Source organism: Anas acuta, chromosome 1 (genome assembly GCF_963932015.1).
Source record: "Anas acuta chromosome 1, bAnaAcu1.1, whole genome shotgun sequence".
Taxonomy (NCBI): Eukaryota; Metazoa; Chordata; class Aves; order Anseriformes; family Anatidae; genus Anas; species Anas acuta.
In genome coordinates, this window is record NC_088979.1 from 60234734 (window position 1) to 60378912 (window position 144179).

Here is a 144179-nt window from a genome sequence, read left to right on the forward strand (position 1 = left end):
AGACATTGTGCCATGAGCAGGAGAGACAAAGCACTAAGAGACAAGAGGGTTTGTGTCCATGATAAGTTCATGGAGCTGGGTTTTGATGAGCAAGTTCAATTTTGCTCTCACCTGCTTTGCTCAGGGTGCAGAGGGCATCTGTAACTCAGAGAGTTTCCCTTTATCAGCATTTCTCAGCTCATATATATATATAAATTTCAAATATCCATGGTACTAGTTCACCAGCTAGCTGAACCTAATTAGGTTCAGTTATTTTGGGAAGGGACAGCAATACAAAAAGGGGACAAACAGAGGGACAAAAGCCCAACAGTAAAATTCCAAAATTGCTGGGCAGCTGTTCTTAAAGTAGAATTTGACAATTAAACAAGCAAAGCATTAGCAACTTTGTAAAGGGATTTTTAGCTAAATTGCAAACATCCACATGACCTTACAGCTGTTCACAGCCTCCAGCAGGTTTCGTCCATGGCAGACAGCAGACGTGGACACGCAGGCACCACATCCTGAGTAGTGTCTGCTGTTAGGAGCCATTTCTTCTCGCTGATATCCCAGATCAGCAGTACCCTGCTCATCACTGCTGTGGTAAGCACTGCACAAATCCTGTATCAGCACTCCTGGGGGAAAAGCCATGCTTCAGAATGAAATGCCAATGAAAATGGCATTTTCAATAACGTATGACATGGCAATAAAAATGGCATCTCTTACGCACATACAGTTGCCTTCTGCCCCATAAAACAACTGTGTCTGATGCAGCCCAGATCTGTCATATTACTTGCAGTTGTTTCAAGAGTGATGAGCAATTATCTGTTTCATTCCCAGTCTGCATACGCTGTTCCTACTTCACTTTCCTGAGGTACCAGGAACCACCAAATCACTTGGCCAGCTCATCTGCTTTCCATACTCCCTCCCAACCTGAACAGTTTTTGAACCTCCTGCGAATTTCAACCACGTTTGACAAAGGTTCTTGAATTCCAGTTAAGCCAATGCTGGTCAGACCTGAAGAGCTCCTTGACCAAGGATCCTCCTTAAGTCAAGCCAAATACAAATGCCACCTCACTATGACCTACCATGGACCTCTTCTGAATACTTCAGCAGTTGAAGCAACAGGCAGAACAGCCTCACACCAGCATGTTTTTGCCCAGAAAGCCAGTAAATAGCTCATAGAATAGTTTAATGTATCAAGATGTGCACAGTCACCACATGTAAAATGGGTGTATGTGCAGAGTAAACTTCTTCACTGCTTTCTAATCCTACCTGGAAAGCTTCCCCGTGGACAGCTTGAAGATGTCCTCATTTGAACGCTAGAAGAGTGTTTAGCCTCCGTGTCATTGCCTGATTTAGAAGACTATCCCACATACCTGACTGTGAGAAAGCAAGCTGTAAGGAAACGCACTAAAATTAAATGTTTCTTCATGGTGGGCACCCTGCTGGCTTTCTGTCAGCAAAACTGAGAACGCAAGTTTCTGGAAAGCCACCTGGAATCAACAGGGAAAAAGCAGAGGAGGGACCTAAGGCACACATGCAAGAGAGAAAACCAAAGCATTCAGCAGAGGCTTTTCCAGCTGCCCAGGACCTGCTTCCCCACCGTTTTGCCTCAGTGCTGGGTAAGGTCACGTAGTGTTTTGGATGGAGTCGTAGTCTCTGCCAGACATGGGAGGCATAACTCAGAGGAGAAACAGCAGAGAACAGCAGAACGAGGAGCTCAGCCTCAAACCTCTTCCAGTAGCCCAGGCTCTGAGCATCCCCAAGCTCCTCCTCGTCTGCCGCTCCCCAGGCAAGTTTTCACACTCATGCTTTTCACAGCGAACACAGCACACAGGACATGCTGCTGTGCCGAAGGATCATGCCAGTACTTTGCCTGTCAGGATAAAGAGGAAAGTGCATTATTACTGTATTGGTCTCACCACAGAGCTCAGTCCTGTGTCATAGCTCCCAGTTTCCTTCACCATATCTCCCCACAGTGCACTGAGCATCCTCAGCCTTGCAGAAGGCTTAACTGTTCACCGTAAGTATCCCATGGTGGATGCTGATAAAATGTGACAGTCTTAATGAGCAGGAAGCCGTTTGGGATAGCTGGAGAACGGCATGCTTTTCCTTTCGATCGAACGCTTCCCCAGCAGTCACTTCTTGCATTGAAGTGTTATTTCAATTTGCTTCCTAATGAAAGCCAGTTAATCTGAATTGCTTTAAAGGTGCTTCTGAAAGAATTCCAATAGACCACAAACTGACAGAAGCGAAAATAACCGGAATACAAATTTTTGTGCTGAGGCTCTCTGTTGTGTTCAGAATAACAGGCAGACAGCAAGAAGATAAACCATTTCAGGGGACCATTGCAGGCTGAATTTCCACTATATTTTCTACAATATTGTATGCTTCTGACGTCCTTACAGGACAGCTTTCCTGTTTCACAACCTGCAGCAAGTAAATTATGCAGTTTTGATTTGTGAGGCTATCCACAGCAGATACTCGAGTATGCTGTACTCATAAAATTGATCATTATAAATGTGTTTTACAGCCCCAAAACAAGGCCTGGCAATATTTCTATATAAAAATCAAAGTTCTCCATTCAACCAGAAATCAAATCTGTTAAATGAGAACAAGCTGAGATTCTTGCATCCATTTCTTTGTTGCTCTCCCCAAGTAACAACACGTAAATCTGCTTCTCGTATAGTCAGCTGTCTTTTTCTTCTTTTCCACAAGCAGGAAAAATTGCTTTCAGTACCTAGATGTGTCGTCTGCGCACATACAGCCAGCTACTTAAATCTGAAGAGTGTTCATCACTTGCAACATCTGTGGGCAAAGCTCACCTCCAACCCTCCCTACTGTTCAGCAGGCAAGGTGAGAGGTGTCCCAGCTGCCTCTGTGCAGCTGTGTCTCAGCAGCAAGACTTGCACAAAGTTTGACAGAGCAAAGGAGAGTAAGATGCGATGGCGCATGCCAGAGAACTCTGGTGCAGCTGGAAGCTCTGCTGTCAGCCTCCAGCTGCAAGGGGTGGTTGCACCACCGCTGTTTCATAACACACAGGGATACAATCCCTCACCCTGCTGGACATTTTCAGTGCAGAAGCTGCCAAGGCTTTTAATCTTCTGGCCTTACAGCCAAGTCAGAGAAACAGAGGGGATCGGACCTCAAAGATTAAGAAAAACAAAACAAAACAAAACATGTTCCCTGGCTATTCCAAGCACAAAAGGATATTTCAGCCCTAAGAATAGAGGTTCCTGAATAAATTACCAAATTGCCTAGTTCAAACAAACCCAGAACATCAGAAGAAAGGATCGGAAAAAAAAAAAAAAAAAAAAAAAAAAAAAAAAAAAAAAAAAGGCTAAATAGTGAGGATTAACAACAAATACTCAAATCTCACTTGCTTTCTGTAACCAGGAAAAATATGTTCAAGGGGTCACTTTTGGCACATCCATGCCCAGCCGAGGGACAGGGCTCTTTACAAATAGAGAACATAAAATTAATCCTTTAAGGAGCTTGATCTATCAGTAATGGCAGTAAATACCTGGTTTTGCTTCCAGCAAATAGTTTAAGATCACCGAGGCTAAGGGCTGTACCGAAGGGATGGAGATAACAGACCACCAGGCCGACCAACTGGTCCATTTAGGAGGGAAGTGCCTGGCTCAGAATCAGTTCTGCTGTCAATAACGTAATGGACAAGCAGCACGTGTACTCTCACAACAAAATCCATCCATCGTTGAAGTCAAGAAACTGCATGCAGCAGGACTGAGATAGCACAGGGCCCTGGAAATATTTATTCATTGCTCATAAAAGAGGGTGACATCTCTCCATTATCATATCTCCATTATCATAGAATAAATCATAGAATCATAGAACGGTTTGGGTTGGAAGGGACCTTAAAGATCACCCAATTCCAACCCCCTGCCGTGGGCAGGGACACCTCCCACCAGCCCAGGTTGCCCAAAGCCCCATCCAGCCTGGCCTTGAGCACCTCCAGGAATGGGGCAGCCACAGCTTCTCTGGGAAACCTGTGCCAATGCCTCACCACCCTCACAATAAGGAATTTCCTTCCCATACATGTATCTAATCTAAATCTACCCTTTTTCAGTTTAAAGCCATTACTCCTCATCCCACTGCACTCCCTGACCAAGAGTCCCTCCCCAGCTTTCCTGTACCCCCTTTAGGCACTGGCAGGATGCTGTAAGGTCTCTCTGGAGCTTTCTCTTCTTCAGGCTGAACAGCCCCAACTCTCTCAGCAGGAGAGGTGCTCCCTAGCACAGGCAATATAGTTCAGTGTCTCCAAGTCCCAGCAGAAATACCACTTGACAAAGTAGGTGGCAGTAGCAGACACAGTGGATGGAGCAGGCATTGCAACAGAGTTCTGTGGGAAGGGATGAGACCCATGCTAGACTTGTGCTGTAGCAATGGATGTTTCCCAGTTCCTCTGCCTGCCTTAGAATAAGGGCTGAGATTAAATGAGCCAGTGTTCACAGCCAAATCCCTTGCTTAGTTTTTCCACGTAGTGAAACCTTATCTCATGTCAATTCCACGCTGCATTGTGTTGAGAGGACCCTTGTGATACTGAATGTACAGATGCTGATAAATCACGTGTGCCACAGGGAAGTGATAAAAAACATACAAATCCCATAGTCACAGCCAGGCCAAATGCTACAGGAACACCTTCAGGCCCTGTGACTGATTATTTTCATCCAACAGGATAAAACGTTAATAGACTATATTTCCTGGGGCTTGGAAACAGCTCCAAAATATTAAAAGAGCTAACTCCTGACAGCTCCAAAAGCATACAGAAGGATGGTATTAACAAATTCAGGGAAACTGTGAGTAGATTCTGACAAAGCAAAAGCTAACACAGTCCCCTGCTGGGAAAACACTGCTAAAACACGCTATTTCTCTATTGCTCATCTCCTGTCTATAATGAAAACAGAGCTGTCATGGTCTGTTTGACAGGCAAGGGGTATATAACAAAAACTGAGCAACATATAGGCTTAAAAAAAAATATATAAAAAAAAATTAGAGAATCTCTGCAGGCCTATGTATAACATCATAACCTGGGTGCCACGGATGGCACATCCAGTTCCTGAGATTGGAGCGTAGCCAGTAGGTGAAGGATTTCTCACTGCACCGCTTTTAAAATGTCAGCCTAAATCCATCCTCGTGGTCAGACCCATTCCTTACACACATAGGGATGTGCACAGGGATGAACTGGAAAGCCAGCAGATCCACCCACCCGTGTACATAGCCAGGCAGATGGGGGACACGTCCAATTCACAGCCACGCGGGGCAGTTACTGGGGTAAAACACCCCTGTAAGCACTGCCATGCACAGAGACAGCCCGTGGGTGTTCAGGAGAGAAAGGGGAAGAAACCAGAACAAACATCAAGGAACTAATGCGACCATCTGGGCCATCTTTGGGCTGCCAAGATTTTCACTGTTTGAATAGGAACAAAATTTTAATTGTTCACAGTAACTCATGCAATGGCAGCTCTCTTTTTCTTCTAACACGATGATTAGATTTGGGCTCGCGGGCAGGCACTTGAATTAATGAAAAGCTCAGAAGGCCGACTTGGTTCCAAGGCGCAGCTCCCCTTCCAAGCTGATACTTGGTTCGTGCCAAGCAAAGAGAAAGCTTAAGCAGAGAGCACACGAGGTGAAATACAGAGAGCCTGCATCCCTTCTCCAGACTGTGAAGCACACTTTACAGAGCAAATTCATCTCAAACTTCATCTCAGCATTTCTCCAAAGTGCAGACTCTGCAATCCTCTGATCCCTCAGCATCAGCAGTGTGTACATCCAGATACACACACATTTCACCCACATCTCTCCTGATTTTAGCCCGCTTTCTCCCATAATTAACAGTGGTGTCATGATTCCTCCTTTCTGATCCCTTGCCCTGTCAGAGCAAGCAAAGAAGTCCAAAGCAAACAGGTAACACCAGGCTTTGCATCTAAATTTCTAAGCCTAGTAGGTGTAGCAGATCTGACAGAATATAAATTAAAGACTCCTTGGACAAACAGCAGCAGCCCAGGGATGCCTAACCTTAAGTGGTGACTGCAGTCATTTGTGGTGAAAAGCATCTCAAGATCTTCTTACTTTCCTCAAAAATCCATCAGTGTATGAGCAGAAACAGCTCTTTGTGCTGTGCTGGCAGCAGGATATCTTTAATCTGCCACATCTTTAATCTGCTGCTTCTACCAGCACAGCCTGCAGTACTGCAGTCTTCGGGTCCATGTTCAGCGCTGCCTGAAGGAAGAACAGCCAGCACGGCCAATGCATTTCCTACAAAATACACGAATCTCACCTGTCAGAACACAACTTCTGTTGTGATTTTGAGGGCAATCCTGTAGGTGATTGAAAAAAACAAGGGGCGGGTAAAGGGGCGAGCAAGGAACTGGAGGCCAATACACTGACAGGATGAGGTGAGGTAGAAAAGATTTTCTGTTCCCAGTAGACTTGCATCGTCTCACACATCTGCCATAGCAAGCAGCTACCTACCTGAGCTGCTGGTAGTCTCAGTGTATTACATACGGGGCCTGAAGAGCGCAGCAGTAATGGAAAGTGTGTGGAAACAGCCCTGCCAACACACAGATCAGAGGAGGAAGGGGAGGACCTGCTCTGGAGCACCAGACCACCCATCAGGCCATACAGACCCCCATGGTGAAGCAGGCGGCCCCCCTGCAGCCCGTGGAAGACCACATCGCAGCAGATCTCCACACAGCAGCCCATGGAGGACTTCACACTGAAGTACGTGGAGGAGCCTCCTGAAGGAGGCTGCAGCCCATGGAGGGCCTGGGCAGCAGCAGGCCCCTGAGAGGCCCTGCAGCCCCTGGGAGGACCCCCACCGAAGCAGGGAAAGCACGAGGAGGGAGGAGGGAGAGGAACTGCTAGGGGCTGACCACAGGCCCCACTCCCCACCCACCCTATGCCTTTTGGAGAGGGTAGGGGTAAGGCAGAGGAGTCAGGCACGGAGCGAAGTTGACCCTGGGAAGAAGGGTCAGGTTGGGGAAAGGTGTTTAGTTTTTGTCTTTGCTCCCTCACCACGCACCTCTAGTTTCAGTGAGCAATACGTTGTTTTGTGATATTAAGTAATATTAAGGAATATTAAGTGATATTCCCATCTTTACCTCAATCCACAAGCTTCTCCATCTTGCTCTTTCCCCCTCCTTCCATTAACAAAGAGTGGATGGGTGGGGTCTGACAACCAGCCAAGGTCAACCCCACCACAATAAGACATCCAAGAAGAAGAAAAAACACAATATAAAAAAATAAAGGAAGGTTTCAAATTGATGTGGTAAAAAGTCTTTACAATGAAGGACCAAGAGAAGAGTTGAAAAGTAAGAATTTCTTCTGACTAAAGCTATACAGTGCTACACATCAAGTCCTCTGTTCTTTTTTAAGTATACCTACTGAGCTGGAATAGAGGTTTCATTTCAATCTAAGCTCAGTTATCAACCCCCTCCAAATGTCTTGTCAAAGGACTGATACCATCTTTTCAAGCAAACGGCTCCCTACACCTTCCATTACCTATCCCATCATCCTGCACGAAGCACTGAAGGCGATGCTCCTGCCATCACACCAGCCCCACCTATTTCACATGGCACTAACCAAGTAGTGCCCCGGTGATGTACACTTACCAGTGATTTCTCATCCATTCTGATCGATCATACACATAGACAAGTATTTTATTTATGCAGTAATTTGATTTTCTACCATTTCTTATTTCTCTCCCTTTCACTAGTGTCTTTATCTCCCATGTCTTACATTGCCCTAGGTCAGGTTGCCAAAGAAAGTGAAAATTCCTAAGTGCAAGACAGTTAAAAGTCTATTTTGCACCCCTCTAAACAACCCTTGATTTGTTTCATAGGCATCGATTTGTTATTACAAAAGACCACAAAAAAAGGCCCTGTCAAGATACTATTCCAGCTATTAAATAGCAGAGGTTATTTATATGAAAAGAAAAAAAAAAAAGAAATCAACAAGTATTCCTTCTTCATCTCATAACCCACATATTAGATGAAAGGTAACACTTCATTAGGTAGGGGAAAAATCATGGTTTAATTACAATAATGTAGCATAAACACTTTAGTAGTCGATATCAGGATATTGTGATGTCTAAGCTAAACTTGACTTCTCCACAGATACTGTAAACAGACACCCTAAATTCCCTAAATGATCAGCATTAAGAAAAATTTATACAAAGGCAGTCAGTTGTTTAATATTTAAGATGACATGACATGGTGAGACAAACACGCACACATCAATAAGTACAGAGAAATGTTATGCTACATTTTGAACAGTTCAGAACTGAAAGTGCTTCACATCTACAGGATAAGAAATGGCTTCATCTCCTCATCCCTAAATGATGAGAGCAAAGAAATAACCCTTTAATAGGTTAAATAAACAGTGCCCCATTTATCCATGCTTATATAAAGTTTCCAACAATTCAGAAGGTCCATGGTGAAATTTACACTCTATGTACAGTATAACAAATTGTAAAAGAAAAAAGTTCAGATATTCCTTGGTTCCCAAAGGCCTGAATCTTGCTCTCTGCACTAGAGCTAAGGACATGAGCTACATATAATGTTTGATTTTTTTTCCTTTTTTTTTTTTTTTTTTGTAAAAAAAATCATCCAAATCCACCTCGAGTAAAATCAGTCCCTAAGTCCCGGTCGTATTTAACAACTGCTTGATCCCAGTGTTTAAGGCATGTTCATCAGATGTTGGTATAGGGGTACTGTCAGAAATGATTATAATCACAGGTGCTAAGTGTCAGCAGATTTACACAGCAATGCTACTCTTTACAATATAATGTAAAACAAAGCCATGTTATGATGGAAGTTGTTCCTGAGTTAAATTTTGCTAAATACTGCTAAGATTCATGTTTTTCTTTTATACTTCTTCCTCTGGAATGTCCTTTTACATATGCTCAATTGACAGTTAAAATGCACTCTAAGAATAGCCTTAGTGTCAGGTGAAGTAGAAGTGTTAGAGAAACTTTCATTATATTGGCATTCTCAATTCTAAATTTAGCCAATGTGCCATGAACTTGCACGGCTTAGTGTCACTTAGCTTTTAGCAAGAGCATTTTTCAAATATGAAGATTTACAGATGTCAGTCAACATTTTTGTGCAACCGCAAACAAAAGGAAAAGATGTTGGTATCAAGAATTGTCATAAACTTAAAAGTTCTGTGAGTGCATGTAGCTGGATACTGTAGACATTCTTGTTTTCTTACCCAGTCTGCTCCTTTAGAATTAAGGGAAGACATTTTTAAATCATAGGAATACAAATTAAAACACCTACAAATATATTCAGCTTGTAAAAATCAGACAATTCATTGTCTATTCAGATTAAGTACCTATTCTCACAGAATTGCTTCTCAAGTCTGTAACGTAATCATTTATGTTCTTTCCTATTAAAAAAGCTATCCACATTTCTCAGCAAAGAACAGCTTTAAAAATATTCTTCATTAGATTCAAATGTGCACAACTCTTACCACCCTAATCATTCTTGCACCAACTCATCGAAGTTTATAGAACCATTTGCTTAGTTCCAAACATTATCTTTAAAAAGAGTTAAAGGACACTAGAAAACCAAGAAGGGCAAAAGGCGTGACCTGGGTCTGTTGCTATACCTACACTTCTGACTGTCAAGTGAAGAAAAACCCCTCAGAAAATTGCACCACCTATAGTTTGATCCAAAGTTTGATGAAATCAAGGGACTCTTATAAATGAGCTTGAATGGGCTTAGTGTTTTAAGTGCTCCAACCGAAGCTCAGCATTTGCAGTAACGTCGCATCTCCTATTTTAAATACAGGAAAGGATTGCAGCAATTGAACCTTTCAGACTAGGGAATAAAAGTTTTCATTCACGTTCATGATAACATGCTTTCCAAATTTGCCAGCGATGCAAATTATGAATTACAGCATGACGAAAAAATTCTTATTTCCAGATTTGTTTCCATTTAAATCCTAGTAGCACAGAAACCAGCAGTATGCTGAGAAGACAGGATGGGAAAGGAATGACTCTGCTTCCACAGTCTGGGAATTCCAAACAAAGTCTTACATAGTGGTATAAAAACAAAGCTCTGAATGAATTTGGCCTAGCCCATGCATCTTATGCAAAAAAAAAAAAAAAGTTACCTAGAATTTAATTGTTGTGACCATAAAAAATAAATAGCAACAATTTATTCACAAAATTCTGGATTAGATTGATTTTTTTTTTGTTTTAACAAACTGCATGATCCATTAAATTATCAGCCAGCTGTATGTTTAAGCACAACAATAGAAAATGTAGTACATAAACACCTAAAAATCACAGTCATAAAAAGCAGGCAAGTACATCAGTCTTCTGGTGGCCAAAGCACAACAGATTAGTCTGCCAAATAAGTGTACATGAATGTAAGTCGTGGGCATTAGTACTGTTAAAAATTGTTTCTACTGTCCAACAATTTTCTGTAGTTTAATACTGTTTTTAAACAATTGTAAACTGTTTTAAGATGTATGTGCAGACATAAATAACAGTAAAGGATTTAAATACACTGGTCAAGAGGAAAAACAACTTTCAAAATTTGCATGTGTGATGAGCGGGTAATTTGGAGCAAATTCGTAATTATCCACAAAGAACTCTGACCCTTCCTAGGTAAGACAGTACTGCCATCATTACTAACACTTGTGAGCATTGTAAGAACAAGAGAAAAAAAATAACGTATCAGCCCTGATATACCAACCACATATGCATCCAAAATTACAGATATTTACAAGAAAAATATATATTTAATTAAAAAGCCACTGAAAAACATGGACTTTTAGTCAGGTGCTGCACCTTCTGCAAAATGAGGTAATTTAGATGCAAACAAATTAAGTTTAGTAGAGTTCAGGATCCAGAGTCTCCACACTTAAAGTACAGATTGCTTCAGTAAATGGCTTGGCTGTTTCTATATGTTCAGAGCAAGAAATCACTAGATCCAGTTAAATCCTGTTTTGTAGTGCTCTTGATGCAACACTGACTAATGTCAGAAGGCTTCCCAGCTCAGTTTTACAACTGGTCTTTCAATAGAAAGAAAAAAAAAGAAAAAAATGGTTATAAATTGGTTTCATCCCAAGACGGATCGTTCATGTTCTTTAGTACTTTTCTAACAAGCTTCTCCAAATCCTTGCGAGCTCTTTGTTCTTCTTCTAATGATTTCTTCATCTTTTTGTTATCCTGTTTAACAGAGACAAAACTATTAGTTTGGAGTTTTTGATCACGTTGTTTTAAAAAGAGATCTTTTCTGACCAGGCAAATACTTTCAATTACAAATTATGAAGGCTATTCTCAGTAAGCCAGTTATTAGCGGCTCAAAAGGATAGCCTTCTATTAAAATTTTACAAGTTACACAGTTAATTGACACAATAAAACAAAAACCACCAAATGGAGACTGAGCTATTTTGTATTTATACTTAGGGGTCCTTCTGAATGTTACTGCTAGTAACAGATGGCCAATAATCTTAAATTCTTCTGCTCAAAGCTGCTCAATGAACAGTAGAGTATCTGTTGTTAATGGAGAAGGGAAACGGAGCAGAAAGAGTAGAGGAAGTATCCCTTTAAGAGCCTCCTGGGATTGTAACTACTTTCACAATCTTAGAAAAGCATCTGAAAACTTCATGTAAATTAACTTGCTTCGTCAGGAAAGCAAACAGTTTGAAAGGAGCATCCCGAAAAAAAATTATGAAGTGTTTTGTAACTAAGCTTTACGCCAGAAAATCTAAGAGGAGTCTGAATTGCAAGAAGCACCAGCACTGTGTACTGAGTCAGATCTCAGTGTTTTACACCATCACATAATATTGAAATACCACAAACAACAGGACTGTAAGGATGCCACTGACCAAACCACAGAAATGCTTACATTCCTTAATCCAGTAGAGGCCAAGGTGATGCTGGCAACAGTGGAGAAGCAACCAGCAGATGAGACCAGGCTCGCAAGACAAAGAGTCTAGGGGTGCTTAACTCAAAACAGGTCTGCAATCAGGTCCCACTGGACTCCTGTCAGCTGCCAACTTACCGAAATGTCTAGAAACAGAATGGGACTCCTCAAGAGAAACTCAGAAATTTCCATCTTTTCTTGTAGGTACAGACAATTTCCTTTTCACTTATTTATTAATAGTACAGTCCTGAATTGGCAAAGTGCTGAACAACAGTGATGAATAACTGGTCGTAGCTGCTACACGAGAGATCTCACTTTGCGGCCAACTCTTACCAAAAGCCAGTCTGGGATTTACACCAGCTAGTGCACCGTGTGCTCCCAGACAGCTTTCATACATGTTTATGGTTATCTAGGACCCTCCCAGCTCAGAGACTATTTTTGCCACTTCTCCAGTCAGAAACAAAAAAGCAGCAGGCCAATAAATGCTTCTGAGATTCACGATATACAAGAAAATGAAGTCAGGCTGTAAAAGGTCTTGGCTTTGGAAGATGTCAGATTATGAAGAGTGTATTTGGAGAGGCTCAAGGGAAGTGAGCTGTTGTCTGAACTTCATGAGAAGGTGACATTTTGTTTAGAGACACAAAGAGATCTGCAGGGCCTCAGCGCTTCTACCCTTTGTACAGAAGCAGCCATGCCACAGAAGAATTAGTGGGTTATTTCTGCCTGTATTAAGTGAATTGTGTTTCTAAAGAGACTGCCAAAATCACATCAAACCTAGGATATATATGTTTCAACATATGCTGAAAACAGCAAAAAAAAAAATATCTATTTAATACATCAACTGTCCTATTTCAAGGGACAGGCATGACATTCTCAAAAATACTGCGCATGGTTATAGATGGGCAAAGAATTCAGATTCACATTTACAGCCCCAAAACTGAAGTAATTTGAATACAAATGCATTTATTTTAACACAGGTGATTTTATGAGTCAGGTGACTTTGAGCAATAGGTCCATTAAGATCAGTTGGCAAATTCTCACACTGCACAATGAGGATAATTCAACTATTTCACCTCCACATTTAACAGTGAGTATGTACTGTAGCACAAATATGGTTTAAACAGGCTCTGTCCTGTTAAGAAAAAAAATTAAAACAACTCGTTTGGATATTTAAAACACGCTTAAAACATCAGCTGGAACTATCATACCAGCAAGTCAGTGCGATCTAGTGCAATTTCTAATGAGAAAAACAAGCACCCTAAGTTAGAGTTGTCCTTCATTAAAAAGAACACACAGTAGGCAGTGAAGAGAACTCCATCTCCAGAAAGGAGACGCTTTATGAACTGGTTTGCAGGAGGTGTTCAGGTTACTGGAAGACTGTAAATAAAGGCCTAAGTAAATCCAGACATTTATACTACTACAGTCATCAAATCCAAGAATGCTATTTCACAGTCTCTATACACTTACTCTGCTGGTAATACACCAGAATTGAATTTATTTAATGCTTCAAATGTTTCACAACTTGTAACATCCCAAACCAAACAAAACAGAGCTTAGTAAGTCCCCTCAGAGACAGGACTCTTCATACTGCTCTCACAGGTTGATGCTCCAACCTTTTGATGACAACCACAAAAGAAGGCATTTTTGTCAAATTGCCATGTTTTACTTTTAAAAGTGAATCTCAGACTTTCTAATCTAGTCCAAAATGCAAGTTAATTCCTGTCAAACTCAATCAGTTTACAAGCTGTATTTGGTTTTGTTTTTTTATAACATGCCATCTTTCCATTTTCCACGTTGCTCTAAAGTAGCAAATTACCAACCTGTCTTAGCTCCTGAACTTCATCCTTTAATGCATATACTGTGTCAACAAGGCTTCTAAAATGAAAAAAAAAGATGATCTGTTACAACAGTTTTCAGGAAAACATCTAAATCTATTATTAAACAACTGTTCAATGAAAAGCATTAAAAAACAGTTAAGAGGTAATTTCAAATTTGCATTACAAATTATCTCTTATCTTGATTTACATTCATTAATCCTTCCTGGCAGCATGGAAGCAGCAAGGACGTGCTACCAGTTTCTGTGACAGGATACAGCTCTCAAACACCTTAGGTCTTAGGTCTTTAGGGACCTAAACTGGTTCCTATATTATGATTCTGTTACAGCAAGCAATTTTTCATTTCTGACATACACCTTAACAAAAGAAAATAGAATTACACTACACACAAACTAAAAAGACAACACCAATTTAATAGTGAAACCCTACAACAATTTAGCGCTATAGGGCTACTTCCAAGTGAAAACTATTTGCAGGTGAAGCATACCACTTCTTGGCACAGAAGAAAGAAACTGAGTACCATACACAGAAGCGAGGCAACAATCATTTAAATGAAGGCCAACTGCACTTAAAAAGGACTGGCAGCACACTCCAGACAACTCCGTCCCTTACTACTAATGTACCATACACACACTATTGCAAAGAGATGGAAGGAGGAATAAAAGTGCAAAGTTTACTGTCTTAATCCATCATTCATTAAATGTTCTCTTACTTCTCTTCTATAACAGTCTGACCATTACTTTTAGTTTCTTCTACAATAATTTTTTCTTCTTCTGGAAGCAGGACTTGAGGAGCTGATTCTTTGCGGGAACCTGTTGTAAAAATAAATTACAAAATGAGAAACTTGCAGACAGCGTCAGGGAAATTTTAAAGGTTATTTCATTCATTGCATGATACACCTGCATGATCAAAGTACATGTCTTTCAATTTCTCCCCTTCCCTCTACATACACCAATTACTGACTTTTTTTTTTTTTTTTACATTTGAATCCACAGCCTTATAACAAAAATAAGTATTGTCTGAGACTTCTATCCTGGTGATGATAACTTCTGTGTTATTGACGGGGATGCTACACAGTTCAATGAACAGTGCACAGGTCAACTATCAGTAAGATCTATACAAATCTACCATAGCTGAGTCAGAGAAACATAGATGCATTCAAGTAGTAGCAATTTAAGCCTCAAGGACAGATTCTGATCTCACACAATACAAATCCAAGACGTAATGCCACCCTAAACCAATTATTCAATCAGTAAGGAGCAGAATAGCGATATAAAACAATACAGCAATGGAAGAAAACAGTTAACAACCCTTTCCCCAGAACGCCATAAACAACACAACTGTGTTGTGCACACTTTAAGATAGTCTTCTAGTCCTATAATGAAATACGTAGGTCATGTTTAAAATGTTAATAAAGCACTTAATGGTATAACAACAAAGACTCAAAACATTCTAACATCTTCAGAACATTTTCTACAATTACAATCTTTAACATCAAGATAATTCACACAAATTCTAGTAGTGTAGCTCTAAAGAGAAAATCTGCTGTTCAGAGGTGTGCGTCCATTCATACATATGTAAAAAGCATGCATTCTAGAAACATTACTCAGGCTAAAGTAAATTACAAACATTTTTAAGAGGGCTGTAAATTGCTACCCAAGCATTTGTTCAGAATTCACACACAGCAGATAAGGCATTAAAATTCCTGTATATTTTAACCAAGATATGAGTATTAACAACCAAGGCATGTCTGCCTATTAATGTGTTATAATGAGTTTTCACTAGCAAGGAATGCCTTTATTCTAGCACAGTTTGAACAAGTTGATAGGTACTACAGGATTACATGTGTCAGGAGATAGTCCCTGCCGAACAGTTATTTGTGATAATAGTACTTCTCTTTTACTATTCATAACAAATATATAAAACATTTTATATATATACATTATATATATATAAATCTAAACACATAGAAAGTTAAGGAAATTCAGTTCATGGAAAAATCCTAACTTCCTTAACAGCTGCAATCTTGAGTTCTGAACAACAAGCTTGTAGGGAACAGTTTTGCAGTACTTGTTAAGCTCATTTAATTGGTTTTAGCAATGGCAAACATCCTTTAACAGATAAAAGTTTCCTTAAGGTAACAGCAAGGATCAAACATATCAGTACATGACAGTCATATTTTGTGGAATAAAGGTAACTGCGTATTAAGGTAACTGCGTATTTGAGAACAGAATCTCGTCCTTGAAAGCCTTGAATTCTTCATCTTGCCAAGTGAAAAAATCCTTCCCAAAAAAAAAACCCACACACCATTTTGCTGGGAAGAAGCAACCTACAAAACAAGCTCAGCAAATAGGGCTCATGGACGTTTCCTTGTTTGCACTATCAATCTTTAGTTGTAAAAAAAAAAGTTACCTTCTGTTTATTTCAATTAGTTGGTGACTGCTTGGTTTTATTTGCCCGAGATGTAACACAACATTGAGTTACACGGTATTTTAGGAAGTTAGTTGGTACCAGCTGCTACCAGATCACTAAATTTCAGGTCTCTGTACCAATTTTGACCACTTTAGCCTAGTGTGTGCTGAGGGAGACAGCAGTGCCACGTGTTTCTCACCCATGACGCCCTTCAACCGAAGATGGAGCAACATGTTACATTTATCTCTTTACAGAGATGCATCCAACTGTCTTTGCCTGGTCTGAGTAACATGGGTCCTTGCCAAATGCAGAAATAGCATGGAGAAGACAGCTTTAAAAAAAAGTTTGTCCTAACTGTACGGTTATATACACACACCCATGTGAAACAGATGTCTCCACTAGCATATCCTGATGCATGTGCAGCGTAGCACAGTAAACACTTAATACTACCGAGACACAGCATATACAGCTTCATAAAAACAACACATTCACCAACATTATACACACAAGGAGACCACCACACAGTACACGTACACACTTACATGGTGTAAACTGAAGCGAACATCGACCTTTCTGTGCCACAGCTATCAACCACTGTGGAATTCAGGACATTGCAGGTCCTACCCTCACCTTCACTGCTCTGGCACAAATGGGAAGTCTCTTTTTTAAACCTCACAAGCAGTTGCTAACTATTAAAAATTTACATATCCTGCAACAAAGGAGGATCCTGACATCAAATGAGTACATGCACAGTAATTTGATTACCTCTTTCTGTTTCATTTGTTTTGTTTAAAGATGCATTTTCTGGTAGATACACATCTAGAACAAACTTCAAGCAGTGTCACCTCATGACTAGCATTAAGCAATATTGCCTAAACTACACCCTTCACCTCCCCGAGTTTCTCTGTGACTATACTCTGTGTGACCATCTCTGAGGTTTACAAGCTACAGCTTCAGGACGTGAAGAGGGGGCTGCATCACAGCACCGTGGAGCCTGTGCGAAGAGCTAAACTAAAAGGACAGTTCAAGAAGTTGTTGCAGGTCACTTAGTCAAAGGCCCCTCCTCAAGACGTATTCCACATTTTCACAAAAATAATGCAGAAGACTCAAGAGTCGCTTCAGGTTGCCGTATCTGCCCTTTGTCAATCTCAAATTTGCAAGTTTTGTGCTGAATGGTATTAACTGTTTGACTTGTAGCGAAACTGGGCAGTGTCACTTCAAGTCAAAGAGGCAAAAAGAGAACATTCAAGCTGACCTCCAAGAACGTTGCCCCTGAAACACCTCAAGACAAAACAACCAAAAAGTACTAGTTTAAAAATAATGAGGAAGGGGAAAGAAGAAAAAAAAGAGCAACCATCCCAAGCGTTACAGCACAGGCTTGGTTTGGTTTTATTTCTTGAGGGAAGCTTTTGGGGAGGGAAATAAGAAAGGATGTGGAACATAAAAATTGAGGAAGTTGCTGTAACTTTCCAAGGGGGAAATTCATAAATCCGGTGTCCTGGAAGACTTACATGCCCCCATTAGGGGTCTGTTGCATAGCAAAGACAAAAAAACACCATGGACATGGTTCAAAGTTTCTGTCAATTAGATACCATCAATCAAGCAAAGGTATCTATTTAGTATTAATGTCACAGCCCTAGAGTGGAGAACAAATTGCCTCAATGCTTTTTACCAATCCTAAACTGGAGGCTAAGTTTGCTGAACCTATACAAAAAAGCAAGTAACAGTAGAGCCCACCTGGGCTAGAGACCTGAGCAACACCCACTGGGTAACGTGGCACAAGGGGCCTACAGAGCAGGCTTGTCAGGAGCAGGCTGCTGCTTTTAGTTTTCAGTGCCTGATCCCCTTCTGTCCAGGAACCAATTAAGCCAACAATAAAATGGAGGTGGGCATCCACTTCACCTACTGCAAGCTGCTAACTTCAGGGCCTCGTTTCAAACCTTGCTCTCCTCACAGTCAGACAAGAAATGGGCTCCTTCCTCCAGGTGGCCATTTTGAGGAAAAGGCTCAACCGAGGTACTTTCTGTGACATTCTCTGAAAGTCTAACTTCTTCCTGCAACTGTGAGGTTCCTAATTTAAGCTACTGAAATTAGACCCACAGTGATAGTGGTTAATTTTACAAAAAAGTGTATGGCATAAATTCAGGCCATCAGCAATGTTTCTTCTGCACAAGAAGAACTGGAGTTTTCTTCACTATAAAGGCACAATAAACATAAAAAAGGAGAAACACTATTTGTAACTATGCAGCCCCTCTTCTACCAACTTTAATAGCTTCTTCACAAGCTAGGAAACGCTTCCAAATTACTTCCTGGAGTTTCAAAGGCAGAAGTCTGACTTGCATCTGGAGGACAAGTATGTGCAACACAAATTGTTTGTTTTTTTTTTGTTTGTTTGTTTTTAGACAACTTAGCCACTGTTGTACACAAAAGACATGTCATTTTCCTGTGGAAGCAAGTGATAAAAAAAAAAAACAAACATTACTTGTAATTTAAAACACTCAGTTCTTCATTGTATTAGTTAGATTCAAGATGCTAAAGTGGATGAGCAGACCTTCCAAGTTAACCTTCTCTTTCTCAGTGACTCTTTGATGAAGTCCTAGTGTGAAGAATTGTAAACATGGTGCTCCCAAACTCTGGGTATGTTGAGATTGAAGTATTAAAAAAAAAAAAAAAAAAAAAAAAAAGAAATCCTTCATGCTATAGATCTGTCAAAAGTCAAACAGGAGCCCTTTAATATCTTGTGAAGATAAGAAAATAGAAACCAAACATCAGGCCAAACTTAAGCATACTGTATAAAATATACTTTTTTTTTTTTTTTTTTTTTGCAAACTCTTAGGAGTAGCAAAAAAAAAAAAAGTTTGGCACAAAGCTTATTTATTTCTTTTTCACTAGCAGCAGTACACAAATAGGGAAGAACCCCACACAACTCAGATGACAGATCTAGGCAGTTTACAGCAAAACATTTTGATGATTAAAATGAAAATAGACTGAAACAAACATACAATTCTATGTGCAAACCTGAGTCACTTAATAATGGGATGAAGAGTTTGAAAGACAGATACGTCATCTGAAGTGGCAGATCATCCCTCAAGATTTCCTACATTTCACTAAGCAATAAAAAAAGAAACCAGAGGGCTATAGGACAAAAATTAGAGTTGCTGAAGTCATAGCAAAAAGATACAATATTTAACAGAACTAGATTGTATTTTTGTTCCATTACAGATATTTTAGTATGTGCATTAGGTTATTATTTTATTTTAAATCACTCAAATATAAATATCTTATGAAGGAACACAAGAAGACTTGCTTTAAAGAGAAAAATGTTGCAATATTAAATCATGAAAGTGTGTAAAGGTTTTAGAAATAAATATAAAGTTTATAAACTCTGTGGTAACAGGACCTGCAGTAGTATGTTCTAAATTGTTCAAAAAATTCAAATTTTACTGAAAATACACCAATTCCAAAAAAAAGTCAATTGGGGGGAGGAGGCAACAAAAACAAACATTTTAACTCTTCAGAAATTTTGCCACTTCATTCATTTTTGCCATTTCTTTTAAAGATAAAGAGGATACATTATTTTAAAAATAAAGAGGATACTTTACAAGGAATTCCCTGCAATTGTCAATTACATTAAAATAAAGATTATACACTTATGTCAAAAAAAGCTTTTTCACTTCAGCATTTGATTCCTTTAAGGAGAGGGGAGGGAGAGAAAGGAGGCATGGGGAGAACAGGGAGCAATATGTTAAGTTACAAGTTATGCTGTCCTTTCCCCCTGTGTAATAATTAAATATTAAAGTCACAGTCTAGCAAATGCAAAATTTATTTCAACTGTACATAACAGATGTCCTTTTTTATATAAAACAAAACACTTGATATATGCAACCACAAACAATATGCATACTGTACAGTACAATGCAACATTCAGATATACATCCATTTTGTATTTCCAAAAGGCAGTCACCTACTGAAGATGGCTTCTCCCATTCACAAATGAAGTGCACCATATATCATGTTTTCCTATGTTGTACGTCACTATATACACATTACTGTGTTTTGGCAGGATTATGCAAAACACCCAATTCATGTTGGTTGGCTTCAATTTATGGCAAATACTAATTTATGGGAACACTGTGTAAGCCGTGTGAGGAGGGGCTGACAATGGCTTGAACCTACCTTCTAACTCAGATTCTCCATCCTTCCAGTATATCAGTAACTGTACACATATATTTTACAGAATTGCATAAACAGAAGGTACTATTTTTACCAGGACTCAAGTTCCACAAAAATAGAAACACTGAACCTTTGGACTGAATACCACCATTTCCACATTGCATTTTTTTAAGCATGGCATAGTAACACGCCTGATCGGTTCACAATAGCGAGTGGCCTGTAACACTGAGGACACTGAATGGTTTAAATGTGTAATAATGTTAATATGAAAGAGCGTAATTATGATCCAAGTTAATGACTCAAATGCTACAATAATTAATGGTGGTAAACTGTCAAAGCTTTGGTGCATAGAAAGTCAATAAAATCTTCGGATCTCGACAACAAAACATTCTGTGTGATAAGGAAATTCAAGTGCAGCAACTGTATTTCAAACTCATATTTACACTGTAACATGAAACAGACATAAAAAAAATTATCATTTATCCAATGCAGAAAACATTATTTAACTAGAACACCACAGCTCAACAGGAAAAAAAAATCCATACTTTCCATTTATGTAAAACAAAAACTCAAAGGAAAAGGGGAAGTGAAGTGGCTTACAGATGCACTGTGGAATGGTATGGAGCACACATACATTTCTCTAAGCAATATTCCTCCACTTCGGAAAAAGTTTGAAATATATACTAACTTAATGACCAGGAACTTGTATGATTTCCAGTAAGATATACCCCTGAAAATTCTCTTCAGTAAGCGTTGCTGCTTTTGTTAGTCAATTTTTTTTAATACAAACAACAACAATAAAGGATAAAGCGAGTGACCAAACAATGCAAGATGAAATGCAAATCAAGCTGTTTTGAAATAGCTTCTCCATGCTGATCACCTTCTGGACTCATTCATATCTAACAATTACTAACTTTCTGATCACGTAACCTGCAGGAAGATATTAATTACCTGGAAACTTTCAAACAGAGTGATCAAGTTCCCAGGCAGCAGTTAATTGCATTATGATTACTCTGAATTTATTCCTAGGCTAATACCTGAACACTGGATAACATTTGGAAAAGGATAAAAGAATTGTATCCAGGGATCCTGGTGAAAATGAGATTTCTGTCCTTTGATCATACGCCTTTCCCTAATGCTAATGAAGGTTTGGAAAACATTTTGTTTCAATCCCAACTGCATTATCCACAAGACAGAACACACACTTCACCCCAGTCATGCCCCAGATGCAGGTTCAAGACCACCAGCTGTGTATAAGGTGCCACAGTTCTCTGAAATGCCAACACAATTGTAAGTGAAGAGCTGTTGCTGAAAACAAACCTGCTCGTGAGAGAAGTTACAAGACGATAAAATCTGTAACAGACATGCTCCAAACAGTTAAAAAAAAAAAAAAAAAAAAAAAGGCAAGCAATCTATTTTTAAGAACTTCATACAAGCCAATTTGATTGCAGTTGTACCTAGAGTTTCAGATGTTGAACACTTGAGCTCTCATCTGGGGAACCATTTTCACCTCGTCTTTTCAAGAAGAATGGTCACTTGACAGCTGTGCATTTTAACAGGCAAGTAAACATCTAAACCCTGTTTGCTGCCACACTACTGCATACAGTAAAGTAACAATATGTCCATAGGTAATATGACATTATCAAAACACTGCATGTAATGAGCATGGACTGCCAGGCTTTCATGGGAAGTGCCAGACTGGGGGCGAGGGAGAGCAGTGCGATCCTTCGTATAGACGTCTAAGCAATGAGGAAAAGACAGCAGTATAAAAACAGAAAAAAAAATATGGATTAGCAAACGCTTCTCCAAACAAACGGGCCAGATAAGTGAATATCTGAATGATTTTTTTTTTACAGCTCTTGTACTGTTTATTTTTAAACCGTATTTTTCTTCCTCTACCAGCTTTGTGTTTTGTTAATATGTAGAAAATTCAACAACTACCACTGAAGTATTTCCATATTGCTGGCACTCAGCTCACAAACCAGTATGGTTTCAGTACAAAATACAAAAACGTGCTGTATCCAAAAGGGGAAAAAAAAAAAAAGAAAAAGAAGAAAGGACCTGTTGCTACACTGACCAAGTCAAAAGAAAAGACCATTCAGAGCTACAAATTAGTATCTGTCACTTAAAAAACCCTCAAGAAATATCATCCTTGATAGGACATACACTTTTTAGTATGACTTATTCGTTTGTGCATTGAATTGGCAATAGAGCCTTCCACCAGGTATAACTGAAGTTTCAGAAGCTCCCTCAGAAGTTGTTAAAATATCACATTAAAGAGACAAGGAACAGCAAGAAAACATCTAAGAAAAGCAGGCTGTGATACAACAAGCATTTGTTAAGAAAAAGCTCAGAAGTGCATTAGTTCTGGTGAGAGATATATGAGCAACAGCTCTTACGAGATGTAGACCCCATTCTGTAACTATGGGCTGTCCATATACTGTCATAGTCAGAGTCTTCTGAGAGGTCTGAAGGCTCCAAACGAGAAAGACTACTGCGACGACCCAAGGAGTCTAGACTTGATTGGTCATCATCAGCCAAGACGTGATTATGCATCAGGTCAGTGCCTTGCCATGCTAAGGATGTATAGGTGAAATGAAATGGTGGATGTGGATAGGCAGAGGTGGGATGAGGAGGAGAACGTAAGGAATAGCCACAACCAAACACATGAAATAAAAGCAAAAGGTGATGGGAAGAGAAGGAAAAGAGAAAATATTGTTAAAAAGGCACCAAAGCTTTTTTTTTTTTTTTTTAATTTGTTTTGGGGTTTAGGTATAAATTAAGCTCATCGTAATAGTTTTTGAACTGTTACAATACAATTTTTGGCAAGTTTTTTTTAAGCTTCTAAGCAGCCTCAGTTGAAAATTTTGAGAAACCAAAATCTCATTCGAGGGTAGAGTTTTTGGAAGGAGGAGTTTGCCTCCAGACCACGACTGTCCCCATACTTGAAAAGAACCAATCTGATTCGGAACAGAGCAATAAACCCAGTAAACCAGCAGGGTCCAGTGCTGACTAGCAAAACAATAGCCACTTCCCCATCACAAATACATACCTCCGTCCATTCCCTCCCTTGCAATGACACAGCCATTTGTAAAGCTGCTTGGTGAACCAGGTCAGGGAACAGATTCAGATGAAAACTAACCCTGCAAGTTTGTTTTTCAAGCAGTTAACTGATTTCCCCACCAGCTCACAGTACAGCCACAGAAGTGCTTGTGTCAACACTACAAAGAGGAAAATGCAGGGGAAAAAGCGAAGGTTCTCATGCAGAGCAGGGCTGCTGACTTTCTAAATCAGCAGCACCATCCTGTACCCCCTCAAAGAGACTGACAAGCTAAAGCCTTTCTGCACCTGTAACCAAGATACTTGTTTTACCATGTGGAAGCTGGACTGATAAAAAAATCAGGGCCAAGAGGCTAACAGCAACATAGACTGACCCATCCTGTCCCCTCACACACCTCTTCCTACAGGTCTCTATCTCAAATGGTCTTCCCAGTTAAATACTTTAAGATGTCTATGGTAGCAGACAAAGGTAATTAACAACACTTTGTCCCCTGCCTTTGCTTTTTTTGTGTGTTGTGTGTTTTTTTAAGCCTGGCAATGTCTAAGGACTAAAGCCATGCAAGTGGCCACATTATGAGCCACAAGCTGCATGACAGTGCAAAATATTTAAGCCCATATTTAGAGCAGAAATGCAAAGTAAGCAGCAGAATATAGCAAAATTGTTCTTTTATTTCCATGTCTGAGCAAATTAATTCCTACGTCTTCCCCACCCCAGCAACTGAAAAAAGTTGCCCTGCTACCTCTCATGCCATGGCCTTCCAGTTTGCAGTGGTGCCATAGCTACGCTGAATGGACATTGCCAAAAGTAGCACCCCAGGGGCTTTGGATTAAGGTGCAGCTAGAAGAAATGCCACATCAGTGCTGTGAGGGCTGGGCAGAATGTTAACAGAGAAGCAAAAGTGAAGTAAAAGTAAAGAAGTGGCATATTTCATTGACAACAGGCAATTCTTTCTTTCTGTTCTCCTACACTGACTGCTGCTTCCACAGAAGCAACACAGCATCATTTTTCCCCTCTTTACCAATTCTAATCTACAAAGGGATCTTCTGAAATCTGATGTCCTAGATGACAGCACTTTTCTTTCCAAACAAAGCAGCCATGTGCTTAATCAAAAAATCATTGTTTTTGCTGCAATTAGGAGCAAATAAAAGCTGCTGACTACTGATGTATGCAATGATACCTACTGCACTATGTATATTTCTTAAATATACATAGAAAAGAAAAAATAGGCAAAAAAGCAAAAAAAATCATATCCATTATGTGTCTGCACACACACAATACTGTGCAGGTGCAAATGTTTCCTCAACCATTTCTTGTCACATTATCCTTGGATATAACCAACAGATCACAGTCAATACATTTAACAGCAATCATCTCATTTAGTTTTGTTTGGAACAGCAGTATAGCTTCAGAATTTTGAACACATTCGTTTTCTTTTATCCAATTAAGCACACTACTGTAATGACTGTAGCACTAGAAAATAGGTCAATATTAATCAAAATGATGTAATAGCAGCTAATTTACAGAACTGGCAGTTTTATCACCTTGGAGACCTACAGTTTGTCAAGAACAAAAAGTTGAAATTGAGGTTGTTGCTGTTACTTAAAACGTTTTAAAAGTCTAATACGAGGTCGTATTCCAATTTTAAAGTACAGATGAATACACAATAGCTGTAATTTTTCAAGGTGATAACAGTAAGTGAACGTTATTAGGAAAATCCATAAACTCTATTTGCAAGTATATTTTGAGACTTCTCAATTTTCAGTATAAAGTGCTTTTGCTTGGAAGCAAAACAGGCACAGAGATGTGGTAGAAGTACCAGCGTTTACTACTGCAAATTTAATCAATTTAGTGGACGAGGAGTCTATGATGTCCACTCTTCTAATTCCTGACAACAACAAAACTGGCCAAGTTTTCCATTAAAGCCATGTTCCATTATACTGCGTTCCAAGGGTATCTGAATTAAATCCTTTATCAACAGTGCAAAAACTGTGCAATTTGGAACAATCCCAACAGCATTTCCTCCTTCCTTGTATAAGTGGGACACATGCTGGTGGCTCCCCTGCTTTGTGCAATGTTTTACTTACAACACAGAGGAACTCCACATGGCAACCTTGACTGGGATTAAATGAAGTAGGACCCCAGAGGCACGTTACAGGTTTTCAGTAAGCTAGGTATTGATCTGAGAAACTGCAAATGGCTTTAAGCATCACACAGATCTGAGAACAGTTTCTCCTGAAATTATGAGATGGGATTAAAATTTGCAATTAATACTAAAAATAAGTGGTGGCAATAAAATAAATCTTCACAGGTCTATGTTACTTTTTTGTACCATATGTCTTTGTTGAACAGAACAAGAGAAAACTATATTCCTCTAAAAATTATCACTTATTCTCCATTCCTCCTACTTACCAGCTTCCTGAAATTTATCAAAAAACATACTGAGCAACTGTCGACAGATGCCTCAAAACATCTCATTTATCGATGAAGGGTTTATGCAATTTTAAACCACAACAACTAGCCAATTTTTCTTTGTTTTAAATTAACACTTTTCAGAACTATGATCTCTAACCTTGGACCTTGGCTCCCAATACTTAAACACACTCAGCACTGATATTAAGCCATAACCAGATTATTACTTCTTCCAGGTCCAGCTTGTAATTTGCGAAGTTCTGAGACCATTGACACTACACTTCTCTTCTTTGCAAACTGTCTGATTTGTGGCTTAATTAGTCATTTCAGTATTTTCTAACTTACTTGAATTTAGTGTTTGACGTGTTTTGGCACTTGTGCAATATGCTTCAATGACTTTAAGAATTTGAGCATCTTCTTCTAAAGCAGCTGTACCTAGAATCAATGGGAAAAATAAAATTTTAAACACGGATATATGTTTGTTAATACAAACAGGCCTTTGTAAATCATATTTGTTTAAAGCTAAATACTATATATTTCAGTTGGGACCAAAGTTCGGCCTAATCAACCTTCCAAATTTCTCTTAATCATTTCAAAAATCGAGCTTCAATGACCAAAACTAACAAGAACTTTAAAAAAAATGAAAATACTATTACAATATATTTAAAACAACAAAAGACAAAATACAAGTCAGAGAAATCACTCATACATTGAAGAAATTTTCTGAGTAAGTGAATTTGCACAGGACATCTCTGATTTCAAACCAAACAGCTGTTAAACAGATAGTGTACTGCAGTTATTCTTTCATAATATTATCAAAGAAATTAAGGAACCAAATATAATTCAAAGAAGAGAAACCTTGACAGTTTTTGCAAACGAATCAGATTTACCCTGAAAGGTAAACAGCATTCTACTGAGAATTAAACAAAAAACACATTGGCACAATTTCAGCCCAGTGTGCAGTAACGTGTCACTACCATTCAGCCGTACCTAGGAAAAGTGGAGTACATTCAACTTCCCAGACAGTAAGAAGTTAAGAAACTATTATAAAAGAAAATAAATAAATCTAGCCAAACTTAACATTGCAAAATATATATATATATTTTCAATAAACAGCAAACATACTCCTGAACAAATGTCAAAGAAACACCAGTAGTAGACAGAACCAGGATTTTTATGGGCAAGTCAAGATGAATTTTTGTTTTAAAATCGTTTTTCCCGTCTTCCTCCTTCCCCTCCAAAAAAAAACCTCCTACTCTTGCAAGTTCTCTGCTGCATGAATCTGAACTGCCTTCAACATCAAGATAAAGCACTGTGAGCCAGTGCATCCAGATTTATTTTTTGTGATTTATTACCACCACCACAAAGCTAACTGTCAAAAGATTTGGCAGGATTGACTGACAAGCTAACTGTTGAAGAAATCATCTTGACTAGGCATAGCTACCCTACAATTTAAGAGACGCAGATATTCCCAAGTGCAGGTTATTTTTCTTTCAAGGCAGGAAAAATAATTTAATTTTGTTGTGGTTAGAATGCAGCCCTATATTATTACCATAGCAAAACAAGCATTTTCACTTCTGTAATCAGCACTGTAAGGGCACTCAGCTGAAACACCTTATTTAGTTTCATTTGCCTGTTATAAAGCTAATTTCACATAGCAGTTTTCAACACAGCCCACAAATCCTTGGAAATCTGGAGAAGCTCCACGAGATGGAAAAGGGCGAGGGAGAACTACAACAGAACTGAAGCTTCTCATCACCAACACAAGGTGGGGCCATGGGGGTGAGGAGATGAACAGTAAAAGCCAGAATCAATAAAGTATTTCTGCAAGGAACACCCTTTGCCTTAAAACCAAATATCCCTTTTATTGAAAGTTCTCATGCATACAAAATGGGTGTTAATCAGGAGTGGAAGAAAATGTTTTCAAATACACTGAAGTACAGCTATAAGCCCCATCCCAAAAGGGCTCACATCACCTCTCAGTGAATGTGCTGAATTGCTAAATCTACACACACCTACTTCGCATTACAGATACTCAATCTCCAGCTTCCAACATCTGAGATAACACTTTCTTACAATAGTTTTTCTTCTTAAAAAGATCCCTCCCAGTAAGGAGGGAAGGTGACACCACGCTGAGTGGTTCAGTTGATAAAACAGAAGGAAGGGAAGCCATCCAAAGGGACCTGGACAGGCTGAAGAAGTGGGCCCAAGTGAACCTAATGAGGTTCAATAAGTCCAAGTGCAAGGTGCTGCACCTGGGTTGGGGCAATCCCAGACAAGACCACAGACTGGGAGAGCTCATTAAGAGCAGCCCTGTGGAGAGAGACCTGGGGGTTGTCATGGATGAAAAGCTTGGCATGAGCCAGCAGCGTGTGCTTGCAGCCCAGCAGGCCAACTGCATCTTGGGCTGCATCAACAGAGGGGTGGGCAGCAGGTGGAGGGAGGGGATTGTGCCCCTCAGCTCTGCCCTTGTGAGGCCCCACCTGGAGTGCTGCGTCCAGCTCTGGGGCCCCAGCACAAGAAGGATGTGGGGCTGTTGGAGCAAGTCCAGAGGAGGGCCACAAAGATGATCAGAGGCTGGAGCACCTCTGCTATGGAGAAAGGCTGAGAGAGCTGGGACTGGTTCAGCCTGGAGAAGAGAAGGCTCTGGGGAGACTTCATTTCAAATACTTAAAAGGAGTTTTATAAAGAAGGATGAATAAGGACACTTTACTCATATAATGATAGGACAAGGGAGCCTTAAACTAAAAGAGAGTAGACATTAGGAAGAAATTCTTCACTCAGAGGGCAGTGAGGCACTGGCACAGGTTGCTCAGAGAAGCTGTGGCTGCCCCATCCCTGGAGGTGTTCAAGGCCAGGCTGGAGGTGACCCTGGGCAGCTTGGTCTGGTGGGTGGCATCCCTGCCCATGGCAGGCGGTTGGAGTTGGATGATCTTTGAGGTCCCTCCCAACCCAAGCCATTCTATGATTCAATATTGTCTTCCAAGAGTACAGCTAGTAGTATTAGGGAAGTGAAATGAACTCGTAGGGCTACATCATAAGGGTTTCTAGCGAGGCAAAACTAAACTGGAAAATTAAGACTATTACTTTCAAAGCTGACTTTTTTTGGTCCTTCTGTTTCTCACATTCAAATAATAAAACATTATTTACAATCTAACTACTAATACTGGGGTGTTTATTAACCATCTAGTGGTATTTCGGTTCTCTGCTCCTTAAAAATTAAAGAAAAAACCACCACCACCACAGAAGTATAAACTGCATATTTAGAAAAGTCAAGAAAGTCTGTTAAAAAAAAAAAGTCAAAACAATTTTGTTAGGTAAAAAGAAGTCACTGCTGTTTTTTCCTCAAAGTGAAAAGAGTATCATCTTAAAGATAAAACTTCTACTATGCATGAGACTGATGAAAACAGTCCTCCAGATGTTAACTCGAATGGACTAGAAAAATGTTTTCTTTCATATTAGAGAACCATAACTGCACTTCACTACAACAGTTTATAAGGGACTGCTTAGATTTAAATGAGGATGCTTCTTATGTGGTCAGTTCACAATAAATCTTTTGAAGACATGATAGAGAATCAAGTTTTTAAATCATGTCAGCCAGATGACAGTCACAAATATTTAAGAAGCCTCTTGTAGACCATAAAACTTTATCACCAAGAGAAACAAGATACCCTGAAACTCATCATGTAAATAAGGGCCATGGCTCCTTTATAAATACACCACCCAAAACAGTGTCCATGTCATGCTTGTTACTATTTCAGCTCTCACTGGTGTTTTTAAGTCTCAGTAACTTTTGTTTCTATATTCCAGATATACTTCTAAACTATTCTGAACAGAAGCTACTACACATACTTGATACTTAATGACCACACACGATACACACAGAATACAATGAGATACCTAAGAATACCATGCAGTGTGTATTAAGGACATGGCTAGAATGGAATCAGTAGAACACAGGTCAACAGACAACCTATTTTCTATTATTTTCAAGTTAAGTCTGACTTTCTTCCTCATGCCAGTAACAAAAGGAACAAAAAGTAAGGAAATCCTGAAAAGCCATCTCTATAGAAGGTTCTCTGCTACTATGCAGGTACTGTTCGTTCATCCTTTGTCAAGAGAGAACACTGTTCAGGCATCATAAAAAAAAAATAAAGCTTATCCTGAACTAAAGCCTCCATCTGTACATCCACAAAGAAAGGATCCTTCTGTCCACTACCTTAACTCTTTGCTGTTGGAAAGTCACAGCACACTCAGAAGCACTTCTACCTTAAGAGAACCAGCCCTGAGGACAAGCTTTTTCTTTCAAACCCTGCAGACACTGGTGAGAGACAATGTTTATAGTAACATATTTCATGTATTTATCACTCAGGGCACACAGCCTCTAACTGAAGAAGCTCATGAGCAGAAGACAGAGAAGCAGAAGTTGCAGTAAAGGAATCTGGTCTTCAGATGTGAACACAGAAAATCTATTTTAAGCACCTTATCTTTTACTGGCTCAACTAATTGAATTGTTCATTCACACAAATTTACAAGGCACTTCAACAGCCCACCTCACCTGACCTAGTTTGGTTTTTCACTTCAGGACATGAATTACATTGGAAAAGCAGCTCTCCACCAACTACAAAGCCTGAAATGACTAGCTCAAGTAGAAACATATCTGAACAGAGGATATGAGTGCCACCAGAAGTGAGGGTACCAAAAATAGTTAGCTGTTCGCAGAAGGAATAATATTATCAAAGCGTCAGAAGTTAAACAAGTTTCTAAACATACTGACATCAAAGTTGCAAGCTACAATTGCTAATTAGAAAAAGGAAGGTAGTGCAAGTGCTGCTGACAGACCAGAGATTAGAAATTTTGATCAGAATAAATCTCTATGAATCATCTTGCAAATTCCACCTTCCCCTCACACATACTTTTTTTTAAATCCATAGACACACACAGGAAAGCAGGAAGTCTCTCACTTAGCCTTGGACATTTTTCTTCATTCTGTAGTCAATACTAAGTAAGCAGTTAATCCCATTGTGATATAAATACCAAAAATGAGTAAAATAAACCTGACAGGGGAGAGGAAACCAGATGACTTGCTTAGACTGAACATTTAATTTCCACAAAATTTAAACAGATGTTAATTCCAGCCTTTGTACTATGCAGATATTTGTTCAAGTCTTTCTTACTTTTTCTCAGTGCAAACTCTTCATCTGATGGCTTCCGTTCTGGCTTGCGTTTGGGAAGCAGCTTTTTCATGGTTTTAGGGCTTTTACTGAGATCCTGTGAGGGGAGAGCAAAAACATAGAAAAAAGTAGAGCTTCTTTACAGTATTTCAAATATTAGCTTCTAAGATGCATACAGGAGTTCGTAACTAAAAATTTGCTAAGAGCACCAACATGTAGTTTACTAATATTTTTTGGCACTTCAGATTTGCCTGAACTGGCTGATTTCTCCTCTACCCATCCTCCAACTATACACAAAGTTGGATATTTTTGATCTATTCTGTCAACAGAAATACACAGAGAAGCTGCTGCAAAACCATGCAGGCTGTTTGGGGGCTAGAGTGAAGGAAACAGGCAGGCATGTACCAATACTTTTTTCTCCCCCTTAACGTTTGAAGAGGCAACCCATTCGACTTCTCTACTTAAAAGCAGGTTTAAAAAAAGGACCTAAAAAGGAAGCTAGGAAGGCAGTATACCTATATTCTTTAAAGCCAGAATTTTTAAATATTTAGAGCTTTTTCAGAACGGATCTACAGCAAAAAAATACAGCAACAAATACAGCATTTCTGCTCATAATGCAGTCATGCTAATTTACAGGAGCAATGCTAATTTTACAGGAACAAAAGGAATATACTGGTCTACCCCTTACCTTAAGGGTACAAGACATCCTCTATAAAAGTACAGAACAAGAAAGTAAAAAAGTGAATGAGCAGGACAGACCAGAGATGATGAAGATAGACTGAATGCTATTGATATTCTAAACACTGTAAACATGAGTGAAACTTTACCATGTCTGAGAATTTAGTGCCACACACAAAAGGCATGAAAGGAATTTAACTTACAAAGAAATGAGCATATAGTACAGCTAAACAAGAGAACACCTTATAATAATTAAGCCGAAATATTAACCTTCCAACTGAAGGCTACCTATCATTTTTTCCCCTGTTGCTTAAGGGATTTAGAAAGAAAAAGCAAGTTGCACGCCCACCACACCACACTGAGGCACAGCGTTTAGACTACAGTTTCTAAAACTGCAATTCACATGCCCACCAAATAACATTACTCTGTTAACATCACATGCTTACAAGAAAATTCATAAGCATAACTTTGGGCAAACAGATCTAGAGGGTGTCCTTGTTCGTGGCAGGGGGGTTAGAACTAGATGATCTTTAAAGGTCCCTTCCAACCCAAGCCATTCCACGATTCTCTGTTACCCTTTTTGGGTCCTGCTGCTTTTCATTAAATTAGTGCAATGAGAATCCATGACAAAAAGATGCCAAAACAGAAGATATTACCGTGCCACACAGCATCCTCCTTATACAAACACGGACTTTCAAAATCTATCTACTATTTTCTTAGTATTTATAAAGCCATGCAGAATGTAGTGAGACAAGACCAAATCGACCTACCACCACCAACTGTACTTCTCTCACAACAGATTTCTGTTTCACACCACATGTTAATTAAACATTACAACAGCATCTCAAAATCTACATTTCTTTTGTTTGGTGGTAGGTTTGTTATTTGGAGTGTGTTTGTTGTTGCTTGGTTGTCTTTTTTTGCTCAATGGTGACGTTAACTGTAAGGTTCATTTAAGTAGAAAAAGATTGTGTATATTTTGACAGTTTCTTTTTAATGTTTTCTTTTTAATATGTATTTTGACTTCTTTTCTAAACACATTAGTTACCTAGTACTGGTGGTAAATACTGCAGAATCAAGAGTCAATTATACCACCAGAGCTGTTTAAAACACAGCATTTTAAGATACAGCATTTTGAAGCACCACAGAATCCCTTATCCTAGATGCTTCTCAGCATGGTTAGCAAACAACTTACTATGCAGTAAGCCTGGATGATCAATATAACAAAAGAAGTGCCCTTTTTTAAAAAAAGAATTTTTTAAGAATTGTTAATTGTGGGGGGTTATGGTTGTGAGTTTTTTTGTTTTTAAATCTTTAGTAACTAGATAAAGGATGAAAGTAAGTGGAAACACAGCACGGGGGAAAGACATCATCTCCTAACAAGCCTTTGTATTTTCTGAGCTGCAAGACTAAAAGCCTGTTTGAAACAAACAGCTTTCACTAGTCCATTACCACTGATTCAGCACTAGCTGTTAGCTACATCTTTATATAAAAATATGCACAAAATTTTAAAGTGCTGGCATATTAAAAAAAAAAGTTAAGCTTCTCATCACAGGCCTTTTACAGAGTTAATGCTTCTTGGCTGCTGCATCTCACCTCTTTATAGCAAAGTGCTGCTGAAGGCCTTAATGGAGGTGCAGGCCGTAAGCAGCTCAGGCTCCAAGGCTTGGGAGTTTTCGGAGGTTCCAGAGGTCCCCAGTTTATTGTGGTATGTGGAGTCCCATGATGCGACGGATGAGGGAGAGTGTGGTATGCAGGAGTCAGTGGTATCGGCTTGCTATCCGAATGCTTGCTGGAAGGCGTTACAGGATGGGAAGGAAGCTGACAAAGACAGGAACGGTTATGGGAAGGGAGAGGAAGAATATTATCATCATAAAGGCAAAGTACCATGAAGGACCAGTGAAATAATCTCACCTGTCTAGTGCTTCTGTTTATTACAGCTGTGCTTTCAAATTTTTAGCACTGAATTATTGCTTAGAAAAGCAGTGCTTAAAGAAGTTTTTATTGTCTACTGTAGATAGAGCATGCACTAAAGAAAGAACAGCTACAAGCAGCTCTGCTCCCACTTCTTTCACCACTAAGATAAATTTAGATCCATTCATATAAGACAACTCAAATTCAGAATCTGAAAAAAAGTACTTCAGGAAATTATTTTTTCCACAGACCCACGCACATTGTCCTAAGGACACTTAAAAGATGACGTGATTACTTGGTCATTATAAGAAGTAACTATAACAAATCTTCTTTTATCCTATTAAACTATTACACCAAGAGCTAAGCATTTATTCTGTTCATGCAATTAAAAACATAAGATCTTGACCCCTCAAACTACAGTTATAACCCTTAGTGACTAGAACCAACCATTAGTAACAAGAACCGAATGTTAAAGAAAATGCTTTACAAGGTCGTATATTTGCCAGATATCCTAATTCTATCTACACTGCTTATTTACTTCACAAGTCATTTCTTACTGTGTGAGATGGCACAGAATGAGGTTTAATGGTGGGATTCCCAACAGTTGTGACTTTGGTTTGCTTCTGCAGATGATCCACCCACTCATGCAAGTCTTGTTGGTTGTTACATGACACTAGTATCCTTTCAATCATATTTCCTAGGTGACAGAAAAAAAAAAAGACATGGGAAACCAAAGAAGAACACTTAGTCCATCTGACCTGATAATAAATATACACACTTCTTAAAACATTATAACCCCAGAGTACCAAGAAAAAAATTAACCCAAGGTTTTCAGAACCACAACATCTCATTTTTCCATGTCTTAGCATTTCCTCTGTGCATTTGTTCCTCCACAAAGCGAAGGAATTCTACCTTTCTTCCCCACTTAGGATAACACAAACACAACATTTATGATAAGAAATAGAGGTAGGTGACAGGTTCATCCTGAGATCCAGAGGTACAATCTAGTAGCCTTATGCTTCTCCATGTTCCCCAGGAAAGCCAACATGGAGCCTACAATGTCATTCTTTAGTCTGCAAGCTATAGTATTGGACAAGTGATAAAATACCGTTCAGAAAAGGTACAAAGTCAGCCTGAATCTAGTATTAAAACTGAGGTAAGTCACTTGGGAAAGCAGCAGGGTGATTAACCCAGGATTACTTTAATTTCTACAGTTAGGTCCATTTTAACCCATCAAATTCCTTATCTGAGATCAGCTTTGGAGCTATTATCTCAGAAGAACAAGCAACATCAACAGCTTTTTCCCCCTCTACCTGCCACCTGAGAGCCTCAAAATTACTTTATTGAAATGCAACCTGCTTGGGGGCAGAATGGATCCAAGAAAAAAATGAAGGTATAAACCTCCATCATGTAGATCCTTCTCCCAGTGTGTCTTCCTAGGATTCTGACATCAGGAACTGTTCTTCAAAATTAAGTTACATGCTGAAACAAACTACTTTCCAGAGAGAATATACCTAAAGAAAGCACAGCTGCAAGCATGATTAGCAGAGCTGCTAACAGTCTCTCAGTAAAGAGACTGACCATTTATTTCTAAAGGAAAGCTCTTGATTAAAGCTCTTCTGGACTGTCTGAAATTCCCTTTCTTCCAGAGAGTAGCACAGTCTGAATTGCTTCACCAATAAAGGACCTTTTCCAAGGCTAGTGCCTTAATTAAAAGGCAGAAATCTAGGGATGAACCCCATACAAAGGCAGTTTGTTAACTGCTTAACGCTAGCAGTAAAAAGCAATTTTTCACATGAGGCTCTGTGTAGATGCCTTACCAAATCTGTAAAATCACAAGATGGCTGAGGAGACTGGAAGGGACCTCTAGAGGTCACCTTGTCCAACACCCCTGCTCAAGCAGGCCACCCACAGCTGGTTGCCCAAGACCATGTCAAGACAGCTCTTAAGTCTCTTAAGTATCTCCAAGCATAGAAGCTCCACAACCTCTGGGAAACCTGTGATAAATGCTCAGTCACCCTCAGAATGAAAAATATTTAGACAAAACATCTGATATTGAAACATTAAATAGCAAATAGAAGTATTTCCAGACAATACCTGATATTTCAAATGCATTTTTATGGTTTTCACTGTCTTCTAGCTTTGTGATAGTCATTCCGGTCATTGGCAGTTTTCCCTGAGAAAAAAAAACAACACACAAATTAAATCCAAAACACACAAAACCATTACCAAGTAAAGAATATGTAATTTCGAACTCTGAATGAACTCATGCACATAAAATATATTGCTAAAGATGCATACACAACACACTGATGGGTTTAAAATATTTTAAAATCCAAGCAGACACCTTGCAATGCAAGTTTTAATGCCCAACTTCTACAAATGAGATCTGTGATTTTAATGAGACTATTTGATATCTGGGCAGCCTACAAATCCATATGAACATAGGAGTGGTTATTCATCATAGCCTCAAATTCTGGGAACTGAGATGTTCAGGGTCATCCACATTCCATGATTAGAGGTAATGGTGACTGATCTTAAACCATATCTGTTTGCAAACTGATTGATTAGCTCTCAAAACAAGGTTTGTGGTACATTTAGAAAGGAAGATTTCATTAAACAAATCCTTCAATTATACTGAAGACTTACATCTGACATCCCTACCACTACAAAATTCACTCTCAAGTATTTGGGGAAAAAGAACAAAAGCAGTAAAAACACCTTCAAAGTTTCTGAAGTTTCAGAAAAACATTAGTTTTGCAGAAGAAAACCTAATCTCATTTTAAGCCCAAGCAGTCTGGAAAAAAAAGTCAGTTTAGGATAACTTTTTGTCCATTTCGAACCACAGAAGAACAGATAAGATGTAATATTGCCAGGATGAAAGGCTTTACCAAAAATGCAACTTTAATAAAAGTTCTTTTAAGACAGATCCTGTATTCTTCTGCACAGAAACACTATTCAGCACATGCTGGCAGAAGTGCAAATCCTATGTACTCAGGAATTTTGGCTCCAATGGAGGGGATTTTATTTTATTTTATTTAAATGACTACCGGATGGACAAAGGCTTCTTGTAAGCTGAACTAAAACTACTTAGTATTCTGTATGCACAGAGTATGCTGAAGTCCAAGATGCCAAAAATAAAGTTTCCTTGCAACAGTTTCTCTGATGAGAGAAACAATGCAGCCTAAAATCCTGTTTTTCTAAATCATAAATAACAGAGCATACAGCCACGCTGTACGTGAGGTGCAGGAAATGCTGACATAGGTGCAAAGGGAACATGGGGACACACCAGGCAAAAGGTTGGTGATGGAGAACAAAGATCACCTGAGTCACATGGAGACAAAAAGTACAAAGTCAGCAAAACACAGAAAATTGAAATAAACTCAGGAACCACTTGCATTCCCCTTCTTTCAAGAAACAATTGTGAAAATTGTGAAGCTCCCATGTAAAATATAGTTTGTACCCTTCACAACTACAACTCTGGCTAAATGTACTCCCCCCCTAAACCATTACAGTATGCGGTAAATAGCAGCACTATGAACTAGAATGCCTGAAGCCTGCTGATAACTTGAATATTCAGACATACATGAGGATGTACTGCAACATGAAGCAACTGCAGCTTATACCTAAACTGCAAGGATCAGGAAATGCTCCTTTCTCCCTGTTTGTAGACATGCACCAGGCAGGAAAAGAGGCATGTAAAGATGCTGCTTTCAAGGACATCTTTTCTCTTGGAATGACCGAGGGAGCTGCATCACCATCTGCCCACATCCCACTTCTGAGGCAAGAACCTCAAAACAAAGATCCAGACAGCACGTGCTATGTATTCCCCACACAGCTCGAAGCCACAGTCTCAGACATAAAAAGTAATGAAATAATTCTGCCTTGCTGTGAAAATGCAGACATTAGGATTTGAGAAGTTCATAGCGTCAGGAAAATCACATTAGAACTTACAAAGAAATCAATAATTTTGTATTGAACAGGGGGTTGGGCAGTAAACACTAAGAAAGCGCTGTGAACATCCTGAGCAGAACCTGAAGACAAGTGCACAGAAAATTGCTTATTCATTGAACAATGACATCCACCTGAGGGACAAGATGGGCAGGAGAAGGAAGAAAGTATATGCAGTTTAAAAGTAGGAAAGCAGAATTAAGCCTGACAGATTCATTGTTTAATTTTGTGTTGTTTGTTAACGCACTAAACTTCCACTCAGTTGCCTTTGTACTAGAAGCACCTTCCGTCATCAGGAATTATGGCTGTGACACTTGGGATCTGGCACTCACCTGCCTTTCCTAGTATCTTTTTCCATCCACATCAGGATAAAGCACCAGCTAAAAGTTATTAAGAGCAGCACAAAGATAAAAGAAGCTTGATTATGTATTTGACCTACACGTCTTAGATAAATCCTATCATGAATCCGAACATGAATTTGAGTCACACAGTTTGTGACTGGATGTAGCCAACTGCGTAAGAACCCTGAATTATAAACCTTTAGCATTCCTTTGTGGCAGATGAATCACTACTTGAGAGAAAAGAACAGAATGCTTGAAAGAATGATTTACAAAAGTACTTAAAGCAGGTGGGATCTCGGGCCACCTTTTAGAATTTTTGTTTTGTTTTCCCTTGCTTTTGGTTGTTTTACTGTGATGTCGGAATCACACAGCCAGATTTGAACGTTTACAAAAATTTCAGAAACTCGTGGAGTAATCACTGGCTCTAACTTCACCTTCTAGGAGGTCTTTGGAGCTACAGTCAGATTGCAAGAGCAAGTACTCAGCTAGAAAACACGCTACAGTGCTTAAAGGCCTGGAACAAGTAATGGATTTGTGAAGTGAAATATCCGGTGGTGCTGAAGGCCCGAAGGTCACAGCATATGTGTTTCAGGTGTTAGTACATTGGGCTAGCTCTAGGTTGGTGCCATGGACTAAGTGGCAATGAGTACTTGAAGCAGATCAAGTGTACTTTTGGAGCATGCCTTCCAGTTCAGCTTCATCCAGAGGAAATTCAGTTGGTAAGCCCTGAGATCACTCCAACACTGTGACTCAAGAGTCAGTAAAGAGGAAAAACTAGAAGACTCATGTCAGAAGTGCTCTGCTGATTCGCAGATGCACCTAAAGAACTAGATGGTAACTCAGCCTAACTCGCACCACTGAGAGCTTAGAGTCCTGTGTAATTTTGGTAAGACTGAAGCAGCAGTCAGAATGAGCCTGCACAACAGAATCCTTTTCATATGTAGCTCTAAAAAGCTATTAATTCTTCCTCTCATTAGCTAATACCGAGAAGGACAGAGGTGCAAAAATGTCTTGCTGACGGTCACAGAAGTTGTCAGCTGCAAAAAAGTCAAATGCAAGCTTCTAGGCTTCATAAAACAGGAAAACAGTTCTCACTGCAGAAATTACCTTTTCCCTTTGTAAACACAAAATTTTAATAATCCTTCCAAGTTTTCTATGAAACATTTGGGAAAAAACACTCCCAGCATTTATACACATATGTACATATATTACTTTACCTGATAGATAAACCCACTCATTCTCGGGCTGGCAGACAACATAAGCAAGATGTTAGGGAAGAGAAGAAGATACCTTTCATTCTTTTCCTTTAAAAAAAAAAAAAAAAAAGAAAATGAAAAAGTAAATACAACATCACAAGCTCCCTCCCCACTTCTTATATTGGATATTATTAAAAACTATCAACAATGTTACAACTCTATAGTTATTCCACAAGCATTCCTCTCTAGCAAAATTAAGCCTTCATAAATGTAAAAGGAGTTTGGATTATTTAGTTTTCTATTTCAAAATTTCCAGTAATACATGCCTATAACTCTTTCCTGGAGAGTAGAGCTTTATTTCTTAAAAGGAAATTTTAAGGCCAGTATTTCACCCAGATGGTGTTTAATTTGATGACAGTTTCAGTGACTTTAGCAAAGCCAAAATCACATACTAGATATATCTGTTAATATAGCATGGATGGATGCTGTTACTGTAATGTCAAGACTTAGTGTCTCTTAAATTGGAGACATCACTTTTTTCTATTATGTCAGATTATGTTCTGAATTAGCAAAAGATTATGAAAGAAAAGTAATAACGCTCATATTCAATGAAAATATTTTGTTCTGTTTTTAGTATTCTGGTTTCACTTGTGAGGTTGTCTTTAGTTTTCTGTTTTGAGAAGTACTTCTATGGTAAGAGGAGAAAATTTACTCAATCAACTGGTATAGATGAACACTTAAAAGAAAGCATTAACATATAAAGCTTTTATTTTAATGACAAATATATCCGTTCTCAAAGTCACTGTCTCAATTCCAAACATCTTTGCAATACAATACAGGTCCTTACCAAGTTCGAATGTTTTTGTTTTTCAGTAGGTCTTTACAAATGTCAACATCATTTAAAAAAGCTAAAACAATTGCTTTTGCAAAATTAAACTATTAGATATCTAGTCAAAAAGCAATGTCGTAATATATGTGGAAACTAGAAGTCTATTATACTGACATTTTAATCAGAATGAAAGATTGTGGTAGCTTTATTTTTAAGACAAAAGGCAGCTGCAGAAGATGCACTATGAATTCTACTGAATCTAACTTAGTCAAATAAGTTTATTTAAACACCTTACAAAATTTAAAAATTTTTAAAAATCAACAGGTGATGAATTTTAAACTACTCAGTTGCAGAAACATTTTTGTCTTTCCTGATATGCATTGAAATCTTTGTTCTACAGAAGGAAATTGAATGAGGTTGCAATTCAAAAACCCCCAACAACTTCGAAGTTGATTATACAGGAGAACAGCCTACAGTAAAAACACGCCAGTAACCTGTATACATTTCTCTTTTGTTAACACTTGCTTTAAAAATCTTTTAGAATGTTATCTCTAGTAGGATTTTTTTTCTTTAAAAATCACTCATACTTTGCAACATCACCATTGTCTTTTTTCACGTCTCCTCTTAGTCCATTTCTCCAAAACCATTGATTTTTTCAAACCTGTATTTCAAAAATGTACTACCTCTGCAAAGTTCCCAAAACAGTTAGGGCAAAATAAACCTCAGGCACCTTACAGTACAACTCTTGTTATTTAAGTGTTATAATCATTTGTGAAATGATCCTGTAATATAACTACATATGGAAAAACTTGTTTAATTATGCACTTCAAAAACAGACCTAAAAACATTGTAAGATCATTTTTCAAGTCTTATATTGGCCATGTTTCAGTAAGTTTTACAGATTAGACCATCCATCTTCATTTGCTTTTTCCCTATTTTTTAATAAAAGCCTTAAAAAAGTGGGAAAAAGATTCTATTCTAGATTAGTATCTCAAAATGTTATTTCTGCTACAAAATTTATATTATGTTGTGCTACATGATTTTATGTGTGTGTATATATATATATATATATATACATATATGTATATACATATATATATATGTATAATTATGATTACAATAGGGAAAGACAGACTGACAGTAAAGATAAGAACTGCCTTACCTCACTTCCAGCACACTGAATCATGACCTGGGACATGTAAATTACATTGCCAAGTGTTTTAATATCTTCTCCCTCCCAACAGCGGATTGCTTCTGTTAATATTTGTAGTTCAAGTTCTTTCCGTTTCCGTACTTCTTGACATTGTGCCTAGCAAACATAGGCAAAAATATCATCTCTATCAACTCCATCAATATGGTTAAGGGTAGAAATAGCACTACAGTTGTATTTACTGTTTTCAATGTAGCAAACAGAAGACAGTAGCCAATTTGAGGCATTTTCATTTAGATGACCATTACCAGTATTTCTTATAAAACTAGTTTTGCTATCTTCCCTATTACTTTTCTTTTCAATACACTGACTTCAATTACAAATTTATAGTTTGAGAAAACTATAGTTGAGAAATCCCATTCCTCAAATTTCCTTTTTCTTTACATTTCACGTTTTTGTTCTTTTAAGACAAACAGCTTGGCTAGAGCAGAAAACAGTAACACAGCCGTCTTAAGTACAAACCACTACGTGCAAAGCATATTCTTATTCAGTAAAAACTGCCATGTCATTTGTGCAAACACTGTCTAACCACGTGCTCCTATTTTTATTACATTTCTTGCCAACCTGCCCTACTAGCTGTAATCATCTCACTTCAGTTTTTCAGGATTATTGTCTCTCATTTGTGAAGTACTCAACTGAATGGGGAAACCCCAAACATCTTCTGAACACAGGTAACAATAAATTCCTGCTTTAAAATATAAAAAAAATTACAGGTTACCAGCAGCATGCACTTCCAGCAGGAAACACAAAACATTAATTTAATTCTCACTTAAAATACATTAAACATATGCCTGCTGCAGTTGCACTTTTTTTTTAGTTAAGAAAAAAAGACAGACCATTCGTTCAAATCAGGCTTATCCCCTTGATTATTACTGAAAGTTCCTATCTTTAGAGTTTATCTTGTGCTTCCCTTTTCATCCTTTCTCCCTCAACTCTACCACTATTCCACTAAAACAAATGCACTTCAGAATTTATTTTTTTTTTTTAATATAGTCAAGCATTGTGGCCCTTCTTTAGGTCACTAGTCATGTGTGTGCTCACAGAAAGGAAAATAAAGCACAAGTGAGAGGGCAGACTGAGAATTGCAGAATGCTTGCAAGGCTTTTCTGTCAATAGTCTATTTGCTGTAACTCCCCCGCAGCTTGCAATCCTTAGTTCTGCCCATAAACTGCAGGGCTCAAAAGAAGTTTCACAAAAATTTCTTATACCAAAGTGTACAAAAAAGCTTCACGTTTTAAAAGCAATGGATAGAGATGAAATTAGAGAACACTATACTGAAAAAATACACATTATCTTTTATCACTCTTACAGAAAGATTTTTGAAGGCAGTCATGGATTTTTGAATATCTGGACGATCCGGATGATAATCCTAAAAGCAAGGGGAAAAGCACAGAATAAAAGATTTAGTTCTAGTAAAAATAGCAACAAAGTATTTAGAGGCTTAACTAAATACAAATAATCCTATAAAATAAAAGCTTTTAGATCTCTCTTTTCACAGCCGTCTTACTCTTACATCAAGAATTGGTTGTCTGTCTTGTAAAAAGTAAAATGCCATTTACAACTTTGCTATTTATGCCTAAAATAGAGCCAAGGAAATTTTACAGGAACTATTGGATAAGAAATTGCTTTCCAACTTGAAATCCTAATAGGAAAGCATTCATTTTAGAGGGTTTTATTTGGCATGTTACCTTTCCTTGTCACAAAAACCACATTCCTTCCAGATTAGTATGTCTTGTCACTGACTGACAAACCATGTGACACAACGAAGACCCATATGCCTTCTATTTCTCTCCCTCCTTCACACCCCACAAATCTAACCTATAAAACACAAATGCAGAAACAGTAGCTCCTCAAACACCTTCCCCCATGGGAAAGATCATTCTGGGACAGTGTGCAGTAGAAGTCAAGGTGAAGTGTCCAACAGGTTGAGGTCCTAAGATGGGAAGCAGCACTCCTACAAGATAAAGTAGCCTCAAGTTGTGTGCAGGAGATGAACTCAACATCGAGTCAACCAAAGTCCGTGCAAGGCTGTTCTAGGAGTGAAGGTTAGCTTCTCTGGCTAGCTTTACCGTGAACATTTAGCTTTTGCAGGAAGTTTACTGCACCGTCTTAAACTATTGCAGCCTGTATTTCAGGAGGCTGAAGGAAGAGGAAACAAAGGTAATTTTGGGTCCCGTCATGTTTGACATGTACCTTTAAAATAATTGTTGTCAAATCATCATTAAGCTGGAACATAAATGCTGATAAGATATACCTCCATGTGCCTTTCAAGTTCTTTGAGTAACGTGGGGTATTTATCCAGACGCATAAAAGGTTTGCTGAGGCCTGTGGTCAGTACAAGGATCCCAGGGCTGTTGGCACCTTTCATCTCCATGAATTCTCCTAGCTCCTCACTGTGCACATAAGATATTTAAGCAAATTAACATCAAATTATCGAGACAATTAGAATTGTGTTAGATTCTTCACTTCAGGCTTCCACCTGCAATGACTTCTGCCAGTAAAACAAAAAGGCCAAATAAATTTATCACATAAGTCAAATCAAAATTAAGCACAACATAAGTGCTGACATCAGTTTGCTCCTGTATTTTGTTTAATCTAGAAAGACATTTGTTGGGATAATGGGTCCACTATTAATCCAGAGAACAGAAATGGAATTGCACCCACCACTCTAGGTAAATGATGATCAGAGACAGCTCCTAAATGCTACCCCATTCAAGCAAGAGTTACAGAATCAAGCCTTTGCACAATATTTTATTACTTACCTCTTTATTCTAGTAAAAAGACATCTGACCTCAGAGGTGGCTTAAAAAGGTAATTCCCAGGAGTAAACTAGAGAACAGCTCTGCATTCAGTCAGGTGGGCACTGCTGTTTTTAAGGTGGCAAGCACTAATGCGAAGGCACAGAGTGTTTCAAAACCTTCTTCCTCCCACACTTAGGCACTTAACGACCTCGTATCACGCATCCCAGGAGTTACTGACTGACTAACCAGCAGCCACACAAATGGCAGACCACAGCAGAAGTAATTGGTGTGCAGTCTATCCTCACAGGAGCCAGGGTTTCACAGAGGGTATAATTATACAACACGCTTGTTTTGACAACAAGGTTGGTGTAAGAAACCCACACGCTCCAAGTATCATGAACTGCTACATCCCTTACCCACAGCTTCTCATACTTGGATCACGTCCAGGAACACTGCACAGCCCTTCAGCTTGCCCCATGAACTCCATTAAAAGGCAGCAGAACACCATAGGAATTTGTGCTGACTTTGCTATCAAGGAAACTTACAATATCTACATTCTCAGCTTCCTTAAAAACCAAAGATTTCAGAAAAGTAAGGTCCAGGATGAGATTTAAGAGTTTAAATGGCCAGGAATAAAATCAGCCTCGTCTTTAGGGAAAGGAAGCCCAGCAGCACCTGGGCTTATTTCCAGGCTTTAAAATGCACGTGTTGCAGAAGTACATGTGATCCTGAAGACAAAGTCTAAATAAAGAAAACTCAGAAAGCCACTTAGTAAAATCTTTTTTGCATTCAACCTATGCCATCCTAGACATCTGCAGATGAGGTTGTTCATGGTTTGAGCAATTGTTATATTCTCATGTGACACACAAATTCCATGTTAAGTTATGCCAGAAATCTTTACTTTCAGCTGATTAACAGCAGTATGCCCCCAAAAGCCATGACTTACAATATTTTTCACTTCCCTGGTTGTTGACAGTCTCATTTTTCAAAGGCAGCTTCTGCCAGACACTAGATTTGGTATTTTCAGGAACAGTAAAACATCAAAAACCAAGAAAGGAGGAATACTTACTTGTATATTATGGCCCCATTAACAAAAATCTAAACCTAGGTAACATTTTGGAAAGAGCAAGTACCTCCAAACTTTGGAAATAGTGTCATATTTTACATGCAGAAGTGAAAGCAAATTTGATCTGTAAAAAGAACACTGCTATTAACTTCAACAAATGTGTTCTGGTGTGTATCAGTGAGGTGTGCTATATAAAATCACAAATTAAGGCAAAAGAGACCCTGCCTGTCCACCCACTCTATCCCTTCTGATTTCAGGGTAACTTACACTTTACTACTGCCATTTGCCCAGACAGATGAAGAAAGCAAGCCAAGGACACGAACTGAATCTTTCCCACCTCACGCAAGCACTTCACCCATTGGCCCACCCAGACGTTTCTCCTCCTGGTTTCCCCACGTTCACAGAACAGAAGACACTTCTCCATGCAGATAACTCCAATTTTTTACTTATCTTCACATTAGCTAGGTGGTTTAATTAGATCCAATACTGCTTCTGTATTGCCAGGGAGGGCATAACCTTAACACCACCTCTTCCAGAGCATTTCACACTAGGCCCAGGCCCTTCTCAGAGCACACGTGTGCTTCTGCTGTTCTGGAGCAGCACAGTGAAGGAAGCAGATGGGAAGGAGTTTCCCAACACCTGCTTTGCATCATGAAGACGCAGAGGGAAGGGTTTGACACACTTGTGAACATCACAGCTCCAGGAGGCAGACCTCCCTTCCCCACCCCTCTAAGGCAGCCTCTATCAGCAACTCCAGGCCTCCCAAAACCAGTCCGTGACACGGTCAGCTTTTAGCCAGAATTGAAACTCATTGAAAAACCTCCTACAGTAAATTGTGTGGAAAATCATTATAAAGCAACACAGATAAGCCTGAGTACTTTCCTGGCTTTGGGTTTGATTTAATAAGAAAAGCTGCCTGCTGAATATCTGGATCCACAAGACTTATTTGCCTTAAGCTTTCTTATGAACAGTCTGCATAAAAATCGCATCAATTTCACAAAATGATGACTGATTCTGGTGGCACCTTCACGAACTAAGGCTTTCTGCTCACACTTAGGTTGGTTTGCAGTGTTACCAGCTAGTTGTTCATCCAGGATTTCGACTAATTTGGGCCCCTCACTACAATAAGGGCATCGAGGCCCTGGAGCGTGTCCAGAGCAGGGCTATGAAGCTTGTGAGGGGCCTGGAGCACAAGGCCTGTGAGGGGCAGCTGAGGGAACTGGGGGTGTTTGGTCTGGAGAGGAGAAGGCTGAGGGAAGACCTCATTGCTCTCTGTAGCTACCTGAAAGGAAGGTGTGGGGAGCTGGGGTTGGCCTCTTCTCACAGGTAACCAGTGACAGGACCGGAGGGAATGGCCTCAGGTTGTGCCAGGGGAGGGGCGCAGCTAAGGGGATCTGCTCAGGGGATGTGACTGTTTCCAGCAGGGTTTAGCAAAGCTCAGAGGTGAAGGCCCTTTTTTCAGTGCCAGACACTACAGGTAGTGCTACAAGAACTAATAGGAAGGAAACATTCATTCTTTGCATTGTTTACTTCAGCCAGACACGCAGCCCCTACAGCCGAACTGTAGGAACTATTTCCTTCCTCGTTATCTCTCACCCTTTCCCATTTCAGGCAGCACAACCCATGCACGTCCACACAACTTTTCTTCTCCGAAACGCCAGTATGCTTCACGCTACATGCCAACCATGAATACCGCAGGCCATTTCAATTCAACATTGTTCTCAGCAATGCTGATTTTCAGCTTTCGGTTGCAAAGACACAAAAACCCCCGTCCCTAATTACTTTGGCCATCCCCATGCTGCTGTGTGCACACAACTGCGTTACAGAAGTGGCATTTGCTGAGCTATCCCCTAACACAATGCATTTGTTTTCTCCTTTTAATTATTTTATTATCTAATCCCTCCACAACAGGAGGAACATTGTGGTTACCAAATCCACTTCACCCACATTCACGTTGCTGATTTTTCATCACCTCCGTTCCTTTTCTTCCCGAGCCTGGCATTGTGAAACAGATGTGTCAGAAAACAGGGGAAAGCTCGCTGCAGAGAATCCACTACTTTGCAACCTGACAAAATAAAGAAACTATTTTTTCCTTTTTTTTTTTTTTTTTTAAACTGAAAATGCTCCATCCTTACGCAAGGTCGCAGCAGTTGCCAGCCAGGGCTGCTCTCCACCATAGGACACTTTGTTGATTATCTCCTGGGTTTCACTTAATCACAGTGTGAGAACCCACAGAGCAAGTTTAAACCACGGCTCTCTTGAAGTGTACACAACGTCCTGAGAAACACGTTTAACAATGGCATCATCAGGAAGCCCTTTACACAGCGCGGCGTTAATCGGTGCAATTAAAACTGAATTACGTAGTTTTCCTCCCAACGTTCCCAGGAGGACAATGTTTTCTTTCATACGCTCCTATATGTCGCCCTGACAAGTTTTGACACGCTGGCTTGTTCAAACTCCAGGACGAACACAGGCACACACACTCTGAACACAATAGGAGCAAAAATATTGTTCAAGCAGCGTTGTGGTGCGGCCCCTGCTACCAGACTGCCCAAGGTAAACCAACCTGCCAACTCCACAGCCTTGAAAACAGAAGTATTTGGCAAAAAGGACATTACTTTGAGCTAAAGTAAATGTCCTTCATTTATTCATGAAGGACAAATACAAACGTAATGGAAAGGTTTAATTCAATACAACACGGGTGGGTTAGAACACTGTTTGAATATGACAACAGTTCACAACTGTTTCTTAATTAATAGCAGCTTAAAAAAAATCCCTGTTGTTAGCTTAAGAGCACAGCTGCTTTGACAAAGACAATGGCTCTTTCATGTCACAATTTCAACCAGGCAAGTCAGAATATATGCTAAAATAAAGCTCTGACCCAAAGCTAAACTGTAAGTTTGTTTTTTTTAATAGAAAAATATATATTGATTTGCTTAAACAGAAAAAAATTTTGAACAGTTAAAACATCAACTCAGTCACAACTGGCTACATAAATATCTTTTTAGAAAGAAGCAGATGAGATTTCAATTCACTACTTGTGTCATTTTACAGAATAAAAAGCAGAGAAGCATACAAAAGCACTGTGCTTCATTTACCCACAAAATCCCTAGCTGAAGAGTTCTCCCTCTTCTTCAAACTAACGTTAGTTCACAGCAAAAGTTATTTTAGAAGTCACTACAAAAAATGTCTTTAAGCCATATTAACATATTCAAATCTTTCTTAGAGCAGCTGCCTCTAAAAGCTGCAAGTCAGGCTGGGGAGAGGGAAGAAAACAAGTTCAGATGTGCCTACAGTAACAGAAAGCAAAAAAAAAAAAAAGAAGTCATTTAAACTCGAGGAAAACATTTTCAAGAACTAAAATGTATATTTGAAAGCACAACTTACACTTCTGAAGTAGGTCTCTGTTTGTAATAGATGGAGCAGGAGCTATCGCTGCTGAGGGGTCTGAGGACTGCACACAGGCACCGCATTTTGAGAGCGTTGTGGCACAGCTTGGCTCAGCAACCCCTCGACTGCAGCTTTGAGTTTCCTAGTGCTAACCTTCCCAGGCGAGCTGCTCACTCGGGGACTGCTGCTCTGCGTATGACATCAGCCTGCACACTTGCAGGCTCAGGGATGCACAGAAGTGGGGGAGGCACAAAGGGTTTTCTGACTCAAGCTGATCTGTATTCCACGCTCCAGTTACTCAGAGTAATTGTAATGTTTCAGCTCCAGAAACTTTATCCAGACTGCTAGGTCAGTGATGCAAATGCAGAACATGCTGGGGATACGTTATCTAAGAAAGCTGAAGGATCTAGCAAGAGTAATATTTGAATAAGTGAAGTTTTGCAAATAGCTTCCAGCTATTCTTCCAGCTGAAAACTGGCTCAACACTTGTTTTGCAAAACAAAAGCAACCAACATTACTGATTTTTGGCTTCTTTTTGAAGAAATTAGTTTCTTTTAGAAACATTTTTCTTACATGTTGTTCAAACAACGCTACGTTTATTTTAAATAAAAGTCAAAAAGCTGAAAGGTCTCCCACCCCCCAGTAATTACATATTTAATACTGATTACAATTGGGTCTATACCCTGTGTTTTTTAAGAGCTCAACACCCCACTGACTTTTAGACCACCTCCCCCCTCATTGGTATCCACCTTTCAGGTAGTTCTATACTTAAATTATCTTTTCCCTTGTCATTTTGGATATAACCTACATACATTCCCAGTCCTAGCTGCTACCTCTTCTTTTTCTTTGCTGGACTTTCCTCTTGCACTGAACTTTACAGCTTCTGATGTCTGTTCTGATGCCAGGGGTAATACCATCTCAAGTTCCTGAGACTCCTTACTCTTCTGCAATTATCCATTTCTGTCCTTTGTATCCAACTGTTTGGTTTTTGTTTCTTAAATTGGTTTGAGGAAAATTCTTTCTTTCATGCCTGAGGTTGTTCATCCTGTTTCTTCTCTTACTGGAAGGCAAGCATACTTCTATGATCAGAATCTCAAATGGCAAACAACGCTGCTTCAACTAAATGCTATGCCCTTGAGACAGTACTGCACAATTCTCTCCAAAAATAATACAAGATTATTGCATTGGATCATCTACCCTTGGACTTGAACTGGGATCTTCAAGCAGAACTATGGGACTGAAAGCTCATACAACACTGCCAAAGAGGTGTGACGGTTAGAGAATGAAGTAAAGAAAATAGGGATCACATACAGTGGCACTACAGCCACAATTGGAGAAGGGACCGTGGAGAATGAGCCAAGAGACAGTGATGGAAATAAACAAAACGCTGATCTCTGCAAGAGTCACCACCCAGCTGCACCTGGTGAGCTCCATCTCTTAAGCTCTAGCAAGTGGCTTAAGACATGATTATAAAACAAGGTGACAGACCTAAGTACATTAAATAATCATCATTTTTCCTTGAGTGTCTCTCAAACTGGAAGAATTTTAGGTCTGGAAAAAATAAAAATAAAAAACATGCAACAGCTCCGACCCAGTTCCTCAAACAAAAAGAGCCTACAAAATTTCAAATCGTACAAAACTGGAGAAATGATGCTGAGTAGCAGCTCTAGAGTGACATGACTGGAATTGGGTAAGACCACCTGCTCACAATGCTCCAAACATAAAAGAAATAACACAGCAGAAGATTTTTGCTGTTGTTCTTATTGTGAGACCCAAATACAACCTCAAAAAACACTTAGCTCTGGAACCTGAACTCCTGTATGGGCTGTACAAGGTTTTATTCCCATTTCTGCATACTCATGGAAGTCTCTTAATAGTTGAACTACTAAAGTGAATATCTATAAACAGTTAACTTAAGGAAATTAAAGATGTTTGTGACTTTGAACATTTAAAAATTAAAAAGCTCATTCATGCAGTAATACTAAAATCAACACCTTCCACCCTGTGTATTTTTATTTATGCACACATGAATATATACGTACATGCCATACACATATACATATGCACATGCTGTATTTTGTACTAACTGAGTAAAACTACCCATGTTGCTTTTACACATGACAGAACAGAAACAGGAAACATCAGGCTGGCATTCACACTGAGTGAGTGGCATGGGGGAAAAGTCACATTCCCACTGAATGCCCCTCCTAAATCTTCAGCCAATCTCAAGTACCACTAATGAAAAATCAATTTTACAGAACTCCTAATCAAAAAAGGCTTTTCAATACAAGTTCAAAATAATTCTGAATAATTTAGGATCATCAGTTTTTTAAGTATATGTACAGACTCTTTACCGGGTAGCAAGGACCTCTTAAAACAGGTACTCAAAGAGCATGCCTGATTTTTCAGAAAATGAAAAATATTGTGTCTGTAATATTCCATCAAGCCAGATGATGGCTTACAGTAATTTTGATGTTACAGTGATCCAACTGGCTAAAGAAATAGCACAGTTAATGCTTCAAAACAATAGCCAATTACCTTTGAAAAGCAAGCAAACTTAATAAACTGCAGAGACTACTAATTTTATGATATAAGAACCTGACTTAAAAATTACCTGCTAGTTCTTTTTGACAAACACATTTCAGAAGCACAGCTAAGGCACGTTGTCAGTTTACAAAGTGCACAGAATTCATGGCAAGAAATAATCTGATGTAGACAGTAAGAATTTATGCTCTAATCCAAACCACTCAAGACTGTTCCATTTTCCTCACTCTAAGAGGCTACTGAGAAGTGCAGCTGTTAGAAACTTGATGCTCAAATCTATACCCGTTGGTATTAAAGCACATAACTATACCACAAACAGCCAACACATCATCACAATTTCTTGGGCGTCTAAACCAATCTTTGAGAACTATGAAGAAATCTCATTTCAAGACTGATCTAGTGTTAACTGCAACGTGGTCGTTTTCTTACTACTGCAGTCACGACAATCCTCAAAGCTCACAGTAATTTTCACATTAAAGTTTATGAGAGATGCTTTTACATAATAAAACCATTTCAACTAATGAAACAAGGAGACAGTTCTGAGTGTTTTCCTTTTCCCCATGTCCTTAATCAGTGCATACAAGCAAAAGTGACTTTTTCTCTACATTTAAAATACCATAATTAAAAGGTTTCTTGTATTCTGAGACAAAAAGGCTTGGAATTGCTCAAAGCCACTTTGCCATTTCTTCAAGGCAGCTGCCTGAAGCAGAATTCTCAGTTGAGCCACTTGCTACCTACAGCAACGGCATTCAGCAAAACCGAAGGGCTTAGAATAATAAAATAGGGGTAATTTAAAAAAACAGGATTCACTTCTGTTGACTCATGCCTTACAAGACAATAGCATTAAACAGAAAGCTGTTTATCAGAACTTATCTCCCCTTGAGCTATCTCTTATGAACAATGCAATTGCTTTGAACCTACTCCCACATCTGAATTACTTAATTGCTCTATGATGCTTATATTGACTCCAGCAGGGCTTGACAGCAGGCTGACTTTACAGACCAGAAGCTGAATTTTGCTAAGGACAAACAATGCCCAAAGCAACACAGAAGAGATGAAATATTTCTCTTCCCTATTTGCAAAACAATTCACTTTCCTCTCTCATACTCTTAATCGCCGTTTCCCAGACATACCTGTTCCCTCTGCTTTCCAAGAGTTCTGAAAATCCACATAATTCTTTACAAATATCTCAAAATCTTAAACGTAGGTGTTCACTTTGCTATCATTTACCATCTCCCATCTACAAATTAAATCCCAGACCTCTGTACAGAAAGACTACAAAGGCACAAACAACAACTAAATCTAAACCTAAGAGCATTACAAACCCGTAGGCTTAAATCACCTAAGTACTTTAGCATTTACAGATAATGTTACTGAAGGCAGGCAATTTGAAAGAAAACACAGAGGAATTTGATTTTATTTTTCTTCTGCTCTTGTTTAACTTTAATTTGTTATTGTGTCTGACTAAAAATACCTTCTTCCAGCCTAAATTGCAATGTGAATTTGTGGCTCTATTTTCCAAAGGGAACAAGAGATTTATTAACATAAGCGATAGTTCATAGAATGGCTCAGGTTGGAAGGGACCTTAAAGACCATCTAGTTCCAATCCCTGAACTGTAGTTCATAGTCTTTAGTAGTTGGAAGCTTTTTGATTTATCCCATTATGAGTAAGAGTCCTAAATGCACCATAAACTGTTGCTGTTAAAATAAAATGCAAGTTGGAAGAACTTAACATTACAGAAAACAAGTCAATTATGCTTAACTCTCCCAAAACAAAGAGAAGCGTATTCAAAGAACCTTGTCTTTGGTCCATAACATCAAGAACATCAAGAAAAACATCAAGAAAAAGTCTGGAAAAGCAGAAAACAGATATCCTGCTAGAATTTGTCCTCTGTCTAACCTTAAAGAGAAGGTCGTGGTTCCATCCTGCACCATAGGCAGACAAACAGCACCAAGCTAACAGCTGCTGCAGCATGTGCTCATCAGGAGAATTTATAGGGAAATTTTATGCTAGCAGACTTAAAAATCAAATTCCGGCCTTGACGCTCTTTCCTCAGTGCGATCTTCTATGTAAATTCGAGGTCAGTCCCAAAGCTGTGCAACCCCTGCAAGGTTAACTCAGAATCCCACATCTTATATGCAGGAAATAGCAATTTGTGAACTTGAAAAGCTCACACTCCTCTCTATCACTCAAAATTGACCTAGGGGTATACCATTACAAAATGCAGTACATACTAACAAATGCACAGGCTTTTACAGGGCCAAGTTATAATCAGCCAACTGTATAAAAAGCTTTCTAGTAATCACGTCTATTATCCCATACTTTAGTAGACTTTATCCTGACATTCTTAAAATGAAAATGACAATAACTACAGTTTGTTTTGCATATCCAAAGTCCAGCATGTGCTCCATAAATGATAAAATTATCTCAGTTGATAAGAAGCCGTCAAAAGTGACGGGCTGGTCATGACTACATGAACAGCTTTGTGCAGAGGTTTTTGTTTCAAATAAATAAAAACGAAGAAAAAAACTACAGACGACAAGGTAAACATACCTGTGTTCTGTGAGAACATTTACTGCTGATGGATGATTGGCACAGTATGCAAGGTATAAGCTTTTCATTTGTGGCATCAGATTTAGAAAACATCCTCCAACCCTCTGCTGAGCTTCAGGCAACCTAAGAATAGATGAAGAATAGATAAAGATGAAGTTACAGCAATACAAACCAAAGAAATAAATTAGATCCTGGCAAGGCAGTGGATATTCTTAATGAGTATCTTTTTTAAAAAATACGAACATGTAATATAAAAATAATATACATAACATGAATCATATAAACAAACAGCTGGATTCCTATGGTCACTGACCAGCAAACAGCATTCTCTTCCTTTACAGCTTCAGCCCTATATCTGTCAGGCCTGCTTATATGATCACAGCATAGGAATATATACAATGTCATGCCTAAGACGTTCATTTGGTCAGTCTTTTTCAAGAACTAACACACAGTTCAGGAGACTGATTTTTAGTGAATGTACCTATTGGTTCCTACCCACGTACTTACCTTATGCCAAGTCTCAAAATCAGCATTCAACACTTTGGCAAAACAGGACAGAGTAAGCAATAGGATTCTCTCCCTCTCTCCTCCACCAATACAGACAACATGCTTAAAATATTAATGGAAGTACCATATTAAGTCCTGATAGCACAGCCAGTTATAGTGCAGTTACAGGTAGCTTTTACACAATCATTCATCTTGCCTTTCAAGGACCATAAAGCACATTTATATTCATTTGCAACCAGGGCAAAAATGCTGCTTCACTACCACCGATACAGAAATATTCTCTATAACTTGCATTTTATCATCTTCCATGCCAGAATGAACCACATCTGCTAAACAGTGAAGGAAATTTTCACTTTAGCCCTACGAAAAACAATTCTGTGCATAAGAGGTTTTTTTTGTCAAATAAGTAATAGTGGCCTCAGTTACTCTGGCCAAAAACAAAAAACAAAACAAAAAGATGACTCAGCAAGTGAATCAGTATTTAGAAGAAAAGGTTACTTTTACACAGTCTTAGGAACACAATCAGTTTTGACCAGGTTTATCCAAAGGCTACATATGCATTTTATCCACATTAAGTGATGGGAGCAGAAAGAAAAATAATGAGTACACAGCGTGATTTTGAAAAGATTTTAGTAGAATTGTGTAGTTGCAGTAAGAAAATTTCAGGATTATAAATATCTGACAATGTCTGTGTGACACCAGCTGAGAACCTGTACAAGCAGCAGAAAGCCTGAACTCTGATTTTGCATCTGTATAAACAGCAAAAATAAATGGACTAACAAGATCACCTAAAGGGTGCTGGAACAGGTGAAATCCTGTTTTCTACCAAGCAACCCCCACTTTAAATACTAAGCCCCTTCAAGAGCAGGTTATACAGCCAATAATAGCTGATCACATAACCCACACTGAACTTACCCAGAAGATAGGGCAAAGTTTTCAGCAGTCCTAGACTGTTTGTCCATGATACCTTACCTAAAGCCCGTGTACAACATAAGCAAGGAGGCAAAATGTTTTCCTTCCTTCAGATATTTCCGTTTCTTGTACAAATACTGTTTCCTTACATAAATATGGCAAGTCTTTGTCTCATCTTGCAAACAGGCTAAAGCAAACAGCAGTTTTTGCTGCTGTTACTTGTTACTGCTCTTGACTCCAGTATTTCACGCTGCTCTGACGCTAGGTGAGTCCTCGGTACATACCCAACAGACACACTGCTGGCACAGGCAGGTGCTGTCATGCTGACATTGGTTCCAACAATTCTCTCAGATAAAATATTGGTTTTATGTTAAAAAAAATAATTTCTTATCATCCTGAACACGTTCATAACATTTCTAAGTATCAATGTGCAGTACATTCCCTTTTAAGATGCTCCTGTGAACTCTAGCACAAAAGAACTGCTCGGGCTCTCAGGACAGCTGCTCCTCTACTGATCCTGCTGAAATACATTTGTTTCATCCCACTCCTCCACTTCATTCAGTAGTTAAAATTCACAAGTTCACCCCCGTGAAACAGGCCCCAAACTGCAAACCATTAAGTCCTATAGGCTGTTCACTCCCTCTGCATGGTGTGGGGAGACCTAAACTCTGGGAAATTGAAACTGACTGCAGAGATGTTCAAGCTGAGAGGCAAGGGAAAGATGTTTCCGTATCTGAGAACACCACCACTGCAGGTATCCCAAAACCAACAGCCGAACACGCAGCTGGCACGCCATGCCCCATGCACTGACCATGCTGTCAGGGCTCTTTACGTTAAAAGCTAGGGCCTGTACTTTATCCTCTGTAATTACATCCCTTGAAAAAAAGATTCAATTCTGACACAATGCCACTTCTGGAGGCATTTCAGGAGCAACAGGGCATTCCCCAGCACAGAGGGAAGGCCATTCACAGGGCCACCCTAGCAGGATTTCCCATCTAGCAGCTAGCCTCCTTTAAGAAATGTCAGCATGAGCTAACACCACATTCTTCAAGCAACAGAGACAGCACAAGCCTCAGACTGAAGATGTACTGGGGGCATCCAGCTCAGTCCTAAATAGTCAGAGGCCCCAAGAAACAATCGCTGCAAACGCTTAAGTTGTCTCTTCATAGCGGGGCGCCTGGGGAAAAGGAGTGAGTTATGGCTGCTCGCATCAAGGAGACATCTGTCTCCCCTCAGCCTGCCCTTCTTTCAGGAGAATGAAAGATGGACATTATGCTCTCTCAGATGTTACGCACGCATTGTAACTTTATGCCCCAGATCCTTTGCTGAATTAAGATAATTAACAGACTTTATGAAGGGGGGCGACTCATCCCCTTTGACTTTTAACTACGCACATTAGTTGAGAGTATTCTACTAATTTCACAGGGGTAATTAATAACTCGTGTGCATCTCCTTTAACTGCCTGAAAAACAGCTTAATGCCTGTCACCACATCATATAAACCTTCTGGTAATTAATGCCTTCAAATTCCATGAAGAGCACAGTTTGATGATGGATTCTGAAGTTGGCATCCCCGTAATATCCTCATATTTGATAGCTTAATTAAAAAGGAATCACAAGTATATATACAGACACGTATTATGTATATTTTTATAGAGATATATGTAAAGAGTGCTGATAACTTCAGCTGTAAAAAGGCTGAAGACACGTTTTAATTTCATTTACAGAACTAAAGAATGGTAACAAAGCCTCTGCTGTTGTACACACGGTACAGGCACCATTGTCATACAACGGCACCTACGTTCTCAAACAGATCAGCAGTTTGGTGGACTTAGAGCTGGTAGCTATCAGATACATTTCCTCAGACTTAGAGTGGGTTCCCATCACAAAATCATCTGAGAACAGTAGGAAAGAAATGACCTAGTGGCTCAGTCACGTTTACTTTAAGAACCTGCTCAACGCCAGTGAGCGTAACGGGACTAAAAGCTACAGCGGCAGCCAGCAAAGCAATAGTGACGTTACAGAATAACTAATTACATCCTGTGCACTCTGAAGAAGTTTACCTGAGTCTTCATGTTACTGACCTTTACAACGTTCTGGTAAAGGGTGTGGAAACTCTGATGAAGCTGGCAAGTTCTGACACAGGCTAACAAAGTCAGCAAACGTAGATAATGGTGTAATCAGTACTGCATGCTGTACGTGTGCTTCCTTTTTGCCAGGTTGAATTCAGCTGTGTCTAAATCTCACTTGGCTGCAGTTACCAGAAAAGCATTGTACAGTGACATCTACGTCCCTAGTCCCTATACGTTCACCTGCAGAGTCGATCAAAAACTGGAAAAAATTAATTATCTGGGCAGCATTTTCTGTTCTTCTCCATTTCCACAAAAAAAAAAAAAAAAAAAATTGCAGAATTATACAAGGAATGTCTTGAACTTAAAGCTGGTAGCTGAGAACTTCAAGAACAACTGAAGGTCTGCAAAAATGGTTACAGGACCTCTGTGGCTGATGACTTTGAAGGATGCAGTTTGCGAAAGCAGCACTAGGTTATATCATCTCCCAAGGCTTCACAGTTAACAGAGCTGCTGAAATAAGGAAGAAGCTTCACAGCTTTCTGAGCTATTATTTTCACAAGCTGGGGCACTATTCAATTTATTCGCAGTCCACCAGACAGCCTGTCTTCCCTTGTTGAGAATTACAGCCGCAGACTGACAGCTTCTACTCCCAGGTGAACAGAAGAATTTTTTTTAGAGTGGAAGACATCTGTTCAATCTCCTGCTACAAATATATCCATAGAGGAATACTTCAGAACTAGAGATAAACGGAGAGAGATGGCTGGGTTTGTCTGTTTGGACCTTCCTGTGCTATGTGAGCCACAGCAGAACTGGGAGCTCGCACTGGATCACAGATCTGGAAGGAGCTCTAGAGCACCAGACCACTCGGTCTTCAAGAGACTGGAGCGCTCTTGCTCTGTTTTATGATCAGAAACCCTCCTTTTTGTAACTGAAGACTCCAGCAGCATCTCTCTGCCTTGCCTCTTACTGCTCTTTTCCATCCACCAACACTAAGTGCACTCGAAGCTGATCAGTGAAGAAATGCTCTTTTGAAGCAGATCATTGAGAAGATTGTTACTCAGTGCTACTTAGACTTGTTTCACCTTTTTTGTTTGCTGAATGACAAAAAGAAATGACAAAAGCAGATGTAACCCCAAAGCATCTGTCTGGCAGTCCCCAGCATGCAGACAAGAAATGTTCCCAGGACTATGACAGATGGAGCAGTCAGCAGGAGCACTGTGGTTGTACTGCAGTGGAGGCCAACCTGGACGAGCTCAAAGAGGACAAACCTGCAGCAGGGCACCAGAGGAGCTCTCGGGTTTGGGAAAGCGGCCAGGGCAGGAGGATAGAAGTGTGGCACATAAAAGTCAAACAGCATCCTAACAACTCCCTCCCTCAGAAAATAAAATCACTACGGCATTCTGTGCTTTGAAAGCAACCAGTGTTTAACAAAACGAGGGTTAAATAAGGTAACACAGTGCAGGTAAGAAGAGAAAAACCATCAGAAAGCTTCACATTCAAGGATTAAGAGGTAACTGAAATGACAAACTGACTAGAGTGGGGTGTGGAACTGAACCACTACTCAACTCCCAGGCACAGGAGCAGGAGTTTGTCAAGCCGTGGAGGCTGGCAGCACTACAGCTGGCAGGACATCTGCGCCTGGTCATCGTGACATGCCACCTTAAAAAAAACAACACATCACACCGGATGCTGCAACTTGAAGTGCCTGAACGATGGGATGGCAAGCTCTCTGCCAAAAATAAAATAAAATGATAAATCTATTTTCAGCCTGGGAGCTGCTCTGAGTTTATAGAGCAGGCTCACCAGCCAAAAAAACATGGCAAAATGACAAAACAACAAGAGAGCAGGGCAGGCGTTCTTCCGCATGATGGGAATTATCGTGGATTAGATTCAAAACAGGAGGAAGCTGGATGCTCAAGTCGATATGCTACAATGAAAATTAAACTGCAAACATAACTTGGCATGGCCAGCGCATTCACAGAAAGGAAATAACACAAAACATTTGTAGTAACCCTTCAGTAATCCTGAGGTGTCACTTCCTTTGCCCACCTACTATGAGCCATTATGTTTCCTAATTTGTTAGGCAGTAATATCTCACTTCCCACCAAGAAAAAACAAAGGCCATTAGGAAAGGTGTTGTGCAAATGTAGTTTAAATCACAGAAAGAAACGGATAAAAGAATGCAACAATAGAAAGTGAAGTGACAAGAGGAAAGATGACAACGTTTAGGTACGAGGACACGCTGTCACTCTCGGGGATTCAGACACCGCTTAGCTAGCCAAGTCTTGAGTTTAAGAAAGGAAGAAAGGCTACTTCTAGATTGTCTCTATTCCACTGATAAGAGAAAGTTATCAATGCTACACCATCCTTTCCATCCTCTCCAGTCTATGCTGTCTGGAGACTGAAGAGAGGGAGAGAAGCCAGATGGCAGGGGGACATGAGATCCAAAGTCAGCAACAAACCCAGACATAAATTAGTGTCTGGAGGAGACACGGCTTACACTTTGTCATCACAAAAGCTTCCTCTTAACATGGAGCAGCTCAGAGGAACAGAGGAGGGAGAAGTCAAAACAAAACACACAGAGCTCATCTCGAAGATCACTGCTGCCAAAATAGGTGTTTTCTCCTCCATCCAACACATTCTCTCTCGCTCACAGCCAAGTACTGCCAGTAGTTAGTTCCCCTGCACAGGCTGAAGCTTGCCTCAGCCCTCAGTAGCAATTCAAATGATTAATTTGCCAGTAAACAAGCAAATTTGGATTAGCAGCCACATTAGGTCACCACATGGTCAGAACACAAGCAAGGAAAAAGAACTGACATCATCTACCTGGACTCAGGCAAAGCCTTTGACACTGTCCCCTATGATATCCTTGTCTTTAAACTGGAGAAAAACGGATTTGATGGACGGACAATTTGGTGGGTAAGGAATTGGCTGGATGCTTGCAAGAGTTGCAGTCAACAGCTCAATGTCTGAGTGGGGATCAGTAGCGAGTGGTGTTCCTCAGGGGTTGGTATAGGGACTGGCGCTGTTGAACATCTTTGTCAGTGACACAGACACTGAAACTGAGCGCACCCCCAGCAAGTTCACCATTGACACCAAGCTGTGTGGTGCGGTCAGCACGCAGGAGGGAAGGGATGCCATCCAGAGGGACCTGGGCAACCTTCAGGGCCTGTACGAACCTCGTGAAGTTCAACAAGGCCTAGTGTCAGGTCCTGAACCAGGGCCGGGGCAATCCCAAGCACACATACAGGCTGGATGGAGAATGGGTTGAGAGCAGCCCTGAGGAGAAGGGCCTGGGGGTGTTGGTTGATGAGAAGCTCAACATGAGCTGGCAAATGTGTGCCTGCAGCCCAGACAGCCAACCGCATCCTGGGCAGCATCTGCTTTGGATGCTGCCCTGGGAGATGCATTCTTATTTGGATGCATGGCCAGCAGGGAGAGGGAGGTGATTCTCCCCCTCTGCTCTGCTCTCGTGAAACTCCACCTGGAGCCCTGCGTTCAGCTGTGGGCCCTGCAGCACAAGAAGGACATGGGTGTATTAGAACAACTCCAGAGGAGGGCCATGAGGATGATCAGAGGGCTGGAGCACCTCTCCTATGAAGAGGGGCTGAGGGAGTTGGGGTTGTTCAGCCTAGAGAAGAGAAGGCTCCAGTGGGACCTCACAGCGGCCTTCCAGTGCCTAAGGGGAGCTACAGGAACGCTGGGGAGGGACTCCATGTCAGGGAGTGGAATGATAGGACAAGGGGGAATGGCTTTAAAATGAAAGAGGGTAGGCTGAGATTAGATCTCTGGAAGACATTCTTTTACTAGGAGGGTGGTGAGGCCCTGGCACAGGCTGCCCAGAGAAGTTGTGGATGCCCCATCCTTGGAGGTGTTCAAGGCCAGGCTGGATGGGGCTTTGGGCAACTTGCTCTGGTGGGAGGTGTCCCTGCCCATGGCAGGAGGAGTGGAACAGTAGAACAGGATGATTAAGGTCCCTTCTAACCCAAATCATTCTGTGTTTCTATGCAAAGGATACAACCAAGGTTAGGAACAGGAACTAAACTTTCAGTGGAGTTTCAACAGTAGGAAACTGTTAGGACAATCAAATGTGATGCTGACCTTCTTTCTTGCAGCCCCAGAGTGCAGAAGAACAAGCTAAAAAATATCCAACTACCACTCACCTAACCTATAGAAAGAAAACAGGTTCTCTCAATCTTCTTTCCCTTCTCACTCTCTCTCTGCTTCATGCTTCTTATATGGTCACTTCCCCCCAGCCTCCACTGCTCCATCACAGTGTAAGTTCCCTTCCTTCTCTTAATCTCTTATTCATCTAGAAATTCCAGCCTCCAAAGTAAAAACCACTGCTTCTTTTTTTTTAATGCACCTTCCCACTGGTAAGAAATTCATGGCTATTTATAAATTGTTTCCAAGCTATTCCAAAAATTGCTACCTCTGCAATTGCATCCTAGGGCCAATAGCTATCTGTGCAAGCAAGCAGTGATTACCCAAACACCTATCCCTTTTTTTGCTGTAGCAGCTATAGTTACAATTAGAGCAACAAAGTTTCATCTCAAACATTAACATACACAACAGAAGTAATATAATATTTGCTTGTTAGGATTTTTCAGCATCTGGTACACATTGTACTTACTTGGTGCATTCTTCTAAGGACTGTACAAGCATTTGTTGGAAAGAACTTATTTCTTCCAGGTTTCCCATTAAGTATGAAGTGTTTGCTGAGTTTAACCTGGAGCCAAGGTAAATAAAAGGTGTTTAGCTTTGCAGTTATTGACTAATTGTGCTTTAATAAAACCTACTTTTTTTAAAAAAAAAAAAAAAAAAAGCTTCTTTGATCAAGATCAGCCTGTCCTGATCAGCAATCAAGCAGAATAAAAGAAACTTGAAGCAGCAATCCCTGCCTCAAGGATCTCAGGGTCCACACAAGAAAACATGCATTATTCAGTAAAACTGAAGCTTCAACCACATAAACCCTCCCCAGTCCCCAAGTGATCTCCAGCCTTACTTTAGAAGCCAAAACAAACTCACATACTTTTCACTAGCTTGCAGTGGTCGCAGGTAGTTTGAAAGCATTGTCTGTAGCTCCTTAGCGTATTCGTTTTCTGTTTCTAATATATTTTGTAGCACCTGCAATAAATGACAATTGCTAATTGGTATTTTTTAAGAGATCCTTTAAAAATTACTTAGTAATTTTAAAATTTCAAAATTTAAAAGAAGGGTCCTGTATTAAAAATGTTAATATCAAGAGAAAAGCATTAAAGACTATGCATTTATGAAACTCTCAGGAAAAATTACACACATACACACACAAGCCATCCTTCAGTCATATAACAAAAAAGTGGTAACAGAATTTGCTAAAGCAAATTTTAATCATAAAAGTAGAGAGCTATACAGAGTGTTCTTCCAGAGCAAGGAGTAGTTATTCCTCCTGTGTACTGCAAAACACTCAAAGAGCAGAGAATGGTAAAACACATTAGAAGTTGTAAAAGAAACAATGAGCGTTGTTTTCTCAGTCTCAATTACAACTCAGAACAACTTATCTTGCTTGCTAAGTGTTCACTGACTCAGAGAGTGGAAAGGTCAGCTTATAAACACCAAATAACCATCAGCTTTACTTAGCAAAATCCTTAGCCTTGTTGCATTCTTTTTAAACAGGGATGCCTAGGCTTCAACTGTGAGTGCAGTAACGTACACTACCACAAGGAAATTAAAAGTGTATAAGACACAGCACACACTTGCTTTTTGGCTGAATATAAATCCAACAACTGGAATACTCCCAACTACGTACAAGGAAGCATTTTACTGGGCCATCTCCAAGCAGTCTGCTTTAAGATATCCTCCGATGTATTCACATCAAATTCTACCGTGCTTCTAGCAATAAATTAGTTTTTGTCTTCAAGAAGATAATGATCTAGCAGGGGAATCGTCAGAATTAAATGCAGCTCACAGGACAGAGTAAGCTTTGAAAACTTTCTGTAATTTATTGCTCATAAGCCACACCAGAAACCTTTCATTTTGGTGCATGCCGTATTTGTCAAGCCTACAGTAATATCTCATTTCAGCATTTATAGTAACGACTGTAATTGAGTGCATTATTCACTGTTCTAGTCAATACTCTTTCTTAGGAAATAAAAAAAAGCCATTCATTCCTAAATGCAAACCTGATGAAATAACTTTAAATAGTTCAGTATGTCAATGAAGAATTCACTGTTCCTTTCATTGGTGTCATTGATTCTGCTTATTCCTTCAATGCTTCTATTCATTTGGAGAAAGAGAGAGACCACTTTTGAGTTCATTCTTTTGTTGGAAATCTGAACCGAAGATTAAAATGTCTCCATTCTCTGCTAAACACGATGGCAGAAGAATGTCACAGAGAAAGCTATAGCTGTTAAATAGAAAACTGCAGCATGAAGTACAATATGGGTGCACAATTTATTAAAAAAAGCTAAAAACCTTTACCATTTAGACCAGAGGGAACCAAAAAAAACTAAATCCATATTTGCACCAATCATAAATTAAAATCCCACTTTCTAACACAAATATAATACAAAAAAGTTGGTTGTTAAAATGGAAACCTGTAAGTACTTAGGATCCATACAATTCAAAACTAAATGCAAGATGAATCTTTTCCAGCATTGCTTTTCCTACAAAAATCTGCCAGCCAGAAGTCATTATATAGCCATTGGTTAGGAAAAGGAGACAAAACCAAGGATGAAAATGAAATATATTGACAAAGCACTGAACACTATCAGAAAACATCCAAAGACAGGGGGGGAAAAAATTGCTAGCAATCTTGAAGGGCAGATCCATTTTTGCAGAGAGTATTTTCCATCCTTTGCTATAAACAGCTGTCTGAGGAGGCTGAAATGAAAGTTGTTTCATGTTTTAAAACTCAATTATTTTCCTATCTTATTTGGATTTTTATTTGAAGGCTTTATTTGGAATATGTAAAAGGTAGGAGGAAAAAGACTTAAAGGATGGGGAAAAAAAGAATGAGAAAGCTTCAAAAGCAAAAGCAGCAACCTGGTAAGTTACTGGAATAAAGAAAATAAATGTAACTACATAAAACTATGCTACAAAGCCTATGCAAAGCACTAGATACTGCTTTACATTATTCTAGGAGTTCACAGCACTGCACAATACTTTAGACATGCACATAGCTTTAAATGCCTCTTAAAAGAAGTTAAGCCTATTTCCCTTTTTTACAAGCACAGTTTCTACTCCATACAACATTCTTTGAAAATGTTTATAAGAATAATCTTGCTTACACAGTTCTAAAACATCAGTTTGTGACCTCTCGCATCCTTCCAGCTTGACTTACCTACCTCAGGACGAAGCTATGAGGATAAAACGCTTTGAAGCGATAAGTGCTCAGTGTTGCAAGTCAGTATTTTGGCACCAGAGCACCCTTACATTCCTCATATCCACATCTCGCCCGCGAGCTCTGATAATCACCTTTCTTCCCTTTCCTGCCTTCTGCGTGTTCTGGCTGCTGCAGGACCCCATGAGACCTCCGAGACCTTGTTTCCACAACTCCACCACAACATTTGCCCAGACAAGGCTGGGTACCAAAAGAGCAGCATTGAAGCGGCAGCTTTTACAATCCCTAACACTGATGAATGGCAGGCACAGAAAACTGAGCTCGGAGAGCACAAGCTCTCTCAATCACAGGGCATGGAAAATTCAAGCATGATTAACAGCTCCGTCACACAAAACCCCAGTCATCTCCCTAGGGCAAAAGCTACTACCCAAAAATGGGTGTAAGTGATCTAACACAAAGCTGATCACCTTCCACAGAGGGAGAAGAGGCATATTTCACAGCTACGCTTGGACACGATCCCGTAGTCCATGCCCATTTTATGGGAGCAGAAAGGCACTCAGCTGAAACATCATGTTCAGCACTACAGTGATCAACACAATTTTCCTGGGTCACAAAAATCAGACTGTCCTTCTTAAAAACAGGCCCTTAAGAAGGGCAATGTAAATCAGCACAAAAGCATTCCATACCTCAAGGCTCCTCAAAAATTTTCATGAACTTTGATAAATAAAAACGCTTGATCCAACTTGGAAAGCATGACAGGCATGCTCTGTTTTCCAATCACTTATCAAATACTTCAATGAAAAATGAAGTCATCCAAATGCTCCCACAAGGGAGAAAGTTGCCCGTTTTGTTACCTGCTTTTAGAACAGCTGCTTAACCTCCGGGCAGTTGCCTTGTAAGCAGAGGCAACAATTTTATTTGGGACACCAAGTTTTAAACTCTCAAGGGATTAACGAGTCAATGTACCCTGTACTCTCTGCAACACCTAGTGCAAGGAGCAGCTAATAAAGCACACTGAAATAAACATCTAGGTGGTCTGTATTCCCAACTTCAGATGGAGCCACGTGAATCCACAAATACAGAACATGCTTACAAGAGGGTAAAGAACAAAATAAAATGGTGAAAGCAGTCTCATCTTCATTAAATGCACCGTGCCATTAGCCTATGCATTCATCTTCCAAGAAGGGGAAATTAGCAGAGCCTCCCCTACCCCTTCCTGAGCTACGTCTGAACCTCTTTTGATTCTTTTTCCTCAGGCTGACCAACGCACCCACAGCTGCTGCCTGCACCACAAATCTCTGCCTAGGAAAGACAGCAAAAAATAATCATGAGGTTTACACATGGAGGAATAATACAGTCACAACTTACAGGTAGCAAGGAGTCCCAGGATACTGGTCTCAAAACATGCAAGTCAAGAGACTTTAACACAGCTTTTAACTTAACTCAAGCTACAAACTTTCAGCTACAGTTGCTACAGGTTTATTAGGAACTGCCCTGGTCCTGCCTTAAGTCTGGGCCCAATTTTGGTATCAGTGCAGACTGACAGAACATCAAGCACAGGGAAGTCCCATGCCTGTGAGAAGGATCAACTACAAGAAGCTAAAGTTACAGCTGACATAGCAAAACAGAACAAAACCTCAGTTCACAGTTTAAACATTAATCTACATATAAATATCACTACGTATTTAATAATTACTTTCAATAATTATCTTGTAGTTATATTGCAAATACAAGCACTTTTTTTTTTTTTTTAAAAAAAAAGAAAATATAGATGCCAGCTATCCTAATTTATGGTTTAGGAACAGCAATAGGGTCTTACCTCTCTGAAACCAAGTGCATGCTATAGCAAAGCCTCTCATTCTTTAAACAAAAATAACAACATGATGAGCTTAAAAATTGGGGGCATTTGCTACACTGTGGGGAAAAAAAGGTGCAAACAAGATAATTACCCAGTTCACTGCAAACAGACTTAAGAACACTACTCTAGGGCCATCTATGCTACGATGAATGGGTCATTCTTCTACCTCATGACATAATTTATCCTCTACAGTTCATAAATAGCTAGCACTCAGACTGTGGGAATCTTACTACATCAGTTGAACACACCAAGGTAGTTGTACCTGAGCAAGGTGAAAAATAACCTGATTTTAAGAGTATGATGGTCACCAATATCATTTTTATTTTTTTAATCTTTTAAAACAAAAAAAATACAGACAATTTTAAAAGGCAGCTATGGCTAGCTGTTTCCAGAACTGGAGAGTAACTCAAGCCTCCACAATAATAAAAATAAGGTTATTCAGTGAACACAAATATAAAAAGCAAACAAAGATATTACTTCAAAATTGCATGGTCTTTTGTAACTTCACCTCCTTAGCTATGGTTTTAGGCAAATTCAAACATTTATTTCCATTTATTTTCACTGAAGTACACTGGTACTCCAAAAATTGTTCTAAATTACTAAATAAAAATTGCAACCACCAGTTTACCAGTGTCCAAAATGAATTGCATCTTGAGTTATAACTAAGCCTCTGTTACTTTACCATCACATTATGTATATTTATTATTACTTTATGTAATAGTAGGACCTATCAAGAGAAATCACAAATTATTTTATAGAAAAATATTTATCACTGACTTTTTTTTTAAACCTAAAGAGCTGCCAATTTCCTTTGATTAAAATTTCCACATAGTTTTATAGTAAATGGAAGTAAAAGCATCATTCTACCTATAGAAGCAACTAAATCCTTCTTTCACTGCATTCATTTCAGTTTACTCATAGGGAATATGTAGGCTTCAACATCTTTGCTACTACACACTACAGCAACTTTGAAAAAAGCTGACTATGAAAAAAGACTATAAAGAGACAGTGCAAAAAATAAAAACGAAAAGCTATCGGATATTTGGTTGCTTGATATAACACAGTAAGAGCATTACTTCCTGCAATTTGAAGGAATGGGTCTGCACAGGTATTATTCATTGTGACTAGCAGGTGGGGAATACAATAGCCAAAGAATCACAGCCCTCCATTGATTCATTAATTCATGGATGATGAATTAGAGCTGTTGGCAGAGGCACCATGTGAGTGGGGAGGAGCAGGAGGTTGCTTCAGTGTTTTCAGTTAGTGCCCAACATGCAAAACTGCTCTGTTCTTCCAGGTGGTTCATGTTATTTACGCCACAACCACAAGAGATGAAAGCATAAAATGATGCTTTATGAGCCTGCTAAAAGCTGACAAATAAAACAAACTTTAAAAAAAAAAAAGAAAACCTGGCAGTGGAACCAAAGAAAAGGAAAGAAAAGCTTGTGCTTTCTTTTTACACCAGCAGGGAGCAGTGGTTAACAAAAAGCATCTTACTGTTTTTCCTTCGAAAAGTATTCTGTTAGTAAACAAAGGTTTCTCAAAATGGTTACAACAGGAATAAAGATAATTTGGGTGTGTTTCTTACATGCATCTACTAAAGATGTATGGGTACTAGACTAAAGAATCCTTACGTATTTTTAGAGGCTGATTCTGATTCTGTACAGCTTTTGCCATGAAATCAATTGATTAGCGTAAGGACAAGGTTCCCAAAGCTAATTATTGAGTTGATTCATAAGCATAAATACAAAAAGGCAAATTCATTGCAAACGTTCAATGTCATCTTCAACAGAAAGTACAAAATATTCTTAATTCTTTAAATTCAGCAAAATTTCGTTAATTCTTGGTGATCAGGGAAGAGTGCCTGCATATTTGGGTGGGGGTGAGAGGAGAAAAGGGAAGTTAGCAGCTAGCCAAGCAAGCAAAATGAGCACAATATATTACAGTAACGCATATCACTCACTTCAGACTACAATTTTGCATCACACTTAAAAAATCCATGTGTGTGATATTCCATTTAACAGCGATCCTATTTCTAGAGAAGTCACAAAAACCCCTATCTAGTTTTGGCACTGAGGGTCTGTAAGACTGCCCATTTCTCTGTAGCAATACATTTAGTGAAATGAGGTTCTACTGTATATAAAAGCACACAAGGAAGAAAAAGGCTCACTCACCACATTGTAATAGCTTTTGTTGATTGCAGACGTATCGAAGCCTTTAGGTGGACTCTTCAGCGTACCTGATTTGGGGGAGACTGGCTTTTCTGAAATAAAAGGTATTTTTTGTGTGAACTCGGTGCAGTTTCATAGCTCAACACTAGAGGTCAAACAAACTGCTTTCAAATATTTATAGTAAGATACAATGAAAATAATGCTTTTTACCTTACAGCGTCTCTTTTTGATCTCTGACACTTGACCTAATGCACAACCAAGTGAAGATGCTTGTGAGACTGTATTTATCAGGACACTACGGTGTTTTGGGTTGTTTTAAATAAGCAGGATTGTCTAATATGCAAACACTGGATAAGCCTTTTAGTTGTATGTAATCCAAAAAAAGCATCAAAACACACCTACTGAAAGCTTTACCTTTATTTTAAAAGCAAGCTGGTTTTTCAAATGCATCGTAATAAACATCCATGAATAATTTAACTTGAGTTTACCTGATACCTCAGGTCTTTAAGAATAAATTATGCAAGTCTCAGAGATCTGCCTTTACAGCAGAAGCCCAGCCAGCCACGTTAAGGGACAGCTGTGGGAAATCCCCATTTCAGTAGAGCTGACCAAGGAAACAGCATCACAAGCAGAACAGCCCACGGGGTACCAGCCCTTGCTGGACTGTGTGCTGGGTACAGTAATTCGGTGCTTCTTCGGGCTGCCCAGCTGCAGTCCCAGACATGCACCCTTGCATGTCCGCAGGCAGGAGGGCTGGATGGGCTGGCAGGACCAGAGGGTTTAGCCAGCAGTCCTCAAGGGGAATGCTCAGTCCCCAGGAGCACTCGTGGGGCATCTTTAAGGGGATTTTCTCTGTATTGCACTGCCACTCTCCTCAAAGAAGCTATTCTGAAAATGTAGTATGGTCATAAAGCTACTAAACACGCACAGAAACACTTCTTACCACGTTCAGAGACAACATCCTATTAGTTAAGATCCCAATACCCAGAGTCAGCCAAAAGCTGACACACAGCTACTCATTTATGTATGATATATAATGCTACACATTTATGGGGCAGTCACAGCTTGTTTCCTTGTACTGAACGATGGAAATGATGCTGTTTGTATAAACTTGGTGATTTACTTTCATTCTCTCTGGGAGCACTCAGCTGATCCTATGATTTATAGCGACTTTCAGGTCCACCACAAACCTCGAGTGCCATTAATCACATGCCCAAAAACATGAAAGGAGAGACCAAACAGCCTGATATGCTTGGGGAAGAAGGTAAACACCTGCCACTGAACTCCATCAGAATACAGATGTCCGACCCTTGTTAATCTGGCAGGAGCTGGCTGCTCATAGAATAGGGGCTCTTCTTCCAGCTACTTCGTCATCTTAAAGGGTGTAAGAACACATCTATTTCCCTACCATTGTGCTTCTGTCCTAAGCTGCTGAAGACGGGAGATTTCTGCTGAAATACAGTTATTTCTGTTACCAGCTGTTCAGCTGAAATCAGTTATCCAGAAGAAACACAAGAACAAATTCAGGTTTAAAAAGAGGAAAGAAAAAAGCATCACACATTAGAGCCATTTTGCCTGAACAGCCATCATCAACGCTCAGCTTTTAAAACGCAAAGGCCATTTCTGTTGTAGAAACACAGAATCAGACACAGCAAATCAGTCCATCTGTCTGTCACGTCTGGTATCCTGCCTCCGAGCCCTGCCTGGCTTCACAAGGAGCAGTAAGACAGCCTTGTTGCAATTACACAGCGCATCGCAGAGGAGAAAACCCTGATCTTGCATATAAGGAATCACTTCCTCAGCAAAAAAACAAGATAAGTGTTACTTATCACCCTTCACGAGAGAACAGAGTACTTGCACAAGCATACAGCATAATTCAGCCAACGTTTGGAGCAGGTGTCACCCCAGCCAAAATGCTGGGAACACGTAAAGGTCTCCAATCAGGGAATCCACAGGTTTCAGAGGCATTAGCAAAGCCCTGGCACCTTGCCTGTTCCAACACAGGCGCTGGTCCTCAAAGCACTGCGAGCTGCAGCTTCCCAAGCATGACCTAAGCCAGACACCCGGCTTTCCCATACAGCAGGCTCTTCCTTCTGCCTGCTTTTCTCCTCGTCCCAGTGTAAACCTGTCCCATTAGTGCTGAAAAAGCGGCAAGAATACATACAGCACACGAGCAGATCCAAACCGAACAAGCACCTGCTCAAGTACTGGTCTCATTTATTTTTGCCTGTAGAACAGCACTTGACAAGAGAACAAAATATCCCTCCAAGCGTGTATGGGTGGGGAGAAGAAAAGCAGCACTTCCCTTTCTTTTTTTTCTTAATTATTTTTAAAGCTGAAAGTGTGTTTGTCCTTCCCTTGAGCACCACAGGATGGGACCAGCAGATACACTTCACTCTTCCACTATACCCTGCCTTTTCCTGTGACCTGATTTATTGATTTATTTTAAAGCCATCCAACCAGAACTATTAACACTGATGTGTGCTGGGCCTGCTACCAGCAGAACTGCCAGGAAAGCCTGACAGAAGAGAAGCTAGACAGTAATCAAACATGAATTTCATTGAAGAGTTAGAAAACGTTTGCAAAACCAAATGTCTTTTTTTTCAAAACTGTATCATCATCTGCATAATCATGCCATTTAAAGGGGTTACAATGTTAATACCCAGAAAGTCACCGTGTAATGTTTTGTTATTGTTTTTTAAACTGATTAGCTAATAGCAGTCACTATATAAGTGTCTCCCAGCTTGGCCAAATGCTAGTCTTTTCCTAAGGTAACTCTCAAAGTCTCCAAACCTCTCTACTGTACAAACCAGAAGCAGCATTACCAGATAAGACCCCACCTAAACCTGAAGATTCCCCCCACTCTATGTAAGAAATAAAGAACTCATTAAGGCCACACTGTCAAATACCTGAATCTTCCACCCTGTCACGTGCAACATAACAGCAGCATGAAGATTTGGGAAAAAAGTATTTCAAAATACTCCTTGACTAACAATCAAAAAACACTTAGAAAAGCAAGGTGTTACAGGGCTTGAGAAGGGCACTGTAAGCATGCTCACGGAAGATGCAGAGAGAAATGGACTGTCTTTCTTTGATCCTTACAGTGTAGGTACATACCTGAAAAGAAACTAGGACTACAGTTTCGCTCTTTTATTTGGAAATTTGATCATAAGCACAGAATTCCAAACAAATCCTCTTTTATCCATTCCAGAGAAGAGAAAGAGTCGACAGCAAAATAAGTTTGAGATGGGAAAGGATTTTTATTTCCCCTGAATTTATAGTAATTTTTCAGCCTAAGAAAACTAAACGCCATACTTTGCTCAAAAAGCTCATTATCTTTTCTACAACCACTCGGAACAAGCATCATACACGTGGCACCATTCTTTCTGTGCTGGCACTACTTGAACCAAGTGCACGTTCCCTTCCCCAGGAGGAAGTGAGCACACGGGAGTGCTCCAGGAAGGCGAGCAGTCTCACAGAAGCCAGAGGGAGCAAGCCCTTGTAGCACTGGGAACGTGCCTACAGAGCACAGGGAGAGGAAGAGCTTAGCAGCAAACTCTTCTGATGGTGAGAAGTCGAAGTTAAACCTGGGAGCAGCTCCTCTCAGCCCCAGGGAATCAGGCATCAGGCAGGGTTGCAAGGACTGGCAAGAATCCAAGTGCACTCGGTACTAACCTTGGCCTCACAGCTTTCCTGCTTAGGAAAGTTACTTTACCCAGTGAAGTATACTTGAAAGACTAAAATAACCTCAGCTTCAGTTGCTGGCAGCTTTTGGTTCTCATAGATTCAGTGCTAAAAGCTGCTTCCATTCTGGAGCCTTGCTGCTGACCCAGGTTCAGGAGTCAGGCGACATCAGAACTGATGAAATCCAAACAAAATCTGCCCAACAATGTTTTAGATGAGTAACGATGGTAAGAGATATTCAGCCTGTCAAAAAGACTGCTGCAAAACTGCAGACAAGAAAAAGCATGCTTTGGGAATTGTTTTTCAGGATAAGCCCCATCTGAGAGACCTCTGAAGAACATTAAAGCTAAGGCTTTATATCCTGACTACGCCTAAGAGGATCTAGTTGACAATGACAGAGACACACAGATCTAAGAGTCCAGCACTCTGCAAACAGGGACTGTAGGCAGCATAACAAGGAGGAAGTAAGATAATGCAAGTGGAGAAGAACGAGTTTAAAAATTGAGTTTTAACCTCACAGCTTGAGTTTGCAACCAAGCATCTGTCTGGCTGCCTAAAAAAAAGTTACGCCAATGTTTTTAGTGTGGCCATAAAGAGGTGTTTTGATTGGAGCTATGACAAGGTACACAGTGGTAAAGCTTCTCAGAGCTCATGGGTAGTTACAAGAGCAAAAGGGTTGTCCCCAGTCTCTGAAAGCAGAGACAGGGAAGAAACAAACAGCAGATCGCATCACCCACATCAACGTCCTGGTCAATGAAAAAGCATGGTTAGTTCTGATACATGGTTGTGAAGATGACATTTACAGGCGGCACCTTCACTATGTGATTTTCAGGGTAATCTTTGGTGTAAGAGTGCAGCCTGAACAAAACAAGGGGAAGGTATGTGAACAATAAAGGGAAAAGTTATCACAAATACTTTACCTTACGAAGCTGTCTCTAATCTAACAGTAGATTTTGCTATAATTCAGGATATTTCCTGCAGGAGTCATTTGCTTCCATTTGCTTCAAAGTACTAGAACTGTCTAGGTTTGGGGTTTTCTGTGGGGGAGGTGGCTGGGGTGACAGGAAATCCCACACTATTTAAGCCCAAAGTACCAACTCAAAGCACATCAGTGTCAGAGCCAACGTCTCGCATTCTAGAAATTCAGACTGAAGAAGTCACAGCAGCCCAACTGCAACCGACAGACGGTAAAAGGACGTGGGAGTTCTCTGCAAGCTTAGTGTTTCCTCAAAACCCCTACAGCACTCTTTATAGTGAACCGGGGGAGGAGTACAAGTTCCTAAGCCCTAATGATTTCCGTGAATGAAGGTCAGTAAATGCAGTCAAGCTTAAATAAGAAACATTAGTTCTTAATCAGTCCCAACTACCCACCTCCATGCAAAACAGAGTTGTATAAATACACCCTCCTTCAGAACTCACCATTGGATTTTATTTCTCGTACGTAATTACTTGGAAACCACCCTGTTTTGCCGTTCAGAGTTCCTTCCCACCAGCCTCCTTCTTCCACTCTTGTAACGTGAATAATATCGCCTTTTGAAATAGAAAGTTCATCTTCATTCGTCTGTTGAAAATTAAATTTCGCTCTCACCACCAACTGATGGTTGCTGTTATCTGTCATGTCCTAGAAAGGATAAAAATGGGTAACTTTAGATATTTAAACAATTATTTCATGAACAAACAAACATGCATAGAATTAAAATAGTGTGTGTGTGCACATGCCAGCCCTCTCCCCCCACATGTTTTTATTCTAAGGATTTGCAAGGATGATTTGCTATTTCTAGTGCCTCTGACATTTATATCCATGGATTTCTACCAGTCCCAGGTGCGTATCATCTTATTACAGCTCCTTAAAATCAGAAGCAGGTAAACAGAGCTAAAAAACGAGACTAAATCATACTCTCAACAAACAAACAAAAACCCACAATTTCTATTTTCTGTATAAACTGAAACTGCCCTTGGCAACTAAGAAGGCATAACAGCTTTACATCAGAGAGTTTTCTAACCCATTCTGGACTGGGAATAGTGGTACTGAGTTAAACCTAACTCAAGACCTCTAATTCTGGACAGCGGAGAGCTTGCAGCTTTTTCCCTGCCAATAATGGGTTGTGTTGGAAGGTTCCACACTGGGACATGCACATCAGTGCTCTGCCCATGGATGAAAACAGTGCTCTTCCACAAAACCTAAGAATCAGTTCAATAATTGAGTTTAAGAGTACTTTGTGCCACACTCACAAATCATTTGCCACAAGGTTAGCACAGGTGCAAGTCTGAAGCACGTCAGACTTGCAGCTGCCCATACACATGCTCATTCCCTGTCAAAAATGTGAAGGCAGTTTATGGCTCTGTAATAACTAAATGCTAACAGCTACTCTAACAAGTCTTTCAAAGGAATGGTGTTCAAACTTGGCATTTTGTTCTTGGATTTCTGTATTCCTCTATTTCATTTAATGAGAATTAGGACTAACTGCTATGTTAAAATAGCTAAAAAAAAGCTAAATACATGAACAGCTTTAAATAATCCAAACACAAACCACTGCACTGTAACCAAGAGAACAAGATTACTAATCATGCCAGTCTTTACTACAATTAAGGCCTACTTATAACCAAAATAAAAGTAATTTAAGTGAGAAAACAACTGTAAGCGATCCTAGTCAGCCATCCAGGTAAGAGATTTTCACTTACACGCTGGCTGTGTACTTGAGGTGATTAAAATATCTGCTGTGTAATGTCATTAGAATCATACTACATGTCAGCTCAGTTGATATTCACAGCAATTACGTTATTTCATCACATCTCAATTTAACAATCAGACTGTTAGTGGCTGAGAAACTGTAGGAAAATGAGGGCAAATGAAACATTGAAAATACACAGAAAGCCCCAGGATACCGCAAGTCACAAAACATCTGACAATGGCATAGATCCAGTTAAGTGTCTCTGCCTTAGTCTGTGCTTGCACATCACGCGTTCCCATTTATTACAATTGCTCAACAAGAAAACTCATTTTGCCTTCGTAAACAGTAAAAAGCCACAAAATAGACAACAACATTGCATAGTGACATCAGCTACAGCCCATGCCCTTTCTCAGGCTCTCCAGCAGAACCAACTGAGTAACAACTGGTGAGAACTGTTCCCAACTGATCATCTACAGCAACAAAACCAAACCAAGTATTTTCTTGGTGTTGGTCACTAGCTCTCTTCTCCTTGCTCTAGCATTTTTCCACCCCTTTGTAACCATCTACAAAGCTGCTCAAATCACTAGATTGATACAAACACTTAAAATTCATTAGTTCAGTGATCCAATTAACAGCTGGTCTCAAATGGTTTCACCAGCAAAACGGAGTGGGTGGCAAACAGCAGAGTGGGAGCTGGAATTAGTGGCCTAGGGCAAGAACTTGCATGGGCCCTGCTACCAGAGAAAACACGTCAAACCACACCTAAGAAAGTTTAAGCAGAGCACTGCGGTAAGGTTCCACATAGCAATCATCACATAGTTCAAAAATGCCTCCCCTAAACATGAAAAAAGCAGTTTACAGTGGGGAGTCTGAACCCTTCCTATAAACCTTCCTATAAACCTTTTAGTTGCTAAAAGCACCTTTCATCAGTTATTTTCAGTGCAGTAGTCCACCCTGATTTCAGCTGCACTGTGAAACAACTGCCCGTGCCACCCAGTTACCTGAAAGCTATTTGGAGGATTCACCTTGAAAAGCAAAGAATAACTACCAGTACTACCAACACAAGAAGTACTACTCTTGCTGAGGTTTCATCCCTAAACTCACTAAGTCAGTATAGCTGAAGATGAACATGAGATTTTGCCTTTGTAAGAGCAAGTCCTTACACTTCAGAAGTAACTTCTGGAAAGACACTACATATGCAGACAACAAGGAATGGTAAGTGAGGGAGGTAAAAAAACAACAACAAAATACCTAACAGTTCTCAGAAAAGTTGCATGTATTTTGGAACATAAACAAGCTGTAAACATAGAACTTCAGTCTTGAACTACAGAGGTGAAAGAAAGCAAACAGTCAACAGTTGTTTGCTACACTATTGTTTACTTATCAATTTAGTCAAAAAAAAACACCTCAGCATGTTTCAGTTCTAGAACTTACCAGACTCCGATACTGTCCCTGAAAGAGCTTCGAAGTTCTACTGTGTAAAGACTGCGACCCCAGAGAATCAAAGGACTTTATCCGATGAGATGAGGGACGTGCACATACAGAGTCGCTGCCCAGCCCGATGTCTGGAGAAGGGAATAAAAAGCAAATGTCAGAATTTGACAGATTTGCATACAGCTTTCTGCCCACTCCTGAAACGCTCACGTACTTAAAACAGATTTGAAGTATCCGTGGTTGCTCAATAATTCAAGATTTTAAGAAAATGAAGTATGAACTGAAACCCAGAGCCACTGTCTGTTTCTTCCACGTACAGACAGGAAAACAGCCTGAGCTATTTAGGAAGAGGAGGGTTAGGATTGTGTTTCTTCATTCCTACCCGCTACCAGTCTATTTAAAGGTAATTAGACAAAATCGTTTTAGCCAGTGGCCAAGACATTTGAATGCAGAAAGCTTGCTTGAAGTAAAGCCAGCCACATCTGTTTCTTAATTCTTCCCCCCAACCACGGCCATCTCCCTCTCAATTAAGACATTCTTTCCACCGCCTTCCTACGGCCCTCTCTCCCGGCCTTTTTGCCAGCTCAGCTACTTCTTCTCTGAGGGCAAGGGGGAAGAAAGGGGCAGAAAGGAAGCAAGTTGCTCACTTGGAACAAGGAATACCTCACCCCCTGCAACTTCTCCCCGTTTCCACTTGCCCCTCTCACAAAAAGCACATCTGCTTGAGGAGTTCACCCAAAGGGCTGACAGCGAGGGGGCAGCAGGGCCCAGGCCACCACCCCAGCTAGGAGCGGGGCAGTGCAGGCCCAGCAAGGCCTGTGTGTGACAAGCTGATCCTTTTCCTCATGTTTTCCACATCCAAGGATGTTATTTAGTGGGCTTCTGAGCTCCAAAGAGCCCTGAAAGCAATGTAGCAGTGTCACTATCTAGTGACATCCAGGTTTGGGACTAGCCAAGTCTCCCACCTGCTCTCCTGGCTTTTATGCCCCTTAACCTTTCCTAGCAGCTCGCTGTGCCTCCCATCACTTGACCTGGATCAGAGGTACAGAGACAAACACATTCTCCTACTGTCGCTTTCAGATTAAGGCAAACAATGGTTAAGCAATCCTAGTTATTTTGGGTGAAAGACGCGACACACGCAGGTTCAGCTCCATAAAGAGACTGGTGAACAAAGTACAGCTGCTGCTCCGTGGCACATCCGAAGGGACAACTCGATTAACCCACAAGAAGCCTTCCAGCTTCAGCACAGCATCCAACAGCAGCTGAGGTGCAGGGGAAGGGCGAGAGTGACACGGGCAATGAGGACAGAAGGAAAATGTTGGCAAAGGATGCTCAGCCACTGCAGGGTTGCAGCAAACACCTTCCTCACGTGCATCCTTAAGTGAGTCATTATTATGCTCCAAAAATCATTATCCTTCAGGAAATACGTGATGAACTCCCAAGTCAAATGGTGCGATATTAGAACTATTCATCCTAACTTGCATATTTCGTATGGGTAGTATCATTACACACTGAAGTCTTAAAAAACCTCACACTTTGAACTGGCTTTCTTAAAAGCATTTGAAGGGCACTGCATTAATATAAACACTGCTGATTTGATTACAGTCCATACAAAAAAAAAAAGGCATCTTTTTTCCAAAAGCCCTTTTTCATTTATTTTTTTTTTTTTTTTTTTTATAAAATGCTTAGAGAGAAATGAGACTAGATCATGGCCTTCATTTGTAAATCATACCATTATGGTTAATTCCAGTGCTCCCCAAAGCTTTCAAGTTGTAGTAGTAAGAGAAAGAACTGACAGAACTTCAGGATTAAAAGTAACCTGAAACATCTCCATGCCCATTTTGTTATGGTTCCTGTCTGCAGTCAAGTAGGAGAATAGACACACCACCAAATCCAACATTAAACCTAGGGGCAGTTCACCCAGGAAAAGAGCATGAGGTTTATTCACTGTGGCATGTTCCAGCTTCTGGGCAACCATAAAATGCTCTATGTAAAAACTGCTTAAGCATGGCCTGATTTCCAGTGTTTTCTGTTTTACAACAGCACAACTAATAAGCCACCACAAGAGCACCTTTTGAGGCTTGAATTATAAACTGCCTCTGTACAACCTGAAAAGAAAAAAACATTACAAACAAACCACACAAATTGCAAGTATTTTTACCAATAAGTAGTAATAATAATTTACAAGTATTATTTAGACACTTTGATAGACTTTAAGGGCTTCCAGACTCCATGTATCCACTAAAGTTTCCATTCAAATACCAAATAAACACGTTAAATGATTTTCTTAATGGCATTATTGTCAGGGGAAAAAAAAAAAAAAGTCATCTCTGCTGCCAAAAACCAAAGAATCTTGACTGGCAACAGGATTTGCATGTTAGGGAAATACAAAATTTTGTAGTTTTCACAGATCTTTCACACTTCCATCCGATGATTTCCAGTGTTTGTAACACCTTTTCTTCCTCTCCACAGTCTTCAATTTCCCTACACCAATTCTTTTCCCCTTACCTGTCTAGAAAAAGCAACTGGTACCTTGATCCTATCCTCTCCAAAGTCAAAGAACCTGAGGGAGGGAACATATTTAACATCTTTTCATCACGCTTCAGGCTCATTACTCACACTCCTCCCTTCACAAAAAGATTCATCTCAGAAGAATCTGCATACACCTGACATTTCTGCAGACTCAGATCTGAAAAGTCATCTTCCAATACTAGACTAGGGAGGTAGGGTCTAAAATGCCTTTGACACAGTCCCCAATTAAAATCGTTTGGAAGTACAGTTGGTCAGGAAGATTTATGCAGCTCTGCTTGCTTCTAGGAATGAGGCAACAACACAGTTAGCTTGCATGTGGTTTTGATTCTTGGTTTCCATACCAACACCTCCCTCCCCCCATGAAAGGGATCAGTCAGGGTCCCCCCTAAGGCCAGCTGCAATTGTGACTTTGGGATGTGGATATTAGTCTACTGATGTCTGGACCAAACAGCCGCACTCGTCCCTCTCTCCTAAAGACTGCAATGATTCAGCATGCTGTAGCAGCTTTAAAGATGTAGAGAAACGATTTGCATTTCCACTTGAAGTTGAGATGAGAGGCAGTATCTTCAATTGGCCTAAGCAGCTTCAAAGAAGTCCATGGTACTGCTCCATGCCCATTCACTACAACTAAGAATTCAACTGGGGAAGTCACTCCTAAGGGGTATTTTCTGATGCAGGAAAAAATAAATAAATCCCTTTTCTAATGGACCAAAGGAGGACTATAAAAGAAACAACACATTAGGTTCTTTTTCCAAGAACTACTGCTAGCTAAAATGTTCAGTCTTCGGCCCACAGCAAAACTTTCTTCTGAAGAAGAAACTGGAGAACCCAGACAGGCTGCAGCTAAAGTCTTAGAGTGCAATAGAGAAACTCTTCTAAAATGCTGCAGAGCTTTTTATCTGAAGTATAGGGACAGGCAGAAATGTACACTGATGCAAGTTGAACACCAGTTGGAGAGCAAAGTAAAGAGTGAACCGTACTTACCTGCAGTTACCTTGTTTAATGCAACTAGAGAGCTGAGAACTTTGCTGAAGTTCTGTCCCTGATACAGATCATTTGCATCAAAAGTCTGAAAAGAAAAGAGCATACATTAAGTCCTAAAAACAAGCCTTTAAACTGAGCACATCTATCATCATCATGATGATTAAGGTGATCATTCGTCCAGTGGCTGTCATGGATCAGTTAAAATGCAGAGGGTTTCCCCCCTTTTTTCAGTTTTAAAACTTGTTTTTTAAATAGAAAGAAAAACACAGAAACAACCACATTTGATAAAAAAAATAAAAAGAAAGTGTCATTTAAACTACAGGAAAGCTGAATAAAATGCTATCATTACAAGAGAGCACCTTTCCTCAGACATTTTGGCCAACCGAGTTACCTGGTAGCATTCAAAGCACTGCATTACTCTCAGCACGTTCTTCTTTTTCTGTAAGTAGCTCACAGCCATCCTACCTGATTGTTCATACAATGCTTTTATAAATATCACAACATACTTGCCATCTCTTTATTCTACAAGGCAGAAGAATACTGCATTTCTTAAGAGTTAATGAATCTTACGTTGCTGGATAGGTTAGATGAAGAATGATGTTTGGGAAGGGGAGGAGTAAAAGGTGAGGTTATTTCACTTGATTTAATTGTTAACTATAGGAAGCAAATCCAAACCTCAAACTATCTCTTAGAAAACACACCAGTAGCTTTCAAGCACTGGGTGATGACATTGAACATCTGGATTTTTGGGGGGAAGGAAAAAAAAAAGAGAAGAGACCCATAATATTTGCCTGAGGTAATGGAAACATCCACCATCTCAAGAAAATTGCTCTCGCAGCAGATTCTGCACAGGTTGAAAGGAGTCGCAGTATTCCCTTGTGCAAGATTAAAAGAGGACAGCAAAAGGCTGCTATTACAGTTGTTCCAGCTGATTTAAGAAACAGAAAGATTCAGTTTCCTGCAGCGTCACAGCTTTTATCTAAAAAAAAAAGAGTCAACAAGAAGTGGGTTATTTTCCTGGCAAGACCCAGCCCGCAGGCACCACCACGGGATGCCTGTAGTGCGGAAGGCAGCCGGCAGGGGCAGGACAGGAAAAGCCCCTCTCTCTGGGGATGGAGCCACAGGAAGGCTGCAACGAGAAGGGGAGCTTAGTTAAAACAAAGCAGGGAAAATTTTCATGGAATTTATCTAAAGTAGCCACCTAAAGGGACTGACAGGCCAGTTGCGACCAGTTGTGTTATCTGCTAACAACAGCAGAGCAGATTTAAGGAACATTTAAGTGGCAGAATTATTCAGTAAGGGGAGGAGGAAAAGTTTCCCAGAGCATTCAAACTACTCGTGCACCAAGCTGCTATTGCTTGCATAAAATAAGTCCTAATTATTTCATCAAGTTTCACTAGGCTATAGATAATTTCAGGAGTATTCATATTTATTTGAAGCTGTAAGGAGTAAGTCAAGGGACGAGGGAATTGCCTTGATGTGGGCTCTGTAACAGACTCTCACAATCACAGAAGGGTTGGAAGAAACCTTAAAGATCACCCAGTTCCACCCCCTACCATGGGCAGGGACACCTCCCACCAGCCCAGGTTGCCCAAAGCCCCATCCAGCCTGGCCTTGAGCACCTCCAGGGATGGGGCAGCCACAGCTTCTCTGGGCAGCCTGTGCCAGGGCCTCACCACCCATAGGTGTCAATTCTTTTCCAGAAACACAGGCAATTATTTTAAAACGCACACAAGCACGATAAGTAAATAGCCTAAGTGACAGCAGAACTTAGACACCTAACTTAAATGGGAAATCAGACTGCTGAGAAGTGGTTAAACTGATCTAATTGGAACAAAGAAAGCTCCTATGGAAGAAGAAAGCAACAGAAGTTTATAGTTTTCATTACTAGTTATATGCTTACTGTGGCAGTTCTTAAACTAGCAAACTGAAAGAATGAACAGAATCACAAAATAGCAGCTCTGATCCTAAAAAAAGGACATATGGGAGCCGAGCGCTTGTGCAGACTCCAGAATTGGTCAGAAAGGCACCAAAAAGCAGGGAGAGAACTACCAAAAAGGACTATTTAAGATAATATTATAAACTCTAGCTTAAATCTTACCGCTACCAACACTGATAATAGTTATCCTAGATAGATTTAAGCTCACCTTCATTCTGAACTCGGACTCAGCGGAGCGCTCTCCCAGGCAGGCTAACCAAAGCACAACAGGACGCGGGCGCGCCTGGCTTCCTGCTGAGCTGGGCTAGGAGGGACCCGAGAAGGACGTGAGCGGGCTCTCCGACACGCTGGGGGCCATAAAAAGACCTGGATTCAGGGCATGCGCCCAGCCCGCTGCCTCCTCGCAGGAAACAGCAGCACAATGAGAGGATGCGAGAACCGTCTGCTTCCCCGCGGGGCCGGGCAGGGCCAGCGTGACAGGAAGCCACCCGCAGCACCGTCCCGGCCAGGATGCCATTAATAGCTTTTAATAAAAGGAAGGGGGCCAGGACACCCTCCAGAGGGGCTTTGTAGTGCTGTAACAAATGCTCAAGGATAAACTGATGGAGAGATAAAGGAGGATGGAAAAACTGCAGGTGCTCTGAACTTGTGAGGCTGCTGCGCATCAAAACAGAGTCCAAATCCTTGATTATAAATATCTTGTGTCCAAAAAAAGACAAAACGCCCACAACAACAAACATCCTCCTTCTATTTTAGGGCAGATTTGCTGGTTTCACAAGGCATCCAAAACCTCTCCAACTGAGTAAAATCATCTCAAGATATTTTCAGAAGAGCTTAAGTGGAATTGATAGAGAAAATAGATTTCATTCTGGGTTTTCAGCAGAAGTCAGACTGGTATGTGGTTTGTTGCCTTCATTCTGGCACCTACAAGAGGTCTGCTGGGAGAGCTGACCCTTTAAAACATCCCAGCTGGACCTGAGAGTGTCATTTGGGAACTCCTCTGCTCAGCATTGCTGGATGACACCAGCAGGCCAATATCCCAGGCACGGACTGCACTCCACAAGCAGACCAGACCACAACCCTCAGAAGCTGCCTTCCCCCTCCATACCCCACTTCTCATTGTACAAGCCTGGCTCCCCGTAACTACACCTGTGTTTTCTGCCCCAAGGACTTCAGCAGGAGGCAAACTGTGTTGGCAAGAATGTCCTGACCTCTTCTGGGTGATGCATGAAACGTTAAACGTGGTCACATATCAGTGGCAGCAAATACCTACAGGAAGATGCACATTTGAAGGCAATTCCTCACTTGTAATTGCGTTAAAAGCTATTAATTAGACAGTTTTAAGATTCATTACATATGAGCTATATTGATTTTTCCATTTTTGATGTTTCTTCACCACCACACTAAAACACCTCGGAGATGCATTTCATCCCCGTCATGATCTGCAGCTACCAGACCCATCCTCTCATTTCAGAGCACAGCTGACTCCTGCCTGTGCCCGTTTAAACTCCAGCACATTAACAATCCACGGCAATACACTCAGGTCAGCCTACGGCACTTGAACTGCTCACCCTCTGGGGGTGGAAATCTGCTCAGAAGGTGGTTACGAGCTAATAATGATGAATTAAAACCAATAAATACCCGTCCTTCACATCCCTGCAACAAGCAGCGCCTTCTGAAGTGATCAAAACATTAACAGAGGAACATGTGAAAGAACAGGTAAAGAAAATAAGGTCAAGAATGTATCTGATGAGAGCAAACTCAGGCATGCCAAAAGCCTGCAGCAAGCACTCATTTTTCTTCAAACTCGCCACTTCCAAGTCCTCAGGCATCCTTTATCATACCGTGCTTCTTCCCTTTTAGCCCACAAAGTCAGAAGCTGGTCACGGTGGAAATATTTTCAAAATACCATGTCTCCAATGAGAAGCTGGGGACAGGAAAAACTGGGGGGTGGTTGAGACAAGCTGCCGGGCAGGCACTTTTTCATCACCTAGGTACACCAGCAGATTGAAGATGGGTGGAACCCTTAAACCATCACAGCACCAGCAAGGCTGTATCTAGCAGTCATGGTAAGGAAAGTTCACATACTGGTTAATAGAAAAATGGGAAGATTTTTTTAAATAAACATTTTATTCCTAGAGTGGTGCCTCAAATAACCACACGTACCGTATTCCAAGCAGGTATTAGCATCTTGAGCACCTGACAGAAATAGATGGCAGCTTCCTTTAAAGCCCTGCACTGGGAATCACAGCAGCTGAGGAGCTGCCCCGTGAAGAGCCCAGGTATCTGCGCGGCACAGATTAGGCTGCCCTGCTCGCCTCGCCAGCCAGCCCCACAACAAGCTGCAGCCCCGGGGCTGAGCGCACAAAAACAGCCAGAGGCTTTCCAGCTCAGCCTGGTGGCCTAGGGCCCCTTGTGGGAAAGATGACAAGCACGTTGGCTCGCTCAGCCAGCGGAAACGAGAGGAAATGAGCAGGGTCTCGCGGCGTCACCTGCCGAGTCTGGCAGCGGCCAGCATGACCACAGGGAATGCGTCATCCCACCTGGTCCTGGCGGGCAGGCTGCGGAGCTTTTGGCCATGGGAGAGACAAGAAACGAGGGGCAGGAAAAAAACAACAGCTCTGTTACAAAATGGTGACCTTCCTCGCAAATATTAGGAACCTCCTGGTCCTCCACCCCACTCGCCCTGTGTATTTCTGCCCCTACAGCAGCTGGCAAGGGGCAGCCAAGAGTGCCGTTCCCCTTGCACCTTCCTGTGATCACGCCTAACACGGCCAGGCTGGGGAAGAGATGCCATCAGTAAGCCCACAGGCAAAGCACGGACTGATGTCTTTGTTCCTTCCAGCATCGGGTCAGCTGTGAGTGTGCTGGGTCTCATTCAGCTCTTCTGCAGCAGCTGGCTCCGAGTAGGGAATTATCATCTGAAAGCTGCGGCAGCAAGAGGAAAGATAAGAAAAGCGGGGAGCTATGACAACAGGGAGGAAGGAAAGGGGATGGGGGAGGAGAGGAGATGATTACAAGTGTTCTGGAAATTGGTACGAAGCACGCTGTTTCCCAAATCATAATGCACAGCACAAGGGAAAGCTCAAAAAATAATACATTGCTTTTAATTTTTAGAACAAGACAAATAACTGGGAAAACAGATCTGCAGTGCAGGATGTGTGTGACCTGGGAACAGTTTGGAAGGGAAATTAAAACTCTTTGGTGTATACATACAAAGAATATATAAAGACTCAGATCTGGAATTAAGTTCATTGCTCATAAAAAACTCTTCCTCAAAAACAGAAACCTAATTATATTAAGAACACCTAAAAAGCTCCGATTTCAATAATGAATAGTACTTTAAAGACCTAACACATTATGTACTAAAGCAGGCACAACCCAAATTCAAAGCATATATGGAAGTTTGCAGTGTGTGCATGTGTGCACATACCTGAATCCCAATACACATCTACAACACAAATTTGAAGAGGACAAAGGTTAAAAAAACATCAGTAGAGTGCCCAAAGATGTACTAAAGCCTTTCATCTCCAAGATTTTTCCCCCTCAAAGCCAGCTGCATCAAAGCACTAATGCAGAGAGAGCATTCACTTCAAACAACATTTTTGCCATTGCTTCAAAGTCACCACCTAAGCTTTCCTAAAGTTAAACACACGACTTACTTGTCATGAACCCCAGAAAAATAACGTGGAAAAACATCCACATAGAGATACCAGGCTCCTTTCTGGAAAGGGGTTGTACAATTGGAGGGGCTTTCTAAAGTTGTTTTTAGAATGTGACACAGCAAGTTAGCATCCTCAGATGAATTCTGGAAGGGCTTTCTTTAGCAAGAAAGTTTCAGAGTTTTGTATTTTGAGCTACAGGCTTTTAATAGCAGCAAAACAATATGCAATTACAGAGAGAGAAAAGTGTTTGCAACACCTGCATTTGTATTTTTATTCAAGAAAAAAAAAGTTTGTTCCAAATTTCTACTTGTACAACAAGAACTACACCTATCACATTTTCATCCTAACTTGCTTTAAAATTGCTTTGTAGGTTTTCAGTCTGACAGATAATACCAGACATGATAAACTCACTTGCCACTAGAAGAAAAAAAAAAAAAAAGACATTTAGTGACATATTAGTAAGTGATTGAGCACTAAGGGCTTAAAATTCACGTTCTTCGAACTCCGGGCAAAAATAAAAGCTGATGAAATGAAGTTACCAAACATGAAATTTGATCAGGACACCGAAGCTGAGATTTCTCGGTGATTTCCAACACAGCAGCTTACACTGACTTGTTCAGCTGGAACAAAGCAATTGCATAAGCACCTCCTAGTGTTCATGCAGAGAGGAATCTCAACCAGGGAAGAAGAAACATTTCCTGAGGAAGATCCAGCCCCATAAGGCTCACCTTTCTTTCTGACACATATATAAGCAAGAACCGTGTAAACTACTTTCCTAAATCAGGAAACCCAGCTGGGGATATCTAGGCCAAAACGCATGGGGAACTCTGTTATCCAGCTTCATCCCTGCTTGCACAAGAGGAAGACTGCCTAATGACTAAGTCATCGTTCAGTCCTTCTTCCTGCAGCATGCTGGTGAGCACTCCGTGATAAAAAATGACTGTCTGGCTAGGAAGTGAACAGGTCATCGCAGGCCACCAACACATCTGACGTGGTTAAAGAGTCATACAACCTGGGGAGAACCACACAAGAAAGGTAAAGGCTGTGCTACTGAACTGTAAGAAGCCTTTCTTTCCAAAAATAAGAACCAAATATTCTACCTTATCCTTGTCCCAGTGGTCCAATTTCTAAAAACAGAAAAACTAAAGATATTTGAAGGAACGTGGAACAAAAACTAGAATTGAAGCCAAGTGAAGAACTTGAGCCTGGTGACGACCCGCTTAGATGAAAGCTGCCTGTACAGAACAACAACGATACTTTCTGATGGCCAAGAGCAGGTTCTCAGTCAGCCCACATTTACATTAATTTCCTCACTTCACTGATGGCTTCTACCCTTCTACCTGAGCTCTACAATGCTCCAGAGGCCAAAGCCACTGCACTCCCAGAACCGCTCCTCAAGGCACCAGTGAGAAGTTTCTCAGGAGCGTCAAAGTATTTTTCTTCTTGAAAACCAATGTCATCTGGCCCTATAATGGAAAAACAAACATTTCTGAAGTCTCTATCAGCAGATATTACAGCAAGTTGTAACATATCAGCTACCTTTTACTAAAGAAAAAAGCTCCTGCTCTCATAAGGCTTCTTATAGACAGCACAGATGAGAAATGCACGCAGCCCTGAAGGCTGTGAGCGGACTAGAAGCCAAAACTTCTAGTCTACAAATGGGATTGGATACAGAGCCACAACTCACAAAAAGGCCAGCCCAAATTTTACAAACCAAAGCAAACAAACCACAGAGAACTACCAGGAGACTTTCAATATAAATAGGCTGCAGAAGAGGAAGGCAGTTTCGAGTCCCTGCTTTTTCTGAGAACAATGCCAACATCTACCCGAGGGTTGCTCTTTCGATTCTGAGAGTGAATAGCTTATAAAGGTCAATGCAGCAGGACAAAACTGGCCAAGACAGTTGAGTTTTTAGGCCTTTGTATGAGACACACAGTTTGATCTGGTTTGTAGATAACTTGCAATTGCACACAAGAAATGAAGCAGCACATTTTGGACTTCTAAATTCATGGGGTGCCTACACCAATACCGACTGGTCACGTCTGTGACCCTGTGATCCTTGTTAGATGTCAATGGATGCAAGTTGCTGGAGTGGCTGGTTGCCAGAGCGGCTGCACTTCTTTGATGTCACATTACGTAGATCGCGGTTTGGGGAAGCTCATCCTTCCTCCCAAGGCTTCTGCTGTTTCAGATCCTTGTTGGGCACCTACCTTTCCACCAGCCCAATCCAACACCCCCAAGAAGGAGCAGCAGAACACACAAGCATTCCTGAGTCAGGGTTTAGAGGAAGCCCATCATGACCTGCAGCAGACAGAGGCAGCTCTGCACCTTCCTGTCCATGACTTACAGAGAAATGCCGTACTCGCAAGAAAAGTCACCCTAATGGAAGCTGCAAACTCTGTCCCAACTTGAAATATAGGAAAGTAGATGAATCCAATGCTAGTGAGTAACCCCCACATCACGGCTGCATGCATTTTCATGCATCTACAATTTATTGGAATTTTTTTTTAATAAGTTAGAACAAAACAAGTTAGGAAAAAGCTTTAAAGAATAATGCAAGAAATGGCTCTTCACACACACGCTGGACAAACACCTCACGCTAACTGAAAGTATCAAAGTAATGAAGACGAAGGCTGACCCCAAACTAATCCCTGCCAAAACCAAAATGACTTGACAGCAACAAGTGAAAGTTGCTTAAGACTACAGAAACAGACTGTCCATTTGGCCTGAAGAACAGAGAAAACTCACACCTTTAAGTAGGTTCTGAAATAGAACATAAACATAAACATTCAAGTCAATCTCTGGGCTAGGTTTTACAAACTGCTGTGTGCCAATGCCTGAATTCAGCAGTGTTTTTTTAAGGCTCAAAAATCAACCAAGTACTGAAGGAGTTGGTACATTCAGGAAAATTGTAATTAGACTTGAGAGGCTAGGAAGTGAGATGGCCTATCTTGGAATATTTGGATTTTAGATTTACCTTCTAAAACAAGGAAGCAAGGAAAGGGCTATGTGGTAAAGCAAAAACCTGAAATTACACCATGAAGAATTTGAAAAGGGGTGACAAAAAGGAAAAGCATTTTCTCTGGGTCCCAAACAGGCAGCGTTACCTGTTTCACATGTAATCCAGCTCTCCATTTGCAGAACAGGGCTAACAGTAGCTAGATACCAGTTTAAGGCACTGCCACCAAACCCCAGCACCACGGGTGCACAGTGAGATTGCTGAGACTCCAAACATCAGCACCCACAGACACACCCAGAGCGTGGCAGGGAGCAGGAGCTGGGGGTGGTTCCAAGGGACTCATCTCGCTGCAAGAGCTCTTGTACACCATGAGGTTATCGCCCAGCCTCTTAAAATAGCCCGCTGGCTGCTTCACTGCAGCACCACGTGCTCTGCCCACAGCTCCAAGGCCATCACATGCTCACGTGTCATCTGGAGCAAATGCATTCAGTGTCAGATGATGCGCAGCTTCAGGATCAATGGAGGAGAGGCTAGAGATGAGGCACAAGACAAGAAGAGCCCCACTGACCTTAAACAAGCACCGCGTGTGGCCTACTGCTTAGCAGCATGCAGAAGTGGCTCGCCTCGTGGTGCACACACCACCTCTATTAAAAGGAAAAGTATAACTTAAGAAACAGGAAAATGCTCGTACAGTTGTGTGCTAGCAGCTGGAGGTAGCAGGCTGAAGGGGAATTGGTTTTTTGAGGTTTCTGGCACGGGGCAGGATTTGACTCACCGTGATCAGAGCACGCACACAAAGAAGTGGGAAGGGAAAGGCAAGGTGACTTAGAAATTCAAGAAGAACAACAAACAACAAGGGAACGCTATCCCCTTCTGCTCAGAGAGGATTTATCAGAAATCTCGATTGCTTCCTGAATATACTGTGGGAAGTGCCAAAATAAAGAACAAAGGCTTGCTGAATTTCTATGCAGCCCGTTGAAGCTTTCATTTATGATCGCCAAAAGGAAAACAGCAACCCCAAAGCATCGAGCAGAAGCAGAGCAGCCCCCAAAAATGAGAATTCAAGGCTCCTGACTTTGGCTCTGAGCGAAGCCCTTTGTAACACTGCCATGGTAAAATCCGCTGAGAGCTGTGTGTGCGCTCTGAGCTGCAGCTCCTCTGAAGATGTTTTTTCCTTTTCCATTCTCTGCTTACACCTCTGATTTCAGCAAGCACAAATGCTGCTAGCAAGAAGTCCAGGGATTGCCCCCTCTCTTCCAGACACCCACAATAATGTCAACCAGCACTTACAGAACAGGCTTTGGGAGAGCAGGCACAGGGTGTTGTTCAGGGACAAGCCTCACCTCCTTCTGAGGAAGTCGCCACTGCAGGGCTGGTCTGGCTGCCTCAGCAGCAGCGGGAGAGCTCAGCATCCTTGGGCAAGGAGCAGGGAAAAAAGCAGAAGCCGATTTGCTGCAGCAAAATGCAGCTTGGGGCCATCCAGCAGCAGCTGGGTCATCCCTGGGAGGGGTGGAGCAGACACCCCGGGGCCAGGTGAACCATTCCTGTGCAGGCGTGCAAGCCCTCTCATCAGGGCAAGGCTTAAGGCAGGGAATTGCTCTTCTTCCCGTCTCCCAAACCAGTGTTTCCACATTGCCTCATGCTCATTTAGCACAGGATTGATTCATTAAACTCTCCCAGCAGCCCTACTCAAACAGCTGACCTGGAAGAACGCTCACTGGGGAAGTGGGAAGATTGCTCTAAGTTTCAGGAGCTAAAGCAGCCCAACGCAGGGCCAGATTAGCACCCAAGCTAATGTGTGGGAGGGAAACATTTCGTCTGGCAGGGGAAGACGATTCACTTGAGGCAGTGGGAAATGTCACAGTTCAGCTATTTTCCAACAGGGAAGACTTGGCTACAACCTCCCCCAACCCAATCTTCCAACATCGTGCTGATGTTCAGTAATGTTCCTCTAAAAAAACTTCTGAACTCTATAGACTGTGTGAAGTTTTTACGAATTTTTCCAACATTAATAAATGATCGCCTCTAGCAGATCACAAACAACAAAAAACAAATCCACAGCGATTCCGCTTATTCACAGTAATGCCTGGGGGCACGAGCTGAAGGGAATCGAGAAAACCTTCCCAAAAAATTAGCTGCTGCAAGGATTGTATGGCTCTGACTCACTGGCTGAGGGGCTGGGGACCCCAGCTGGCAAGGAGAGCTAAAGGCATTACAGTGAGCAGACAGCCTCAGCACTATCTCAGTTACTCCTTTCCACCTGAATTTTCTTATCTCCACAGCCCAGCAATCTTCTAGTCTCATGCCATCTTACCTATTACAGATGCTCTAACTTCAACATCCTTTCCAAAACACCACCTCTCCCACTCAGACCCTCACAAAACAGCCCTAAACCCAGCCTGCTGCCTGTGCCACGTCCTACCCACCTCACCAACACCACCTGGACCCCAACCTGAAGGAGTTGCTGGCTTTCCTCAGCAGGCACCGAACAAAGCAGTCATCTGGTCAACAGTACCCACGTGGGGGCATCTCGCTGCCACCACCTCCTGCAGCCAGGTGGCTGGATGGAAACTATCGGGCCAGGAAACCATTTGTCTGCAGGCTCTGAACCTTGGGACATCCCAATGAAGACTCGGACACAGCACCGTGGGCTTCTACCAGCTGCAATTCAGTGACTGGTGTGGTTGTTTCAGCATGAGTCCTGTTTCTCTCACAGCAACACGCAGGGGTTGAAGCTGCTTCTCCTGATGGAAAGGATTTCTACCACAGAAGAGCAAATATTACGTACTAATACTTGACCAAGATGTTCTCCCAGCAGTTCGTCTCAGGGACTATCGGCATTTAAAAGCTTTAAATGGATTTTGCAGACTTCTCTAGCCACTTCTGTAATCCGTGCATCTTCAGCTTCTATAAAAACCCACAGAAATTATCAGCGCGGTTTGGTTAGAGCGTGAAGAATCACTTCCTTCCATTTGCTGCAACCTTGCCAATTGCTTGTTTCCCCCCCCCCCCCCCAAGTAACCCTTTTCTCCTGCGCAAGAAGTAGAAATTCCTTACTTTTTCTTGTAACACTTGGTGTTAAATCTTCAAATGGCAGACTCCTTGCTTTCCTTTACATACAACATTTCTCCTGGGAACTGCTATAATGTAACTCACCACACGTGCCAGAACAGGTTTTTGTTGTTGAAGATACCCAATCATTGAAGTGAATCAATAGCTGAATTCGTAGCAAGTATTGTTAGCAATCCGGTCCTAACAACAGCAAGAACACCACTTCAAGGGGGTACCCAAATTTCGCTGATATAAATAGATGAGCCCCAAATTAGCTGTCCCACCAACAGATGAGAGTCAGTGAACAACTGCAGGTGCAGGATCAGCCAAATCAGGAAGCCCAAAGGAAACAATGCTGGAAATAGTTAAAAAAGCCTGAGGCTGGAAATGAATTGCTTTTGTTATTTGCATACTGCCTCCACATCTCAAATACTGCTCTGGTCCATCACAATATGATGGAACAAGAAAGGGTACAGAGATGCAGCACGGTACACATACTGCAGTGTCACACAAAGTCGTGTATATTGTGGAGATCATCCATAAAGTAAGAACAGACCCACTCCCAACAGCTGCAGCAGCTGAACAAACAAAAGAAAGGTTGGGTTTTTGATTTTCTTTGTTGTTTTTAAATAAAATGTGTGGTTAAACCATTGAATTCATTGCCATTGGATGCTGTGGAGGTCAAAAAAGCTCAGAATAGCTTCAGAAAGACACACAAAAGCCACAGGAGGTCCATGGAGCTGTCAAAAATACAGGGATACAAGTAACATCCATGACTCCTCGAGAAGCTCCTCAGCTACAGACTGTAAGTAGCTGGATAGATTTAACAGAGTCATGCTGTATTTTTGCCATTTCTCATACCTTTTCTCCCAAGCACCTCCTACAGACCACTGTCTCTCGGTTACAAGCTAAACAGACCTTTTATCTGAATTTGTACACTCAACCTTGGAGTACTGCATCAACGTTTGGTGCCTCCAGCACAAGAAGGACATGGGTGTATTAGAGTGGCTCCAGAGGAGGGCCATGAAGATGATCAAGGGGCTGAAGCACCTCTCCTACAAAGACAGGCTGAGGGAGCTGGGGTTGTTCACCCTGGAGAAGAGAAAGCTCTGGGGAGACCTTGCAGTGGCTTTCCAATACTTAAAGGGCTCTTATAAAAAAGATGGAGAAGGACTCTTCACTAGATACTAGGTAGATAATGATAGGACAGTGGGGAATGGTCTTAAACTAGAAGAGGGTAGATTTTGATTAGATATAAGGAAGAAATTCTCCACTCAGAGGGCGGTGAGGCCCTGGCACAGGCTGTCCAGAGAAGCTGTGGCTGCCCCATCCCTGGAGGTGCTCAAAGCCAGGTTGGATGGGGCTTTGGGCAACCTGGGCTGGTGGGAGGTGTCCCTGCCCATGGCAGTGGGGTGGAATTAAATGAGCTTTAAGGTCACGTCCAATGCGATCCATTTCATGGTTCTAGGATCCTTAGCTCAGCAGACAGTCACGTTATTCCTGCACTTTTAACCTCCAAAATCAAGATAGGGAAAAAAAAAAAGTTTGTTTCATCACTACAGAAAACCCCTCCGTAAGACACTGCTCAAGTAGCAATAGTTCATTTGCCTTTACTTCCCAGAGTCTCAAAGCCGCATACGAGGCTTGGCTTTCCAATTATGAGAGCAGTTAAGCAATTGATTAGTCATACCTGAGCAGACAAATAAACACTGCAACACCAAACTACCCACAATAAATCTGGCAGTATGTTTTCCCTACACCTTTACAACTGCACCCCTCTACCCAAAGGGGCAACCCTGACTCGGTGCCCTCCACGGGTGCACCCCACACACCTCCCCAGGGCTATGTTTGAACAGCAAAAAGCCCAGGCTGAGCCTGGAGAAACACGCCGTGGATTATTACCCTGCCCCGTCTTCACTGCTGGTACTGCCGAGATGAGATTGTCGGCTCTAATGGGACTGCTGCTGGAGGCTCACGGCTTCCTCAGCCAGACCCAAGCTGAGCACAGTGCGTTGAGGACGAGGCTTCAAGAGAAACCAAAAGCCCGACAGGGAAGCACTTAAACCCGAACTGTCTTTTCAGAGCACCTTCAGAAGAAAGAATACCAGAGGCATCAGGTGGAGCTGCAGCATCCCCAGGCACAACTCATCACAGAAACCACTCTGCTGACAAAGCCCCACCTTGGGGCTGTGGGATCAGAGCAGGCACCCCTTAGCTTCAGTCACACCCTGGAAACAGAACCCAGCCTCAGAGGAGTTCAGCACAAAACCAGGCAGGGTGCCCTGCGCAGGGCAAAAGCAGGCTTCACACCAAGCAATGCCCAAGGTGATGCCCTCCTGCTGCCCCTCTTTCTTAAAAGCAGGGGCAGTAACATCTAGACTGGCTACAAAAGAGGGAAAAGTTTTTCTGTGTCTAATCACACCCAAAAGCACAGCCTATGACTCAAAGATAAAACAAACCAAGAACCGTAATTTATCACCCATTTAAAGCCTACTGCAGCCAGTGCCTTACACTGACCAAATAAAAGCAAAGGCTTCTCCCTGGTGCCCAAGTAGGCAAATAGCAGAAGCAGGCTGAATCCACAAAGCTGCCCCCTGGGAGCTCTTCGTGTGCTGCTGGATTGCTCCGGGAGCAGCGGGAGGCAACTGCAGCAATTTTTAATCTAGACTAGGACTGCAACAATGCAATGGCACAGAAAGCGATGGCAGCAAGACTTCAAATCCTTAGCAAATGCAGGTACTAAGGAGCTACGAATAAGCCATTCAGTAGCACAGCTTCCATGTGCAGAACCAGGTTTGTTCCGTGTGCTTGGCACAGCGATGCTAACGCTCACCTTCTGTGGAGGATCTCATTCACCTCTGCCTAAACCCAAATCTCACCCGAACACTCACTGGGTATCCTCCTCTTTCCCAATCTAAAGCAACAAACGTTTGCAAACTGACAGCTTTCCAAAGTCCCACTGCTTCCTCTTGTATGAATGACAAGTGGCATCAGATGCTGCAAGTAGGAAGAACTGAAGTTACAGGATAATTTATCAGGGCACAATACACACTGCTAGGCTGAAGTCTTTCCAAAGGGATGTTCCAGAAGCAGCAGAGAGCAAAGATGCAGCTCCAACAAACTGGAATTGCCTCAGAGACTTCAGCAACACTATCTCAAAAAGCTGTTGGCTCAAGCGTTATCTTCACGGAAGACATCACCAAGAAGTTGCCTTGCATGCAGAAGAACATAGATAAGTTCTTTCAGAGGACAGAAATCCTTTTATATATGTTGCAAGAAACAGAAAGCCAAGCTAACAACAACAAAAAACCTAGGACCGTATTGGAGTTTTCTAACACATCCCAACTCAGAGTGAACAATCCCAAGTGAATACCCTATTTTTAACCTCTTAGAAGAGGAAAATACCCTCTTGGAAACAACACAGTGAGGTTTGAAAGGAAACATCCACCATTTAGACACATCTGACCCATCAAATAATGATTAAGACAGTTCTTATTCATTTTCAAGAACAGACTGAAAATGCTTGTTTTGTACAGTAAGTTAGTCAAGCAGCCCTGGCTTTACACCAGCCTTTGCAAGGCTTCTGGAATAGCCTGCCTCATTTCGTACAACACTGGCATGCTGCCCAGTCCTGCACACCTGGTAAAATACTACACACACGGTACATCCTCCCTATCTTAGTGCCTTGCAGCAGAATTAGTTCTAGAGCACCCAGAAAATAAATCCTGCTATGAAGACTGCTCTTAAAGCATCCGCAGTAGCTCCCGCGGTACCTTCTGGCAGCTCTAAAAGCAGCTTCCCCCAGACACAGACACACTCTAACCCGTACCTTCACCAGCTTTTAAAAAGAAGTTCCCACTTTTTAAAACTGAGTTCCTACAGCACACTTCAAATGTCTGGATTGCAGCTAAGTAATGCAAGTTCTGCTTCATGACAACTCATCACCCTCACTCTGGGCTCAGCCACCAGTGCTTCCCAAGTGATTTAACCCCTAAAGGCCTACAAAACACCCTAGTACCTTCCAGTGCAAGAGTGTCTCCCTTGCAGTGCCATTCTGCTGCCCAAGGCGTTCTGCCCAACCCTTTTCCAGCTCTGACAGCAGGAACCTGCAGCTGTGCTCACTGCAAGCTGCTTGAGCAAAGGGTTCTTCAGCTATGGAAGACACCAGCTCACTGACTCCAAAGGCAGGCTGCATCTGCTTGCATGGATCCCCTTGGAGAGGCTGTTTCAAAAAAGCCAGGAAGGCAGGGAGAAGGGTTTTATGCTGTGAGGGGAATGTCACTTCGTTAACCTGCAGGAACAGCACCTGAGGCAGCTTCTTCAGGACTACAGAGCCTCCATATTCTACTGAGGCAGAAGAAGTGTAGAAAGATGAAAAAGGACCTTAATATTAAGATCAGGATCGTTTCAAACTAACCTCAGCATACCTCACCTCAAGCATCGCCAGTTTCCTGAAGGCAGGCACTGCCGTGAAGGTGCCATTATTTCTCTCGGGTAGTTTTATCCGGAGAAACTGCGAGAACACCCCTGTAAGGAGACCTGCATTAACCACTACCAAGAACAAACCCGAACTTCAAAGCCATCACAGATGGCAATTAGGTGAACATCAATCCTGCTTCAGGACTCTCACTGGTGAAGCAAAACCACCAAGGCCCCATTTCAGGTGCAGAGCACAGCAGTACAACATCACTCCAACAGCTCCAGTCCCTCCAAAAGACACCCAGAGATGCCAGGCAGGCTTTACAGCCGATCAGCAGGCTGTCCACAACCAGAGTATTTTGGTTACTTCACTGCAGTACATATTTTGCTTACTTTAACAAATGTTTATGGCTGCTTTGGGTCAATTTTGTCCTGCTGAAGCACTGCATTAACGACTGACGATGACACCACAGCTCCTCTGAAGGCCAACTTACGACCCCTGCACAGAAGCTCCATCTTCAGGTGATGTGCACTACACAGGGGTGTGAAATCTTGTCATTAGTACACACGTGTGGCATCAAGGCTGGCAGCCCCATCAATGCTTTACAGTAATAATTTTTTACTTTCTCTTGAGCTTTCTTGAAGCTCAAACGTTTGTGAGCTATTTCATGAAGTGCACTTGCCTCGTGCTTTACCTGATTAGCAGTGCTCTGTGCAGACCTTCCCCATCCTGCCCTTAACAGAACTGAGAAAAGAAAACGATGCTTGTCAGAATTCACCTTGGGGGAATGCAAACTCTGAAACACTTCAGCTCCCCTTGCTTTGGATCTACCCTATCTGTTTCTTTCAAAAATGTACCAGAAACTGTCCCCTAAAAAGAAAAAAAAAAAAAGGAAAAAAACACCCAATTTTAATCAGTTTAAGACCTTTTATTTTTCTTCTCCTCTTTAAACCAACCTATCTGCATGCCAAGGAAAGACTAAATTTGTCAGATTCCCAGAGGACTCCACCTGCAGAGGACAGAGCAGAGCATTTCCTAAAGGCCCTAAATGTTCAGATGCTAACACCAAAAGAGGGAGCCCCTATGAGAAGGTGACAGTCCAACTCCATCACCAGGACACACCAGCTGGATGCAGAACTGAGGAGCCAGGGAATGGAAGAATGATAAAGCCAAGACTGTGCCTCATCTTGTTTTAGGAAACTTATTTTCAGATGTCTGCTGTCTCCCTCTCTGTCCCCAGAGGGACGAACATCCCACGCACCACAGGTCACCCTCCGGAGGGGTTTCTTTTGTTGCCTGTAAAAGGCAGGCTCTGTCTGGGTTCAGGAATAGAGTAAGACTTGTTTTTTTCCACCTAGAAGCAATCTGCGTATTCACTGTGCAACTGAACATTTCCCTCGAGGTCTCTGTCCCCTTTCAGAACCGAGGACAAGGCAGGTCAAAGGATGGATCAGGAAGCCTTAAAATGCCCCGACTGGCAAATTCATTTCCCAGCCCATCCCTGCCATCCAGGATGCCCTCCTGAAATACTTGATGTCTGTGAGGATCCAGCACTACGGGGGAGTGTTGCAGAACATCCACGCTATGATTTTGCCTGCAAACTATGACTCCAGCTGTATCCAGCACCAGGCTGAGGCCACCTCCTGCAGCCAACACAGGGAAGAGCACCCGACAAGTCACCAGCCAAAACCAGGACAGGTTCCTACAGAAAACCAAGCAGTGGCACGTTATCACAGCACACACGCACCGGGGGAGCAGTACGGTTGTTACGCCGAAACCAAAAAGCTCTCTTCAGTCTTTTCAAAGCCTTAGTAGCATTCACAGCTACAATAATTTGAGGGCAGTCTGGCACAAGTTACTTTATGGTCCTGAAATGTTTTTAAAAACCAGTCTGTGTCACTGTAAGTTACAGTGCTCTTTCTCATCCCTGCCTCAGATGGTGCTTTCCCTAGATCTGAGGGTTTTGGACTGCTCTAAGGGAACACCTACATTTTCTTCTTCGCTTGCTGACAGCAGCTATAAATAAAATTACAATCACTCACTTAATTGAGAGTGACATACTGACATCTGAAAGCAGGGTACTTCTCCCAGCAAGCAGCATTACCAAAAATTAAAAGATAAGCCATCTTCACAAGCAAGCACAGGCAGGAAAGAAGTCAGCAAGCTGACAGGCCTCTTCCAAACTGCAGAGCCCTCTAAGCCAAGTAATTAACTCAGGCCATAAATAACACCCAGATGTGGTCAATTTAACTATCAGCAGTTTACAATATCAAAGCCAGCTAATTACAACAACTTTGTATCGTAACAATGAAGGATTGCTCGCTCGGGTCCGCTGCCAAGTCCCACGAAGGCTTCGGCTGTGTTTGTACACCCAAGCTACCTTCTGTGAGACATCCGTGTGACACGGGAACTAGCCTGAGGAAAAAGGGGGGGTATTACCCCATCCCTGCACACTCAAAACGCTTTAACACACACACAAGGAACCTGAAGAAGTGACAGCAAACAAACTGCACTGCGATTTCTGCTTTTACACTGCACACGGTCATCAGTTCCGTGCGCATTTCCACTCCGTGCAGCTACTAAACACACAGAACCTGCAAGAAAAATATGTTTCAACGCATTTGGCATGGAGACTCAGTTAGTTTAACAGAGGTAGGAGCATTTGTGGCTGCTAGTTTAAATAAAACTGCTCCTAGGCACTGCCTGCCAACAGGCTTTCAGCATTAGGGGCTGTCTTTTTCCCTAAAGCTCGTTCTTATTCATCGCTTGAGCAAACAAGCAAGAGTGTCGGGGGCTGATCAATTCCCCCTCAAATCAACCTCAATGAGAGGTTGCACCACCTGTATGTGGAGGCGGCCTCCCTGCTGCTCACCCACTGCCCCTACAAACGCTGGTGCTGGCACCCAGCAAGGAGAAAATAGCCTCATGGCTAAATAGTCCTGATGGGAGAAAACAGCCTCAGTCACCAGAGACTGGCAGGGAAGCAGCAAGCCCTTAACAGCGACCATGGCAGCTCGTGTAGAAATACACCAAGGGGTGCTCCTGCTCATAACTCATTAGAAATACACACAAAACAGGCTAAACACAACAAAACGCAGTAAGAATAACGCTCGGGCAGTAGCTGCTTGCAGCCAGAGTTACAGGGAAGGCCAAACACTGAGCTGGTGGAAGCCTCCCACCTGGCCCTGCCTCCCTTACAAGATTACCAAAACCGATTGCTTTTGTTTGAAGATTAGAGCAGGATTTCAGACCCCATCCAGACAACTGCTGAAACACACAGCTTTAACGACACAGCCCTAATTCCTCCTCTTTTTTTTTTTATTTTTATTTTTTCCCCTCCAATGGAACCACACTCGCTATGCCGGCAACATGGGCTTGGGGGAAGCAGGACTGTGCTCTGTGGGCAGTGTGGTTGTTTCCTCTTTTAGGGGGTGGGAGGGAATGGGCTGGATTCCTGTGCTGGAGCAGGGAACAAACCCATTTGTTTCCTAACTGGGACCCAAAAAGCAACTCTGGTCAATTGTTTCTGGATGCTACGCACAAAGGAAGCCAAAAAATTAAGGGATTTTTCTCGGGTGGTGGTTCCCCCCTTGACTTCAGCTACAGCTTATGGGGAAAGAAGGCTCAGCCAGATGTTTCACCTGCTGGATATAAGTCTTCATCTTTAGCCCAGCCCATCAGGAAACACAGCTCACTCTGTAAACACCTGGCCCCGTTTTCCAGATGCAAAGTCTGTCAGTGGGGTGAAAAAACCTTAGGAAACTACCTAGAGCACCCCAAAAAAGGATTTTCCCCTTTCTTTTTTAATCCACCAGCACTCAGAGTCTGTATTAATGCTTGGCCCACAAGATGGCACTGACAGAAAGATGCCGTTCTCTCTTCTCCCCTCTCCCAGAGCAGGCTGCAGCACCGGCCCTGCACGGATTCAGAGAAGAGACTGCCACCTGCTGAAACACCCCATCGCCCTCCCACAAACCTGGCTTTCCCTCTGGACCTGCATCGGGACACCACTTGCTCCATCCGAGAGGACTGAGGCAGCACGGCTGAAGACACCTCATTTTCAGTAACAGCAGTCTGAGGTTACCACCACCAGTTCTCTCTGCTATCGAGAATGTTTCAGTATTTCCCGGAAGATGCAAAGACCTGGAAAAAGCTGGCAACATAAAAAAAAGGCCCGTTTCCCACACTGGGCAGGCTCACTGTTCCAGCTCTCAGTAGCACTGACATTTGATGAAACATCTCAGTCCAGGTAGCTGCAGCGGAACAGAGAGTTCAAGCTGGGACACGCAGGAGTTAGGGAGTTATCCTGGTGTTCAGCTGAACTCGGTAAGATCAGATTAATTCCCCCCAAGGAAATGCAAAAATCACCATATTCTAAATAGGTCTTTTCCTTTAAATTAGAGGAAGTCAGCGAGGTGCTTTTCTCCTCTCAGCAAGACAATAATGCAAAAATCAGGCTTGCAAAAGCTCGTCTCCAGAGCAGACTGCACAGCACCTTTCCCACACATACCAAGAGATCTGCATGCAAGCAGAAGTCAGGAGTAGTTGCTAAGCTGAAAGCATTTAAGAAATCGCAGCAAATCACAGACCATCTAAATTAGATATTGCATCATATCCACACAGCATCAACCTAGAGCACCTCCTAAGTCAGAAATAAAAATCAAAAGAAGATTCTGCTGAAATCGGTACACAAAAGCTAAAGCCACAGCCTGTTTCTGTGGACTCTCTTCTGGATAGTTCGCATCTCAGGTCGTCTCCAAAGCCCCTGTCCTGCCAGAGCTGTTCTTCAGCCTAGGGGAAGCTGAGGGGAGGCCTTATGGCAGCCTGCAGCTCCCTCACGAGGGGAGCAGAGGGGCAGGCGCTGAGCTCTGCTCTCTGGGGACAGCGACAGGACCCGAGGGAACGGCATGGAGCTGGGACAGGGGAGGGTCAGGCTGGGGGTTAGGGAAAGGTTCTGCACCCAGAGGGGGGTCGGGCACTGGGACAGGCTGCCCAGGGCAGGGGTCATGGTGGTCCTTGTGGGTCCCTTCCAACTCAGGACATTCTGTGTGTCACACACAGGCCTGGGAAATTCAGCTGACACCTAATAACGAGATAATTGCAATCAGCACACCCAACTGTGGTTGTACAACCTCAGCTTTACCTCCATTTCTGCTTACAGGACACCCGTCAGTTACATTTCTTACAAGTCCTGAGAAATACGTGAGGAAGGTGGCAAGACCTCTGGAGCACAACTTCACGAGTCACCTGTGAAAGCCACAACAGCCACCAGCACGACCACAGCCATTCCCTGGAAAGGGGCAGGAAAAGAATAAGAGGCAGCGAGGCTCTGACACGTGCACAGAGCTGCCCCCCGGAGCACGCTTCACAGCCCGGCACTCACCTCGCAGCAGGTGCTCAGGGCCAGGCAGAGAAGAAGTTCAGAAAGCCAGCAGACTGATCCTTCCCCGACGAGCTTCCCAGCAGAGAGCTGGAGGGCAGGGGAGGGCAAAGGAAAGCAGACAGCCCGAACCCCTCTGACAAGGCAGGAGAAGAGCACGAGCCAGCAAGCAACCTTTCCGTTCTCTTTTCTTTCTCCGCAGGGTCTCTGAAGCTCTGCCCAAAGCCTCCTCCCCTCCAGCTCTCTGGTTTCCCTGGATTTCCTAGCTCCCACACTTCCCCTCACATGATCAGCTCCTCTTCTACCAAAAAAGCACGGCCACCCTTTAGTGAAAGCCGTGGGCTATATTTGAGCGTACGACAGCAGCGCTGAGATCTGCTGTGCGCTCTGCATTAACAGCACAACACACTTTTTTTTTCCCCTTTTAATTGCAGGACGAGGCTTTATTCAGACCTCAGGACTAAAACCAGCCCCACAAACAAAGCGGTTGCACTGAGGCCTCTCCCAAAGCACAGGGCAATTCACCCGGGGGGCGGCACAGAGTGCCCTCAGCAGATATATCCCAGGTGAGAGGCGGAGCAGAGAGGAGCAGCACATCTCTGCAGCTCTCCCTGTGTGCACTGAAGCGTCCTGGAGCGGGTCTGCCCTGCCACACACCCCTCACATGTGGCCCACGCAGTGAGGGCGGATGGATCGACGTCTGCAGCAGGCTCACATTCATGCTCCAGGGGTTATGTCAGCACACAGTGCACAATAATTTGCAGGTACACAAACATTTAAGGTCTAGCTCAAAACTTCTGAACAGATTTTTATTCAAGGAATATTCAATAAAGGCCCTAAGTAGCCAAAAAAAATGCTAGCACACTGCCCAACCATTTTTGTGACAGTACTCCGTAGGGAGGCACACACCTGTAATTCACTTTTGTGATTTTTGTGAGAGCTTGGGTTTTTTTTCCCCCCACTTTTCAAAATGTCGATCTTTAAATCAGTATCAGGTGCTTTTGAGCACGTATTTCAAAGAAAATCATTCCTCCTATTTAACAAAAGCCACTGAAATCAGTGGTTTGCCAGCCATAGTACAACATAACACTGAGTGCTGCAACAGCTCAGGCAGAACCCCAAAAAAATTCCCCTGGGAAGAGCAGGAAGGTTAAAGGGAGCAGGGTGAGAACCTGAAATGCTGTCGGGCACACTCAAGTGTGAGGCTGTGTCTTCCACACTAAAGCTGTGCCAGCTTCTGGCACTACCAATCCTCCCTGCCCCACACTGTATGGCTCTGCCTCTGTCACCTCACCACGCAGAGCGCCATGCAAACAGCACACAGATTTGGTTTGACCTTAAAAAAAAAAAAAAAAGTATTCTTGATAAAAAAAAAAAAAAAAAAGGATTTCCCCACCATATTATTGTAGGACACCTCTAACAAAGTAATATTCAAAGCCTTCTCCTCAATGGGAACACAAAGAATTGGTGAACTTGTGAATCATCGCTCCAGGTGTCCTCTTTGTGCACAAGAATCCTTCAAATCACACACAGGAGCCACTCTAAAAATGTGTCTAAATAGCCACGTAACAGCACCCTCCTGTCTTCAAAAGGATCCAAGATGTACTACCAAGACTCCAGTAACACAAGTCAGGCTGTACTTGACTTATTTATGATGAGCAAAACAGACCAAGAAAATCAAGAAAGAACTGCATGAAACAGTCACGTGCAGAACTGTACCAGTACATGAGGAAAAGGACAGAAATCAGGAAGGGGGGAAGGCAGTGGACACATCTTGAACAAAAGATGTGTAAATTCTTTGTATAATCCCTTTCTTACCAAAAATCTAGCCAAGATCTCAGTCTCCAAATAAAAGCTTTCCAGTGTTTAACTGGAAGTAAATAGCAGTAACTTTAAAACATCAAGATGCTGGAAAATATTTACAACAAAGAAGCAGAAAGGCGCTCAGCTAAGACATCTGGTGGCACACCTCCCGTGCTAGAAAGACCTTCTTTCTACTGGAAAGAAACCAAGGAGCAAAGCTAAAGAAAATATTTCTCTGACAAGGCAAGATGAGAGCCTGAACAAGTGCCAGAAGGGTAGGTGTGTGATTGAATTTCTATAATATCATTGTAATACTGGCCTGAAGCTCTTCTGCACGAGAACCCTCGCCGCTCCTGATTCACTGGCAGACGTCAGCTAAGCCCATTCATGCTAGCAGCTTAGTTCAACCTAAATCTTAGTTCAATTTGCACCTTTTACAAATGGATCTCCAAACGCCAATGTGCACAGTACCTTCCCAAAGCCACACAGGCAGCAGGACTGCAGCCGTAACAAGCTACGGAAATACAAAGGCTCGGGGAGAAAAGTAACATCGCCTAACAGATGAGCTGCCATGGCTGGGTGGGGAGGGAAGAGAAAGACAGGCAAACCTGCTCCCAAATGATCACCTGGTCTAGCAGAATATTGGCAGCCCTCACAAACTTCTCCCCAGGGCCACAGCTGCGTTTCAGGCACATTTGTATATCTTGATAGAATTCATAACCCTTGAGACTTCATTTCCCACATTTGCATGTGGTGTTCTGAACCTTAAGGGTAAATCCTTCAAGATTTACAAGAGACCAGGCTTGCTTTGTTTCTCCTTTAATAAATTTACTACAGAAATAAAATCCCGATTTCGGCCTTGCTGCCTCTGTAATAAGGTGACCAATCTGAATGACAGAGGCACGGGTATGGAGAAGACTCTCAACTCCTTGGCTCACCTATCTTCCTCCATGAGCCAGTTGCCATCTTTCCCATCAGTGTAACAGAAACACAAAATGTTTTGGAGCTCACGACGCACTTGTGGTTAAGCAGGCAATAATCATTTTCCTTCCATGAAAGCCAGCAGAAACATGTTGCAAGATGGGACTCGGGAAATTTGAGGAAGTAGGACTTGGTGGTGTTCACAGGATACATCAGCTGTTCGCTCCTTTAAACAAGGGACAGCAACGCACAGCTTTGTTCTTCTATTAACCTATGTTTAACTGTTCCCCAAACAAACCTCTCTGCTGCTGAACTAGACAAAGATTTCTCTAATGGCCTGTTTTTGGCCCCACAAGCTGTTAAGCAGCTCTGATCAAAGAAAGAGGAAAGCACACCTATCCAGGAAGCTGAGGCTCCTTTGAAAAAGGAACAAACCCCGAGTAATGACACAGGTACAAGACAATCATTACAGAGAGACATATTAGGGCTCCAACAAGAACAAATGCTCTGTGACCGTCACCTTGTCATTTCTGTCTCTTGCCAGACTTTTGCAGAAGATGCTACGTGTCTGCAGTGAGTCCCATACCAATTACATGGATCTACCAATACTCGTCCAGAGCAGAGTCCACCACGCACAACGATCATGCTGCAAGCCTTTTCCTCAAACCCATTTAGCCAAGCAGGCCTTTCTTCCTTTAAAGGCAACATAGCTAAGTGTTTTTTTCACCCAAAGATAAAACTGTGTGGGAAAACGACCCTTAAAAGAGGACTGGGAAGAGCAGCATATAGCTACTGTACCTCCCGGAGGAAGCCGCGCAGTAAGTTGTGAACTTGCAACGCGGGCAGCTGTTCCACAGTCTGTTCCATCGACGTAGACATTTGTCGTATGCAACCGAGCTTCGAAGCTTTAAACTGCTCCACACTCCAATTATTCTAAGCAAACATTAACAGTTTCCAGAAGGGGAAAAAAAAAAAAAAAAAAAGCAATATGGAGTTCCATATTCAGGCCCTAGCTGAGATCTCAGGAACATTTTTTCACAAACAGGTCTCATTTTTTAAGCCGTACATGAGAAATCTTTATTTTAAAGAAGTATTAAAAGACAATACTTGCAGAACAATCTTCTGATTATTTATTGAAACTATTTCTGCCTTACCAACAGATTTCAACTTACAAAGGATTACTGCAAACTCCAGATTAAGCACTCATTTTGCTCTGGAACACTGAAACATCAAGTACTGCAGGGGCAAAAAGGAGCCATTGGTTCCCTTTGAGGAACAGGGGTCCTCATTAGCATCTGAGCTATCCTTTCTGGATATGCAATTTAACTGCTCAGACTTACTGAGGGAGAGGAAGAAGATGGTAACTTTCAGACACCTGAACATGCCCAGGCCAAGAACATTTCTCACCTCTGTCCCTTATCTTTATGGAAGGAAGGCAGCAGCCATCACATCCTCCATAAATGAACATAATATAGGAAAACATTCAAAAAAAAAAAAACACCTACTGCAGCACAGCCCTCTATCTACCACAGCCGTTCATCAAGCTCTCAAACGTGCCATAACAGAGGCTCCAAATGCAGAGCCACACAGACTAAGAAGCAAGAAGCTCTGACAGTTTCATCAAGTTACAATTCTACTACACCTGTGACTACTTCAGATCTAGGAACTAGAAGTGCTTGTGCAAAGCTGACCCTTGGCTAAGCAAACGAGTGCTGTCTTTGTACCACACTCCAAAAACCCTACAGAAAATCACCCAACCTGGCTACATATAACTCGACACCAGCCTCAAGTAGAGCCATGCAAAGCTCCACAAGGAACACGTAGGAAAATCACATTCACAAGGTCACATTTCCCAGCACCATTCCAGAGCTCCCTCTGATACCTGCACTGTTCACATATCTCTTCTGTTTCAATGATCACAACCACACCCACTGGTTTATCAACCATTTATACTCACCATTAACTCTTCAGTGGTGAATCTGCCCTCTGAGATAATCTGCCCCTGAAAAAAATCCCTGTCACAGTTTCCAGAGATGCTCTTCACTCAGTGCAAAAACCAAAGGCAACCTTCAAAGCGAGCAACCAGCCTCTTCTAAAGCCTGACCAGCAGCAAGGCAGCATTACAGACACTGCACGGAGAAGCTATGGCACCTCCCCAGTTCCCACAGCGAGCGAGGCAGAGATCCACGAGGGCTGACTCACACCTTGTTAAAGGAGGCAGGAAAAAGAGCCCAGGCTCAGCAGTCCTGCCAGATACCCACTTGTTGAGTCCGGGCTACCATTCCTCTCATCTTTGGCCACAGCAAGGGGGCTGGAGAAATTAATGAGAAAACAACAGGGAACAGCCAACCTGGGAGCACACCCAGAGTTCGTAAGGCTCGCACAGAAGGCTCCATACGCCCAGGCATTTGTGCCCCTTCCTGCCAGCCTCTCACCTCTCCTGGTAGCTTGGGAACCATTCCTGCTCCGACACGCTGAGCTGGAAGGCAGAAGAAAGGAGTTTCCGGCAATCTGGCTGAGAAGCCCCTGAGGCCACGTCAACAATTTGGTTATGCCCAAAAAGCATTCAGATTCCGAGAGGAAGACCAGAATTATCTTTATTTTTTTAAATCGTTTTTCTTCACCTTCTCAGCACAAGAGATGACAAAAGCTCACTGCAGCTACAAAAGACCGAGCTGCAACGCTGCCTGCTCCCAGCCTGGTACCACTGAAATGACTCCAAGCTCAGTGAGAGACCTGCCTGAGGGGATGAGTGAAGAGAGGTGGATATCCGTGGTGGTTTTTTCCCACCTTTGGCTCTCCTGTTTGCAATACTGCATTTATTTCTGAAGGGAGACTCGATGGGTCTCCCTCACCGCCTCACTCTGCCTCACACACGTCCACTACTTGAACCTTAGATCGGCTCCCACACGTGAAAGCTCAAAATATGACTTTGCACAGGTGTTAAAAAATAAAAATTAAAATTAATAAAAACAGCAGCTGTGAGGCAAACCAGAAGGCTTAAGACAACGCAAAGCTGGCTCCTGGGGAGCCAACCCTGGGGGGTTTTATTTGCCTCACATTTTATTTGCCCTCTCGATTTTAGAAGATTTTCTATTTTTTTAGGGGGCATCAAGCCTTATTTCACAAGGAACGGGATGAAAATAAAATAAAAAAAGGCAGGTTTCAGATCTTCCCCCGTGCCAGGAGCCGTCCCCCCCCCCCGGGCGCCTCCATCTTGTGTCGGGGCGGCCCCGCAGCCCCTCTCCCCCGTCCCCCCGCACTCACCTCCAGGCGGAGGGCGGCAGCGCAGCCCCGCAGGAACTCGCGGATGTTGCTCAGGCACTCGGCCTCCGTGCGCGGCTCCGGGAACACCTGCAAGGCAAGAGGCGGCCGTGCTCAGCGCGGGGTCCCCCCTCCATCCCTTTTACCATCCCTTTTTTTTTTTTTTTTTTTAATCCCCCCCGGCTCGTCCCTCACCTCCCCTCCCCTCCGCGGGCGGCGGCGGCGGCTGGGCAGGGCTCGACCCGGGAAGTAAACAGGGAGCGCAGGAAATGGCGGGCGGGGCAGGAGCCCGCCCCCACACGGGGCGGGATGAAGGGAAGGGAAAGGGAAAGGAGAAGGGGGAGGCTGTGGGCACGCTCGCTGCTTGTTAAAATTAGGGATTAAAATCCCAGCCCGCGGCCGGTTGGCTTCACCCGGCGTGGCTCCGGAGGTGCTGTGAGGAGACGCCCAGCACACAGAAGGCGCCTGAGGAAGGGGAGAGCCCTGAGGGGGCTCAGCCAGGAGGTGTCTCCTTCAGGGTGCCCACAGGAGCCAGACACACGCTGCACACACTCACCGCCACTCAAATGCTGTGTGTGTGTAAGCATCGTCTCACCCTCCAAAAAATAAATAAATCACCACTGATTTCTTACAAAGCTTTTACCACAGAAACACTGCTCAAACCATGAGGTAACCAGACCCACAGCCCTGGACGCGTAGCTCTGAGCAGCAAAGCCAAGAGCAAAAGTGCATTTGAAGACATTGGCGGCAAAGGTGGCTCTGCCACCATCACATCCTTTGCCTACACAGCACGCTGGAAAGGAAGTTTTGTTACACGCACACGTGTGTCAAGACAACACAAACTCACACACAATCCATCGCCTCCAGATGATGGGCATCCAGAGTGCCTGAAACTTAGCACAAGGCTGCCTCCAAACACTGCATCAAGCCAAAGCCGGGCCTTCCTGCAGAGCTAGTAGAGCATCACAGATGTTTCCGACCCTGTGGTACCACAAGCATTGACAACACAACAGCATGACAGGCTGAACAAAGGTATGTAAAACACAAGTTGCTCTCACTTTCTAATCACAAAATTCAGATTAATTTTAAATGAATGCCTTTATTTCATAATACAAGGAATTGCTATCAATATCAACTGAATTACAGAATCACAAAATTGTCTATGTTGGAAGAGACCTCAAGATCATCGAGTCCAACCTCTGACCTAACACTAACAAGTCCTCCACTAAACCATATCCCTAAGCTCTACATCTAAGCATCTTTTAAAGACCTCCAGGGATGGTGACTCCACCACTTCCCTAGGCAGCCCATTCCAATGCCTCACAACCCTCTCAGTAAAGAAGTTCTTCCTAATATCCAACCTAAAACACCCTTGATGCAACTTTAGCCCATTCCCCCTCGTCCTGTCACCTGGCACAGGAAGAAGTCTCCTTTTCTCAAGCAAGCACACACACACACCAAGCTCCTCCAATTATTTGGTACTATGATATACTGCTGTGGGTTAGGAATAACCATAACCCTTTCATTATAAAAAACATAAAGGGAATGCCAAAGAAGTCTGACGTGAGTACAACAGCCTAAATGGGAATCACAGTAAGTTTGGAAAAGATACAAACAGAAACAGAACCCCCTTGGAAATATGATGAGCTTCATCCCCCTTGCATTGTTTTTGCCAGTTTTGTGTTTATTGTTTGCTACATGTTTTGATTGCTCCAATTAATTTACTTCTTAATTTTCTTAGGCAATCTCACGCTTAGCTAATGATCCCAACACCCGCTGTTAGAAATGTTTCTGGAGAATTCTGTTAGTAACTCCTGGCTTATGCTTCTGGCATGCTCCTGCCTCATATTGCTGTCTAACATGGGACACACAATAATTACAGAGTTGCAATCTGTAACTTTTTTCTTATACTGGTTGCAAAATATCTGGTTTTGATCTCCCTTTACAGGTCATACTGCCTCATCCCTTTTTTAGCACCCACTATTTCTTGGTTGCTCCTACTTCATCAAAGCCTCTTCATCCTTAAGCTTAAAATTACTCATGATCTCCAAGCAAGAATAACCTCTAACAAGAAACCACTTGAAATCCAGATTTCTCTTAAAAGAAACAAGCTTCTTGCTTCATAATGTAGTCAAGTGTCTCAGCTTAACACTCCTTATTCCCAAAGTGCTGAATAAGTCAAGCACCAAATTCAGTCATGGCGAGAAACCCAGATATGTGAATGACTACCTCAGAAGAAACTGCACATACCTCATAGAAGGTTTCACAGTACCAGGGAATAGGTCAAAAAAAAAAAGGATTAGGAAGGACACCTGATTTAGAGGGCAAACAATTATGATTAAAGAAACAATAAGAAAAAAAAAAAAGCCAAACATGCCAGATATGTCTTTGAAATCTCAGTCCTACCAGAACTCAAATGCATGTTTGCTGTTAAAAATCATCTTCCCTCAAAAAGAATAGAATAAGTTATGGTAAATCTTTTAAAACTGTATTTTTTTCTCTGTCAAAACAAGGGAGGGTAATGGACTTGAGCAGTACAGGAGGGTGACACAAGCAGGCTACATCTTGTCAGCTCCGTGGGTACAGTGGCATTTTTATCCAACGGGAGACAGAAGCATATGGGTAAAGAATCTAAAAATATCGCAGCATTTGTATCCTGCTGGAAATGTGAAGTGTTAATGATCCCATAAAAAGAAGCAAATCCATTAGGTTATTTAAATGGGAAACCTCAATGTGACTCTAGCAATCTTCTACCAAGAAGCACGATGACCCGAGCAGCACACGCAGAACCTCTGACTGCATCTCCAAGTTCAATTCTGTGGGCCAAGTCAGTGTTAAAATTACACCTGTGGTAGCAGACACTTGATCCCGTTACAGGCAGCGACACAGGTAGCATTTATAGCCCACGGACTATTCACAACGCAGCATAAATGCAAGCAGAGCACAGGCAGGCAAGGATTAGTCTGCCCAAAAGAAAGCAAACACGTTCAGAAAGCCAGGATAAATAAACCAAAACCAAAGAGGGTCATACTCCAACATTACTTAGCTTAACAGAAAGCCGATTGCATGCACGTAAAGGCAATGAAAAGAAGAGGTTGCATGCTTTCCTCGCCGGTGTTTGCTTCCTCCTCTTGCTGTCACAGCCCAACGCTGTCAGTTCATTAGCAGGGGCTGTCATCTTGTAACAAGCCTATACCACCCGCAGTACAAAGAAGCCTCAGTGTCCAACTGGAACCTCTACGTGCTAGAGTAACACAAATAAAAAAGAATAACTGTAATTAGAAAAGACAGGACTTCCAGAGGGACCTGACAGATTCTTAATTAGGGACCGGGGCTCCACAGAGGAATCCAGCACAATGAGCAGAGGTAATGCACAGAGCGGCAGCAACAGCCTCAACCACTTCGTGGTTCAGGGACAGGTTCTGATTAAGCCTTCATCCCTCGGGGAATAGTTCCAGAAATGATGGGTAGTTCAACAAGGACACGCAGGCGAGGCACCACAGCTGTCAAGAAGTGGACTACATTGTTCTCCATCTTCTCTGGATGGTAAAAAATGTATGATACATATAGATGGTGCCCAGCTCTGTTACCTCTGTTTTGATTCAGTTTAACTCTGTAATTTTAATCAACAACAACAAATGCATAAAGAAGGGCAAAGCAGAGACAGGAAATACTGAGAAAAGGAATGACGGGCTGTCTCAGGAAAAATGAAAAAGGCTACCTGTTGGACAACGAAAGTATGCCAAGAAAATAAGCAACGAATGCATAACAATAAATGAGTTTAAAACACAAAAAGATGTCCCTTTGATTGGAAAGAGTAAAATCTATAAATTAATAGCTGCTGATGTCTTCTACTTCTGTGTATGGAAAACTGGCTGTGCACTCGCATTCATCTGATGAGCAAAATGGGCCAACGTAAGAGAGGTCTTTCAAACAAACTGGAGTGAAGGCAGTAGGAAGAGACTGATTTTTGAAACTGCTGTGTAGGAAGCTTGCTGTCATTCAGTCATTTATCTAGCATGGCACACAATATGTACAACACGGTTCGGTACGAAGGGAGACCGTCCCAGTGAGAAGAAAGCAGAACCAGCAGCGAACAGAAGAGGGACCTGCCAACTAGCAGGTGTGTCCAGCAGACACTTGAAAATGTCCTGTGCCAGGAGCGTGGCTTCCTGAGGCCAAAGTTCAAAGACTCAGCCTCCAAGCAGGCACGCCAGGGGAAAAATTCCTGTAAAGAGGCAGTCCTGCACTTCAAAGAGCATTACAGAAGAATGAAATCATAAGGGGACGTGTTATGGACGAGGGCGCTGTCCTCTGTCACTATGTGCCGATCATTTTTCCTGTTCATTCTGCCCGTGGTCTTTTTTGCACCATATCCACCCAAGACACTGACCATAAGGACCCATCCCTTGGGGCAGAGACACCAACAGCTTTCGGGTTCCTGCTCTGTCCCTCCTTCCCACAGCACCCATCCGCATCAGTCAGATCCGTCAGGGACAGGAAAGAAAGGAGCACAGAGCCATGGTCACAGCAGAAGGTGCAGCTGCACTTTAAGAGTCACATCATTCATATCCTTGACCAAGGAGCATCCTGCACTCAAGCCCGGCCACTTCACAGACTGCAGGTCTTGCTGGTGAGGTGGCACTAGCAGGACTCTGCAGTTAAACTAAAAACACAGAGCAGGATTCTTAGAAAGGCACATTCTGGGCCGTAGGCACCTTGATGGAGCACCAGACCTCACAATGAGTTTGTTTCTGCTGTACAGTGGCTCTTTAATACTGATTTTTCCAAATCTATAAAGCCTGCTGCCCACAAAGTTTTCAATAATCAGCAGCACAGCAGCTGCTGTGTGCTACACACCTGCGCTCTGGCACGAGGAAACCCGTGCTCTGAAAACCCAGCAGCAGACGCAGTGTACAAAGTGAGAGCTGGATCCAATAAAAGACTCTCACAAGCCATACTCCAGCAACCAAATTTTTAAATTCACAGTGCTCACTCAGAAAAATAACCCACAGACCCAAGAAGGGAAGGTAGGTGCCTTAAAATACAACCTAAATGTCTTGTATGCTGAGAAGGACACCCAGACTGAAGTAAACCAAGAATCAAGCCACCTTTCAACCCAGCAATTCCAGTCCCATGTTTAGCCCCACTTTTTTGCCCTGCAACCTTATCCCACTGATCAGGAGCCTACCACCCTTCCTTGACCATCCCGTGGGCCATACCAGCTCACCAGCCACAGCTCCCTGCTCCCTCGATTTCCACCCGGATAGAGCAGCTGGAACAAGAGCACTTTGGTTGTCTGAAGACTTCTCTAGCTCCAAGTTCTTCTGCACATGTTCAAAAATGCCCCTTTGTTGGAAACAGCCCTCAAAACACCAAGTTCAGCTAATGCTGGCAAGTTTGGGAAGGAAATTTACAGCCCTCTTAAAATGCCAACCACTTCTGTGGCAGCCTAGATAAACTGGTTCTCTGAGTCTTACACAACACCTAGAGCCACTTTTCTCTTTAAGCTGCCTTGTGGAAATGATACCGTGAGACTGATACAGCTGTTTGAGATCATCCCTTCAGATCTGCACCTGTATTAAACAACGCTCAGGAAAACAGTATGTTCTCTGCAGTGGAAGTTACTGGATTTTTGTTACCTTCCTTGGACCCTGGTCAAATTCCCATCAAAGTCTACAAACAGACTTCCATGGGACATTTGATCGCTCCCTAAGATACAAACACAGTAAGTTAAGGGCGTCACGGTGTTCCAGATGCTACAGCTTTGTTTTCAGAAGTTTCCATTCTATTTTTGTATTTCACACACACACAAAAAGAGGGTTAAAAAAAAAAAGAAAAAAATATAAGACGGCACAGAGAATGCCAAGCCTGTAAAACTTAGCAAATACAAGACTGAGAGTTGCTTTTGCAACTGCAATTACAATCCACCTGCAGGCCCGCCTTGTGAACTAGAGAGTCTGCTGACACACATGCATGTGAGAATGCATAAATGCATAAAGCATCACACATCGGCACACATGAGGTCTGGTTACAACTGCACAAGTAATATTTCCACCCATTATAAAAATTCCTAGTCCCACATCCCCCCCGCCACCATTTTTTCTTCTTATTTTCTTGTCTATTTAAAGGAAAAGGTGGCAGCAGCTAGCAGGCAGCTGTCACAGCCCCCTGTGACTTTACCAGCCCGGGGTTGCTGGGCTCCAGGAGCGACCCAGGACGATGCGGAGCATTCCCTGGAGCTGGAGTGGGCGAAGCACCGAAGCACCATGACGTGTTGCTCCAGCTGCCAGCAGCGTTGGGGCAGCAGCCGACGAAACCCAGCTGAAGGGGTAATTTGGGAGCTCTGTCAGCAGCGGAGGCCGGTAAGCAGGGGTGTTGCACCCCCTCCCACGGCCCCCTGCAGTGTCCCCGGTGCGGCAGGCAGCGCCGCTGTTCGGATGCGGCGTGCGCTCGGGCTGCAGGAGTCCAATCGCTCAGGGTTTGTTTACACTGGAAGAGCTCTGCTGCTAGCGGTGCTGGCATCGCTCCTCCGTGTGGATGTAACATATGCCAGAGAGGGAATTCCTCTGCCAGTCTAACCGTACCGCTTCCCCCAGTGATATCGACGCAGCCAACTAAAGCACCGCTCTGTCAGCACAGCTGCATTGGCTGGGGGCGTAGGACTTTACGGCTTTTTTCCCCCCTCTGCGTGTGTGAAAATACTCCACGGGCCTACAAAAACCCTACAGCGGAGACCCTGCCCCGGGCAAGCTGCCAGCATTTTCCTATGGTGCTTGCTGCAGAGCTGGAAAATGGAGACCCGAATGCTCCTAGACCTGAATGCTCCTGGACCCGAACAGCATTTAGTGGGCCAAGAGGGGACTCTACCCACAAGGTCTGCAGGGAGGAACAGAGCTAGGGGAATTTTAAATAAATGTATACTTCTATCTATAAAATTTGTAAACTTCACTGTAAGGCCAGACGTGCAGTTTTTTCCAAGGTTTTTCCAAGTTACAGTTGTAGACATCGTCACCTGAACGATGCGCTGCACTCTGCCCCCTAGCACGCTGTATTAACCACAGGGAGAGCACTGACAGCACCCCAAAGCTCCTTTTCCCCACAGAGATGTGGTGCTCAGAGGATGGTCTGGGTACCCAAGGGCTAAGGAATCACCTCTTCTGTTGTCCATATTACATGCAGACCTAGAAAGAACACATCTAGGGGCTGTAAAAAGGATGTTAAAGAGAGTGAGATCGGCAAAACTACACTCTCTCTGTATTTTTCTCACAAAAATGATTTCCTCACAAATACTTTCACAAATTTCCCCCTCTTCTCTGGGTCTGGCATTCCCTTACTTAACTCAGCCTAGATCCTTCAGCATTAAGAAGGTCTGATATTTGAAGGAGAAAGGGACACCGAATACAGACACAGGTCCTCTGCTTCCTCAGCATACCGTGTTTCTCTGGACAACATCACAGCCACCACAGTGACACAGCCAGTGAATAAATGCAAAAAGCAGCAGCGCTCTCCACCAGCGACCCTCCTGTACTCCTGCACTCACAAGGCAGCAGGAACAACGTGGTGACTGACAGCGTGGTCAATGACAACTCCGTAATAAGACCAAATGATCCCATGAGGAAGCTCACAGTAGCACTTAAGAGAATGAGCCCTATTTAGGAAAAAGGCGTTTTAATGCTCTCACCTGGGCTAACCTTCCCCAAGAGCCGGGCTCGCCCTCGCGGCTCCTCCGCCCTGCAGCAGCACCACCCGCACGCACAGCGGCCACACGGCGGCCTGCCCGCAGGCGCAGCTGCCCGGCGGGGATTATTCTTGCCAGAAGCACAAATAATCTCCTCGGGAGGCTCTGCGTGAGGACTGTTGCCCGGGGGAGAGAGCATATGCACGTTGAAATGCAGATTTAGCTTCTCGTCTCCCTGGTCTAGTCCTAGGTTGACCTGCTGTGCCAGCACCGTCCCTGTGGATTTCAGCGAGGGCAGGCTTTTGGCCCGCGCCCTCCGCTGAGGCACCTGGCTGCAAAAGCACTGCTGGTTATTAATGGTCCTCCTAAGCACCTTCCCTTTCTTTGCAACGCCTGAAACACCACAGTCAGGTCTGTCCTCCTCACCAGGACAGAAATATTTGGCCCCGAGACATCCATGTGAAACCAGAGCCCAGTGAGCCCTGCCTTCACCTGCTGCTTGCACCTGTCCTCAGGCTGACAAGATGGCCACCGCAGCCTGGGCCCTCCTTCTGGGGCCTCACGTAGAGCGATCCTTTCACCTTGGGAGCCATTCCTTCCTAAATTAAAACCCAGACTGCCTTTTTCCACCAAAGACCTCAATTGCTAAGTCAAACCTCCCACCAATCCTGTCACGGTGCCAAGAGATAACCAAACATCGACACCAGGCTCCCCACATGCCACAGATACCAGCCCCTGGATGCAGTGCTCGATGCCGGGCTGACCCCAAGAGCCAGACTCCTTCCCCTGAGGCATCTTCCCTGTTTTCTTCTTCAGGCGAATGGAGCTGTCCTCAAAGAAACGCTTATCAGTCGAACAACCGGCCGAAAAAATGAAAGTACAAACGAAACTTAATGGAGCGCGAAGTCTAATATGACAAGGAAAATTCCCGCCCCAGTTCTAATCTCTATTTACAATGTCAAAAGTGGGTCAAACGGGTCTGCAGTGGAGGGATTGGTTTGGAGAATGATCTCTGCAATGAAAAGCGTCCACGCAGCGAGCAGTATCGTGCCGCGAAACCTCCACGGCAATCCTCTCCCTGGCCCTCCGAGCCACTCAATTTTACAGCGCGGGGGCGAGAAGCTGTAACTCGAAACCCTGCCTTCATTCAAACATGATCTTAGTGCGACTCCTCAAGGACTTACAAGAGCTGAGACACCGCTGGAATTGGGCACAGGGTGCTGGGTTCGGTAACTGCTCTCCCTTTTCTCTCTTTCCATAATCCTGTTCCCCAGACGCAGGTTGCTGGGCAGTACCATCACACTGCCCAACCCAGCCCTTCTGCTTTACCTCGGCACGTCCTCCCTTGAAACGCAAAGGAATCACAGGGATGTCCAAGAGCAGCCCCAAAGTGAGAGACACAATTCATAATAACATCACTTTCCAACGTGTTTTCATTCACAGATCCTGGAATCAGCTCAATTTAATATCTGTCTTCTGCTGTTCTCCAAGACAGATGACTGTCATGTAAGCAAACGTAGCCAAAGCATCCTGACAAGAAGTTATTCTGTGCGAAGACGGCGCTCAACTACAAAGCAGTCCAAAGGAAGAGAACACTACCCAGCCTTCAAACCCACCGATTTGTTTTTATCGACTGAAGAAAAATCTGTTCTTTGACCTTCAAGTGCTTTATTCCTTTTATGGTCAAACAACCTTTTATTTATTAAAATTCTTCTACTAATTACTCGCAGGGTACCCAGAGGCTTTAAAAGCACAAAATGCCAAAAAATGTACTATTACATTCCTACACATATCGAATCCTCTTTCTAAACAATTTTGGAAAGAAATAAATGAACTTAGAGCATTTTCTAGAAAACATCTTAGAGAAACTGATAAACATTCCTGCTTATTTTTAATTTGTATATTTTTTTAAGGTTCTTTTTGGTTTTCGTTGCTACTTTGTATTTACAGGAAAGGGAGCTCTGTCAGTCTTCAAAGTGCCTGCTGATGTCAGGTATTTATAGAAAGTTCCGATCTTAAATGAGTTTGAGAGCTGATTCAGCCTACATCTGTGGGCCAAACTGTGTATTGTTTAAACCTCAAAAAAGCCCAATTTGAAGTGTCAGCTTTCACGACAAATAGGGAATAAAAGGGCTCATATTTAAAATGCTCTCAGGATAAAAATAATGCATAAATAACAGCAGTAGCAAAAAAAAGACATGAAAAAAATAGCTGAATTCAGGGAAGGATGCAAATTTTATGTCTTATTAGCAATGCAGAAGAAAAAAAAAAAAAGAAAAAGTATTATGGAAATATCTCAGAGTTATACCTCCTTCAGACTTACACCACTTTCTCGCTGCCAGCCTGTGTGGTATACACTCTGAAGCTACAGCGAAAATATTCACACAGTTGGATTGGAAAATGAGTTCATGAGTCCTTCTCTGAGTTAGAAAGTACAGTGGGAAAGACCCACAAAAATAAGTTGGGACCCCCTCACAAAACAGATAAGCAAAGAAATAGCCCTTTAAAAAAAGAAGAAAAAGGGGGAGAAAAAGTGATTTCCCCCCAGACTAAACTAAAGCCAGAGGAGAAAGGGACCTCAGACCAGCATGGGACCTCAGGCAGCTACCTGCCCCATGCCCTGTCTGGCAGAGAAGCAGCAGCCTTCCTCCCACAGCAGCTCTTCCTCCTCACCTCTCCCAGCGGTCCCAGCCCGCCCACCACCACCTGCTGCCAGACCCCGTGTCTCCACACCACCAGGTCCACACCGACGTGCACAGGACAGATCCCAGCACCCCACAGACAGCTCCTGGTGCGCTCCGCTGGGCACAGGGCAGGCTGTGCCCCTCTGCAAAGCCTCCCCTGGACCTGAGGTCGGGAAGGGACCCCAACATCTGAGGTGTTGGCTGCTCTGAAGTGAAAACAAGAGAGAGCCTCTCGTTCATATCAGCAGAGCCACTCCTAGCAATACCGTACAGAGAAAAGCACGTGAAGTTGGGAAACACTCTTCCAGCACTTCTTTCTGTCATGCTCGTGTTTGTTTTCGAGCCTGCCGTAGAGCCTGTTCCTCATGACAAGCTCAGGGCACCGTCCCACCAGGCTGGCCGACACCTCCAGAAGGGGAAGGACTTTCCCCAAAGCCTCTCCCTACCTCACAGCTCAGCACCCAAAGCCTTGGAGCAGGCGCGCAGCATTTTCACCTCCAACATGCAGGTGGCAACTGGAGGGGAAAGGTGGTGGTGGCCATCCTGGGCAGCTCTGCCCGTCACCCGTGGTGGCTCCCACGTTGCTCATGGAGGAGGTCTCACCCCTCCAATCGTCTTGGTGGCTTTCCTGGCTGGTTTCTGTGTCCCCACTTTGCTCACAGGGACGGGAATGACCCCACTGAGCCCAGGGGACGCCAGTCCTGGACCTCAGTGCCATGGCGCAACACAAAGCAGCGACAACTCCCCGTGCGTGGCACACCGAGCCCGGCGCCCCACCAAACTCCGAGTGGTGGCTCCCAAACTTGGTGGCTCAGCGGGCGACGCGAGGAAGCCCCAAAAAACAAAAAAAGTTGAACCCCCCTTCCCTCCACCAACACGGGGAGTGCCCTTCGCTCATCCCCAGGGGGAAACTTTCCCCAGCGGGCACCGCAGCCCACCGAAAATAATAAAAAAAGGAACAAGAACACCTCAAACCAGGGGGTCGTTATTAGCATTGGGAACGGCGGGGGCGTGTGGGGAGGGCGGGGAGGGGTTGTGGGGCTCCCTGAGCAGCCGGGTGCCCCCACGGGGGAGCTCGGCACCCCGGGGGCGGTGTCGGAGGCCGCACAAAGGCGGTGCAGCCCCCCCCGCCCGGCCCCGCCATGCCGGGCAGCCGCTTACTTTGTCGATGGAGCCCGGCAGCAGGCGCTCGAGGAGGCGGCAGAGCACCACGCCGTCCTTCAGGGAGGACTGCAGGAAAGCCTCGGGGTCGGCCACCGTCTTCTTGGGCGACTCCAGCACGCCCAGGGCGATCAGCCACGTAACGGTCTGCTCGGCCGAAGTCATGGCCGCGGAGGCGATGAGGAGGATGAGGAGGAGGATGAGGATGATGATGATGGGGAGAGGGGGGGTGATTTTTAGGGGGAGGGGGGGGGGCTTCAAGCGGATGCCCCCGCCTCCCCCATGTGAATGCAGATGACGACGCCCCGCCGTCACACCGCCACCCCGTGTCAGACGCGCTCACACACACACACTCACACCCTCACACACTCACACACCCTCACACACACCCTCACACACTCACACACACACACACACACACACACATGCAGCCGCAGAGCCGCCTCCTCCCCGCCCCCTGACATCACGGGGCTTGCGCGCCCGCGGAGGCTCCGCCAGGGCCGGGCGGAGGCTGCCCCCCGCCGGCCGCCCCGGGCTCGGGGGGAGCCCGGCAGCCCCCCGAGGGAGGTTTTTGGGTCAAAAAGGGAGGCTCTGAGGCTGGCACAGGCTGCCCAGAGAGGCTGTGGGTGCCCCATCCCTGGAGGTGCTCAAGGCCAGGCTGGGTGATGCCTTGAGCAACCTGCTCCGGCGGGCAGCATCCCAGCCCGGAGGGGCTGGAACTGGGTCGGCTTTAAGGTCCCTCCCAGCCCAAATGGCTCCGTAATACCCCAGCTGTGATCAGATCTGCCAGAGGGCAGCGGTGCCTTTGGACCCATGCCGAGATAAGCCAATCCTAACCCATAACACAGGCAGATTTTCTTAAACTCTGACGCCCGAGCTGCAATATCTCTTCCAACATTTCTCGGCACCAACCATCTGAGACTTCTGCTTCCCCGCTTTGCCTTCTTGATGCATATTTGGAGCAACAGCTGCCTACCAGAGAGCTACAGAGAAGGCAAGCTCACCTATTTCTTGAGATCGGAAAGCAGCACAGATAGCTTAACCACGTCCAAGAGGGTGGAGGTGCCCAAAAGGTTGAAGAAAATGCCAGTCTCTTCCTGGCTTCTTTTCTTTTCATCCTTTCTTTTCACAAAGGATGGGGCATATCACTATGACCAGTTTTCTCACCTTTCTCTGCTTTGTTTCACCATCACGCTGTTCAGATTATCTTATGTCCTGACTTCAGTCCCACTTTGGCTTCTAAATCATTCACAGGCTGATGATGCCCTGTATTTGGGAACCCCGTATGGTTATATTTAAGCAACCTAAAACCTTTCTGAAGACATCAAAGGCATGATTTTAACTACCTTTTCCTATAAAACATTTTTAAATATAGGCAAAGATGAAAAAGTCATTTCAGTATTGATTCATAAAGAACAGATACAGAGCACAGATATGGTAGGTTTAGGAAACTCTCTCTACACAAAGAGATTTTTATATTTTTAATTTTAGTACTAGTTTAATTTAGCTTACTAAGAAGATCTGGACCCCTCTTTGAAAGAGATGAAGACATACGCTAGCCAAACTTGGCAGAGATCCTGTAGATCTAGCAGCACTTCGTTTTCAGCAAATAAAGATTCAAAAGCTGACAATTTCTTAGGACTTCTGGAAACTTTTGTCTTACAAGAAGTTATTAAAGAAACCAGGTAGTCACCAGGTAGAAGGTAAATTTCTGCCATGGATTAGCAAGTGGTTGAAAGACAAAACAGCAGGAATAAATTGCCAGTTTTCAATTTGATGAAAAGTTAATGCTGGAGATACCTCCTGTATTCTGCAATGTAGGCTGAGTTGTCCTGAGTATTTATCCCAAGCTTAAAGGGATGAAAAGGCAATTGTATTCCTGCATGTTTTATTCCATCTTTCAGCCTGCAAGCAACAGTTTTTAGAGGAGGGGGAAAAGGAGAGGAAGGAAACAGCAGGTAGAGAAAGCTGCTGCTCCATTTTGGACTCCCGTTTTCCATTTTTCATTTCCAGCTATTAATACCTTGCCCGTCAGCTCCTGGAGCAGCAATGAGGTGCTCTGGCCAGATACAAAATTCTCTGCTTTCCCTGTGCCAAACCAAGGTCAGCATTTCGATGGGGAGGAGGCTAATTAAATATCGGTCCGGCTTGGATAGAAATCACCTTGACAGACTGTAATTAGCTATGTAGGGGTCTTACTGGATCAATCACTGTCCTGGGATGCCTGTGCAGTAGTAACTGTCTCTGTAGATTTGCCTGTGGAGGTTTACATCCCTTAGAGTAAAAGCCTCACCCCAACAAAGCAACACTTGTATGAAACTCAGAGGTATGTTTCCATGTCTGGTTGAACCTACCTTTCAAAAGTGCCCTGAAGTACCTCCAGCTGGCAGGGGAGCTAGGGCTCTCGCAGTTACCTGCTGTCACACATACATCTGCATGCCAGAGATGGAGTTGGAGCCCTCGGAAGGCAGACCCACCAGCCCCACGGTACCAGCACAGGTGAAGATGGAGAAATACAGAGTAGAAGACCACTCTACATGGATGAAGCCACGTGGTCAGGTTTGCTGGGCTCCCATTGCAAATAGGAGGCTGCTGCTTCTGACAAAGCAAGGGTAGGCACTTGGAGAGCTGTCTGCCCATCTCCTCTCGGAGAGATGCCTTTAGTAGCTAAGGCAGGACAGAAACTTACAGCAAGTGTAGGCTCGGTCAGCCTCAGCTTCTCTTCTCCAAAAGCATTAATCTTAGTGAGGGGGGCAGCAAGAGAGTATGCTTTCCTCTGGACTGAGCTGTGCTAGAAAACTAACTAGAAAACTAAGTTGTTTTCTAGTGAGTACAAAGAAGGCAGAGAGAGAGGAAGGAAATAAATACAAATTGATCAATAAAATAAAATAAACTTGAAGGGAAAAATGTGTAGGAGATACGAGTGAGGAAAAAAAAATAGACCAACAACAGAGACACGGTTATATTTGGATAACTTTATACCCAATATTTCTAATTATCTTCGAGGTGCCAAAGTATTTTGATAGGCAGATGCAAAATTTCTGGTGCCGAGAGCGTGTCAACCAAGCATAAAGGAATGAGTACATAGGGAGTGCAGTTACAGTGCTGGTGTGGAAGCACAGAGAGGAGACTCCTGGAGCCCATATTTAGCAATGGGACCCGGGCACCCTGATGCTCAGGACCGCGGTGCTCAGCTCCAGGACAGGTGGCCAGGTAGATTGGCAATCTTGGTCTTAACAATCAGATTTTTTTTGAAGGTCTGCTTCATTTCACAGGGCAATTAAGACAACTCTCTGTGTTATAAGCTTTATCACAGTCATTGGTGCTTTTGTAGCTTTTATCCTGGCTATGATCTTTAGATGGAAATACCCGCAGAGTCCTCTGGCAAGCCTGTGGTAGCCCCAAATGTAGCTCTGCTTCCGTGCTCCTGAGACCATCAATTCAACAGCTACACTACCTGTGTCTTCTAAGTGCAATTCAGGATAATGGCATTGATCTGTTATATCCCTCATTCTTTCAGAAACCAATAATAAGTATCTCCACTTCAGGCAGAGACGAATATAAAATGACGGTCCTCGCAACTGAGGGCTTAGTCTAAATCACGCACGATAGAAGATGAAGGATAGACCTGAGAAAGAAAGAAATGAAGAAGGACAATAGTCAGCAGTGCAGTCACACAAGAGGAAAGAAATCTATTTTAATTGCCATTTTGGAAGTATTTTATTCACGCTTAATGAGGACCGAGGAAGAAATGAAGGACGGGGATTGAATGTCTAGAAATCAAAATGGCTAGAAATGATTGAAAAAGGCTTGAATTTAAACCAAATTTAAACCAAAAAAGGAGTCAAGGTTTTCAGATTTTTATCTTTTTTAATGTGTGCATACTGAATGGACAGTGTTTACCAAAATTTGCCCTGCATTTTGTTAGCATGAGATGGAGTAAGTGCTTTTTTAACAACGCAGGCTGGGCGGAAGCAAACCAGCAGTTCCCCTGGGGAAGGTGTTGGGGGAAGGGAATTTGGCAGTGCCTCCGCACTTTCAGGCCAGTCACAGAGAAAGCCGTGTCCTGCAGGCTGAAATATCAGATGCAGATCCCCAGCTGGCAGCAGTTGTCACGGCTGCCTTGAAGTTGATGAATCTGTGACGTTTTTAAACAGCGAGCCCTAGAACTTTTGCTCTGAACTCTCACGACAGAGCCCTGACATGACTGTCCAGAAACAGAGGACTGTAGGAGATACCTGATGGAGAGTTCTGGGCAGAGTAAGGGTAAGGGTTTTGCAGAGTCATCAGTGAAACCTCATTTGGAGTACAGCACAGCAACTTGGACAACCACATTCAAGAAAAATTAAATCACACTGGAACAGAGTCATTGGAAGAGTGACAGTGATCTTCTGAGAGCCTGGCTTGTTTAGCCTGGCAAAACAAAGCCTGAGAAAGGGGATAGGATTGCTGTCTATAAATACACCAGTGAGTAAATATCACAGATAGACCAGAGCTATTTAAGCTTAAGGACAATGCTAGCACAAAAACAAATGGATACAAACAGGTCCTGAATAAATTTATGCTGGAAATCAGAAAAGGGCTCAATTCTTCTGGCCATAAAATTCTTCAACGCTAACAAGAAGTAGTGGGGTGAGTTGCCCAGCCATTTTTTGAAAGAAGTGCAATGAGTGAAGTGATTATACCACTCGACTGCAGTAGCAGGGACTGGGCTTTGCCCGGGCTCCCTTCCTCAGCAGAAATCGCCCAGCAAAATTTGTGCTTTGCCTACCAGAATCAAAGTGGGCCAAGCATTCATCATGATGGATGCTGTTTAGTGTGAGGAGTCAAATGAGCAGAACCACAGTCAAAGCCATTCCTTCACTCCCAGTGAATGCTAATGACACTCGTTCAGCGCTGCATGGAAAATTCGCTTGGTAAACTAGGTTAATGGAAGAAAATCCTCTTCTCTGAGGGACAGGGCCACTGGGTTGGAAGCCACATGCGGTGACCCTTGCACGTATTTTGTAGTGTCCTCTTTTGTAAATATTTTCCAGCCCTATGAAAGTTTGCCACAGACCTCTGCCAGCTTGCCTTAAAAAATGCAGTCCCTACCAGAGCGAAGTAGGGTCCTGCTAGTGGTACCAATAGCCTGTCCCCTCCCTGACTCCGAAGGTCCGGGCAGTAGACAGGCGTTTTTCCAAGTTCCTGAAGTACAGGAGGATGGAAAGGCAGCACACAGGGTGGGAGAGGGGAGGAGAACAGCAGGATGCTGGAGGTTCTTGGTCACTGCATTGGTCAGCAGCAACAAAAAGAGCAACTCTTCAGTCACCATACGTCTGATAGCATTTCCACACTTCGATCCCAGTACATTTGATACAACCAGAAAGCTGGATTACCCCCTATTTACACAGGAAATCACCGTCTCCACATGGCACAGCAAGTGTCACCGCCTCCCTGCTCCCCTCTTTTTATTTTTTGGGCGCAGGGGTTGCACTGCTGGCACTGGCAGGGAGGGCTTTGGGAGCCTGCTGCCTTTGGCTCCTGGCCACAGCCCGCGTGTGGCACGCAGCAAGGCTCAGCGAGAGCGGCTATCGGCTCGATCAAGCTTTTAAGTGCTCCCTGGACTATTTTTGCAGCAGACCACGTGAGTTTATGGAGTTTTTATTTTTAGTCCTACAGTACAATTTGTTGACTACGTGCATTTTGCATGCAGTGGGTATCGAAGTGCCAAGGTGAAAGAAGCCGTTTAATGGTCTGCCAATATATGTTACAGTCAATAAATGCTGCAGATAACGAATGTCACCGTTTGCCTTACAGTTAGCGTCTGCACCCTTTCAGCCCTCATGATCATGTATTTATATTACATCCATTTAGGTTGCAGACCTTCGTATCACCGCTGGTTCACTTCAGACTTGCTTCAGCCCCTCTCAGCCAGCAGCAGCACGTTCTCCAAGTGCTCCTTCTGAAAGAAGCCAAGCACAAAATGAACTGTTCCAACAAAAATCTCTCTGAAGACCCAGCTGGCTTACCAAACCTTTACCTAAAGGGCTTGCAGTGGTGCTGCTACCAGGACCAGGTCCACTTGAGGGAGCTGCCCCTGCCCTTCTGCTTCTCCTCACCAGCTCCACGCACCTCTGGCTGCTCTCTTTCGTGCAGGTGAATACTGCAGTCACCTGATGGAGATGGATTATGGAGATGGTTATTCATCTCAGCCCTTCGCCTTTTTCTCTTTGAGCTCCCAGTGTATTGTTCCTTGGCTTTTCTAGCCCTGTTTGCAGCAATTAGCATTTTTAGTGCTTTTAACTTTAGCCAAATAAACTTGCAAAGTATGTTCTGATTAACTAGTAACCACATGACAAGCAGCTTCATACACAAGATTGTCCAGAGGCCTTGAATCCTGAAGATCTAGAAATTTATAAAAGCCAAGGTGTATGCACAGAGTCACATCACAGCTGCTCGGAGAGGAGAAATAAGTCACCATCAAGCTGGATTTCCTAGAGGTCTCAAGTTTAGGTAATGTCATCTCTTAACGATTAACTATCTGCTAGGTCTGCCCTCTCTTAACTTCTCCTGGCGTTTTTCAGGTGAAACTATTGCCCCACGTGAAAATGCCCCTGGTAAGGAATGAGTCAGGCCTCCATTACTCAGTGGTCTCGTATAAAGCCTCATGCTTCCGACAAAGTAATGGGATATTCTTGCTTTTAAGCACAGGAACCGGATAATAAAACACTGTAAGAATCCTGGGCTGAAGATTGCCTGAAATTTTTGTCTCCTTTTCCGGTGCTGATATTTCCTAAGCTCCCAATGGAGATTTTCTACATCTATGTAAAACGTATTTTGAAAGACAGCTCCGCAGTCATTGCTTCCACATCGCTCATCTAGTTTCCAGCAGGCATATTCCAGCTTCTTATCAGATATAGCTGCAAAAGGGAAACACATAGCGAAGGTAAGATAAAATCTGCTTTTAAATTAAGCAAAAAAAAAAAGTTTTTCAGTGTTTACCTTGGATTTTCTAGGGCACTTCCAAAGCACTGGAGATCTCCATTTATTTTCAGCGTATTACCTGCGATGACTACATGCGATGGCTGTATTACATTAATCGGGAATTGCTGCAATGGACTGACTCTGTAATTGCTTTCCAATCTGAAGAGCGTTCAGTCTCATCTCTACTCATCATCACTATCTGATCAGTGAAACGGGCCATGATAAAAGCTGGGTAAGAAAGCTTCCTTCTTTACTAATTGGACGAGACTTGGAAACCAGAGGCTTTTCTGGGAGCGCTGCCTATTTTCCTCATAATTATTTGCATATTCAGTTCAACAGCAAAACAAGTCCATAATTGTTCAGTTCAGAAATGAAAAGCTTCTCATCATGTACATCGGTCAGAAAAAACATGAGCAGTCACTACATCAATACTAAATAGCACTAAATCAGTACTACCTGCACTAATTTGGGATTAGGAAGTGTATAAAACAAAAACTTAAGAAGCTTAAGAAGGACATTAAGGGAAGGAAACCTGCTAGAGACGTTGTTTTATGTATGCTTGTTAGTACAAGGAAGAACTTTTCCACTGTTCAACGTGTAAATTGCATTCACCATCTAATCACACCGAGACAATCTGAGGTGTTTCCACATTCAGATATGTTTTGTAACCAGTTTATAGCTGATGTGTAACTCACAACAGCGCTGCCATCGCCTTAAATTTAATAACAAGGGTGGGGTCAGACCTAAATGTGAGCCTCCCGCTTTGATGCCTGACATAAATAATGCACACAGAGAGTCTCAAATGTTATTTGGCTCTACTGCTGTGGATTGAATGTCATGGCTTAATGCCACTGTGCAGAAATAACACCACCAAAATAACTTGATCTAACTATTTAACCTTGCAAATACATAGTAGGAAATGAGGCAAAGCCTGAAAAAAAAAAATGGGGGAGGGAGTTAAAAATAAATAAATAAAGGCTGAAACTGAGTCTTTGAATCCTTGTGGTTCAAACCCACATTGCTTTCACATCATTTTGTTCCATCCAAACTCATAAGACTGTCTGGACCAGTAATGGTTATTACAACATCATTACACTCCAGCATAGCTGTTTGTGCCTACTGATCAAATAATTCTCAAAAATAGGCCTATTTAATTAGGTGATAGAGAAGGCAAACACTGAAGTCCATTCTCGAGCAAAGTCTCAGAAAATAACATGAGAGTTTTACATGAGAAAGGACTGACAAAATATTCAACAAACGCTCAGTGTCTGGCTCTTTTTGTTCTCCTAAATTTCAGTGCAAAAGAAAGGGAAAGTAATGCTTTAAATATAAAGGATGTCATTTCACATTATCTTTTTTTTTTCAAAAGACATTGCAGCACATCAGATTAATCTGTGGCAACTTCTGTCTGCAACTTCTACTGATGAGAATAATCCTTGCCATCAAACGCATAGATGAGTAATATTTAAAAGCTAGCACTCGTGTTTTCTTCAGTGTAACTTCCCAAGCTGTGGAGTTGACCATCGAAATCTGTCTAGGGACAGAGTTTCACCAGGACTGCTCCACCCGAGATTTCAAGCTCAGACAAATCAATCAATACAAAACAGATGAGGCTGAACCACCAGAAAGCAGATCTCTCAAAAGTGGGCTCCTGTGCACCAATTCCAACTTTTTGTTCTTGACATTAGAGCTGTTCAGAAGTTAAACTTCAAGATTGGCTTATTTTCCAAGCCAGCTAGGAGAAAAATGCACTCAGCCACTGTCGTGCCTGTACGACTGCACTCTTTGCTCAAACCGACTTAAAAATAAGTCTTCTGAGCATCTTTCACACACACATGAAATATTTCAAGAGAAAAAGGCAAACATCACTATTTCCTGTCATAGAATCATAGAATGGCTCAGGTTGGAAGGGACCTCAAAGCGCATCTAACTCCAACCCCCCTGCCACAGGCAGGGATGCCACCCACTAGACAAGGTTGGCCAAAGCCCCATCCAGCCTGGCTTTGAACACTTCCAGGGATGGAGCATCCACAGCTTCTCTGGGCAGCCTGTTCTAGTGCCTCACTGCCCTTACAGTGAAGAATTTCCTCCTAATATCTACCCTCTTTTAGTTTAAGGCCATTCCCCCTTGTCCTATCATTATCTACTCAAGTAGAGTCCTTCTCCATCTTTTTTATAAGTCCCCTTTAAGTATTGAAAGGTCACAATGAAGTCTTCCCAGAGCCTTCTCTCCAGGCTGAACATCCCCAGCTCTCTCAGCCTTTCTTCATAGGAAGAAAGAACATTAACAACTTTCTGAAATGACAAATGAAAACTCAGAGACACTGCCCACTGTCGCTATCTCCTTAAATGTGGAATTGGACCGTTCACCAGCTCCAGCAGGGGAGCTCCCCTCAGAGCCTGCACTTTGCACTCATTGGAAAAGGACGCTTTGCTCTTGCTGCAGAAGATGGATCATACCCCACCACACACCGATGCACTTTCCTGCCCCATGGAGAACGGATCCAGAGCCTCAACTGGGTATGGAAGGAGTGCAAAACAACCAGAGAAGCACCGACACAAGAAGTCCGTATGTTTTCCAGACTCCTTCCCCCATTCTGTTGAATACAAGCTTCATTTTTCCCAAATTAATAGACCATGGAGAGAACTGAAGGGGGAACTTTACAGGGATTTTCCTTCGTCATTTTATCCTCTTGATTTTAATTCATGAAGAAATAATTAATGTCTAGGGAAAATTGTTCTGAATCTCTCAGGATTTTTAATATTGATCTAAATAAAGGTTGTTTTTTATACAGAAGCTGCAATGAAGTATTCATTAAACAGATGCAACACTGCGTTTGGACCAGAGCTATTTTTTTGCATGAATAAAAAATAAATGAAAATAATAAAGCAATGAGTTCTGCAATTACTGGAGATCTTTATCTATGCTCTTTCTGCTAGTATCCCAGTTTCTTCAAAAGTTTAAGCCTTAGAAGCCTCCAGCCAGTGAGAATTATGGACCAAGTAGTCCTACACCATGTAAGTTTATTTAACCATTACACAAGACCAGCCCATAGCACGTTTGGCATCATAGTAGCTACGGATTGACTCCACGATTTTTATTCAGTCCCTCTTAAAAACCGTGGGATCTTTGCCTAAACATCTATAATAGCAGATCTTCTATAGCAGTAATTAAACATAATTATACATTGTGTGAAAAAGCTGGAGAGTCTTATTTGTGTGGAAGGGGCTTTTAATCCTCAAAAAGACACAGCAGGGCTGTTTGAGGAAGAGCTACTATTCCATACAATAAGATAAAAGTCTGGACCCCAGGCTCTTCTATTTAATACTCTGTTGTTATGTTTTAATTTCCAAAGCACAAGGCAGATTATTTGCTTTATTTTAAAGTATGTTTTAGAGCTGTATGTATTAAACTGTATAGTTCTGTCTGAAATATAAATATTCATATTTTACAGCAAAATAAACTAACAAAAAGGGAAAAGAAAAAAAAAAGTAGTGATGACATGTCAAGCCTGCTGGACTACAAAGCTGGATATAATTTAGCTTCCTCTTCCAAATGGTGGCAATAATAACTCTGAAAAAAACTACACAAAGAAACTTTGAAAGAATTTAACTTTTTATAGTTAATTAATGTTCTTTTTGTTAGGTTTGTAAACACTAGAATCTGTCTCTCATAAGCTAATTTAGCTTCAACAAAGGTATTTCATTGTTTACTGTAAATTACAGCTTTAAGTTACCATTTAAAGCCAAGAAGAATCGTGTTTCAAGTTAAAGGACCGAAAAAGAAAAAAAAAAAAGAAAAAAAAAAGATGACTGTCAAGAACTCTTCACTTTTAGACCATGAACTTTCACACGGCCCTTTAGTCATAACCCTAAGAATAACAAAAATAAATAAATAAATAAATAAATATATAAATATATAAATAAGAGCTCTGTGCTAGGACTGCATTTCCTGTAACATATGTTCATGATTGAGGTATTTAACCAGCACATGATGTGCTCAGGCGGAGCGGAAGCTGCCCCTCTGTAGCAGCCAGTGGAGCTCCCAAAATAAAGCGGAGAAGGAGTTTGCCAACCGCAGCACAGCGCAGCCTCCGCTTTCCACTCCTGCAGGGAGGTGTTAGTACAGCGACGGGAGGAATGCTGCAAACAATCTGAATATTCAGTTAATAATGTTGACACATATTGTAGAAGAAAATGAGATCTGCAGAGAGTTATTCCTTTAAACAGGCTTTATACAACGCAAGCCTGCAAACAGATCAATTTCCAGCACGGCCATTAGCTCCCGTTTGTTTAAAGGCCTGGGAAGCATATGGTGCTGGTAGCACAAAAGAGTGAGAAGGACTACAGAGAGAGATAAAGCTCTAGGTAAAGCTGTGTGCGTGGTGACTAGGCAAAAATACTGCTTCTGAAGAAAACTCGTTGGAACAGCCTGAAGCAAAAGGGGAAAAAAAAAAAAAAAAAAAAAAAGTATAAAACTTTTAGGCCAGTACAGAAACTTTAGCTCGGCCACGTTAATGCCCTATGCACTCAGTGCCAGAGTGCAGCCAAGGGAAGGGATGCTTCCCATTTGTGAGGCCACTTCTGGAGCACTGTGTCCTGTCCTGGGCTCCCCAGAACAAGAGACTTCTTGGCCATCTAGAGCCAGTCCAGCACGGGATGAGGATGGCTGAGGGGCTGGAGCCCGTGAGATAAAAGGAGAGGATGAGAAAGCTGGGTTAGTTCAGCCTGGAAAAGACAAGATATAGAGATCTAGATATCTATATCTATTATGTATGTATGTATGTATTTATGTATAGATAGATAGATAGATATAAATATAGGTATAAATATAGAGAGAAATAGATATAAATATAGGTATTAATATAGAGAAAGATAGAAATAGAGATAGATAAATAGAGATGTAGATGTAGATGTAGATGTAGATGTAGATGTAGATAGATATAGATATAGATATAGATATAGATATAGATATAGATATAGATATAGATATAGATATAGATATAGATATAGGTGTAGATATTTAGATATAGATTCCTTCACTGGAAGAAATGACACCTGCACAAAAATCATCAAATGTGACATCCAGAAACTGGAGGCAAACAAAACTGTTACCTACCTGCTTTCCAGGTGGAGAGCACTTTTATACTGGGGAGATGAAAACTGAAATTGGTATTTATATAAATATTGAAGTCAGTATTTAAATAAATTATTTATATTCCAATGACTTGGCAAAAATTCTTGATGTATTGACTTTAGAAATCCTGTGTCTTTATCAGTATGAATAGAATAATACAGCTAAATTATAAAAACAAGCTTTGATGATTCACTATCCAGGAGTTATTCCCTGTGAAGCTTCTAACTCCAAGTACTTGAGGCAGAAATAAAATAATGTTAAGAATAACAACAAGCACATGTGCTAATGAAGCTGCTGCTAACAGCAAGGGGAAAGTGAGAATGCGAGGAAGGAGCAAGACACGAAGAGTATGACCTATGAGAAAAGATGGAGCAAATCTTCAAGCACATAGAAAGGCTGTTGCAAAACAGATGGAAATAATGTGTTTCCCGTGTCTGCGGTGCATGAAATGAGAAGGAACAGGCTTAAACTGTGGCAAGGCAAATTCAGATGCAACACTGGGAAATGTCTTTACAGCTTTTCTGGGGAGGTGTTGTAATCTTAGCATTGTTTGCAACCTTTAAGAAAGCACGAGACAAGTATCTGTCAGAAGTGATGAATCTCTGCGTGTTCCTGCCTGGGAACAGGAAGATGCACTACGTGAACCTTGATGCCCCTTCAAGCGTGACGATTTTGTACAGAAGCTTTTATATAGCGAACACAGGAATAAAAAGATAGTACCAATTCTAAATTACAGTTTAAAATACGATCTGAACTAGAGTTACACCTCTAAGAAAGATCAATAATCAAGAGGTTTTAGATGGTATTTGCTAAAGAAAATTCATATTAATTACCTTGACATTAGAAAAACTGTATAGGAATAAGCTCAAGGCATTTTATTACTCAGTACTGAGCAAGCGGATGAGACAGCAGCCAGTTATCTAACGGAGCCTCCATGAATATGACTTCAGATGTGATCTGAGATATGGAGAATGTCAAACTAAATAATCGCTCATGCTTCTGGCCTTAAAATGCAGACATAAAACAGAATTTCTCTTTGGTCACCCACGGCCAGAAGGACCGAAACAACTCCAGTGATTGCTTATGGATTTCCAGGACTAGAGGCTGCATTTATAAAAATGGTTCTGATTTACTCCTCAAGAATTTTCAGGAAAGCAAAACGAAACAGGGGAATCCCAATTTCTCAGCATATTTTTCAGAATAATGAAAATAGCAGCCCAAAATGAACCGCCGCGTGTTAGCTAGAGGCTCCTTGATTTCTTTAGCAGCACAACTGTAGGCAACCCACATCTTTTCTCCTTTCTCTTCCTCTCAGCTATTTTAAAAGGTGACCTCATCCGTGTATCTAATAAAATCACAAAAGCTCAAAAGCTTAGTATGCTGAGCTCAGTGATGTTCTTAGCTCTGTCTCTTAATAATTGCTTTCACAGTGCCTCCCCCTACCCGTAAGACGAGCTAGATGAATTGGAGCTAACTTCATTACAGATCCAAGCCAGAGCAGCTTCTGCTTCCTGTCACGTCCCCAGCGGTGAAAGGCTCCCTCCAACTTTCGCTGCAGAGTTCAGACTGCAGCGTACATACAGATTTTACTCAGGCACCATGATTTTATCAGTCCACACAGGCTGATATTATGCACCCTCATGTGTAATAGTAGCTAAAAACTCTAGAGCCACTGCATGATTTTCTTAATTTTGCCCTACTGTGAACGTCCCTCTTTATTCTAGCAAAGGACAAAGGCAGCTGTACAAGCAATTCAAAAGAAGCAGAGCTGAACACTAACCTGGAGAACATAAAGAGTAATAAATCACAAAATGTTTATAGAAAGGTGTTACAAAGTGTCCTCACATAACTAGCCATTAAACTGTTTTTTTTATTATTATTATTATTTTTTTTAATTCTGAAAAAAAAAAAGGTCAATAAAATGAGTAATTTTTTCTCAAGACTTAAAACCAGTGGTATTTAAACAAATAATATTTGTTTAAAAAGCAGGTAAGGAACAAGCCCTTCTGGCAACACTTCACACTGGCTTTCCCTTAGCCTCTAGCTATACATAAGGAGGTACTGCTTGCACACACAAAGGCTACAGAGCAAGCAGAAATTACCCCATGTTTTTATTTGCCGTTGCAGAATCAGGAACAATTTTTGGAGAAAAAAAAATAAGAAAAAAAAAATAAGACACTGAGTTGTAGCAAACTCGCTGAAAAAAAGCAAAAATGAATGTAGTCTTCTCTAAGAAGGTCCCATCTTATGTATAGCTCTTAATTATTCTTATTTAATTGAATGATGAAGTGATATATATAAACTCTCTTAGGTGTATTACATGCTATTTCCCTCTTTGACCAGTTATATGACACACGACTTTATTTCCTTCTATTTTTCTTGATGCTCTCTTCTTCATTCATATTTACTTTATTTATCCCCTGTCTTTTTATCCTGTCTTATTTCTTTTTATTATTATTTTTTTTTCTTTTATTATTGTAGGTAGTTACTGTGAAAACATAAGATTTTCTTCCCAGAGGAATTTAACTGCATTTGCATAGATATCAGGAGTTAATACTGCCAAAACCATTTCTGTAACCAGAGTTTGGCCTAGCCCAAGATTTTTTAGCCTGCCCAAGATGCAGGGTGCTGGCAAAGGCTGAATTAAACACCGATGAATACCACAGATGGTATTCGAAAAGTGGTGAAAGAGAGGTGAAAAGAAAGTGAGAGATTAGAAAGGTGGGAAGTTTTGGTTGGCAGAAAAATTGGAGGTATTTGATCTAGTCTTGAAAACTAACCAGTAAGACTAGTAAAAATATCTTCTGATGGGAATGTGTGGTAAGTAAAATATCCCTTAAAATAAGTTTTACCAAAAAAAAAAAAAAAGCTTTTTTTTTATTATTATTTTTATTTCCTGTATTTTTTTTTAAATGAAAATGCTTTGGTTTTCCCAACGTGTAAACCATTTTTCAATCAAAAGTGAGGTTTTTTGTTTTGTTTTGTTTTGGAATGGTACATACATTTTAGGGAAAACAAATCTGCCCAGATGCATTGTCCAGTTAACTACATAGATATGCAGAACATTTCTTCCTTCGGAAAAGCAACTCAGGCTTTTTGGTCCTACCATTTTTTGTAGCCATGGCCTTCCCTTACCTTAATAATCATTAGAGGACTTACTCTGATGTAGCAGCTCAGGTGTGCTCCTGCTGTGTAAGGGGAATAAATGCTTTCAGTTTTGTTCCTGGTTGGTATTTTCTTTATCTTTGAGAGTTCTTCACCCTTTTATCCCAGATATCCCATGCACTTAGTCACATGGCCTGAATTTTTGAGTACACCTGTGTGATGCCAGGAGCTGGGACTCGATGATACTTGTGGGTCCCTTCCAGCTCGGGATACTCTACGATTCTGTGATTTGTCCTGCCCTGTGGTGCTCCAGCAGGCAGCGTAATCAACACAGGAATTAAGGCTGGAGGATGGATCTTCTGTTTCCCGAAGCAATGACCAGCCAAAGAAGTGGGAACAGAGACGGCAACTGCAGTTTAAAAAAAGAAAGGTCTTGTGACCACTGAATGTGTGCTCCACACCCAGACGCGGATGCCTTGGTTTGATTCATCTCTGAGGCTCTGGAGTGCCAGCATAAAATAATATATGATCAACACAGTCCAAGCAGGCAACATGTATGCCTAATAAATAGCTGAAAATAACAACAAAAATGTGACAGTGATGATAGCTGTCTATTTGACAGCCCAGAAAAAAAAGCATGAATGATTTTATGAACTGCTGCTCAGATACAGTGACAACACTCAGCTGTCTAGGTCACTCAATTAGACTTCCAGCCATATCTGCACGATGCTTCAAGAGAGTAACTCGAACCCATTGCTAAACATTATCCTGAGGTGTCAGCAGTCCAAGAATTCACTAATCCTTTCGCTACACTTGAAGAGCTTCATGTCTTATTGGAAATATTATACAGATAAAAATTACTTGCAGAGTGGAGATGGATAGACTCGTGGTTTAACTCAGACAATTTGAAGCAACATATAAATCAAGACTTTTATCAAGCTTGCACTTTCATTTCTCCATGCGAGTTCCCAAGTCAAGTGACAAGATGTAAAATGCCACAGAACATATAGCCTCAGTATAGGGTAATGACCCTTTTTAAGTGGCAGACTAGGTTTGGTAAAGCCTAATGACATCCATAGACCTGTTAAAAGTTTTCTTCATTTAAATATACACGTCTTAGTCCCCCAAATAATTTTATGAAGTGTAGCATTCATTCTTTCCAGGACACGATCCTTTCATAAAATCTATCAAGGATACATTTTGCAAGCTTCCAAAACCCTCCAGAAATAATGCCAGCACCTCTATGAGCTGGCAGAGTTTCATGCATCTCTGACCTAGATTGTAGGACTTAGCAATCAGGAACATGCAACACTCAGCTGCAGATCAGCAGAAAGAAATTAATAAAAGATAGCTCTCCTAATGAAAAGTAGATATGTAAATCCATATTATCCATAAATCATGCTTCAAGTCTTCCTCAGAAACTAATCAAGCTTAAAAAAAAAACACGAGATTGGCTTAAAAATCATGAAATTTGAAATATGAATAAATTTGGAGTTATTTATCTGCCGTTGAGTTTTTAAGCCTCTAGAGTGTGCTCCAGTCATATTTTCAAGCATTTCTTTACAAAGTGAAATGTGTAGATCTTTATTTACAATGAAAGCTGAGATTACTGAATAAAGCTAGTAATTCAGAAGTTGAATTCATCAGAGAAACATGGAAGTTCTACCAAAAAATTCCTAAAATTACTCGATTAGCAGTACAATACTGTACCGTACTAGAAATGTAGTTGTGGAGAAAATAAGCGGAAAGCCAGCAAATGCATCAGCGTTTCTGAAAGGTTTAAGGAAAGTTTCTTGTGCTGCCAAGGAACATAAACTCCAAAAATTCAGGGGTTAACGTAGCAGGCCACTTCGTGTACCAACTCATTCACCTTTTCAATAAGCATTAATAATAATGAACTGCAGGAAAAAGAGGCTTTTTGTTACATATATTTTTACAGTTTTGAACACGCTACACCTTTACAAATTCCAGGCTGATTCCTCAGATACAAAGAGGATGGCCCTGCAAAAAGTTTCCGATTTGCTTCCCAGTAATTCATTCTCAGCTCCATTTATTTGCCCTCCAGGATCCTTCCCACATTGTTTCTAATCTTTCCAGGCAGCTCCCTCCGATACCTATGGCTAGAGGCTTTCCTATTATTTAGAAGAAATGAGGTTTTTAAAGAAAAGCTGAAGTTTCAAGGAAAATACCAAATGTTGTAGTAGAACCATGCAGGTTAGCAACCTGCATCTGTCTAACCTGAGGAATAACTCGAGACCAAATGACATGAGGCGGCAGTGCCCGCTGGCATGGCTGTCCCAAGGCCACCCTGTGTCCCCATGGCTCTGTCTACAAATAAGAAAGCTCTGTTTTATGCATCAGATGTGGCATACAAATTAACCACACCAATAATCTCCTCATTTACACAGCCGTTCTGCAGTAAGTGTGTAGAATTAACCATGGTAACACGCATAAGCATATTCAGTTAATAATTGTTCATTGACATGACACATTTACTAAATAAATGGCTGTAATTTGATAAGCTAGAAGCTTCTACGTGAGGAAAACAGGCAGCACCCTGTGCACACTCCTATTGCATATTCAGACTCAAAGATGACCTTTTTATTTTCTGTGCAGAACGCAGGTAAACCTGAACCCACAGAGTTTAAAAACTGTCATCTTTCCCACTGCCCACAACTTGAAGGTTTACCACTTCAGAGTCTCCTCGAGCTCCCCATGCCACACCGTGGCCCAGCTTACACAAGAGTGATGAAAAACTTTTGCCCTCACCTTGGCCTATAGCCCAGCAGCTAAACCACCCCTGTGACCTATGTCTGCATTCAGCGTGCACCTGGGTCTGTGGCTTGTGATGTGTGTGCCAACACCACCAAAATCATCGCAGCGAGATTCCTTATGATGACCTTGCAAGAGAAGGAATTGCTATCAAATTGTCCTTTTTTTTTTTTTTTTCTGTAAACATAGGAATTTTTCTATTAATTAGGGTAACATGTTAGCTGTAAATGAGGATGAGAATCCATTGCATGAGAGAACTTATGCAACTGTTGGACTGCGAAATATGATTCCCTGAAGATAAGAGGTCAGCCACGCCGTCCTCGCCCAGGTAACACTCCCTTAGATTTGTCTGGAGATTTACTTAGCGCTCGGCATAGTACTCGTGTGTACACACTTTGCTGCGCAAAGGCATGCTTGGAGCAGGTGGGACTGCGGTCGGATTTCTCCAGGCAGTACAAAAACATGGATTTAGGTCCTCGATGAGGCATTTTCGCAGCACTCACACACAGACTTACTCTTCTACCCCAAAGGACAGGCTGCATCCACCTTCCTTACAAGCTCTGTGCATGCTTTAAATGTTAGAGAGGCAAAGAGCCTGGGAACACTGCAGAAGCGGGCACCACAATTCAACACAGTCGTGAATTTCACTGAAATAAAATACTATTAATAAGGAAACTTTGTGTTGCTCATGAGACTTTGTGTCAGCTAGGATTTAGTCAAAGTAATTTTTAGCTGGGCTAAAAGAGAATGGAAAACAGGCTGGTAAATACCAAGAAGCTGGTACTGAGTTCACAGGGCACTTCATGAGGTTGGACTCGATGATCTTGAGGTCTCTTCCAATGTAGACAATTCTGTGATTCTGTGATTCATGGTGAAAAAATTTTAAAAAATGCTTTTATGAACTAACTAATGAGGAGTGCTCCTGAATGCACACAGCTAGCTCACTTAGAGATTGACTTCATAATCTTCTCCAGCTACAGAACAACATATATGCAGTCAAATCGTACATCCATACAGGATACAGCTATAAAAATAAATAAATTAAATAAAACCACAAGGCAAATTATTTTGGCTACATCAGAAAATGCCAAAATTCAGAATACTCAGAAATTACAGTGAAAAGTATAGTTGTGAAATCAGCATGAAGCAGAACAGAGTTGGATCCAGCAAGGGGAACGTGTAGGTGAATGACAATGTGAGGCGTGACTATTCAGCCCTGGGTCATCAAAACAGGCTGGGCAGTGAATGAAAATAATTATTACACAATTTCCACTTGTAAGTGAAACATCCAAACAGTCTCTAGCCAGGCCTCTCCAGGGAAGTGCACACACTACCAAATTATTGTTGCATTTGGTAGCGTTTCTGCCAGAGCACACACTAGCTAGAGGCCGAGCTCCCTTTTGCCACGAGAAAGGCAATTATCAAGAGCTGTCTGATTGCACTGATGATGCAGAGTAAAGACTGACTTAGCTGTCTTTGTACTGGTACGCACTCCAACTATGCCATCTCTCTCAGGACACAGCAATGAACCAGCCAGTTCCTTCAGTTTCTCATCTCACACAGAAATACTCTGTCCCTCTCTCAGTTCATGAATCTTTGACTCTTTTTTCCTTCAAAGCTGAGGTCAGCTGCTCCATTACACACATGCAAAAACAAATTCTGCAGCTGAGCTGCTTTGATGCATATAAATCTCCATCAGTTTCTTAATGTTAGCCAATAAACTTCTTGCAAGTGTTTATCACAGCTTGCTATGGCTTTATCTAGCACACCAGGCAACCGACTTAAACCTACTTGATTTTCAAGTTCAGATGGGTAAGAGTTCAACAGGTAAGAGCAAAGGCAGATCATGAGTAAAGTATAGACTGTATGCTAGTGAGCATTTTCAGCTGTAGGAAAGTTTAGGGCACAAGTCTTGATGTAGTTATGTATCCTTATTGCAATGTACATTTCCTTGCCCAGCTACTGTAGCACATGTAGACTTTCTCCTACAAACTTGCTAAGAACCACTATAACTTCTAAGAACTATTATAACTTCTTTATTTTGTGAGACAGGTTTGTCACAATAAAAACTGCTCTGATTCTTAATGTTGTTGGCAAATATGACAAAACCATAAGAAAACAAGTTCAGCTTTCTACCAAAACACAGGTAACACTCTACGGCTACATGTTCAGGTCAGCAACTGCACTGCAGATTCCTCTGATTTCCTGAACTTATTTTGTGAAACTCAGACGAACCAGAACTTTAGTCTGGTCTCTTCCTAGATATTCCCAACAGAAAGAAACCCCAAATGGAGTACCTCTTATATTATGGTGATTACTTTATGATCTTCTGCTCCTCAACCCTCCCAATAACCATCAGCAGCTCCAAACACCAAAGCAGCCATATGCTGACACAGAATGTTCCTTTTTTAAAACACGTCCCTTCATCTAGATTGACTGCAGGCACAGAAGTTCAGCTTAAAAAGCTAGTTCAACGTTTGTGTCTAGACATGCCCTCTTAAACATATTTCATGTCCATAGATGGGTTTTTGGCTCCCCGCACTTCTGACCATCTGTTGGGAGGGCATGATGCCCACTTATAAGTTCGCCAGATCTTCTGTCTGTTGCCAAGGGAAGGGGGATATATGGTCCTGCAAGTGACATCTGTTCTACCAGAAGCCCTTTTCTCTCTGAACAATGTTCCTGTTTAATCCCAGCCACACTTGTAAAGAATAGTGTTTAAAGGAAAAACTAATGAAAACCCCTGGAAATTATTGGAAAGAAAGGAAAACATAATGACGGTCAGCATAAGGGTACATTTCACAGACCTATGGGGAATTCTTCCAGTACTATAATGCTGGGGATATGGGAAGAAACTTGTAGGTGCTCTGGCTATGCAGGCAATCTTACAGGCGGATGAAGTCACCAAGGGATAAAGTGAACCACAAAGGACTCCCTATAACTGAGCCCAAGGTAACAGCTGTGCTCTTAAAGGGTCTATTGGAGGAAAAGGCACAACCGAATGATTAATAAGGTAACATACAATGCCATTTCATGTGGATGAACAACAAAAAAAGAGCAAGCCTTTCTGAACTCATAAAAATCTTATTGATCCAGTGAGAAACTCGACAGTTTGTGTGTTGGAGGAGGGACACCAAGTGATGCAGGCTGACACAGCCTCGGAGTGCTGAGCCGGACTGGCACATCTTTGAGTTGAGTCCCTAATATAAAGCAAAAACTATTCAATCCACTGACGTTCGTAAGATTTCTACAAAAGTGTGTGAAGTCTCTGACAGTTATGTCCCAAACAGACTCAAGAAGTATTACCAACAAATGGGAAAGAGAAACAATGACAAATAAGAAGAGAGGCACAGGGCCTTTAGTAGTTGCAGAAATAAAGAGATGAATATGAGTCGATGAACATTACTCATGGCATGGTCAATGAAAGGAGAGGGCATAACCCACAAAGATACAGAACTGGTCTCAAGGCCCCATTGACTGTAATTGCTGCATCTTTTGCACGTTAAACACACACTCCACATGTAGAAATCCACACTACAGGCATCTAAATAGGTTTGTGAAGCTGGAGCTGGCTCCCACTCTAGGAGTTCTGACTGATGATCAGAGATGACTTATCTTGGATGTGCTTTACCTCAACTTGAAACTGGGTTAAGGCTGTGGCACCTACTCCACCCAAAGAGCCTGAAAATATTCCTGAGTTTCTCCACACAGTATACATAATAACTTTTCTCTCATCCAACCTCTCAACTCTTTGGGGCCACTGATAGAAATCCTGTCTCCCTTTCCCCAGAGATTTTTGGTTCTGGTGCAACTCTGCCTCAGTTGGAGAACAGCTGCTGAAGAGCTGCAGTTGTTAGGCCAATATTTTAAGGTAAGCCAAAAATTATTTGGGGTTACCTTCGTATACTGAACTTCAAATTGCCAAAATTCAGCAGCTGCTACATGAGCAGCTGAGCCATGTCTGCACTGGGGCCTGGAAATGGCATGTCAGAGGGTGGAAGGGCAGCTGGGAGCAGGACGTGTCACAACCATCACAAGGTGAGCATCCCCACTCGTGAGTCACAGCCCTCTCTGCTCCTGCTCTTACCATGCTGCTGCTATAAATACACTGTCCTGAGCGATAGTTTCCCATTCATGTTCCCTGAAGTATGTCAGCTGTATAATAGTAACTGTAAAGCCTGGGTAATGCTATAACACATACATCGTGCAGGAATTACATCACTATCACAAGAAAAAAAAAAAAAGTGAAGCATCACACACACTCCCAGCAGTTACGGGTTCTTTCCCATAATAAAAGACGCAAGGGAAAATTGAATTACTCTCAGTTAAACTGCCTGGCAATAAAACCATGGAAATCCTGAATAAAATGGAGCTAACACTTCTAGGAAATAGCTAAATATGTCCCAGATCTAGGCTGCTGGATTAAACTTGAATAATGGAACTTCTTATGCAAGACCTGTGCTGGCAGAGCTCCCTAGTGGTTGGGCAGAATGGTCCAGGCAGGTGGCGAGAGGTGAGGAGCAGAAAGTTAGGCTCAAACAACCAGCAGGATTTTCCTTCCTGACGCTCATTCCCAGGAGACATCCCATTAATTTGAAACTCTGGCAGTGTGCTCGTTCCCAGCCTGTTGGCTAGCTACATCTGCCTGCAGCAGCTCTGCCGCTAAATTCGCTGTAGATCCGATCCCCAATTATCCTTACAGTTCCTCAGTGAACTTCTGAATTCATATTCCCATACAGCAGAGCTTTTTCCCCAAGCTGAAACGTTTAAATATACTTCATTTTCACGCCCAGCCCTATGCATTTTGGAGAACAATTAAACTCCAAATTAAGGTTAAAATACATGTGGTACGTACATAAAGTTAACTTCTGAGGTCACAGACCTCCACAGTTTCAATCCAGAATCTTTAAAAGCATTGACAGTGGTGCACATCCACTTCTTTTCTAGCATTGTTAATGAAAATGGAAGGTTGAACAGACATCAAAAATGAGCCATGAAGATTTTAATCTTTGGTCAAGGCTGAGACGGACCAGCAGGGCAGTGACTCTGAACACCGTATTCCTCCTGCTGTCTTTGCCAGGTCTGTCGTTACACAAAGGACTTCATTCTTCATTCTGGCACTATCAAAGCCTTTATACACTAGTTCTACATACTGATTTAGATGTTGTGATGGGGAGCACTGCTACATCCATCCCTGGAAGTTTTTAAACCCAGAAAGGTGCCTTGCCTCTGATACAGTACAGCTGGGGTCAGGGGGAATCCCAGGTCAGTGTGAGCATTTTGAAATAGATTTTCTCCTTGCCTGCCCCTGAGTGTGGATATGGAGCCACTTGATCCATGGTAGTGGCAGCCAGACAAGAGCAAGCTGAATGCAGAACAGAGGTGAGCCCTCAGAGCAAATCTGATCAGATAGGAATTCAAAACAGCCAGTATGCTCAGTCTGGGCTCCCTGGACTATCCAGTAGGGGTGCTGAGGGAAAGAGCATCATTCACATCTTACACCACATGCACCTGCAAAACTGATGGGCTTTAACCTGAGGTTCAGGGAGGTGAATGCCTGTAATTACTTACCTACATTACTCCCTTCAAAATGCAGCAGAAACACCTTTTAGATGAGGAAAAAAGTGACAGTGCTGCTATTTGTTTCGGAGAACAGTTACAGCAGTCACCTGGTGAGACAGCAGAAATCCACAAGCTCAAGGTCACACGTACTAAGAAGTCAGAAACATTGATTTTTAAAGGTGACAAATGTTCCAGCTTGATTCTGACATACAAGTGAACATGTAAGCATCTAGCTTTCAATCTATGAAACTCAAATACAACTCATAAATTGCATTAAGCTAAGAAAACAGGTTAATAAATATTACCTTATTCTGCCAAAACTTCACATAATATTACACTCCTGGAAAGCAAGGAACTCTTGTTTCATATAACTATCAGTATCACAACTGCCTGGAATTCTTTCAGTATCAATTTTCTTTTAGCACCAATATTTGGAGTTATTTGAGCCAAATGTCTCTCCTGCCTAAACAGGACTTCATTTCTATAGCATTTTGTTGTGGAGAAAAAAAAAAAAAAAAGGCATTTTCCAAACATACAACAGACTTATTGCTTATACTTGTTTTGTGTTTTATTTCTTCATTTTTACAGTGATAATACACTTTATTATATGAATATAATCCACTTTTAATATTAAAAATTTTTCATTGTTCATCTGTTAGAGAATGCGTAAGCTTTTCATAGAATCACAAAATGGTTTGGGTTGGAAGGGACCACAAAGATCATCTAATTCCAACCCCCCTGCCATAGGCAGGGATGCCACCCACTAGGTCAGGTTGGCCAAAGCCCCATCCAACCTGTTTTTGAACACCTCCAGGGATGGGGCATCCACAACCTCTCTGGGCAACCTGTTTCAGTGCCTCACCACCTCACAGTGAAGAATTTCCTCCTAACCTCTAATCTAAATCCCCCATCTTTTAGTTTAAAACCATTCCCCTTGTCCTATCATTATCTGATCGAGCAAAGAGTTGCTCACCATCTTTTTTGTTTTGTTTACATATTTCTATGCCCCCAGCTTTTGTAGTAGCTGAGCACTTCACATTAATTACACTTAGCCTGGCAAACATTGGAAATGATGGAGTTCTAGCAGTCTTCCTCTACTTTATTTTCCCAATAGATATGGACCTAGTTGCAGACAAACAAAAGTTTTTAAGAAACTTAACTGCTCTTTGAAGTGGATTTCATCTGCTCTCAATAGAAGCATCAAGCCTTTGTGGGTCTGGGCCTGTAAGTCTTATCCAGGACAACATACAAAACCTGTAACAGTTTGCTATAATGCTATGCTATGCAGGCTATGCTGTATGGTATAATGCAGGCTGGTATCCTAATGATTTGGTTATTCATCAGCTTCTCCAAGACCTGGAAGTTAAGGTTGTTTTGCAAGTTTGGTCATCCATCTGCACACTGTGATAGGCAGACAATTATTCCCTATGCAGGGAAAAAATTGTGTGTGTTTCAAAAAAGATAACACATTTTAGACACTGAGCAGTACCATTCATCATTTTTAAACCTGGCATGGCTTAAGATTTCAGCATTAATCTTCTTGCCAACATGTGATATCAGACAGTCTCTTATGCCCCGTCTGATTGCTTAAAATAACACATTGCCATTCCTTTGGGGTTACACAATTACTTAATGTTGGTATAAATAATGGCTGTGGTTTAGGTTTCCACGTAAGATGCTCCATAAAGCTCCCTAGGCCTAATTTCATAAACATCTTCAGAACAGCAGCACCAAAACTGAATAAGACGCATCTTCTTCTTCCCCTAAAATGTCAGTGTATTTGTCAGAGGAAGTCTGGTCAATGGAAAGCATATCTGCACGTTAGGAGGCTGAATTTCAATATAAGGATGTCACTACTACAGCTGAAGAGAGAGCATCTACTGGACTAAATAGTATTACATGGAGATACTTACGGATTAACCTCCTGTTTCACACTGCCTAAAGCTTTTGCTCTCAGGCCAGCTTTTACTCCTGGTAGTTTCTGCTCAGAACTGCATTATTTCAGAGTGTATTCTAATTCACCTAGCAGATACAGGAAAAAATGTACTGCACATTAGGCAAGGTTTTCACGGTAACAGACCACATAGCTGAATATGGGCAGTAAATATTTCTTCAGTCCAGAAAAGCAGTTTTCACCGGTACAGATTTGTCCAGCACATTTCCCAATCTAATCAACAAACTCAGTATTTTAGTTTGCAAGTGTTCT

At 42.2% G+C, this 144179-nt stretch overlaps 1 protein-coding gene and 2 long non-coding RNA genes across 8 annotated transcripts; 1 reads left to right on the forward strand and 2 right to left on the reverse strand.

Moving 5' to 3' along the window:
* Positions 1-8007: 8007 nt before the first annotated feature.
* ARHGEF7 (Rho guanine nucleotide exchange factor 7) lies at positions 8008-118812 on the reverse strand. Of its 6 annotated transcripts, XM_068678377.1 has the most exons (23): positions 118432-118812; positions 106909-106995; positions 81651-81746; positions 79504-79588; positions 75988-76118; positions 73301-73502; positions 68201-68289; positions 61880-61974; positions 61481-61576; positions 53358-53480; positions 43317-43455; positions 42372-42431; positions 41015-41161; positions 39045-39131; positions 35633-35711; positions 34093-34232; positions 33218-33442; positions 30947-31040; positions 26115-26204; positions 22699-22875; positions 14427-14526; positions 13700-13754; positions 8008-11179 (listed from the first exon to the last, which is right to left on the reverse strand). In XM_068678377.1, the coding sequence occupies exons 1-23, from the start codon at positions 118594-118596 to the stop codon at positions 11057-11059; spliced, it is 2685 nt and encodes an 894-aa protein (XP_068534478.1). In that variant the 5' UTR covers positions 118597-118812; the 3' UTR covers positions 8008-11056. The 6 variants fall into 6 exon arrangements, with proteins under 6 accessions (XP_068534478.1, XP_068534487.1, XP_068534494.1 ...); XM_068678386.1 differs by lacking the exon at positions 81651-81746; XM_068678393.1 differs by lacking the exon at positions 22699-22875.
* A 2434-nt stretch (positions 118813-121246) lies between these two features.
* On the reverse strand, positions 121247-134427 carry LOC137854678 (uncharacterized). The gene is made up of 3 exons (XR_011095332.1): positions 133694-134427; positions 124297-124586; positions 121247-122059 (listed from the first exon to the last, which is right to left on the reverse strand). It is a non-coding gene; the product is annotated as an uncharacterized lncRNA (long non-coding RNA).
* LOC137854683 (uncharacterized) lies at positions 121997-128682 on the forward strand. The gene is made up of 3 exons (XR_011095334.1): positions 121997-124057; positions 124288-125359; positions 125469-128682. It is a non-coding gene; the product is annotated as an uncharacterized lncRNA (long non-coding RNA).
* Positions 134428-144179: the final 9752 nt, after the last annotated feature.

Coding starts and splice junctions, on each gene's coding strand:
- ARHGEF7 (XM_068678377.1), bottom strand. CDS start 118,596: ATGACTTCGGCCGAGCAGACCGTTACGTGGCTGATCGCCCTGGGCGTG. Junction 79,589..81,650: donor AGTCCGAGTTCAGAATGAAG/GTGAGCTTAAAT, acceptor TTTTCTTTTCAG/ACTTTTGATGCAAATGATCT. Junction 31,041..33,217: donor CAGCACTTTGCTATAAAGAG/GTGAGATGCAGC, acceptor CTCCCCTCACAG/GATCTCAGTAAAAGCCCTAA.